Raw genomic sequence first — 131388 nt, 5'->3', positions numbered from 1 at the left:
GCGAGAGCAACATTCACTGAGACAAACAAGCCTCAAATCGACAACGGGCCTGGTTGCGAGTTGGACACCACGGTAACAAATCGACTTGTGCGAGAACAGGCTGCAGAAGCCGTAGTCGCGGAAGCAGCCATTCCTAAAGGCGACGATGAACCTCCTCCCGAATTGGAAGGGGTCAATTACGCCTCGTTGACCGAGCAAAAAGAAAATGCCATTGCTCCCCAGCCACTTCCTGGTAGTACAGAGGATAGCACAGAGGGTGACGCATTCCAGGTACTAGGAACTACAAAAGAGTTGTGTGTCATGCCAACTTCGGATAATTTCAGTCGGCTGCTGCAGGTGAGCCCCGCTTCATTAATAACCGAACAAAAGGGGGACCCGACGCTTAAGCAATTCCAGGACAGTTCGAAAGAGGGAATCGCCAAACGAAATGTGAGATTCCAAGAGAGGAGCGGCATACTCTATCGAAAATATCTAGATAGGCGAGGAGTAGAGTTTGACCAGGTAGTCGTACCTCAGGCGTATCGTCAGGATTTACTTAGTTTGGTGCATGGAGAATTATGGTCAGACCACTTAGGCGTAAAGAAGACGAAAAATTGTCTTTTACAGGAATGCTACTGGCCTGGATGCTTTAAAGATGTAGAGAGGTTTGTAAAATCTTGCGATGTGTGTCAGCGAGTGGGTAAGCCGGGAGATAAGGCGAAATTTCCAATGAAGCTGGTACCCGTAATCACGGAGCCCTTTCGTCGGTTGGTAATTGACACAGTAGGTCCTTTGCCCAAGACAACTTCAGGCTACCGTCACATCCTGACCTTAATCTGCCCAGCTACTAAATTTCCAGAGGCGGTCCCGCTAAAAGAGCTAAGTTCCGTGGAAGTAGTGAACGCACTTCTGTCCGTGTTTGCCCGGGTAGGCTTTCCTGCCGAGATACAATCAGACCAGGGCCCCATTTTCACGAGTGCCTTAACGACAACCTTTCTAGAGCGGTGTGGCGTGAAATTATTGCATAGTTCAGTCTACCATCCACAGTCGAACTCGATAGAAAAGCTTCACTCCGTGGTGAAGCGAGTGTTAAGAGCCTTATATTTTGAACCAAAAACTGACTGGGAAATGTGCTTACCTGCAACGATGTTTGCACTAAGGACTGCACCACATGAGACAACAGGGTTTACGCCAGCGGAACTTGTTTACGGCCGCAGACTGCGGTCTCCTCTTCGCATGCTGAGAGAGTCGTGGGAAGGTCAGGGTGATGATCCTGTAGTAGTGGAATATGTCCTCACCTTATTGGATCGTCTAACAAAAGCCCAAGAACTGACCGAGAGTGCGATGACCAAAGCACAGCAGAAGGCTAAGCTTTACTACGATCGGACAGCTAAAGCACGACACTTTGCTGTAGGAGACAGGGTCATGTTGTTGAGGCCCTCCCAAAAGAATAAGCTTGAAGTGCAATGGGTCGGCCCGGCCGAAATTACTCGAAAATTGTCTGACACCAACTATGTGGTAAAATTACAAGAAAGTCGTAAGGCACACCAGGTGTATCATAGCAACTTACTCAAACCCTACAAAGAGAGGGAAGCCATCGTGAACATGACTTTAAATGTTCCGGAAGAGCTTCCGGCAGAAATCCCTGAATTAGCTCCCGAATCGGACGAAGTCCCGATCGAGAAAAGAGTTGAGGATTTAGTATCAAAGTCACAACTGACAACGAAGCAGAAGCAGGAATTGCGTAGTCTTTTGACCGAGTTTCAGGACCGATTTGTAAGCGAGCCAGGCCGGACATCCGTCCTCACGCATGACATAGAGCTTACCTCTTCGGAACCGGTAAGATCTAAGACGTATCGGGTGTCACCTCGCCGGCTTGAGCTAATAAAAGCAGAGGTTAACAGGATGCTGGAATTGGGCGTGATTGAGCCGTGTGAAAGTGATTACACTTCCCCGTTAATTCTTGTGGAGGTACCCGGCAAAGATCCGCGTCCTTGCGTAGACTATCGTAAGTTAAACCTCATCACCAAGGATCAGACATACCCAATTCCCCACATTGAGGAACGCGTCGAGAGGGTAAGCAGCGCGCATTTTATCTCAACGCTAGACCTAGTGAGAGGTTACTGGCAGGTGCCGCTCACCGAGAGGGCGAGCCGGTATGCTGCATTTATTTCACCATTGGGGACATTCCGCCCTAAAGTGTTGAGTTTCGGCCTAAAGAACGCGCCTTACTGTTTTTCAAACTTAATGGATAAGGTTTTGCGGGGTCAAGAGGACTTCGCATTGCCTTACTTGGACGACGTCGCCGTGTTTTCCTCGTCCTGGCCAGAACACTTGGCGCATTTGAGAGCAGTACTGACACGCCTACGCGAAGCAGGTTTAACGGTAAAGGCGCCCAAGTGTCAGCTAGCACAAGCAGAGGTACTCTATCTCGGGCATGTTATCGGTCGAGGGCATCGCCGTCCCTCTGAAATGAAAGTGGCAGCTATCCGAGACTTTCCCCAGCCCCGAACGAAAACCGATATTCGGGCTTTTCTTGGAATAGCTGGTTACTATCGTAAGTACATCCCTAGATATTCCGACATTGCCAGCACTCTTACTGACGCGTTGCGCAAGACCGAGCCCCAAATGGTCGACTGGGATGAGGAGAAAGAAAAGGCTTTCCGCGTTTTGAAAGCAGCCTTGTCGAGCCAACCTTTGCTTAGTTCACCAGACTACTCGAGGCCTTTCATAGTCCAATGCGACGCTAGTGATAGAGGCATGGGGGCAGTTCTTAGTCAAAGAGATGAGGGGGATCAAGAGCATCCCGTCCTCTATGTTAGCCGGAAACTCACCCTTCGTGAGCAGGTTTACAGCGCTAGCGAAAATGAATGTGCGTGCTTGGTTTGGGCAGTCCAGAAACTGGCTTGTTATATTGCCGGAATCAAGTTCATTGTGGAAGTGGACCACTGTCCTCTCACCTGGCTACAGACCATGTCCTCTAAGAACGGCCACCTGCTGCGTTGGAGCCTCGTTTTGCAACAATATACGTTTGAAATACGCTACAAAAAGGGTGTACTCCATGGCAACGCTGATGGCTTAAGTCGATGCTCTGACGCGAGAGGATGTCTCGAGAACTCTGGCATTTTTTTTCCTGACCTAGACAAGAGCTAGTGATTGTTTTTTTACTCTTTTAGTGTACTTGTTTGAAAACGTTGAAGACACGGCTATCCAGGGTTTCGGGTTCGGTGTGCTTCCAGTGTTGTTGTTTTGTGTCACCTTAAAGTGTGAGTAACATTTTGAATAAATTGTGTATTTCCTTTAATATCAGTTAAAGGGGAAAATTGCCTGGTGGAGTTTGGCGGAATTGTCCGGCGCTCACCGGCTGAGTAGTTGTGTTTTCATGTGCGTATGTGATGTCTGTTGAGCCCACAATGAAGCAGGTGTTGCCCTCTACTTCATCAAAGATGGTCGTCACCAAACCGACTGCCGGCGCTGATATCTCCGGACAGTGGCTGCAAACCTCAGCCCATCGAGATCTTCACCCCCCCGCGCGAGAGACTGTTACGACCGGCCCTAGGGAACCAAGCAAGAAGAGTTTGGGGGAGAACCGGTTCTTGACCGACGGTGTCGTCCACCCCCACCTTCCCATTCAGGCTCCTCCTCTCGCCGGGAGAGCTCCGGAATCTGCTGTGCATTCGTGACCATGTTTGGCAACATTTTAGGGCGCCGTGATCATATATGGACATCGTGTTAGGTTGTGCCACTCCATGTGTTGTGAGAGGTGTTTCCCCCTCCCTCGTGGCCGAGGTGCCGGGGACACCGTATTGGCTGACGATGCGGACAAGGCGCCCAGTGTCAACAACGTGGCGCTATAAAATGCCGAAGACGTTTTGTATCACACTCACTCTTCTCTCTTTGGATCAGTTGATCACTTCTCCACATGTAAATAAATCTCTGTTGTTCGTTCGGGCGCTTCTTTCTCGCTGAATTGTTGAACGATGGATCCTGCGACGGGGCCAGCTACCGAAAACGAGACCGGCAGGACCCGGAGTCCCAACAACGCCTAGCGACTATGTCGGTTTCACTGAAACACTCAACGCCTGAGAATGTTTACCTTGAAAGTCTCTTTCATTTTAGACAACAGCAAGGCTATATAGAAAGAAGCCACGCACTCAGACACTGCAAACGGTTAACCTCCGATCTACAAGGGTTGTTTCGAACCAGGCCTCCCTTTTACAGCGAAAGCTGTTATGAGATCACAACTCGGGTCACGCGCAGTTGTCCGCCGCTGGTATCCGTTCCCACATCACGCGAAATTAGAAAAAAAAACCTAGTACCTATGACACAGTGGGGCTCGAACCCGGGTGCCATCCCAGTATTCTACCACTGAGCTACACCGGTTTTTTTTCCTTTATTTAACCACTGAGCTCCACCAGTGCTTCTGACTTGTTGTCAAACTTGCCCTATGCAGGCTTGATGTCGTGAAAACAATCACGTTAATACGACCTATAAAGCGTTTCAGAACAGCGAAAAAACAACCAGTCGTCGCATAATGCGAATAGCGTAACGAGTGGGCCGTCCAATGCTCCAACCCCTTACAAAAGCTTGTTCATGTTCCTCTATTAACTGTGGCGCATTCCCACTTCAGCCAGAATTCCTCATCGTCGTCAGCCACTGTATGAACAATTGGCATAAAATTTCTTGCAAGTGTTTAGCGGATACCACGCTTCTCAGCTTCTCAAAAGAATGACGAAAAATTGCATAGCGAATGCCGGCCTACTACCCAAATAATTTTTTTAATAATGACCGTGTGGGTATCAAGCAAGTGTGCTTGCAGTAGTTACCCAATGAGTGTTTGGAAAAGGCTCTGAAAGGCTGCTCTTCCAGCTTTCGATGTGACTGTGCTGTGCGATCAGCTCAGACCTGGCGTGTTTTTTTTTTTTTTCATGCCATAATGATTAGTAATTCGGGTGATTGGTTACAATATTTCTACCTCTTGTTTCGCCAACTTCCATGATAGTAAATTGTGTGCCAACGGTTCAAATAAGGTCATGCCCCTTTTGTGCGATTCCAACCATTTCCATTTCTTTTAGATGTTGGTTGTGCATTTATGCACGGAATGTACTAGCAAATAAGTCTTATAGATACGTCGTGTGTACTAGTTTGTACACGTTATCTACCATGACTGAGAATTCACTGCGCAGTTGCTGTTCCGTAAAATAATTTAGACCTTTTGCAACAGGAATAAGTTGGTGTAAACATTTTTTTGGCATGTGTATTCGTGTATCGTACAAGGGATGAAGGCCACATTCGCAACACGGCTGTTCTTATTTTTTAGAAGCCGTGGAACTTGAAGCTACATCATCGTCACAATATTGATGACCATGAACAACGCGATCAAAAAAGTTCCGTGATTCATCATGAGTGCCTGTAGAATGTATGTGTCCGTTACTAAGCTGAGGAAATTAAGTGGTCTTCCTACTCTAAATATAGAATCACGCACAAAACTACACCACGTGCAAAAAAAATGCTTTTTAACAAAGTTGAAAACAGCAGAGCAAATATCAATTTCTTTAGTTGCGTGCAGTACAACCGAGGAAGGGCAACGAGATGGAACCACAGCAAGAAGACTATTGAAAACAAAGTAGCGCCCCCCCCCCCCTTTTTTTTTGAAGAATGCAACGCGTTCCCAGGGAACAAACGTAATCAAGTTATGACAAACCAGCTTCAAATCTGCCCCTGAAACTTTACATATGGTGCTAATCGCATATGTATTCTTTTCATGTGTATGAAACTGGATGCGAATTTTCTTTTTCCGGGGGGGGGGGGGGGGGTCGTTCTTGAGGTCCTTGAAAAACACCGCCACTCTCTTTCCATCTCAATATCGGAGGGGGGGGGGGAGCTAGGGCACTTGTTTTGGCTGCGGGCCTCCATTGTATTTACTAGATATTGGTTATAATTGCAGTATGCGTATGTTCGCGATAATGTGCATTGTGCTTGTTGCTTACATTGTATGTGTGCCATTATTTAATGCGTTTTGTTATTTTCGCGCCCAATACCACCATATGATTATGAAAGACGCCGTATTGGAAGGCTCCGGAAATACCGACCACCTGCATTCTTTAACGTGAACCCAAATCTGAGCACACAGGCGTACATCATTTTCGCCTCCATCGAAAATGCTGCTGCTGCAGCCGGGATTCGATCTCGCGAAATACGGGTCAGCAGCCGAGTATCTTAGCCACTAGACCACCACGGCGGGGCATTGCAGAAAAGCAGGGGTTTAAGCAAGTGGGCTTTCCAACCCTCCTTCTTACTTGTGTAAGGAAAGTGTAACAAGTAATTTATTTTCATTGTACAATCTGAACCTATTTTTTGAACGCCCGTAGTCGAATAAATAATGACAACGTGCTTCCTGTTGCGCAGGTTTACAAGCTTTGGTCATTTCCTGCGAATTTCAAGGACATCGTCAATATTATTGAAAAGGCTTCGAAGCACTGTCAACATGTTATGAAAATTTGCAGGCTAAAATATGCACCGATAACCGTAAGCTTCACACTTCACATATACAGTCACACTTCACGTATCTACTGCATTGGCGGGGGGGGGGGGGTGATTTTAAATGAAAAGAAGAGAACAGTGAGCTCCGTACCTGTCTCTCAGGAGGAGGACAGCTCAACAGTAGCTCACGAGGGGTTGGGGTAAAAGAGGGATGAAAAGGATATGATTAAAAGGTAAAGAGATAGATAGAGAGAAAGGAGAGAGTGAGGCGCAGGGGCAGCGAACGACGGAAGTGAGGAGAAGATTTGAAAGATGGAGACGGTCGCAGGAGACCGAGGACGGGGCACCACTGGCGAGAGCTCTTGTCGGTAACAGGAGATGGCGTAGGGCTAATTCAGTCAGCCAGAGCTACGCTGTCGTCGTCGTCGTGGACCGGTGACAGGAGATGGCGTATAGGACCAGCCCAGTCGGCCAGAGCTGCATCGTCGTCGGAGATCGCGAGGGCACAACCGGTCGGCACGGAATCCAGCGAGTGAATCCTTTCTACTGCAGATAAGTTACACGAAGACAATGCACGGCTGTGATTCTGATCATATGCCACTTTTTCGCTTTGCACAGACGGCTGCAGGAGAGACGAGTCTTGCTCAAATGACGAAAGTACCGACCAGTTTGGAACACGCGTCGACATGCTAAAGTACGGTGTGTCTAGGAGGTAACCGACGGACCCGTGCATCACCTCAGCACAACAGAACACTGGGGAGTGAACGAAGCGATCGAAAAATTAAAGCCACTTTGCCACGTAATTTCTCTCGCTTGAATAAAAGCAACTTGCGTGCTGTCATTTCTCGACAGTGACTGCAAACAGAAATAACGGGTGGTTACGAAAATGCTGTGGGGCGCCGAATTTGATGTGTGATCACATCGACCGATGTATATCCTCCTCGGACTTCCAACATCTGGTCCCGCTACAGAGGCATAGGTGCTAAGATTTCAACAGAAAAACTATAAACAATAGACCTGATGTCCATGTTAAAGGACAAGTATTCTGTAACCATCCGTGAATGACATATAGTTATCTTTAGCATTGTTAAGAAGGACAATCCCGGCAGTCTACACGAGTAAGTTTCACGCGCGGCATTGCGCTCCGGTCTGAGGAGGAAATGATTCCTAGAGTTTGCTAAGAAACAACAGTGCCCATCCTGAGATGTGACAATAGACACGGAAAGGCGCGGTCGCGCAGTCACTAACCAATTAGTACCATTAACCAATCCACAGCTTCCAAAGTTAGAAATAAAAAAACGATTTCTTCGATGATACGAAATAGCCGATGCTGCCATAGAGAAGACGCTTTTGTGGCCAGTAAGATGAAGACCCAAATAATAAAAAAGAAATCGCATCTCTGAGGTATATGTAGCAAAAAAAATGTTTTGTGATTTTCGTTCAAATATTCCGCTCGCTCTCAGGGTAAACAGCACGCATGGCGTGGCGCTTAAAATTGGTGACATGACTGGGAACATTTGTGAACATTCATAGCACATTATCAGGCATCAGTTTAGTGACGCAGCATGAATGGCGGGCATGCGAACTCTAGCCGTGTGGATCGGCATGTTTCCACTGGCAAACCTGAATAAAGGCAGGTCGTGGTGCTTTCGGGACACCATTTGGTATCTTACTAGGCCTTTCCGTTTTCATTCGATAGCTACCGACCTTTGTTCGCCTTGCTCGTGGGTTCGCAACAATAGTGAAAGTTCGAGAGCCTGACAGGGCACTTCAACACCAGACCGTCCAGAGGGCCCAAAAAGTGGCTGGCAAGGGCCTCACATGGGCGGAGCTACCGGGCCGGCCCCCGCAAGGGGTGACCAGGCCCCTTCATAACCTTTAATAAGATTAATTTTCTCTCTATAATTGTGCCATAAAAGAGTGCGGCACAGCGACTGCGCACACATATATGCAATCAATGATGTTACATGAGGCCATCTGCCTATTTTACGAGAAGCTGCCACGAAGTGCAACCGATCTCATTTTCCAAGTGCATAATGCGTATAGCTTATTCATATCACAAAGAGCTGCGCAAGGAGAGAAACAGTTGCGAGACTCGGTTCATGGGCTTGGTACGATACAGGGCAGTGCAGCTTGTGCAATGTACCCTACCCTAAAAAATGACTGGCCATTCCACAAGGAAGTGTTGCATACTTAATTGGTATGGGGCTCTCCGATGATCAAGAAATCGGGGGCCCCATGACTTGGCCTCTCCATTGCACTGCGGGGGGCTGAAGCACGCCCATACCCCAAAAACAAGAATGGTTCACGTTTGAAGAAGTCTTTCTCCGGAAACTCCAGCCAAGCTGTCGCATGTAAACATACTATAAGCGGCAAAGAAGTGTTTCAACCAGGCCATCCAATGTCAACATACTAATATGGCCGAAATTGCAAACGCAGTTGCTAATGCCTTGCTCGTAGTGGCGGAATGGTGCAGTGTGTGGGCTAAATTGCGGGCACATTACTGCTGTCGTATTAATTGCATGTCGTGTCTTGCTAATAGGCCGGAATAGTAGCTGATCAATAGCGATACTGTATGCTGATTATGAGAAGACCCCCCCCCCCCTACACACTTGTGATGGTGTACGTTTTTTTGTTATTTTATGGGCGAAACTATGTACTTACGCTGTGGCTCAGTCCCTCCTCCGTTGTCATAGCCACAATGTTCACTCACAATGTTCACTCACAATGTTCACTAGATGGTGCTGCAGTGCTGATATGTTATCGAAGTCGATAAGGCATTAGACCAACGTAAAAAGAAAGTTTTCTTTTCATTTTTCTTTCTTGTGAGCGTGTTGGCATACATGTCAATACTTGTTATGAAGGGGATGCTCATAGCATCCATTCATCCATCCACGTGAAGTGGTCCCTAGACGGCGTGGATACAGACAGACAGACAGACAGACAGACAGACAGACAGACAGACAGACAGACAGACAGACAGACAGACAGACAGACAGACAGACAGACAGACAGGCAGGCAGGCAGGCAGGCAGGCAGGCAGGCAGGCAGGCAGGCAGGCAGGCAGATATCCTTGTTCGCGGGAAAGTGATCCAATTGTGAAGCAAATTATTGCACTGTAAAAGTAACATCTCATCGTACGTCTGGCTTTTTCTACGTATGATGTTACTCCAGCAATCCTACAGTCACTTTTTACTGTTATTAAACAGATCACCTTCTCGAGGTGCTCGAGAAGGTGATGCTCGAGAAAGCATCGGTACGAGAGCCCGCACCAAGACAGTGCTCGCCCCGACTTGCGCTCGCGCCGCATGAGGCTCGTTTGGAGCCGGAGACGCATGCCGACTGGCTCCATAAATTACGCCGCAAAAGCCTGTTCTTCACGGAGGCGACGAGCACGCGGCTGTTGCGTTTTGCGGCGACCGCTGGACACGCGTTTGATCCGTTGCGCAACACTTGCGGGTGAACAGGGCCCCCGCACGCTCTCCGCGAACATCCCTTTGAGTATACGAGGCACGCGATCGACAAATCTTGCACGCTCGCCAGAAAACGGCAGCCGACGAGCGCCTCTTTTTATTTTCTTTCTTTAGGGCACACTCCTCTGAGGCCGCACCACCCTGCCCACTACATAACACCTCTCTTCCCGCTGTGTGAGTGGTTCTTAAAAAGAGAAAGGAAGAGAAAAGTGAGCCCCGTTATTGTCTGCTTCAGTGAGCGACACCGCCACAGAGCTCACAAGGGATTGGGGTGAGGAGGGATAAAAAGGGTAGAAGTAAAGGTATAGAAAAGAGGAAGAAGAAGCAACAACAAACTGAGGGGATAGGAGAGACAGGAAAAATGGAAGCACGGTCACTGGAGTCCGAGGACGGGGTACACTTGCGAGAGATGTTGTCGGCGTCTGTAGATGGCGTAGAGCAGGTCCAGTAAGTCAGAACTTCACTGTCGTCGAAGGTCGTCGGCGGCAGGAGGTGACATAGGGCGAGCCCAGTCGCATTGCTGGGCTCGCATTTTGTTCGTCTTTCATTTTCATAGTAGACTGGAGTCGCTTACTTTGTATTAGTTGCGACGAGAGCACAAGCCGAGTAGATTCTCTTATTAGAGAACGAGAGCACAATGGTCGATGACTCGTTCTCTTATTTATGGAAACCAGTGACAAATGCAGGCACGCGTGTATAAAGGAGGGCGATAGAAGAGGGATGAACGCAGTGAAGGTTTGCACTTGTCTCAGCTTGCCCCCACTCAATCTTGGCCCACCCGGAGTGCACGCAAGCAGCATGTCACGCAACTTCTACGGAGGACTGCAGGCGTTTTATGAGGAGCCCGCACGGAGGCGAGCAGCTCCATGTAGTCTCGCGTTTTCATCATTTTGGCATGTTCGAAAGACGGCGCAGAAGTAAGTGCCCGTGACAAACCGCACCTGATGACATAGCGTGACTTTCGGTAAACGAAGGCCTCAGGAATCGTGTACAACGGCGCCTGGAGTGAAAGTCACGTGACGAGGTTCAACCAAATACCTCGGCTGTTTTTTTTTTTGTTTTTTTAATGCGAATGAATTTCTTAGTCGGACCAGGCCTCGGAAAGTCTCAACTTCCAACAATCGGCGAACAGGGGCGAAAAAATAGACAACTAAATAAGAAACCTAGTGGCTCCGTTCAAATCCACCCTCGGGGACGCAAAGAAAAAAAATCCTCTTGAGGCTCGAAACTAATAAGCTCGAAATGATTGATCCATTTGTGGGGTTTAACGTCCCAAAATCACCATTTGATTATGAGAGACTCCGTAGTGGAGGACTCCGGAAATTTTGACCACCTGGGGTTTTTTAACGTGCACCCAAATCTGAGTACACGGGCCTACAACATTTCCGCCTCGATCGGAAATGCACCCACCACAGCCGGGATTTGATCCCGCGACCTGCGGGTCAGCAGCCGAGTACCTTAGCCACTAGACCACCGTGGCGGGGCAATAAGCTCGAAATTTGAAGCGAAGAGAGGCACCATTTTTGCAAAAAAAGTGCTTTTTTTTACGTAACTGAAGGGTAACATTTCAATTCCGTGTTGTGCGTAGTACTTCTGAGCACTAAATTTGTTTAGAGATCGTGGTGCCATGTAAGTATAGTATGGATTCTTTTATTATTATTCGCTGTTTTGCAGGGGCAGCTGATATGCGCAGTTAGTTTTCATCCGATGGTTGGTGTGGTACTCGGCGTTCCGTTTTCTTTCTAGCATTTTTTTATTCGCTTCTGTGAGTCAGAATGATTTCTGTATTCTTTACGGTGCCACAGGAACTGTCATACCGGTCAAGGTATTGATTTATGCAAGCTTCATGGCTCTGACAGGTATATTCTTTCGGCCAATGCGCGCATATTTGTTGTTTTTTGTCGGTGATTTCACTCTCAGACTTCGTTACCGCTGTCAGTGTCGTGCATTTGCGTACCGTGTTTCCATCCCGCACTCGCGGTGCACTTTTCCCACAACTTTTGTGTGCTATGCTGTTTAGATGAATAACAAAGCCGTCAGTACGAGATGGTTGTAAATCATTCTAAAAAAAGAAAAGGATCGAGTGAAAAGGGCGTCTTGTCCCACAGCAATAATTGTAATTCGGCTTGCCTGCGCTTCCTTTTGTAGAAGCGTCTCTCATAATCATATGGTGGTTTTGGGACGTTAAACTCCACATATCAATCAATCAATCAATCAATCAATCAATCAATCAATCAATCAATCAGTCAATCCTTTTGTTGAAAACTCGGCGCTGGCTGCTTTCCTATCAAGAACGCTATGTCAATGCAAAGAAAGGAACGCGGGATAGATTACGACTGTTGTTATGGCACAAAAATACGCCCTTTTTGCTCGATCATTTTTTTGGGTGAACTGGAAGGCCGTTCCACATGCGGATGACACGTGGGAGGGCAGGCAGAGATGTTACGAAGGCCTCGACCTTGGCAAAGTATTTTGCGTCTTTGTCAGTTCCTAATGAATCTGATGACATCTGTTTTGTAGGGCCTTCCTTAACTCTATACAACTACCGAGATGTCTTTGCTACGGTGAGGAATTACAACAACGGAATTGAACAGCCCGACTTACCGGAATGGGAATGGGCTAAGTTTTCTCATTTCGAGGAATTTAAAGTATTGGAATTGCGGCAAGTTCTAGTTCCTCGGAATGGAATTCGAATGTAATGGAGGTGCCTATTCCGCATTACTGACTTCAAGTGTGCCCCACACCTTTACTCAGTCGGACCTGCCTTGTCATTAATCAATGTGCGGGGTTATGGCGATGCACATTTTGACGATATCGGTGGTCGAGGACAACTTCTGGATTTTAGTTCATGTTCACTTGCCACGTTTACCGACGGAAAGTCGGGGACCAAAGGCAGGTCATTGTGAGAAGCACGTCATCAGTGCATTCTTCATTTCATAAAGGAAAGACGCAGCTTTGGCTCTAAGGTGAAGCAATGAACGTGATAGCAACAAATTGGAAAAGTCACGCGTAGAATGGCAAGCATATCAAAGCGTGCCCCATGTTTCTCACGCAAAAATGACGCACGAAACGTGCTCCCAGGTACAGATCAACACGAATAAGTGTTTCAGTTGTTACTTTGCTGTGTCTGAAAAGCGCGCCCTTTTCGCAAACGGAGACTGTGCAACGATTGCAGTGACCTTTGTGCGCACACTAATAACATCAGAATTGTTCCAGTGTCACAAGGCCAGCCAAGACGTACGATCCTCCCAACCGCGAGATAGGGGCGCGCGAGCGAGCGTCCACCCCCTCCTCTCCGCGGGGCGAAGTACGCGTGGGAGATGAGAGCGCTAGCCGGCGCGTCATTACGATCAACGTTACTATAATAAACTCCGTTTCAAAGCTCCGTATCTCTGGCCGCGAAGGGGGATGGGCCGAACGGCAGTCGCGAGAACTAGCGGCGCTGCAGTATGATCTTGCATAATCTTGCATAGAGTTACTGCATATAGTAGCATATACAGCAACTCTAATCTTGCACTACTCTCGGCGCTTCGTCTACTACGGCGGCGGTTCGCTGTGCTGTTCCTCGCGCCGGCTTCCCTGTTGTACTGTTATCGAACTTGACCATTCATCGTGCGCTTCCAGTCGACATCATCGCATTTGTAGACTGGACAAGGTCTCCTGTATAGATGAGCCCGGATGTGTTGCTCATTGCAAGTTGGGCAAGAATCGATGCCCTGCCTATATTTGCGCTGTCTGAATTCGGTTTAACCTCCAACTAAGTACGGGAAATTCTACGTGAATGAGCATTTTCAGCGTAAAAATTTCATGACAACCACTAAAATTTTAACCACTGCCATCTTGCCTAGACAAAAAATGTCCTAAAGCGTCTGTAAAAGCCTCAAACAAGTTAAATTACTGAAATACAAAAATGCTCTATAAAAATAGTACATGTTTTCTACTAGTTACAAAAAATGAAAGACTTCCTTCGAGAGACAGTACCCGTGTTTCACTCTGTTTATCAGAAAAGTCTTCGCGACGGCTACCAACCGAGAGCAGAGTGCAAAATGTTACCACTTCACCCCCTTTCTCGCATTTTCCAGCTTTTCAGAAAGCTACTGATTGTTTTTTTTTTTTTTTTGCAAAAAAAAACGAATATTCACGAACAGTGTAAAACATAACCCTCAAGTTCTCATGATGAGCGATATAACTAAAAAGATGCAGTGGCAGCCACTTTAACTTTTCAAGCACCATCCAAAAGAGGTCATCAACCAGGGGGTTTTCGTGAAAAGCCTCTCGACAGTTTTCTCAATTGCTTTTAATGTAGAAAGAAGGCCGTGTAAGAGATGATCTATAAGCAGCCTTCTTGAAAACACTTCATCTGAATGAGAGAGAGAAGTAACTTTATTGGCACCCGTCAAATAGATGACGGGGTAGAGGTGTCAGCCTAAACCCACACTCATCCTCCCTAACCGTCGACCGGGATCCCTTGGGACGTGGCGGCGGTCAGGGCGAGACCGATGACTTGCCGTTGAGCATCTTCCTCTTCGTTGAGTAGCAAGGACTCGCAGAATTCTCTGCATCTGTCTGGCTCATCAAAGTTAGGACAACTCCAAACCATGTGGACTAAGTCCACTCTTCCATCGCAATGCCTACAACGAGGGCTATACACCGAGGGCTGCCACTTACTCAACAATTGTGGGTTCGGAAATACACATGTTTGTAACTTTCTCCACATAACTTCCTCGCTTTTTGAAAGGTTCTTATGCGCTCTCGGGTAAGTCTTACGCCCCAGCTTATAACGGTTAAGAATTTCGTTATAAGTACTCAGCGGTCTGTAGGGGAGGATGTTGTCGAGACAGTGCTGGAATCCCTGAAAGTGAGACCTTGGGCCAGTGCGTGCGCCTTTTCGTTTCCTCGCAAACCCTGATGAGCCGGTGTCCAGATTAGCGAAACCTGCTCCACGGGGGGCTGTCCGACGGCTAAGATGTGTATAGATGCGGCAGACATCCTGCCCGCATCAAAATTTCTGATTGCAGATTTTGAATCACTATGGATAATTCTCACATTCTTTTAAGTCAAACCCAGCGCAATGGCGACTTCCTCTGCCTCCGTTGGTTCTAAATGACTGACGCTGCAGCACGAGGCAGCGCCTCCGTTTTCGCGTGTAATTACGGCTGCGTATACTTTGCCTTGCTTGTATTCGGCAGCGTCCGTGTAAATCACATCCTGCCTGCCTTCCAGGCTTTTCTGCAACGCCTCAGCTCTATCCTTTCGCCTGCTCTCGTGATGCACCGGGGACATATTCCTCGGTAACAGGAGTATTCTTAGCCTGTCCCTCACTCGCGGGGAGACCTTGCCCGTCTGCTTGGAACACGCCTGGGGCTCGAACCCCAGCCGCTCCGGGATTCTTCTACCAGTCTGAGTGCGCAGAAGTCTCTGATATTGTGATACTGTCATCTGAATGAGTGCACTTTCATTTGGTTTGGGCGCGCCTGCTCCTGCTTGTGCGAGAGACCCTCTTTGCACGTTGTCATTTATTCATTTTTTTTACGAAGATACCCACAGGTGCAGTACACTCATGGTGGGCTACTTCCTGCTGCACTTCACTGCACCAAGAAGTGACACCAACATGTGCCACCGTTACCTGCTCTAAGGTTAAGAAATGGGAACACTGCAATTGAGAAAAGTATCTATTGCTGTAATATAAAGGAAATGTAACAAAACCAGATCACTGGCAAAACACCACCACTTATATACGTTTGTGTTAGTCAATACTTAAGGGAAATATATATTAAAGCGAAAACATCTACTGCTTTCAAGGCAGCGAGATAGTTGGCAATTGATCGAATATAAGTATTGATCGCGTTGCTCGTCGGGTGCCCTTCGTCTTGCTGTTCTATTTCTGGCGGCTCCTCCAAACTGGCCACTGAGCATTGGAGAGGCGCCATGCGTTAAGGGGGGGGGGGGGGGGATTGGTGCCTTGGTTATGAACATTTCGGCTTCAATATATGGGGTGGAATTGCTGGGAACAAGCGCGGATGGGTACGAGTTCCCTCTTTCCACGAGAGATCAAGACTTCTTGTCCTGCAAGACATTACGGTAACGGTAGTGCGTTACGATGCCATCATTTAAACATTGAACGTCATAGACATTGCGTTTGGCAGTGAACTTTCTATCTTTGCGATGCAAAGCTTGGTACCACCTTCTGAATTGCACCGGTTTTCTTCGGAGGTCTGTCACGGTCAACATTAATTGGTTTATACCGCGATCAAGACTAAATGATGGCATGCAATTGATTCACTTTACTGCGCCTGATTTAGATGTTCCGTGATAGTAACATGGGCTTAAATGGTTTCGATCGTCTGGTCACTCTTCCTGGTTATTTTTGTTGGAGGTTAGAGCTGCCTTTCAGTGTGTGCTTTGATCATGCTCTAAATTAAGTTGTAGGATAAACGACCGTCTCTTCACCTATACTTATATATATAATATTTATGCGTTGTATATTGTAACGCACAGTTAAAAGAACACGTTTAATTAACCAACGTAGGTACGGCGAACTTGTGCCCGAGAATAATAAAGCAGCTAGAACGAAATCTTCTAGCGAGAGCTCACTTCTTTCTTCCCCGGGTCGCGCGCTGCTGGGTCCAGCTGGCGCGTGGGCCGCAAACCATCCGATTGGCGCAAGTATCATCAAGCGCGCGTAACTTGAAATCACACTGTGTCAATATTATTTGAACGTGATATCTTTAACGAGCTTGTTTCACAGATATTCTGGTTTTGCGTCACTGTCAGCGTCCCCGGTTGTGAGCAAAAATACATAATCTTGTACGTGACAAAAAAAATAAGAAACCTGCCAAACAAAAAAAAATTCAGTACGAGTGAGAATCGATCCCAGACACTCTTCGTGGCAATCAGGTGTTATACCACAGAGACACGCGAATGGTCGAAACTGATTTTAAAAAATAATATGAATTCCATGTAGTAGAAGTTCTCATTAATATTGTCTCCAGCCAGAATAAGCGGGGCCTTATGTTTACACTTTTTATTCATGTAGTAGAAGAAATTTCTTCAATCCACGCAGTGTTAAGTGGTAGAAGCGTAGAATCAAGTGGTTTAGATGGCCAGCGGTGTACGTACGCTGGCAAAAATATGTTTTTCTTATAAAGAGCTTCTCTCTCTGTCTGAATGAACCCCCCCCCCCCCCCCCCTCGAAAAGAAGTTCTGGCTGTGACCCTTATTTGACACAACCACTGACTCCTCTATATTAAAATAATTTACGTAATCTGTATAATTACTGTCGTAAGTAAATGAATCTAAAAGAGGCCTTAAGTCACCTCCAATAATTGTTAACATTTCTAGTGAAAATTTCGATTGAAGCGAAATGGGAGACGCCCGTGTATTGAGCGATGGCAGTGCACGTCAAAGAACACCAGATGGTCACAAAACTTCCAGGGCCCTCCACTACGGCGTCTCTCGTAAGCATATCGCGGTACTGGGACGTAAAACAACCTTTAATCTTATTATTATTATTATTATTATTATTATTATTATTATTATTATTATTATTATTATTATTATTATTATTATTATTATTATTATTATTATTATTATTATTATTATTATTATTATTAATGTTTCAAGTAAACGTGCGCTGCCAGCAGGGTTGCCACTGGTGGCTACTTTTGGCCAAATTGGCGAACTTCAGAGGCCCGTGGCGACTTAAAATTATGATCGACGACATGGCGATTTTTTTTTCGGCAATTTTCGGCTTGGTTCTTGGCTGAATTATGTATTTTATTCTCAGTGCCTTCAAAACAAATGGGCGACAATATTTCTTTCTATTTTTTGTAGTTTAAAACTCAGCAGTAGGATGTCCACTTTACACGTGATTCAGTTTACGTCTGTCCTGTTCCTCGTGTACATTTCCTCAATTCACCAACATTCTCGAGGCGCACTGGTGCATTGACCAGCAAGCTCCAACCACAATTCAGGTGAGCGTACTTCTCGCGGGCCGCGAGGTGGCTGTAAATACCAAGTTCTTTATGGGCTTCAAGAGCTTCAGTCTTCTTTAAAGTTTGGCTTCTGAAGTGGCTAGGTGACGGTCAGGCCACGTGTTCCGACCACAGCTCCAAGTGTTCCAAATAGATTGTCGACTTCTTTCCGGCTCTAGTACCCCCTAATTTTTTTAATGTAGAGCTTACATTTTTAGGGCCGGCCAAGAAGTCGGCTTCCTTGGAGAGCCTTCATAAACTTCACTGAGGTGAATGTTCAGTGTAAGCATGACCACACAGAACGTGTGGCGTGCATTGCGATGGTTACGCCCTACTTTTGAATTTATTACATTTGTTTTGTAATTAAGTTGTTCGGTTACTAAACACATCATCGCACTCAATGAAATTCTCGAAATTTGTAAGAAAAAATCCCACGCCACCCCTCTCTTGTTGTAGCGACTGCTTCATCCTGCATCTGCTACAACTAAAACCGTTGAAAACTACTCTTATGAGGCACTTGCATTCAGGGACGCTGATGGTGCATTCATGCCCTTTCTGAGTGCTACCATGGAGAAGGTGATGCAACCGGCATTTAAAAAAAAAAACGTCAATGTAATAAGGGTTGACGGACGATATTGTTGTCCACGGGGCTATACATAATTAGCAATCTCTATTACTAGACACGCAACAGATATGTTGAGTGGCGACTTTTTTGGCGAAATTTGTAGAAAAATGGCGACTTTTCGCTCCTAGTTTGGCGAATTTCAATCGATAGTCAGTGGCGAACCTGGCATCCAGTTCAGATTGTCCCGACGTCATCCACAAAAAGAACCGGTTTGTCTGCTCGCAAGTACGCACGCTCGCTACTGTACCTCATCGTAGTGTGAGAAGAAGCATACGGCCAGGACGAGGGAGAAGCTGACAAATGTAGCCAAGAGTGAAAACATTGAGGGCCTCTTTTGGATCATCAAACGCGTGTAACTCCGCTATTATGCCTAGTTCACACTGAAACATCCGCTTTCTACAGCGACCGAAATTCCCCTGCCGCCGAAACGCAGCGTCGTTCGCACTGGACGTGCCCCGCGCCGCCGAATATGCCATCTACTACGGGGCGAACGCGGGATGGATGCGCTGTCACCCGGTTGTTGTCGCGGCTCGCAAACGCTACTACGCTATCCGGTGGTGTATACTTCGACGATTCTCGTACGCAAGAAGCAAGAAAAGACAGTACTGCTTATTTTACTGGCAAGTGGCGGTCTTGTAATGCACGAAGAGCAGAAAAATCACCGACGCCAGCGGCGTTGGTGGGTTTGTTTTAGGGGCGAAGCTCCTTAGGGCGTGGGCTTTGCGTCCCCTGTAGCCTGTATGTAGCCACCTCTAGTTTAGTTCTTGCAGTGTTCACTAGATGGCGGTACCGTCCCCTGTATGTAGCGACCTCTAGTTTAGTTCTTGCAGTGTTCACTAGATGGCGGTACCGCCTCCTGTATGTAGCCACCTCTCGTTTAGTTCTTGTAGTGTTTACTAGATGGTGGTACTTGTAGCTGATGATGAAAAGATGCAAGATGTTATAAACTAGAAAGCGGTACTTGTAGTTTATGAAAGACGCGAGGTCTTATAAAATAGGAATGATGTCACATATGACGCGTGTCATTGGTTGAAGGCAATCGTTCGATTTAGTGCGGCGACGTACGCTAGGGGGAGCGATGTAATAAAATCGAGTGGGCAAAATGTACAGAGGATTCATGGTTTACCAGGTTTACCTCCGGAGCTTCGCCCACTCATCATCATTCACTTCGTGGATATGGCGGAATTTTTTTGTCCTGCAAGACCGCAACAAGCTCGGTCACGCTAACAGCAAGCTCGGTCACCTCTTTCTCGAAATACGGAGGCGAAGTAGGTACAGAGTAGGTTAAACTTCCGTTGGTTTCAACATTCAGTTACGTGCACTGCAGCATAACAAGTGAGTAGGACTTGACCGCCATTTTTTTTTCAAAATTCCTTGACTAGCGCTCTTATTGGTCCGCGGTGACCGATTCGGCGGCAGATGCCGCAAAAATCGGTCCGAGAGCGATCGGCGCGGAGAGGGTCCTTTCGGCGGTTCTCGCCGCCGCCGAACCGCATTCGGAGCACTTACGGCGGCCGGAATGCTCAGTGTGAACGCGGCCTTACGGCCGGGATTCGCTCGCAGGATTTCAAGCTGGACGGTTGTGCCCTCGCGATCTCCGACTTCAGCGTAGCTCCCGCCGACTGGTTCGCCCTCCGCGGTCTCCTGACGCCGTGTAGCTCTCGCATTGTGGCACCCCGCCCTTGGACTGCTTCGACCGGATCCCCACTTTCCTATCTCCTTCTTTTTCCTCTCGTTGGCTGTCTTCTTCTGCTTCTACTTTCCTTCTATTCTTTTATCCCTCCTTTTCCCCACCCCTATAAGGCACTGCGCCGTGTCGCCTGAAGGCAGACAGAAATTAGGTGCCTTTTTCCTCTTCATTCTAATCACTACCACCACCACCTTACGGCCATTGGTGGAACCACAGGAGGTGGTGACGCCCCCTCCCCCCTCAAATCTCGTGTCAGCACTTCTCACCTCCGTTCAGTGCCTGTTGTCCACCTCCATCACCGATTACGACGAATAAGTGGGTCAAATTACCAGTGTTTATGCTGTGATGGAGTTCTTGTGATGATAATCACTGCTAAAAAAAAGATGTCACAACCCTTCCCCCTACCTAGCAACCCTCCTCCCCCCTTCTTAAAATGAGTGGCTGGATCCACCCCTGATTGCAGTGGCTGTTCGAATAATCACGGCTATACGTCTTCGTCGTATAGGCTCGTGCACAACTGCGCCACCGCAACTAAATTTCAACTCCTGGGTGATTTAGGGGCCGTTTAAGATGTCGGCCGCGACAGGTGAGGTAATGCTGAGAGCAGCGAGTAAATGTTCACTTTCGTTTACTTTTGAGTATTTTAGGACACGTTTCTTCAAATTCGCGGTATCAGTGTGTGCGTGTTTCCCCAACGATGTTGTTTAATCCTTGCTTGCTTTACTGTCAAGTGTCATAAATGCAGATGCATTGTGAAAATTGAACACAACGATAAAATTGTGTCGTTACAGGGTACTAAATTGACACAAGTACCACAGTATGTATACAGTTTTTTTTTAAGCAATACGGATTTTTCTAAAAAAAACTGTAATAGCTAGGCAGTCACCGTCTTCACATTCAATTTCTAGGCCGAGGCGGATGTTGCCGCTATTTAGATCACTCCGAAATTATTAACTAACAAAAATAATTTGATTAGCTTTTTATTATCTATTCAAGGGTGTTTTCTTTTTCATATGGCGAAGTCTTTCTATGCCGCAAATAAGGCGAGCCTAGTTTTTGTAAAAATTGATAACATCACGCACGGTTTCAGAGATCTATCGTCGAATATTTAGACCGCGGTGCCGAAGAAACCAAAGCTAACGTTCCGAGTGTGCCGGAAGGGTGGTTCTTGTGCTGTGTCACACGCGAGCTTCCCGTAATGTATACTCGAATGATGGCGCGTCGCGCGAGAACCTCGCAGCGTGATAGACGTAGTGTCCTGCTTGCAGAGCATGCCACCCAATGGTCGTTCGCATGCGATGTGCGTTATTTATCAGATTCTTTGCGACGTACGTTGGTTATCTGAAACTTCTGAAAGGTACACGACTCTAATATTAGGGGGAAAGCCTTTATCATACTCGCGATGGCCGGTGTTCGCTCCCCTGGCACGGTGCCAGCCGTGGCGTCTCCCCTTCACACGGCAGGATAAATGAGCTTTATGAGCGCTCGAACGCGGAGGGCGTCTGCACGATGTGCGAACTGTGATGATTCGAACGCACGATAAACCGAGGCAGATTAGAGCCCCCGGCTTTAAGGGAAATTAGCCTCACGCCTTGCTGCGAATACGTAAAGGGAAGTTCGCGCGTCAAGTAGCGCAGGAACCGCCCTTCCGGCGCGCTCGATGCGTTAGAAATTGCAGTTTCCCTGGCACCGTGGTCTATGGATTTCTGAAACCAGGCGTGATATTTTCAATTTTAAAAAAAAAACTAGGCTGGCCATAACTTGTCACGTAGAAGAACCTCACCATAAAAACAACCAACCTAATGTTCTTGATGATTATATGTGGGGTTTAACGTCCCGAAACCACTATATGATAATGAGAAATGCCGTAGTGAAGGGCTCCGGAAATCTCGACCACCTGGAGTTCTTTAACGTGCGCCCTAATCTGAGCACGCGGGCCTACAGCATTTCCGCCTCCATCGGAAATGCCGCCGCCGCAGCCGGGATTCGATTCCGCGACCTGCAGGTCAGCAGCCGGAGTACCTTAGCCACTAGACCACCACAGCGGGACCCCTAAAATTGTTAATGTAGTTGAATAATTCAATTATTTTTGTTAATTAATTATTATTATGTGATCTAAATACTGGTGAAATTTTTCCGCCTCGGCCCAGAAATTGGCTGCGAAGAAGACAAATACCTATCTATAATAATTTTTCAAGAACAAAACCTGTATTGCTCAAGACACACGCGTGCACGCGCGCGCGCACGCACGCACGCACACACACACACACACACACGCACACACACACACACACACACACAAACACACACACACACAAACACACAAACACACAAACACACACACACACAAACACGCGCACACACAAACACACACAAACACAAACACACACACACGCGCGCACACACACACACGCACACACACAAACACACACACACACGCACACACGCACACACACACAAACACGCACACACACACAAACACGCACACACACACACACGCACACACACACACACGCACACACACACGCACACACACACGCGCGCGCGCGCGCGCGCGTGCTGCATATGCGTGAATGCAGGGGCGCACCGACGATGTCACCTGCAATCGAAGAGGTGCGTGGTACACATGGCCAATTTAAAATGAGGTGGTCAGAAACTTCAAATACTTCGGAATTTTTTTTCGAATTTAGTTTCATGAAACGAAGAAAAATATAAAAGAACAACAGCAAACATAAAAAAACGTAAATGAAAAATAATTGCAGAAACCGTACAATACTATATCATCCCACTGCTATCTAGTGAAACAATAACAACAAAAGAAACAAAAAGTTCAGCGCCAATTTTCTGAGAAGAATGCGCAGACTACACGGCATGGCAAGTGTGCTTTAGTGCACAACACCGAAGTCTTCTAGGTGAGCGAGACTAAGTGGTACTTCTCGCTAGTGGTACTACAAAACGCATGACTGAATGAATTAATTTTTTGTGTCATTAGGACCAAAGCAAACATGTCAACAATGCCCACAGTTCATTACTCGCTTATCCACTGATAATTTGTATAAATGCTCCATCCAATACCAGGGCTGAAATTGGGGTTTGTTCAAGAACTTTAACCTGTGAATCTTTTGGACGAATTTTGTGCAGTTTGTCGCGTTCGTTATGTTTCAGCAGTGGCATATGCCTGTGTGTCGTGTGAAAACTAACGTATTGTAAGTGTATAATTCCCCTCTTAAGCGTTTGCACAATAATTTGCGGGGAGAATTTGATCATTCATAGCATACCGGCATACCGGAACGAGGATGTGGAGAAGAAAACGAAAATAAGTTTGCTGGCTTAGAAGAATTTGCGACTGTGGAGAGGAAATTATTTTATCGAGTATACCGAGATTGCTGAACTAAGATTTTTCATCAAAGCAGATTCATTCGGGAAAAAATGTGTCTTCCAGTGGAGGTATACACACTGCCGTCGAAAATTAGCATTGAATGAACAGGGACACGAGAAGAGGTGTATAGGCACTAACTTCTAACAGGGCGTTTATTTCTGCACTCGCTTACTTATATCGCCCGAGGAAAAGCATCACATGACATATGATGCACACAAAACTAATTTGTAAGAAACCATAGCTCTTTATCACTTAGGATAAGTGACCGAGTGCTGACACACACGGAACCCAGGGATGAGGCATAGCGCTATAGCTTCGGCAATCTCTCTCGTAATTAAGCTTAACATGATGTCACACCTGTCCCGTTAATTAGGGAGGCGATCGCCGGGCTAATTCCAAGAGCCGAAGTATCGGCCCCCCGAACCGCACCACGAAAGCGTGGACAATTTAGAAGTGGTCCTTATTGGTGCGCCAGCGGACGCCGGCTGTGGCCCAAAGAACAAGACAGAGCCGAGAGTTGATAAACAAACAAATTATATTCTCAATAATGGCAGATCGAAAATAATACACAAAAATGCACACTCCACACTAGTTACATCCAATACGTCACCAACCAATCAACACACTACACAGTACAATTAGCCCCACTCGAACAACGGACACAGACAACAATACGCACTACAATGCAGTCGCATGCATTGAACAACCAAGACACTCAAGACTAAAGGGATAGAAAACCTATTCCGTCCAAAGTTCTTGGAACCAAAGTCTAGACGATACTCTTCCGAGAATCACTCACTCAAAGTCCAGCGTTGTTGTCGTTCCGCAGCTCTCGAGGTTTCTCTTCCAGGAAACCTCCCGTCTTCAATTGGCCACTCTTCCAACTTCAACTTCTTCGCCGGAACACGTCGGCTTCACACACGCAGCTGTTGCCACGAGTCTTCGCTCAATAGCGGTAAACACACACTCTTGCCTGTAGCTCGAGTCGTCACCCCTCAGGTGGAATTCCTCTCTATCTCCTGCTTCGTCACCCCTCAGGTGGAATTCCTCTCTATCTCCTGCTTCGTCACTACGGACGAAACCTTCGCCGACTACACGGCGGAATCCCTACGCGCTCTGGCGTTAACTTCCGTCTCCTCCTGTTCTGTCACTACGGGCAAAACCTTCGCCGACTACACGGCGGAATTCCTACGCGCTCCGGCGCTAACTTTCCGTCTTCTCCTGTTCTGTCACTACGGGCAGAACCTTCGCCGACTACACGACGGAATTCCTACGCGCTCCGGCGCTAACTTTCCGTCTCCTCCTGATCTCTCATCTCGGCTGCTCGGTTAAATACCTTGCGCGCGACATTCCAGACGGTTCTCGTCATTTCGTCGGCGCGATACGCAGCGAAGGCTGGGGAGAGGCACGAGACGGTTCGACTGCCCTCCCCGGAGGATGATTCACTCGGTCTGACCCCGCCTCCTTCGTTCTAGAAAAATCGCGGCCTTGCTGGGCCGCCGATGTGGGGTGAGGAGGATCGTCTGCGAAGCAGTGCTTCTGCGGGGAGAGCGCGCGCCCGGGAGCCCTGGATGTTTGCTTTCTTTTTTTTTTCTTTTTTACCTCGCGGCGTTTCTGCCGCCCGTTGTCGCAAGGATTTGGCGGCGCGCTCTTTTTTAGCGCTCGTTCTGTGACACATGATTGTCTTGATTAATGCATATGCGTTGAAGAGCAGTGTGCGCAGTCACGGGATTTGCTGTGGCAAAGAATATATCGACCAGGTGGGTCGTTGCCTTAATTTATGATTAAAATTGCGACAATGTTAAAAAATGGGCGAGTGGATGGCTAGTTATCCACTCTTCAGTAATCAAGAGAATACTCCCCTCCCCGTATTCAGAAACGCTCCTCGACTCGACTTTCACCCTTCACTTGACAGAGTTGAGCAGTGCGCCACTGCTCGGCTAAAAATTACGCTGCGCTACTCAAGAATCGCAACCATTCTGAGAGATGGCGCTCCCATCGGTTTTCTCAAGTGAAGTTGAAGCGTTGAGTGAAGGGATGTTCTAGAATACGGGGGTACATCACAAGCTTACAAGAGACATTGTTGAGGCTGCAGGTCTATCTCGTGCCCGGATTCCGTGCGTATCAGCACTCCATCGCTTATCCTAAGTGATAATGAACTGTCGCCCCTTAAATGTAAATTTTGAGCGCGTGATATATCACGTTATGTTTTTCCTCGGTCAATATAACTAAGCGTGTGTGGAAATAAACATTAAGTTGGCGCCTGTGTTGCGTGTCCTGTTCTCGTGTTCACTGTTAATTCAGTGCCATTCGTCGTCGTCTAATAGCGTTTGCTCACTTTCATGGCGTCAGGTTCTCCTCTCGGCTGGCGCTGTCACTGCCTTATGGATGCCACTGTTTCTTTTTGGGTGACCCTGTCACGACGTGCTTTTATATATAGCGCACATACCACACAGGTGTTCGCACAAATCAAATTCACGAGATGTTATAGAAATATTACGTTGAGTTGTAGTCAAACTTTGCCGTTCAAGACAGCTGCCTCGTAGATTTTGCAAGTTTAGTATATAGTTTAGGTATAGCTGAAGCGCAATGACAAAGAATAAAAGGCATGCATAGCAGAGCAAATCATGCATGTACGCACACTTGTTATCTTCATATTCCATATAACCTCTTATAGTTATAATATACAACTAATATACATCCATTCCGAGAAGATTGGCTCAGTGTGTCGCAGTTTAATTTTAAGCTCCCGATGCTCTTATTTGGGGGAACGTCTTTTCGATAAGAACGAAGACAAGTCGATCGCACGTTGTGCTGTAAATACGTTATTGTCATGGAAACCTTCTTGTGCGGTACTGTATACCAAAAAGACATTGTCGATGGAAACGACCTCTATGAATGCGAATGTGTTTTCTCGTCGCTTTACGGCACACTTGCCATTATACGTATAAGTACCATTTCATTTTTCAAGAATTCATCGTCTGCTGAAGATTAAAAATTGATGTGAGAATATTCAATTTCAAAGCGCGCTGGCTGGTAATCGAGAATGCAGTAACCTGTGAATCTTTCGAACGAATTTCTTGCAGTTTGGCGGCGTTCGTTATGTTTCAGAAGTGGCATATGCTTGTGTGTCCTTTGAGTACGAACGAATTTTAAGTGTATCATTGCGCTTTTAAGCTATCGCACAATATTTTGTGAGGAGAATTTGATAATTCACAGCATACCAGCTTTTCTGATGGTGTGGGAAAGAAAACAAAAATGAGTTTGCCGTCTTAGAAGAATCTGCGACTGTGGAGAGGAAATGGTTTTATCGAGTATACCGAGATTGCCGAACTAAGATTTTTCATCAGAACAGAACCGTTCAGGATAAATGTGCCATTCAGAGGAAGCATACCCGTTTATTTTGAATGCGTATATAATTTTGAGTTAAAACTGAATGAATATCTTTTGAAAATCATTTTCTTCTTTCACCCTTCCTTCCTGGTATGCCCGTTGCATGAAACTTGATCGAAGTGTCTGAAGCTTTTTATCGATATTTTATTCAGTGCGGGAATACTACGCTTCAGTAAATACAAGTCACTATTCATAAAGCTTGACCTCCACTGCAAATTAAATATATTTAATGCATAACAAACAGAAATAGAAAACACACACCCGTGCGCGCGCGCATGCGCGAAACCAGAATAAGGTGGTGCAACAATAGTTTCTATTATTATTATTATTATTATTATTATTATTATTATTATTATTATTATTATTATTATTATTATTATTATTCAAGACGCAGAGGAATTGCTTAGGAAGCAGGCCGCCACTTCAGGGCGCATAAAGTTTGCATGCTTTGTCAAAAGGAAAAGAAAATAAGAAGAAAGAAACAAAACAGGAAATGAACAATCGACTGAGACTCGGATAGAAATAAGTAGAAGGACGGGAAAAAAATATCTCTAAATGGGAGGCCAAATCCGATTTGTTCATGAAGGCAGGGATCGATGGGCCAGGTCACGTCGATCAGCACACCCTCTTGGAAAGAGGCAATCATCCAGGGTCGCGCACTTGAGTGCATTGAGTCTATATTCCTTAATTAGCAATGCCCGCTGCGTAACGAATACGGGTCGCTCTAACATAAGGTGTTCAAGTGTCTCACAAGAGGCACAAGTTGTTACTTTTTCTATTTTTTTTTTGCAAGCGCCAGTATTCCCGAGGCAAAAGTTGAATAAAAAGGAACAGTTCAGTTTCCTAGAAAACACCCAACAGCGGTGTATTCACGAAGCACTGCCATTTCTTACCTCACCCCAAGTAACGCAATCGGTCGTAAGTTGCCCAGCGTAATCGCATTATTTCGCTTATGCCCATTTTTGCATGATACGTTAATCAGTCTGCACTAAGTAACTGCATAAAATGTAACTTCGCTCTCACCCTCCACTGTTGACGCGTACTAGCGTTTCATGACGGCGTTCCTGCGCGCGCGTGTGGGTGATGATTTGATTGATTCATATGTGTCCCAAAACCACCATATGATTATGAGAGACGCCGTAGTGGAAGGCTCCGGAAATTTCGACCACCTGAGGGTTCTTTAACGTGCACCCAAATCTAAACACACGGGCCTACAACATTTCCGCCTCCATCGGAAATGCAGCCGCCGCAGCCGCCATTTGATCGCGTGACCTGCGGGTCAGCAGCCGAGTACCTGAAACAACCGCAACGTGGCGACGCGCGCGAGTGTGCTTGCATTCATGTTTTGTTTATAACAAATGTTTACTATACATATTCCCATCACATATGTACTGATGGACAGGCCGATTTATTGTTCTGCTACAGTCAATTCCCCAACGTCCCCCCTCTCGTATCTCACTCTAACAGTGGCGTTAACGACGATATGCACTCGCACGTCGGCCAATGTAACGGCGTCGTTCTGGCCGACCGCTCGGGCGATGTGAGCCGGGTGGGTGCTCTCATTGCACCTAACGCCGACGGAGGGCCGTCGCCGGTAGCGGACGTAAATAAACAAGCGAGCGCCAGTAACCCGGAAAAGAGCTGGCGCGCCGCGGTGTGCCCCGCAATCATCGGCGGCCGGCCACGGAGGGCGACGCACAATTAGAATTCCCGGAAAGAGCGGTCAGGGCCGAAGCAAGCCACACCCGACGCTTCTTGATCAGCGGCGGCAGGATTCGTGGAAGCGCGGGGTGTGGCTTCGCCATAAACACCTGTGGGTCTCTCAGCTCGGAGCGCGCCGCGACACCGTTGCAAGTACGAAACGACGGCCTCCTGTCACCCGCCCGTCGGGGCCTTGCTTTTCCGGCCGCTCCTTTGATTCAGCCGTCTCGGAGGCCTCTCTCGATGCACTGCGTGACAGCACACTTTCAGTGGGCGGCTTTGTCAGTCCCGATTGATGGGAACGTAGGAAACTGATTCATCTGAAGTGCGCTCTGTCAAATAGCTTTGCAACGTCGACAACCTGCGGCCCCTCCATTAACCGTAAGAACATATGAGCAATTCTTTTGCTCGGCCATTTCCTTTCACGCACTGTTTTGCGCAAGAGCTTCGCATTCGCAAAAATCATTTCTTTGTCGGGCCGCTGCACCAACGGACTCGCCCTCGCCAAATCCGCCCATTGCTGACTGGCGTACGTATAGGTGTGTTTTCAACTGTTCTTGTTTCCTCGCCTTTTGTCATGTTTTCATATCAACGAAGTGTGTTAAAACTGATGAGTGATAACATCTAAAATACTTAGAATGAAAGATTTTCTACGGATAAAGATAAGCGGACGTTTGTAAAACTATTGTGCTGTGGTTAACCTGAATGAAGTAAAAAAAAAAACTCTGGGGCATCACGTGCCAAAATGACGATTTCTTTCAAGAGTCTCGCCTCCTTAATAGAGGACTTCGGATTAAATTCGGTAATTTGACGGTCTTTAACGTGCACCTATACTTGGAGCACGTGAGCGTTTTTATATTTCATTTTCGTAAGAATGAGGTCACTGCTGCCAGGAATCAGACCCGCAGCTTCATGCTTAGAAACATGACGTCATAGACGCTAAACCACCACAGTGGGCAGACAATTTTTAGTAGGCGGTGGTTAACCCACTAAATTCTGGCATTTCGCGCACCGAAACCATGACATGATTATAAGACACGCCGTATACAGTGAGGGACTGCGGGTTAATTTCGTCCACCCGAGGTTACTTAACGTGACCTAAATTTAAGTTTATACACGTGTGCATTGCGACATTTAGGACTTTCGCATAATCGAACCCGCGTTGCCGGTCCTCCAACTGCTGTCTCTGGGATGCATTCTTTAAGAATTTTGCTGTATGTACACTACCCCTCTTTGGATTTTGCGTTGAATATTGCGAGGACATTGTAGATACAGTTAAGTTTTGTGGCCTAATATTGGATCTCACCTCGAGATCGTCTTGCGGGTCTCTGTATAGGAGAACGAGGACCACAGACTTATGGGCAATCGATTATTCACGCTACTCGCTCTACTTCTAACGCCTCCTTGATCGCACAATGCGTCAATTCTATAAACTTATTGATGCATTAGGATAGGGAGTGCGCTCATGGCTTATAATGAGTTTCGCGAATACCACTGGCCCCGTACAACTGCGCACACAAGGCGCATTCATGGCGTAACGTTTTCGTGTAGACGTGCCTGGACGTGTGCGTTTATGGCAACGTCGCATGCTGCCCGAAACCACTCCAGCTATAGTGCAACGTTTTAAATGGTTGGAGCGAAAATAACACGATGTATTTTTTTTCACGTGATTACAGTATAAAGCTGCGACATAATTTTCCTTATTTTGGTGTGCCTAGATTAGTGCGAAGAACTCCCGCCCATTTTCTCAAACTTTGCTGTTACACTGCATGGCGTCGTGCATCGCTGTGTGAAGGCACAGAGAAGGCGTGCTCACACAGTGCAGTTGAGCACTTTGATAAGAGGCATGCACAGTCGAGCAATTTCTGCCTCTTAAATATAAAATGTTTCTTATGACCAGGGTATACGCCTATTTCAATATAAGCACACTGGTGTCTCTTATAACCATTTGTGTCTTACAGTGTCTTTTATATGTAGATTCGACTTTATAAGCGATGGAACGAACTTAAACGGAAATAGCGATTCCGGCCTGTGTACGTTGTGTGTAAAGAACAACCTAATTGCCGCGCTAATGCGACACAAGGACTCACACAAAAAACTTTGGACGGTGGATGAATCAGCCCCACGTCTGTGTTTTCTCTGAGTACCTCGCTTTGTCCGTGTGTCGCGTTCGCGCTGCATTTAAATTGAACGAAGATTGAAGTCAGTAACAGAAGTTTCAACCTACTAATCTTTTTCCTTCGCCGAATACCGAAAGTGCGGGTGGGGAAGTGATTACGCCAAATATAGCCCACCGTCGACGCTTTGTAGGTATAAATACACTTGCTACGTGCGCACGCGTCTTCTCGGGAGAAAAAAAAATAATAAAACGCCGTGCGCTGAAGAGCCATCAGCACTTCGGAGTGACCCAATGTGAAATCGATAATGTCCGGCGCGTATCTTATACGCATAACGCATAAACACACGAGCACTACGGTACGCCGTCCCTAAAATCCCGCCACCCAAATTAGCGTCCGGACACGGGATGGTGGGGAGGAGCGCACGACATAGGCCGGATAGAGCGCGGAGCGCCCTTCAAGGAGCGCGCCGTCGATACAGTCGATGAGTGAGTCCGCGTGCGCCGATAGCAGCTCGGCGAAATCCCTTCTGGGCGCCTTTTTTCCTAGAAGCGCCGGCCGCCAGTTTTTGGGAATAAAAGTGGGTCCCGAAATAGCGAGCCCCGAGAACGGAGCGTCGCTCCTTTCCTCCCGCCTCCTGCTTCGGCGGACCCGACTGGAAAACCGCGTTGCGTGGGGCTCCTCTGTCTCTCTGAACACGTCACTCCAACTTTATTCTTCGTCAGCTCCATTCTCTGTCTGCAGCCCTTGAGTCGATCGCCACCGTACGCGTACATTCGAAGCCTTTCTGAAAGGTGTGTTATTGACTGTGATGCGCGATGGCTATTTTCGATGACCGTCGACGAGTGTATCGGCACGAGTGCTGGAGGCGGCGGATGTAGTGTGCATATAAACGCGAACACCATGTACGTGCACGTGCTCTGAACATACCAACCGGTCGCCGAAGTGCGCCGCAGTTGTTTGTTCTCCTCCACCACGGTCAATCGCTGAAACAATGGACGTACTCGCAAATGCACATTCTTCATATATCGGGAATATACCTGCGACCGCATTGCTCATTGACCCAACGATCGTGCGGATAAAAAAGAAAAAAAAATCGTGTAACTTCGCATGAATGAAATTAAACACATAACAGGGCGGGGGAAGCTCCTATACGCCTGTACTGCTTACCTTTGCTGTTTCACTACACGGGACACTTTAATGAAGAATACACTCGCGCAAAGTGCATCGTCTTCCATTTGCAATTAATGATAATAATTGTTGGGGTTTAGCGTCCCAAAACCACCATATATGATTATGAGAGACGCCGTATTGGAGGGCTTCGGAAAATTCGATCAACTGGGGTTCTTTAATGCGCACCTAAATCTAAATACGTTGGCCTCAAGCAATGCCGCCTCCATCGGAAATGCAGCCGCCGCAGCCGGGATTTGATCCCGCGACCTGCGGGTCAGCAGCCGAGTACCTTAGCCACCAGACCACCACGACGGGGCTACACAGTAATTCCAAGGAATGTATAGGTGAAGTTATTAGCACAAATTAAACGTATATATACATAGAGTTTCAGTGTAATAACGTCGAAGCGGTATATAAAACCTAGCAGGAGTCTGCATATTCGGTAATTTCTTGAGAGCGACGACCAAGAGGCCGCAGTGATCAGTGCGACCTATTGCATTAAAGTGCCTCTCCTGCGAGAGTCCAATCTTTGTTGCGATGAATTTGGACAAAGTAAGGAATAAGCGTGGGTATATATATATATATATATATATATATATATATATATATATATATATATATATATATATATATATATATATATATATATATATATATATGTATATATATTTATATATATATATATATATATATATATATATATATATATATATATATGCCAAATGAAGCGAGGCTTTTGCGCCTAAGTGTTAGCAGGTAACGGCTGAATTGTGACCTTCCAAACTTTACTAAAAAAAAAAGAAAGAGAGGAGGGGCCACAGTATGAGACTGCAGACAGCCCTAAGAAAATACGAATGACAGTGGCGCATCGATTGGACTGCGGTAGAACCATTACGCAGCTCGCGCGTCTGGCCAGTCGATGATTCATCTTCACTTTGGCAGCGAGTCTCCCGCGTATCTATATAATAAGCAAATTTCAATTTTTCTCCATATTAGGGTAATGCTAGGGAACATTAATCTTCCCTTCTTTTTTTTCATTGGTTGGGTGCTATGATTGTGTGTGCTGGGCAGTCATGTCACAATGAGTTGAGTAAGCTCACAAACTGATTCACATTATCGTTTCATCAGTTTGTGTTTCTGTTCTCATCTTGTACTTATTGTCTGTCAAATGCAGATTCGAGTATGCTACATAAAGACGACACGGATCACAGCGCAATACAATATCTCTCTGTGTTCGGCTGCTGGTCGCGGGTTCGATTCCGGCTGCGGTGGTCGCATTTTGATGAAGACAATATGGTAGAGGCTCGTATACTGAGTGATGTGAGTGCACATTCGAGAACGCCAGATGATGGTAATTTCTGGAGCCTTCCACTATGTCGTCTCTGGTAAGTCAAATTGTGGTTTTTGATAATATCAGCTTGCTCAATTACAGCGGCCTCAATTGCGACTGTTGATAAATTACATGTAGAATCACGTATACTCAGTGAATACATTGATTTTATTGATTGATTGATTGATTGATTGATTGATATGTAGGGTTTAACGTCCCAAAACCACCATATGATTATGAGAGACGCCGTAGTGGAGGGCTCCGGAAATTTCGACCACCTGGGGTTTTTTAACGTGCACCCAAATCTGAGCACACGGGCCTACTACATTTCCGCCTCCATCGGAAATGCAGCCACCGCAGCCGGGATGCAGTGAATACATTAAACTTCAACGTAATTTTAAATCTCGACTGATACCGTGATTTTGAAGCAGCCCCCATATCCCATGTGTAACGATTCGGAGTTGGCACACAATATGCGCTAAAAGTAAAGCTGCCAGGAGTGATCTTAGTTAAACTAAATTTATTGTGGGTTTTTTTCACGCCGAACCTTGACTGTTGCGGGCAACCCATAATTAGTTTCTGGGATGATTTGTATTAACGTGTATTTAAGTTGGAGTGCACTATTGTTTTTCACTTCGCCATTGAGGTGCGTACGGGAGAGAGACAATTCGTTAAATGTTAAGAAAAAGTCTCCGTTGTATTCGTTTTACGCTTTTGCATCTCTAAGACAAGACTGGTGGCAGGGGTGGCACAGACGTGACAGATGGCAATTGACTAAGAACGGTTAAGTTAACCATTACCTATTACAATATACTTTTTTATCTGCTTGTTCGTGCTTGTTTTGAGCATCTCCTCATAATCATATTGTGTTTTTGACACGTAAAACTTCAGAATAATATTTTTGTCTTGTAGAGTATACAGCAATTCAGGAATACAGTTTGCCGCAGTTAACATTATTTTTTTCACTGTGTACACCTGATCTATTGATCATTGAATTAAGACTCCCGGGCGCTGTCTTTGTTTTGCTGGCATTTTCAACAAAACTCTCTTGTTTTTTTTTTAATTTATTTCCTTTTTCATAAGGTCATCTACGAGAATGTATACAAGCAAGGAGCAACCAGGCGGGCCGCACTACCTGAAGTCTGCGGCTTGCCACACAGCATCGACGCAGTAGAAAATAAAATTTCACCCCCCCTCCCTTTTCTTTTTTTCAGATTTCAAATACTGCTTATGGCCCTGCCTCGTACAAGTTTTCCATGAACGCATGCAAACGTAACTTATTTGGAATGATGGCCCCGCCGCGGTGGTCTAGTGGTTAAGGTACTCGGCCGCTGACCCGCAGGGCGCGGGTTCGTATCCCGGCTGCGGCGGCTGCATTTCCGATGGAGGCGGAAATGTTGTAGGCCCGTGTGCTCAGATTTGGGTGCACGTTAAAGAACCCCAGGTGGTCAAAATTTCCGGAGCCCTCCACTACGGCGTCTCTCATAATCATATCGTGGTTTTGGGACGTTAAACCCCACAAATCAATCAATTATTTGGAATGATGTCAAAGCTGGCTTCTCCACAGTATTGGTCTTCATGAGAAGAAGCCTACTTTAATACCAAGGAACGACAGGTTTTATTATGGTAACAATGACGGAAAGCATATCGGACACAGGATATTAAGTTTAACGCCCCCTTACCCCCCCCCCCAAACATTTCTGACTACACCTTTGGCAGGCCATCCTTGCTATTAAACGTGTATAAGAGTAGCGTAGCCAAAACATTTTTCCGGAAGGGGGATGGCAGGAACCACCCATTATGTTCGTGCGTGCGTTTGTACGTATATATATATATATATATATATATATATATATATATATATATATGTGTGTGTGTGTGTGTGTGTGTGTGTGTGTGTGTGTGTGTGTGTGTGTGTGTGTGTGTATTGCACTTGCAAGACTGAAAAATATTGGGAAAATCTGAACTCCTATTTTCTGGCTACGTCGGTGGTGTATAACGTCAAAGTTGGCTAATTGGCAATCCTTAATGGCGTGTGATTTTTTAATGAACCAAGTAAACACACCATCAAATTTTGCCAGCGTATTCAACTTTACTTTTGTGTTTTGCATATTTATGTTCAATCCTAATATTATGGTTTCTCGGCTAAGGTGTAATCGAACCATTCAATTAATCATTACTGAATTGAACCTTGTCATCTGCAAACGGTAGATCTATGACATAATGAATTGTGGCTGAGCACATAGCTCAGCCACCATTCATTATCGCACAAAGAGTGGGATGGGACAGCAGTGCAATCTCGTGGACCCTGTCTCAGCCTTGTTCCTCCAAAGTAACAGGTGGTGGTGTTCAGTATATAAGTCGAGACCACGTTTTTACCGACAAAAGCTCCTGGAAACGTGAACGCTGAAATGAAACTCCAAGTTGGAAAAGCAGGACCCAAGGGTCTTGCACCGGAAGCTATGTAGTTTGCGCATTAGTTCGGATCAAAGCATTGATCTTTGCGAGAAGGCAGACAGACTGGTACGAGACACCGCGTGATGGAATCGCCCCTTCGAGGGTGCAACCATGTCGCAGCCATGTCGAGGCGACGCCACGACACCGTGTAATAAATACGAACGCGACGCGTTGCTCTCGGAGATGACAAATTGACTGTGACCAAAAAAAAAAATTAAACAACCGGTGCACGGAGACAAGAACGACGATGAAGACAGCAGCGACTGGCCTCGAACCCCGCAGGGCCGCTCAAGGTCAGAGAGTTGAACGACGGCCCCCGCGGGCCACACCAATGACGCGTGTCTATAGTCGTCACAATGCTTCCGCTGCCTTGCTCGCTACTTCATATGCTACCACGCCACGCGCTTATTGAGCGCGGATCGCTTTAGGGGGGGGGGGGGCGGACTGTCGTACGCGTTCATCGTCGCTTGGCGTAACGCTCCATATTGAGAATACTTCTTCATCTTGTTCTTTGGATGCACCTTGATGATGATCACTTATTATGATAAGAATAAAGAGTAATGTGCTTAGCGTCACGCAGGCAAAATAGCTATAAAATAGAAAAAAAAGGCGAAAACAAGCGCGAAATGCAAAAAAGAGAAACAAGTGCGAAATGCAAAAAGAGAGAAAGGGAAAAACCAGGAAAAAATAGAAAGAGTAAGAAACAGATAGAGATGAAGAAATGATTATAAAGAGAGAAAAACATAGAAAAAAACCAAAAAGAAACAAAGAAAGCTGCCCACCACCTTCGCACTTCCCTCAGGCTTGGCAGCACAGAGTGAAGCTGCCTCAAATTTTGGCTTTTTTTTTTATCGTGTGTCAAGGCGAAAAAAAGTTATCGCAGCGGAACTTTCATATTGTAAAATACTAAAACAGAAAGGCTACAAAACCTGGAGGAAGAAGAAGGCTACGGATAGCGTGAAAACTGCTGTCCTTCGCCTTCACAACCTTTGAGTGGCAATCGTTATACTTCGAAGGTTTGCTTCTGGAACTGTATATTATTATCTGACCAACGTGTTGGTATAACATGATAAAGAGTGCTTACCAGCGCAAACGACAGGGCAGGAGGGGACAGGAGAAGAGACGAGACAGAGCGCTGAACGACAACATGAGGAGAAGCAAAGCTTGTTCGAGGAGAAGCGAAGTCCCGGAAATTCGCAGTTAAGCCGTAACTTGTAGCAAATGAGGAGGGATTGAATGTGTGGTTGAAGGAAAGGAAAAAAGGCACTATCTTCTGCAGCCCTTGGTGGTGGTTGGGATTAGAGGAAAGAAAAGACGCCTAATTTCTGCAGCCCGTTAAAGAGCACGGCGCAGCGGAAGCACGCCTCAGCGCCTCTACGACGAGGGATTAGTCGAACACTCCTCCTTTCCCCTCCTTTTTATAGGATCGGCTAAATGGAGTGGCATGTTTTGACGACAAGCGGTCAGGCCACTACATTGTCCTACCCGAACGCAGTCAGGTAACTTAGAAGTGTGGCAGCTTGGGCTAGTTGGTATGGCATGACGATAGTTATAGCGCGAGAACAAAACGACGACACAGAGACAGCGTTCGTGTCTTTCGTGTCCTTGTCTCTGTGTCGTCGTTTTGTTCTCACGCTATAACTATCGTCAGGCAGTCAGGTAAGTTTGGCACGTGTATCTGGAGCCGGTCTTTCGAACCTCACCCAACTGCTAGAAAAGTTCTTGGAAACCATGGTAATCTACGATCGCCGGACGTGCGCAAAATCTTGGTGACATGTGCAAAACTTTGGTTCAGTGCGTTTGGGACCATATTTGGGGATCGTGTACACTGTGCCCTCTCCACGTGCATTGTGTGGTGTCTTTCCCCGCTTTCGTGGGTGGAGAATGTCAGCGATGGGTGAATGATTGAGTTAAGGCAAGGTTCGATTTTTAAGAAGAAAACTGTACACTGTACTAAATTTACAAGTGAATGGGCAGTGGTTACATGCAGAAGAAAACGGGATTTGGTGCTGGAACTCGATCGGCTACGTCCGACGCCACTCGTGTCTCAGCTTGCTCTCTTCTGTGGCGATGCGTTGCTATGCGTTTCCGGCTCCACAGTTCTCTTTAGTTCTTTTTGAGTGTTCGTCGAACCAACGCTTCATGGAAACCGCTCCGAGCGGACTTGCTCAGGGCTCAGAGTCCATGTTTACGTAGTGTAGTGTGTCTTGTGTGAGCGCCGAAACGCGGCCGGTGATTTCGGCCGTGTTTACGTGGTGTGGCGTTTCTTGTGCGGGCACCGGGACGCTGCTGGGGAATCTGGCTGTATGAAGTCCAGTTCCGATGACAGAGCACCTAGATCATCGAGCACCGTATTGGCTGAAGCCGCGGACAATGCGCCCAGGGTTGGCAACGCGGTGCTATATAAGCGGAAGACCTTTTGTATATTTCCAGTTGTCCTGTTCAGTTCATCAGACATCTTGAGTTCTTACTAACCATGTAAATAAGTTGTTGTCGTCCTTACGGGCGCCTCATCTGACTTGTTGGACGATGGTTCTTTCGATAGAGGCCCGCTACCAAACTGAGTCCCGAAGGACCCGGAGTCGTAACACCACCAACTGAAAGGTCGCACTGAAAAGAAAGTATAGAGGCCGACGCCTTAGTTATGCGCCAACATGTCATGCCAACAAATAAGAAGAAAGTCTCTTTTTGCGTAAGTTCAAGAATGACAATGCCACCACTCTTCCTGGCACACTTCTTTTTTTGCCACAGCCACGTCTTTTCATTCGTTAGTGCGAGTTTGTGTTGTACCTGTTCTCGTCTCTGTGTCCGCGGTGTTTGCACGTCCTGCTTATTCCACAACAAACCCCAAGTTCCCACCGACGGTTCAACTTTCTATCGTTATGTGCTTCAATCTTATCAATAAATTTAGGAACATTTTAAATTAGGGGCTCTCTTTCAACGCTGTTGCAAGATTGAAACAGCATAGTCTGGCAACCATCACGTGGCGCTCTCAAAAAACGCTTAATCATGTAATGTCGCCCTTTTAGGGGAATTTCAGAAAACAGAGACGCAACGTAGAAAACACAGACTGCATAAGCTGCATCGAGGTTGCAATCGCATATGAGCGGCGTGCATGCAGAACGAGTTCGTATATACCTGCAGGCAAATGACGTCACCAGATTTTATTTATTATATTTTTGCAGGGTGAAATAAAGTCTACTTACACATTACGCACATTTCGTTTGCAAGCATGTATTCTTGAAAAGGTTTAGTTGCGCTAGGACAAACAACTGCGCAGAAAATTAAAAATGAACATCAGTGACCAACTAGCCCAACTTGGTGCTTTTCTGCAATATGTATACATGTGTCGTGAATGACTTACGATCCCATCTTGACATACGTTTTTATCAGCATATGCACGGTGGCGTACTCATTAAGAGTTTCATCTTCCTATGCATCTGGGAGAAAGGATTGCTTTCCGTACTTATTTCGTGAATGAAATTTTGGCTGCACGCCGAACTTTGAACACCGATGGAACTCGATTGAACATTAAGCTGAAATATCTTATTTCTTAAAAAAACCGCGATTTATTGCGTCGTGTATGTATACAAGTGACACGAATCGGCACCAGGAAAGCTTTATGAACATCTAAACGAAGCACACTGTGGGCGCACTTCCGTCTCCTGCATACGCCATTTCAGCAGCGTTTCCATGTGGTGTATATTTAGCCCTATTTACCACCCTGATGCAGTGGCGTAAGGCGCCTCCCTCGACTTTTTTAAAAATAAAAGAAAGCTGATTTGGGATCACGCAGAACTTTTGCATTGCATATTGATACAAGCCATCATTAACATCAAGGAATGCACCATAAAGGCGATGAAGATTACGATTGTACAAGAGCTCGTGTTGTTGTTGCCACTACGCCATCTTGGTTCAAGGTCACTATGTACTCCGTGTACGATCTGTAAATATATTTCTACCCTCTGCCTACTCTCACCCCGTGACATTTTGGTGGAGGTGCGAGGTAACAAGACGGAGCTACGCAGCGGCCGACGCTTCCACGATGGCACAAGATGGTTCAGCTCCAGCTTCCGCAGCGGCCACCGCAACGATGACAGTAGTTCTGCCCCAGCTGAAAGACCCTGGCACGTTCTGCGGGACCGACAATGTCGACTTTGAAGAATGGTTGCCGCTGTACGAGCGAACAAGCAGGAATTGTCGCTGTGAGGAAACGCCCATGCTGGCGCTCATATTGTTTGCGTCTTTCGTTATACTCTCTGTGAGTACTCTGTCTTAATAACGAGGCACTGTTTGTATTACCATAACCTCTATGTATCCATAAGCTTAATCTCGGATGACAGGAGGACTTAAAAAGGACGTAAAATTTTACAAAACTGGCGGTTTCACGATTACTGCGCCAGTATTTCGGGACCCGTAAACAGGATGATCGTTTCCTTTATTTATTCATACATTTATTTCGCTTTCAGTGAGGCCACTTAGAGTTCAATAACTGTGGATGATCATTTTCGTGAATCTTGACAAATGTGCTTCTTACTTTCTAAAAATCTTGACTTTCACAATGTGCGCAGTGGTGAACATTACGCCAGTGTAGGGTAAGTCAGAAGATTTTCTTCCGCTTAACTGCTTACTTTCCCGCGTCATCCCCCCCCCCCTTCCCTCTCTGCTTGTACAAAAGTTATGTTGTATGGCACTGCCCTTGATGATTCGACATCGCGTTTTTTAATCTGGTGGAATGCTCAAACGACTAATTTTCAACGAGTCACTCATTTTCGATTCATGATAAGGTACTGAGAGTGCTTATTTTCGCCATGGCGCTGCATCCGAAGCAAACTGGGTTTAACGTCCCAAAACCACCATATGATTATGAGAGACGCCGTAGTGGAGGACTCCGGAAATTTTGACCACCTGGGGTTCTTTAACGTGCGCCCAAATCTGAGCACACGGGCCTACAACGTTTCCGCCTCCATCGGAAACGCAGCCGCCGCAGCCGGGATTTGATCCCGCGACCTGCGGGTCAGCAGCCGAGTACCTTAGCCACTAGACCACCGCGGCGGGGCAACGAATTAAAACAAAGAAAGCGAAAAATAGTGAAACGTAGCTGCAGTTCTGTTATTGTTCTTATCATATGCACATGTTTCGGTGATTAAAACTCGCTACGACAAATGGTTCTAGTGTGCGTGCTAGTGTATAGAAGCGTATAGCTTTCCGAATTTTCCTCAATGGGTGACCCAGACAGAGGAAAGTCGAAGTAGCTGCTTATTTAGGGAGACACGTGGAATAAATAGTCGTTGTGATCACATTTTAAAATTTACTTAAGCAGCGCTTGTTGCATTCCAGTATATTACCTTTACGCATACAGTAAGTTCAGTCGGTGATGGGAACAGTTAATGTTTTCACCAGGGAAAGGTCCGCGTACCAGTCCGGGAGGTGGGAAGGTGCGACACCGCCTTGAAACCCTCCTTTCACAAATCCACTACTTTGAAGCCGCCGTGATTCCTTTTCCATAACCGTTCACGTAACAACTTCAGGTCATCGACCTTGCATAATAAGACGTAGCCTTCCCCATCTCCCTGCGTTTCTGCGGCCGCGCCGCCAAAATGACACACATATATAAACGTTCCCATTGAAAGCGGCCCAGAAATGCGCGTAGAATGTAACTAACTAAACGAGTGCGGTCCGGGCCATATGCGCGCGCGCTCGCCCGGTCTCTCCATTCACTAAAAACCTGTTTCCTCCACGCGTTCCCGTTTCAGCGTTCGTCCTTCGCCCTCGGACAGCGCCTCTCTCTCATGACGTCACGCGTGACGTTGCGCGCCGCTCGCCTCCGCAAGTGCCGGCGAGCGACGTTCACTGCGGGCGAGAAAGGAGCTGTGCCCGCCGCCAGACGCACACTGCCGGCTCCTGAGACAGAGCAGCGTCCAAGCCGCGCGCCGCGAGAAAACCAGTCACCGAGCCGAAGGACGAGGGAGCTGCGCGGACACCGCCACTGACCGAGGCTCGCAAGCAGAGAAGAGGAGATAGCGGTGAGTGACTCCTCCGAAAAGGCGGGCGAAAGAGAGAGCGCTCCCAACCTACCGCCTGAACAGGTGGCTGCTTGGGCAGCGCTCCGAGCTCTAGCCCATTCACGGTACAGTACGCGCTGTAGCCAAATGACAGCCAGAATGCAGCGGGTGGCAAGAAAGGGGGAGGGCCACGCGCATCCATCGGTCCACTTTGGGGGCCCACATGACGTGTCTGGGCTGCAGCGTAAACAAGTTCAACGCGCGCGCGCGTCATTGCTTGAAAACTTTGCGCGAACCAGTGGCTTCATTTTTATTGCTGAAGCGTTACTTCGCTCTATCCTAAAGAAGTAAACCTGTTGACGCAACCTCCGGACGCTCATTCAAATTTCCACACAGGGAAGACGTGCGCCGCGCACTCATTGGGCGGAGTTGACAATATTGGTATAAACTAAAATACAGTAGGGCAGAAACTATGGTTTGTCTAGTAATAAAGTTTGCAGGTATAAGAATGCATACAAGAGGAAGGGGGTGGTGCGCGAGAGGGCATTATTGGTGGTAGCCGCAGCCCCCCCCCCCCCCCTCGTATTATACATCCCTCGTTCTCACACTCTTTGCGATGTACTTACCAGACATTTGCGTCCCGGTAAAAAAAAAAAATGCACAAGAATTATGGAGAAAGGCATCGAGCAAGTCGGCATCGCAGGAACGCGGCAGAGGGAAATCGCGGCCATCTAGAGGACGCCAAACAGAAGAGACACTTGCTGTGAAACACTGTTTTGTACTCCCCCCGTTATCGGTCTGAAATCGCTTACAAGACGCTGAGCGTTGCTTCAACCACGTGCGCGCGGAATGCCTGCGGTCACGCAAACGGTTTGCGGCCCTTCGGCCGCGGCCTGTGCGGCGATCTCAGCGTCTTACGAGCAGAGATGCCGGTGAACACGCGCGCACAATTACTCGCCAATGACCGGGGAGGAGCGCGAGCACAAGTCAACGGACGGCGACGTTGCACGCGAGGGGGCCCTGATCGAAGGGTGCCGTTCTTCCAGCAACAACCTCCCCAACCCGCGTTTTCCAACCCTCTTCACCCTCCCTGTGCCAACCGGAGGTGCGCTCTTGAAACTTGCTGCAGCGGCCAAAGCCCGTGCCGCTTGGGCTCCTCCGCGCATCTAGAAACGGTCACGCTTTCGGCGTGTTTGCACAGAGATCCTTTGTCGCGCGGAAAACTATATATACTGGGGGGGGGGGGGGGGGCACGGCTGCCTAAAGCGTATGGGCCTACCCTGCGTCGACGGAAACCACGCGACCAGTTAATTAGCAGAGCGCTAACTTCCCAAGTACGCAAATCCTCGAACTGTTGTTCCAACTGGTCCTGCGGCTTCGTGTGGCAGGAGCTGAGACACTCAGCTTAGCGAAGACATGCTTTCGTGGTGTTGGCCGTGTTTCTCCAGTCGGCTTCTTCGACTCCTGGTTAACCATGGCACGTTGTGGCTTTAAACTCCTTCTACTTCGCCACTGCTTCTTCTTCCCTGAGTTGGAAAGATTACCGGGGCTTATGGATGATGTCTTTAAACTACAATCTTTTTGCGTATATCATGGTGGGTTCAGCGAAAATGGATGTGTCCACTGTTAAAGGGAACACCTGCGTTAGCAGCATGTTTAGATTTCGCTATCTCACGGAGTCATAGCGGCTTAGATATGCATAAGGCTGCTGGTGGTCAAGTTCTGACGCCTCAGTGACAGACTACTGACTTGCATGAAGTTTGTTTCTTAATCCACTTCCTCTTAGAGGGTCAGGAATATTGATGGCGTGCATTCGAGTGTTCTCTTTCACAGTGGACCATACTGTACGTCGAAAGGACAAACTGCATGCGCCAGCTGTGACCTTTATTTCACCATTTTGATTTACTGAATGCCTGTGTCGCCCTTCGCCCAAATCGCGAAACACGTGTTCTATGGAACTATTGTGCATACCGTGTGTGCACCTCTGCTATAATAGCCCGAAACCTTTAGGCATACTCAGCCACGAGATCATATGTACGATGGTAAAAAAAAAGCGAAATAACACACGCGATTTTGCTCTGAACTACAGACGTTTGATGCCATGAGGCGCGTTAGCGTTTACGGAGCTCGTTTTTTTTTTTCGGTGTTTTCTCGCATGTGCCTACTTAAACTGTCATGTCGCCAACGTCTGCGTCTCTTTTATACAAGCATATGCGTCTTGCGTGTTAATCCCCAGCAGAGGCTGTACGCAGATATCCACACAAAGGTGATGGTGAGATATTTAAATCTCCTTCTTGTATTTCTGCAGCCTATATTCCTTCAATCAAGTTCAACGTAACGTATACTTTCACTGAAGCGACTATAGGCATAACTACAATTTGTTCGGCTTTAGTGTACAACTATATCTGTTACATGCTATATACCGTACACTATAGGTGCTGACAAAATCCATTCGGTCATTTGTGTTGCGCATCTTGCTGTTTAGTCACTCAGCAGTCACCTTATTCGCGGAAGCAAAAAAAAAAAAGTGAGGTAGAGGGTTGGTGCTGAGTCTGTCCCAGTTTTCTCTAAGCGTTTCGTGATGTGAACCATGAATAGATTAGTCAAAAGCGAAAATAGAGCGTGTTTATGCCAGGTTAGGCAGCTTAAGATTTGTGATCACCATCACGATCAGCACATGTGCGGAGAAGCTGACTCCTAGGAAAACCCTGAATTCCCTCCTGGAGTTTTCTCGCCCGCAGTTCAGTTCTGCGCATAAGTTCTCCCGGAGTTGTTTTGATGCCGACTGGATCACTTTTTTTTTTCGTTTTCTTCGCCGAGAGACACTGGTCCGAAATATGGTAATTACTCTTGTTCTACTACGTATATTTGACCCGTTCTACACACTCAGTATAGAGCTACATTATGTGCGCGGCCGCTGGCTGATAAAAAAGGCAAATGCTGTTTTTAGCCTAAGCGGTGTGGTCAAGGCACGCGGTTGCGGCAGCTGTTGCAACGACAGATCATTATTGCCTCGAGAGACTTCAAGGTTGTGAGCCGTCTGGGCATTTATATACTCGCACTCTTTCGTGCGACCGTCTTGGCGTAGGCGCTCGTAATTACCGACAGGTATTCGCGCACTCAGAAGTGCGTTTGCCGGTGCGTCGAAGTTTAGATTGTCTGCCCCAACCAACCGACAACTGGACGAGCATTGTATATAGGAACAACATAGTAATCAAGACTAACCTTCATTTGCAAACTATGCGTACAGAATGAAGTATTATTTGTGTTTGCATTCCGGCCCCTTTTGAACGCATGTAGCGACTGTTCTCTGAAAACTATAGACACAATGGACGTTTAACAAAGAACTACCCGTATCCAGAAAGCCTTTTGTTCGAAGGTTATCTCTGTTGTTGGCTTTGCTAATGATATGGCAAAGAAGTAGTTGTGAACTTGAGACCAGGACTCGTATTCACAAAAGGCTTTTCAGCTAATTTAGCTGGTGCATGAAAAAACACCCTTCAATGACAGCATTCCGTGAACGTATTATTGTAACAAATGTTACTGAACAATATCAAAAAGGTTTTACATACATGAGGTACGTGCTTGGACTAAGAATATGCGTGATAGGAAGTTTTATCTAGCTCCAATCAAAGTACACGAACAAAAATTATTTTTATCGGCACTGCATCCAATTAGATGCTGTTTATTTGTACGTCTTGGATGCTGCGATGACCGTTTTTTTGTGAAAAGTCGCGTAAGAACCTGCAAACTCGCTGCACATGCGTTTATTTTTTTAATCTTTTCGATGGTGCACAATCCTTGCTTAACATTTTGGGGCCATAATATGGAATGCTGCATCTAACAGTCACGGTAGAGTTCGACGTTTTTTTCATAAATAATCGAAATTGTATTAAACTCGGCCTGGCGGTTTTCTCCGACGAAAATTGGCGCATTTTACTCGCGCTTCCAAATAGGCGGCGCCGGAGTTGGCTGAGAGCGAAAGCTTACTGTTAAACAATAAGGTGTTGCAAAAGAACCACTGCGTGCCATGGAATTATCTTGGGGGATTCGCTTGAGCACTCAACCGAGTGAGCTTTGAAATAACGTTTCAATTGCGTCCCAATTCTCCTGGGAACACGTGTTTTACTCGCTTACACCATGCACTTCTTTTTTGTTGTTGCTTTGGCAACAAAATATGCAAAGCCGCGTCTTTTTTTTCTTGTCTTTCCTTCGATATCATATATTGCAGAAAATTAAGAAAAAAAGGATATGATGAGAATCGGCACGACACCACGGGAAACTGAGTATACGACACGCAGAAATGATCATGAACATCGTGCACGCCGTGTTCCATGTTAAATTGCTTCCGGTAGTGCGGAGCTTTATATGCGATATGCATTCTCATAAATATTTCCGCATCACTGGAGCGTTCTCAATCTTTTTACCCCGTATAGGGGCGCTACTAGATTTTCGTTAATATGGAACTAGGGAAGACTAATGCCGAAAAACGCCGATTTTTGAAACAGTTTTCTCGTACGTGAAAGCATCGCTGTTCTGAATACAGCATCAAGCATGCTTGTTACGTGCACTAAATTCTATGCCTTTCAGTAAATAATTTTCTCTCTCTCTCTCTCTCTCTCTCTTGTTACGTGCAATTATGTTGAAAAAGTTATAATAAAAAGATTAGCATTTCGTATGTTCGTAAAGAAAAGCTTGGCAAGTGTGTCTCACGAATTGAATTGGTGAGGAAGCTTGCTACATGCAGAATACTGCTGTCATGGCAAATTATTTAATTAGTACTGATAAAGTCCCATCGTCCATAATTAGAGGGTTCTCGCTTCTTCCTCCAATTACGACGCACGCTTTCAGACAAGTTTACGAAATAGCTTCAGTATATCAATTGGGCATGACTGGCGAACAGATTGAATTCACAGGGCAATAAAAAAAGAAAATGTCACAAACCAAAAATCATTGCACACACCGAAACGAAACTTACCGTCCCCCATTTATCCATCCACGAAGCCTTTGCAGAGCATCTGACCGTGAGCGTTTCGCGACATAGCGCTGCGTATATAACGGGCTCGATTTCAGAGCGCGGCGGCCTTATTTAGACGGGGACAACGTGCAGAGAGGTTCGGTGCATGTTCAAGAGTCCCGTGCTTGATCAATTTAACCCTCCCATTTTCCCCATCTGCAGCGTCACCAGTGGTCGCACTGATACTTTGAAACGTAAAACGCAACAATTGCTACACTATAGGGAAATTAAAACATTCTGAGCAGTTCCTCATTCAGTGAGTGCACACTTGTGTTATTATAAGTATAGCTCCGCGTAATCTTCATTTTTCCCCTCTCGCATACCTTGTTTATTTTATTTTTTTGCCACAGCGGTGCATGAAACCGACCCTTCCCAACGACCCCCGCTCGCCTCAGTTATAAACTCTTACTTAATAGAAACTGTTACGCAACATAAACTGTATAGCAAAAACATGTCGCTTCAATAGAAGACTCGTTCCTTCACACACGCACAAAAGCGTCTGTGTCATGTTTATGTGCAAGTGACCGTTACACGTTAATGCGCACTGAAGATTCTTGTACGGTATGTACATCTTGCACGACAAGCGAGACAGCCAAATTCCCAGCTTTAGGAGTCATAGTCTTGGAAGCGAAATCTTAAACCTTTTTTTTTTTTACCGATTGGCCTTGTTATTGGTCGCATCGCAGACAAACGAATATAGTTGGAGCAAAAGAACGGCGCAGCGATCAATTGCATATCCGGCAAGTTAGCTCGCTGCGGTATGCTGTTCGGTTCAGCAGTATGCATGTGTTTTGATCACGTCGGCGGAAAATAACAAAAGGGCGAAAGACACCGCCGAGGCAAACGGCGCACACTTAATTCTTCTCGCAAACGGGGTGGTTTTCAACAACAGTGCGACGAAGCGAAATACACGTCGGTCACGCCGGCACTTCTCTCCAGTTTGCGCAAGGGCCTTGCAAAATTGCACCCGCCTGACCACGACTTTCGTCAGAGGGTTCGCGACACACCTCGCTGTCGCGCGATAACGCCCGCGTCGCCAGTCGTGCCCCGTGACGGGAAACGTCGCAGGCGGTTTACCTCCGAGACTCCCGAGGAAAGCGACGAGATTGCCCACGGGCGCGTAATGGTTGTAAGCGTAACCGCGACGGATGCGATCGGCGTGACGAGCGCAGGTTTCCTTAATCAAGGATGCACGCGTTGCCATCCGATACATCGCGGACGAGCCACCGCGCCGGCCTCTCCGCCTTGCAGTGTCGACTCGCGTGCGGCCGCAGAAATGGACGCACCCTAATGGACACTTCAAGGCCCCCGCAAAGAGAGTGTCTTCGGGCTATTATGCACGCAGTGTACGCCTGAATAGAAAACACCACCGCCGCTGCATCAGGAATACGCATGTCCTCGGGAGATGTTCGTGATACTGCACGGACGTGTTCGCTGGTGCGAGGAGTGGTGGATACAGTCGCTCGACTGCATCTTCTGCACGTTTTCTCGTACAGAGCGGGCAGGTCGAGCCGCGATTGGGCCTATAGTAGGCGACATACTTAACGTTCCTCCCCCCCCCCTTTTTTTTTTCTTGGAATGTGACTAGATCAGTATCCACATTTCCCTTAATGGTCATCTATAATTCAGTGTGGTGAGCGGATTTCGCGAGAATAAATATTTGGCCGAATCGGGCAGGCTCGCTCAGATTTACCTACTCACTGTGTATTATATCGTCGGGCACCCTCATAGTCTTGCACCCACACTTATGATTTGAGCTATAGTGGGTTCATAATGCTTACTCAGGATATCACCAACTTTATAAAAAAAAAACTATATGAATCTAATGAACTCATAAGAGAAAGTCAGTGTGTGTGAGTGTTTTTTTATTTAAATAATCAAATTTAAATTATTATTCCACCGCGCATTCTGACCCGGCTTTCATTTATGTTCCACTTTCTATCACTTTTTTCATATCAATGCGTTGTATTTTTGAAATGTTGCCGATTTTTGAACCGTTATCTGGTGTTTGTTTCTTAGTTCTGTATGAGCAGATGTTTGTCATCATAGTTCTTTTTTTGTACGTGTACGCGTAACCACTACAATTATGTAAGTACTAGCGTTTTACTTTGATGCACTATAGTTCCTGATGGTGTAGCTCTACGTGCCGTGTTTCCTTTCCTGTTGTATCTTCATATTTGTTTCCTTTTTTGTATCACCCACCCCTGCCTAAGGCCTCATGTGTGAGGCTGGTAGTACTTCTGAAATAAATAAATAAGTAATAAATAAATAATGCGGAAAACGAGAAAGGATAAAGGAAACAAACAGACAACTCGCGTCCATTGGGAGCTGATAGCCCGCAACCTTTGCGTGCCCTGTACTCTACCAATGGAGGAGTGTCTTTGCTTCTGATACGCTTTGCAGAATATCCGTAATTGGTCAGTTCTGAAAGTGTTAATCATGGTCGTCATCCCGTAAAGCTTACATGCCGTGTCGAAAATCTCTGGGGACCTACATTCTAAAGACAAGATATGTGATTAGTTGGGAACACCAGATTGGTTTCGGGCGTTGCGCGGCTTTCTTTCTCGCTTTGCCCTCATAAAAATGCGACCACTGCGGCCCCAAACTGCTGAAACGCATAATAGAGCCTTTACGCTGAGTATAGCTGGGACAGGAGCCGATTGTCAGGGCCGAAACTTGTTTGTTTCAGCGTCAGCTGTTAGGCTGAAAAAATGAGAGAATATATTGTAGTGTTCCTACTTAAAATAACGGAACAGCATTAAAGCTTCAGTATGGAACTGGCGTCCATCTTAATCTGCTTTATTTTTCACTTCATCCTCCTCTTCTTTCCTGCCCCGGCCCTCGCGCTTCTTCATCTTCTGTCCAAAGGCTCATACCGCTTCACCCTTCCCGCTTTCTTTTAATTACCCCTCCTGGGGTAATACTTGAAGACATTCCCAATTGAAGCACATTCAACAGATCCACGTTCACCAGTGTACCAGACAGTCTTCAAAATTCCGTTCTGGGTGGCTGTCTTGGTCACAAAGTAAGGCCCATAAAATTTGGCACTGGAATCTCTTATTCCTTTTCTCACTAGTACGAGGTCGGTGACTTGAATGTCTGGCATGTCTGCTCGATGCCTCTTGTCGAAATTCTTTTTCATTCGTTTTCGGTACCTCTCCTCCTGTGATTTTTGTTGCCTCTCCTCGACAATCTTGAGGTTTTCCAAGAGTCCCAACTCACGGTCTGCCTGCAGAATAGGGGTCTCTCCTGTAGAAGCGTACTGTGGACTGCACCCCAAGCCACTGGTGTAGGATCGGTTATGATGTTTTACGGCTGCTTCTAAAGAACATTTCCATCCCCCAGGAAAACTATCGTACATCTTGATGTATTGTTTCACGTCCCGTATGGCACGTTCTGCAAGCCCATTCGCCGCAGGATGGTATGGCGCACAGAACTTGATCGATACATTGTGATCTCGAGCCCATCTTACTAGCTTTTCACTCTTGAACGCGGGGCCGTTATCGCATACGATTGTCCGCGTAGTTCTAAACATGTCCCTTTCGAGAAGGGTGATGACGCTATTTGCATCTTCTTTTCCTGCTCGTGCCGCGACCATCCTGGTGCATTCATCTATGGCCAGCAGAAAAGCTTGCGTTTTTCTGACTCCTTCCCGTTTCTTGTTAAGTTCGGCGAAATCCAGGTGAACTACTTCAAAAGGCACGTTCGAGTGGCAAGGTAGTATCATGGTGTCCGTAGGCTGTTTATACTTGACTTTGTGTACTTGACACACATGGCATGAACGAACGTACTGACTAACGTCTTTCTTCATGTGAGGCCACGTAAACCTCTTGACCAACTTGTTGTAGGTACGCCAAAAGCCGTCGTGTCCTCCAGATTCTGGGCTATCGTGGTACAAGTAAAGCACTTTGGAAACAAGAGTTGGTGGGACTTGATACCGACCTTCCGTAAAAACCAGTTGTTCTGAGCCTTCCCACAGCTTCACTTCATTGATTTCTTCAGATTTTTCTGTGTTGTTTTGTACCATCAATCTTGATAGAGCATCTGCATCGGTTAAAAGCGGTCCTGGTCGGTGCGAGATGGTAAAGTCAAATTGCTGCAAGTAATTCACCCATCTGGCGATACGCCCTTTAGTTTGGGTCATATTCAAGAGATGAGTGAGTGCCTGGTGATCGGTGAACAAAGTGAACTTCGTACCTTCCAGGTACGTGCGGAAGTAGTCAACGGCCTTCAGAACCGCCAGTGCTTCTTTTTCCGTAGTAGTGTAGTTTGTTTCAGACGGCTTGAAAGTGTAACTGTAGTAACCGACTACGTGTCGCTTTTCTCGGCCAGATGCTTCAATACATTTTTGATACAACACTGCACCAGTCCCATAATGTGAGGCGTCAGTGTTCAATTCAAAGGGTAAAGTAAAATCTGGTATACGCAGAACGGGGTCAGAAGAAATTCTGTGCACCAAGTCACGGTAGACTCTCTCACATTCGTCACTCCATTCAAAGGGAACTTCTTTCTGCGTTAAGCGCGTGAGGCATCTAGTTTTGACAGCAAAGTCCTTTATGAAAGATCGGAAATGTCCTGCCAATCCCAAAAACACACGCAGTGAATGGACGTCATATGGTTTCTTCAACTGGGAGATCTTCTCGACGGACTCTTGTTTTGTGCTTTTGGTGTTCCCATCGAAGACTCTTCCAAGAAACACCACTTTTTGTTGAAAGAATACACTCTTCTTAAAATTAACCTTGAGATGTGCCAAGCTCAAGGCGTTTAACACCTGAGACAGATGGTCCTGATGCTCAGCCTCTGTTTTGGAGAAGACTATAATGTCGTCTATGTACACATTACAAAAAACACCAAGGAATGGCTTTAGGACGTCGTTCATGATCTTCTGGAACCACGCTGGCGAGTTTTTCCAACCGAAAGGGAGCCGGTTGTATTCGTAGAGATCGAATGGCGTGATAAAAGCGGTGTACATTTTTGTTTCTTCGGTTAGTGGGATCTACCAGAAACCTTTGCATAAATCGATGCGGGAAAAATGTCGGCAACCCCCGGTCTCATCTATAATTGTGTCGATCTTCGGCATAGGAAATGGTATGAGTTCTGTCTGACGATTGAGAACCCTGTAGTCGGTGCATAATCTGAAGGTTCCGTCTTCTTTCGGTGCGATCGTTATGGGAGAAGCGAAGGGTGATACCGAAGGTCGTATGATATCAGCATCTAGCATCTCCTGCAACTCTTTCTTGAGCCACATCTTTCGCTCCCTTGACATATTGTAAGGTGCTTTCCGGATGACGGTCTTGTCAGCGAGTTCGAAAGGAACCTTGTGGGACTTCATCGCCTGAGGATAGCTTCCTATGCATACAAGTTCAGGGTAGGTCGTTGCGATATCCGCCGCGCACTTGACAACTCGTAGATTATCTTGTCTACCTTGATTTGTCTCGTTCCTTGCTACTCCTTCTACTAGAACCACATCGTCCCAGTACACGTTGATCTTTAGTTTCTTTATATCTGGTCTTGATAGCAAAAAGTCGTACGTTACCCCCTCTATCACCAACACTTCGCTCTCTATTTGCTGACCCTGGAACTCGATGTTTACCAAGGCCCACTGATCATGCAACGTTACTTTTCCATCATAGCCTTGTACTCGTAGAATTCTTCCACTATGCAAGCGATTTGCATCCACCAGCTTGGCATTTATAATGGACACAGAAGCACCGCTGTCTACCAGAGCCATCATATGTTTGTTTCCTACTTTGACGGGAATGTGAAGTAGGCTAGAGCAACTTAAATAAACAGTCTCATTTGGAGTCATCGGGTGGGACTGATCACCCTCGTTTATTAGTTTTTTTCTGTCGAATACTCCTGAGCTTCAGTGTCGATATTATTCACTCGACCTCTTGGAACACGCCAGGGCAAGTTATCTGTGCGAGTTGCGAGGTGGCTCGGTTCTCGCTGAGCGCGGCTTGACCAGTCCGATTTACTCCGACTGAAACAGCTGCTTGACTCGGCGGTTATGCTTGTTTCCGAAGCTGATGGTATGTTCTGAAGACACGCGAGGAGGTCATCTAGAGTCTTTGGTGACAGTATTTGCACTTGCTTCAACACGTTAGTGTGCAATCCATGCATTATTAAGGCAACTACGGCCGTAGATGGAAGCAAAGGCTCCGCCAGCTTTAAAAGACGGCGTTTCTCAAAGAAGTACTCGACAAGGCAGCTTTGCTCAGACTTGAAATTAAGCGCCGTGTTCCATCTTTCTACTGGATTGCTTCGGAATGCAGTCAAAAACTTTTTCCTCCACTGGCTCCAAGAGTCGTCACTGTCTTCCAGAATGCATGTTTCATACCACTTTCGCGCAACACCTCTCAAGTAAACGCGCATGTTGGTGATTTTAGCCTCATCAGAGAGCCACTTGTTTTTTCCAGCGGCATATTCGTAGAAATCAAGCCAACTTTCTGGATTTGAAGACACACCGTCGAAAGCATCAGGTTCTACGAAATTAGGTGTCGGTCTCTCAGCATTCAGAGAGCTTATAAGAGATGTCATTATTTGGTTTTGTTGAAGCATCTGTTCCTGTTGCAGCTGAAAAGCTTTCAAAACGAGGCTCACCTCTTCCGTCGAAGATCGTGATCCTGAGTGTTTTCGACGCGCTGGTTCAAGAACTAGGTCGTTGAAGGTCGCCACACGCAAGTTCACTTTCACAGCACCTTTCCGTCGTAGTTCAGTAGTGTCTACGGCTGCCTTTTCCACAACCAGGTTTACGAGTTCTTCCGAGCTGAGCTCACGAGGTAGGTCTACCGCTGCTTCGTCTTGAACTTGGTACTTCGAAAAGATGATCTCCTCGGAGGTCTCGTCTATGAAGAACGTCACCCACATGATGGCTTCGATGGCCGGCTGCGCCAAAATAATGTAGTGTTCCTACTTAAAATAACGGAACAGCATTAAAGCTTCAGTATGGAACTGGCGTCCATCTTAATCTGCTTTATTTTTCACTTCATCCTCCTCTTCTTTCCTGCCCCGGCCCTCGCGCTTCTTCATCTTCTGTCCAAAGGCTCATACCGCTTCATATATATATATATATATATATATATATATATATATATATATATATATATATATATATATATATATATATATATATATATATATATATATATATATATATATATATATATGTATATAAATAAAGGGCACGTTTTTTCCGTGTTTGACACAAAATTAATGAGCTCTAACAGACAATAATACCAAGGAATGTATAGGGGAAGTTATTAGAACAAATGGAATGTAAATAAGAAGAAAGAAAAGTGGGTGAAAAAAAACGAGCCGTGAGCAACAATATATATATATATATATATATATATATATATATATATATATATATATATATATATATACAGAGAGAGAGAGAGAGATAATTAAAGCTGGAAAGCAGTCGCACGCCCATATACACCAAATAAACGCTTTTGCAACGCAGATAATATCGGCAATTCACAGGTTGCGTAAAGCGTTTGACCGATGCAGAAAACACGTCCTTTGCAGCTTCTCTCTCTTTTCTCTTCTTTTTTCCCGATGCGAGGGGGGGGGGGGGTATGCTAGGTAACCGTCAGAGTCCATCCAGATCGGTTGGCTCCGTCTGTAGCGAGAAAGTGACGCGGCATTCAGAGAGCGCCTGATAAACAGACGCGACATTGTGCGAAAGGCGTCAGCCCCGACGTCGTAAACTGCGCGAATGGTCTACGTGCGCTACATGCGACCGTCGCGGGAATTCCGGCGAAGGAAGTCCGCGTCCCGTGTATGTACAGTTCCTGCTTCGCGCGGAGCGAGTGGCACGTGCCGCATACGAACGCCGCTCAGCCGTTTTCCTCGCATGTCGTAAAGTATAGCCAGCCTCACTTGACAATATTTGGAACGGTCAGAAGTCTCGCAATACGAAAGTAAAGAACGCAAAAAAAAAAGATACGAGCTTTGCAAGCGCGCCATTTCTCTTTCGTAATCGTGTGTAGTGATTGTTTGCAGCTATATAAAGAAAGCCCTTATTCAGGGAAAGAAAACAGCTAATCTGAATATATAATTGCGGGAGATTTACGCCCGAAAACCACGATACGCATATGAGGAGACGCAGTAGAGGGCTCGAAAATGTCGGCCGTTTGCGTATCCTTAACGTGTACTTAAGATGATAGTTATGGCGCGAGAGCAGAACGACGACGCAGAGACAAGAAGGACACGAACGACACGAGTCCTTCTTGTTTCTGCGTCGTCGTTCTGTTATCGCGCTATAACTATCGTCATTTCATGCCAACTAGCCCAAGCTGCCACACTTCTAAGTGCACCTAAGCACATGGGCCTCTAACATTCTGCCTTCATCAAAGTGCGGCCACCGCGGCTGGTATTCGATTCCGCCACCTTAGGGTCAGCAGTCAAGTGCCATAAGCGGCAAATCACTGCGGGTGCTGCTTCGTGAACGGTCACCGCTATTACAACATTTCTTCATCGTTAACCGCTGATCTGATAGCGCGCAACTTCGCAATAGGTAATTCATAAAGGTGTGTGACCACTGATGTAGTACGCAACTTTATATCACTGAGCGTTGAGTGGTCTCGCAATGTGGTGCAAATAAAAGCGCCTCTCGTCGTGACGGGGCCAGGGCATCGTAGAATAATTCATTTTCTGTATTTAGTTACCTGTCTCTCCAACACTGCCGAAAACCGCAAAGAGGAGGAAAAGCTGAACAAACGGAAGCAGTGAGTGAAGGGCCGGCGCGGACCCCAAACATGTTAACAAGCTGATGTACGTGGGGAGGCCGGTCGTTTTCGACTTGTCTCGAATTTTCGTCACGTCCTCCAGTGAAGCGCCGATGCACGCCGGGATGCGAACCTATTGTGGGCTTGGAGAGCCGCGAAACAACAATGAGGGCCCCGCTGCTTTCTTTCTTGGTCGCGAAGCCAGTTACGCGTTCCAGGAAGCGCTCCCACGGAGTTGGTCACGGGCTCGACACACAGCGTAGCTAAATGGCCGCCACGATAACAAAGCCACGCTACCGTCGGGAGAGCCTGGACGGCGGGCGTCTTTTGTTTGTCTGCAACACACGGCGAAGAGGAGGCCTCTTCCCTCCAAACCCACCCGCGCAGCGACCAAGCTGTCTTCATAAAAGCCGCGCAGCGAAGTTCAGCCTGCCGACGAAAGCGCCTCACCAGCGCCAGATGCCGAGCCCCGATAACGCTCCCTCTCTGGCAGTGCCTATCTGTGACCGTTCAAAGCACGTGTAATCCCTCCAGCTTTGCTACCAAAGCCACATCATTTAGGCTGCCGACAACCGCACTACACTTGAGCATCGCAGTGCGTCCGCTGAATTACCGGCGTTAGGTTCCACAACGGTGCACGCTTTTGATGGCGCACAGTAGGGGCACGGCGCGGGGAATTCCAGGGGCCGTCCTTGAAGGGCGCCACGGCACCAAGGACGGTGGGCCAGCAAGCCGCGAGCGGCCACTGACTCCCTCGGGTTGCGATGACCTGCGAACGGAAACTCTTCGCCGAACCACTATTCTTTCGATGATGCTGCGGCAGTGCGCATGGCTGGAAGCAGCGGCGTTTTACGATTACAACCCGCACTTTACGATTCTCCACCCATCACGCGCACGCAACGTTGGTATGCGATCGTAAGACCAGAGTGGCAAGCCGCTAGAGCCGCTTGCTTCCTCCACACCCCTTTGCTTATTCAAAGTAATAAAACGTGTAGTGTGCTGCCGCATGCCACAGACGCAGCCTTCTCGCACATTGCGGAGTTCAGGGCTGGCTGCACGCTTACAGGGTTCTGCTCACTTCCACGCCTAATAGGCTCAGTTGAAGAACTTGCTTTTACGGTACTATGTACGCTGTAAACGATACGCACGAGTAGCTGGCTAAAACTTTTATCTCCGCGTAGGACGTTAATGCGGCTTCTGTTACTTGCTTTCGCTGTGTGACTACATCGCTTTGAAAGGTATTGTATACAGCAATAGCACACTATATCTTTATGGATGACGGCAAAGATCGTTCCTTTTTTATCATCTACTTTGCAGTAAGTAGCTGTTTTACGCGCATTTTGTTTCTAGGCTCGTTTGTTGAATCAAACCTTTCCTTTACAATGGTATTTCGTGCTTCATCAGTAATGGTACTTGAACGCATTGTGCATATACGACAGTGCGATTCCCTACCTTAATGGCTGCGCTTACACAGTGTTCGCACAGCGTGTGAAGTCCGACTTATATTCACGTGAAGACTCCATTAATTTCGAAGCTTAAAAAAATACTGAAAGCTTGTGTGCTTAGATTATTTAGGCGCACGTTAAAGAACCCCAGGTAGTCTGAATTTCCGGAGCCCTCCACTACGGCGTCTCACATAATAATATGGTGGTTTTGCAACGTTCAACCACAAAAATAATACTACAGTCGAACCCTGTCATAAGAGACACTGATGTAAGAGACAAATGGGGATAAAAGACACCAGTGTGCGGGCAGTAAAATACGAGTTGATTGGGGAATGCATACGTGGTACCATGCTTATAAGAGACATCTCATATAAAAGACAAGAATGGCAGCCCGGAGCATGCCTCTTACTTATAAATGGGTTCAACTGTATTATTATTTTTGTTATTATTATTATTATTATTATTATTATTATTATTATTATTATTATTATTATTATTATTATTATTATTATTATTATTATTATTATTATTATTATTATTATTATTATTATTATTATTATTATTACCGTTTTGGGACAATGGCCACTTGGGCTTTTTTCTGTTGCTCAACGGCCGCAGTGACCTTCGGCGATTTTTGTTTCTAAGCTCAGCCCGGACACCACTGCTGATGACATCAAAGAAACATATTACTTCTATAGACCTGTCTGTCTCTCTTCACTTGCCGGCGCCTTCAAACTACATTTCAGACCTATTCTTTTTCTTTTTGCATCGAGGTTGACGAGGCACCTCTACAGCGCTTTAATGACCCTTCAACGTTGCCTCAAGGATGCTTCTTCAAGCCTTTTCGTGGGGTGCTGTACGACATGCTTCGTCCCTCTGAGCTATAGTGCCAAGTATCGAAAGTGCCGTGTATCGTGGACATTCTCTACCAGAATACTCGGTGTCTACGTACCAAGACAAACGAGTTTTTCGTAAATGTTCTTTCGTCTTCTTTTCCTATTATCTCCATTTCTGAAACCTTTGGGCCCTGAAATTTCCTCATATGACCTTTCCCGCCCGACCTTCACGACCTTCCGCAGTGACCGAGATTTCAGTGCAACCAGACAAAAAGGCGGTGGCGTGCTGATTGCCATGGACAGTTGACTGAATTCTGTTAGACGGAAATACCTAGAATCCGTTCAAGAATCTATCTGGTTAGATATCAGCCTGGAGCGCCGAGAGAACTTGTTGATTGGATGTTTCTATTTAGCACCCAACATTTACCTCGCCTTGTTTCATGATGTCGTGTTCAATTGAACGTGTGATTTTGTCGCATAGTGGGCACAGAATTATCGTTCTGGGTGACTTCAATGTACCTGGAATCGACTGCAGCACGCTTACCTTTTCTCATTATATATATATATATATATATATATATATATATATATATATATATATATATATATATATATAATCACTTCATCGAGAAAAAGTGCAGCCTGCTCTTGGATTTTTGTGCGTTTAATTCTCTATTGCAACATAACACAGTCGTCAATTCCAAAGACAACGTCTTGGAGCTCTATCTGTCAACCGATCAACCCGTTGAAGTTTCACGCTCCGACATCCCTCTTGTTCGTCCTATTCCACCCACTACTTAATGTAAGATTATCTGTATGTGCCGAAACTATACTAGCTACAGCAGTCATTTGAACCAATATTTCCTTTCAAGAGAAGGGACTACACGGGCTTTTATCATTACTTGTCAGCCGTTGATTGGTCCGAGTTTACTGACAAACCAAAAGTTGATGAACAAGTTGAGCAGTTTACGGAGCTTGTATTAAACAGCACGTGCAAGTTTATACCGCAATATACACCTAAACATCGTAAATATCCCCACTGGTTTTCCCCTGAACTTAAAAGTGCACTGAAGCTCAAGGATCGCGCGCACAAGAAGGCTAAATGTTCTCTATCCAGAAAAAGTGGAAGGAGAAATTCAGCTGTTTCCGAGCTCTCGCTAAACGCCTATATAAATGGGACCACAGTTCATATATTGCATTATTAGAAAAAAATCTTACTGACAGGCCAGCTGACTTCTGGAAGTATTTACGCAAATGGTCTAGTAAAAGTGGAGAGTCCTTCAGGATACTGGACTCGGACGGTGTCGTAGTGCATGCCGTCTCTGACTGTTTTGCCACGCATTTTTTATCCGTTTATAGTGCCTCAGACTCTATGACACAAATATATAGACTCTAGGACACAAATTGTCAAGCATCAAGCCCTTATAAAACCGTCCTTATCGTGTGGCCCGGATGGCATTCATTCCACCATACTATAAGGGATCATATAGTAACATGTTTGTCCCAGTACATGGTTACAATATTTAACGACTGTCTGAACGCTTGTATACTTTTCCCAGCATGTGGAAAGCTGCGCGTGTTCATCCAGTATTAAAGTCGGGTTGCAAAACTGATGTTTTTAATTATCGCCCGATTTCTCTACAGTGCGCCTCATCGAAGATCTTTGAGCTGGCTATTCGCAACATACTGTATGTTAGCGTGAATAATTCGTTGATTCCTAATCAACATTTGTTTCTCTTTGGCGGCTCAACTACCACAAATCTTGCTAGTTTCGTGACGCGAATTTCTTCTCCTATTCATAACGAAGGACAGGTTGATGTAGTCTACTGTGATTGACTGAGAAAGGATTATGACGTAGTCAGCCACTCACTGTTTTTGTTTAAACTTGCGAAATTTAACGTTGACTCGTCTGTTGTGAATATCCTGCACGTCTATCTGCTTAATAGATTATGCTATGTTGCCGTTACTAGTAAGTCCCTCAAGGATTAGGCCTACTCCTATTTTTAATTTACGTTAACGACGTTCCTTTTGCAATTCGTTATTATTCTTTTCTCTTGTGCGCTGATGACATTAAGATATTTAAGAAAACTCATTGAGCCAACAACTGTCGCTTGATGCAGTCAGATTTGTGTTCTTTCTCCAAATGGTGGTGACAACAATAACCTTTCCCTGAATACCTCGAAGACGAAGTTCATGAGTATATTTCGCAAAACATCCATCGTGTCATTCTCATACTCTGTCAATACCACGTCCCTATTTAAGGTTGTCTTTATGTAAGGTGTATGAATTCCGTGACATTTGTGTTCTTTTTGATAGCATGCTAAATTTTCCTGCTCACTCTAAACGTGCTGCCATGCGTGGTCTTCGTTCTCTCGGCTGCATTTATAGAATCTTTTGAGAATTCAGTTCTCCTACAGCCTTTCACAAACTTTACACCGCCATATGTCTTCCTCAACTTGAATATACATCTGTGATCTGGAATGGCGTTGCTAAATCTGGCAGTGAGGCCATTTAGCGAGTACAGAAAAAAATCATAAGCATTTACAATCATCTTTTCGCTAGAAATAACGCTGGACCTCGTTCTAACACTTCCATATCATTATCCCTGCCATCACTTCACCGCCGACGAAATCGCGCTGACCTATTATTTCTTTACAAACTAGTTGACGGTACGCTATATCCTGCCCTTTACTTCTCAATTGTGCAAATTTTCATATTTAACGTAATTTAACCAGAAAGAATCGACCATTTCATGTACCTGTCAGCTTCTCTCATCATTATACTGTTCACAGGGTACAAAGTCTCTATAATGTTAGCTTTCATGATCTTGATGTTTTTCACAGTCCCCTCATTGTTTTTATCTCAGCTCTGCACTATCTTAACATAGATTTTCACAGTGTGCAGATTCTTCTCTTTCGGACTTTCAAGAAGGTTTCTACATAGTTGTGTATATTCCCCTTTATTTTTCGCTTTCTTTCCATAATTTTCGCCTTGTAGTTTTATCCTTCCCAATCTGCGCTGATTTTTTTGTGTATTTTCACTCTGATTTTTCTGAAGAGTGTTCGTATTTTATTGTTTATTTGTATCGCTTTTTTTGCGTGCGCCTGCACTAAGACCTCATGATTGTTCCAGGGCACGTAAAATAACAACAACAACAATATTAATAATAATAATAATAATAATAATAATAATAATAATAATAATAATAATAATAATAATAATAATTTATTTTTTATTATTGAAAGCTTAGAAGCATCGGTGAACTACTCTGCACTTCTGCTTATTATTTGCAGGTGGGCAACGTGGTGGAAAGTCACGATGGGTGCGAACGGTCAAGTATACACACCGCTGGTTCGCCGCGTTGACTATAACTGTGTCTCTATCGAAGCGAATCGATACCACATACAATTTACTCATTGGCTCATTCGACTGACCTGCGTTCGGTGTAGCTTTCTGCTGCGCCCAAGTTTTAGTTAAAATTTACGACGTTCCGTCGAGTGGGTGCGGGAATTTCAATGCCGCAGCTATTCACGTCCTTCGTTTGGCATCTTTTACAGGTAGGCACTTGTCGTCTTCGCAGCTAATTTCTGGGTCGAGGCGAAAAGATTTCATCAATATTTAGATCACTGAATAATAATTAATTAACAAAAATAATTGAATCATTCAACTGCATTAACAATTTTAGGGGCCCCGCCGTGGTGGTCTAGTGGCTAAGGTACTCTGATGGCTGCTGACCTTCAGGTCGCGGGATCGAATCCCGGCTGCGGCGGCTGCATTTCTGATGGAGATGGAAATGCTGTAGGTCCTTAATTGGGCTCAGATTTGGGTGCACTTTAAAGAACTCCAGGTGGTCGAAATTTCCGGAGTCCTCCACTAGGGCGTCTCTTATAAAGTGGTTTTGGGACGTTAACCCCCACATATGAATCCATCAAATCATACCTGCGCGACCAACTGCGGGCGATCCTGCCGGCCCAGACAGCGGTGGAAAGGCCGTGCCTCCCCGCACACACAGTGGTCTGAGCCGGAGCCGGCAACCTTGCAGGTGATGTTTTTAACAAAGTTTTTTTTTTTTTTTCGTCCGGTGGTCTCTTCAACCCTTACTTCCGAACGGGAGAAATAGTCCGTCATCGTTCCCACGAGAGTTTTAATTTTGGCTACAACTTATCAAACTATTAATGTTCACGCCAGCTTACGCCCTAATCCTAATAATATTCCATCTTCATATACCTATAGCACATATAGGGTACTCGCAAAGCTTGCAAGCGTTGCGTTTAAATGCAGTCTTGGAATGTTTTTCACGAGGGGAAGATACCTTAGAAGTGTGGCAGCTTGGGCTAGTTGGTATGACATGACGATAGTTATAGCGCGAGAACAAAACGACGACACAGAGAAAGAAGGACACGAAAGACACGTTCTTGTCTCTGTGTCGTCGTTTTGTTCTCGCGCTACAACTATCGTCGGGAAGATAACACTTGAACAGGCCTTCCGAACGGTCATTAAAAAAAAAACTTCGTAATTTTGCGCAACTTGCACCTATCAAGTTCGTCAGCAGTACACAAGGCACGTATAATTAGCGTTCTTTCTAAACAGCACTCACCTTCCAGCGTGGCACAAGGCATTGACTTCGGTGGTTGGTGGCGCGTTTTTGCTGCGGTCAGCACGCCTGTCTGACGAAGTTCGGCTAAATGACACTTTCCTTGTGCGCAAGTGCTTTCAGCGAGTGTCTTCCTACCGTCATATTGTTTTCGCTCTCTCTACTGCAAAGAACTGCCGATCGAACACTTTTCCCGTTCACCTTTATGTACTATTTACCATGCATGGATTGCGTTGAAATATGCTTTGTAATCTGACGCGTATACCGATTACCAGATATCGGGAGTTGCGCGTGTACGCAGTACCCCGGCCCAAACAAGCAGACGAAGGGCGTTTCTTCTTTTTTTTTTTCGAAAGTTATTTTTGTGAGTAGATCATTTCACAAAAAATTACGGTCTTCAAAACTATAGTGACGAGTGTCGTCAGAGAGAAAAATGGAATTTTCTTTCGAAAGCAAATATACACAAAGTTTCCTGGTGCGTTTCGCTCGTCGTAACTCTTTCGGGACACCCTTATATAGCTACGAGATAACGGTACCTCACGAACGAAACCAAAGGGGCGTCCCGGTAATTGGGAAGAAAAGATAATCGTCCAACCGCGGCGAAACAGGAGCGGATGCCCCCAGAGACAAAGTCGGGCAGCTCATGAATGCGCGCGTCACGGTCCACGTGCTTCTCGCAACAAACGAAGGGCCTCCGGCAACATGCTGGCAATTGGGATGTGATCCTCTCTCGATTCGCTGATCGATTTCTCCGCAGCGGCAATGCCAACTTGTTGCTGACATGGGAGCCCATCTGCGGCACGAATCCGACAAATCCGCTCCAATCGTGCCCAAATCTATGGCTTTCCGGTTTGGCCTTCCTCTTCCCTGTCGCGATCGCTTGTTGATCCCGAAAGCGTGAGCTTGACCTACACACGCGGTCGCTTTTCCCGGCGTCGCCTAATCAGCACGTCGCTCTGTGACAAGCTTAGCTTTTTTTTTTTTCCAGCAAGTGCAACGTCGCATTTGTCGTGGCTTAGCGAGGGAGGCACCGCGTAATTAAGGTCCCCATGTCGAAAAATTCTCTGCGGCACCGCTGCGACACGAGAGGCTGTGCGCGCATGCGTGTAACAAAGGCACAAGCATCATCAGCCGCGAGTATTTGTGCGTGCTTATGTGTGTAGTGCAGCTCACAACGTCGCCAAAGTGCGCTCGACCGATTTCATGGAATTGCGCGGCCTACATGCGACGCGCGTGGGAGGACACGCAGCAGAACATCATTAAATGTTCGAATGACCGCGTTCGTGCGAGTTCGCACACTTTTTCTCAGTATTTATTCGTTGCTCTTGGTGAGGGGGGAGAGGGGCTGCAGTAAAATGGCGTTTCTGCCTCTGTTAGTAAAATTGCAGGCACATACCCTTGATTTTGTTGGATAAGTACGACGTATTATCACAAAAAAAAAAAAACGCGGGAAAACAAGCCCCCGTGTAGGAACGAGTCGTACGCACTTGCACTTTTTCTTTGTTACGTTACCCCCGTATTCACAAACGCTCCTTGACTCGACTTTCACCCTTCACTTGACAGAGTTTCGCACTGCGCCGCTGCTCGGCTGAAAATGACGCTGCGCTACTCAAGAATAGCAGCAAATTATCACTGATATGCAGTGACTTGCCCTGCCTAGAGATGGTGCTCCCATCGGCTTTCTCAAGTGAAGGTGGAGCGTTGAGTGAAGGGGCGTTCTAGAATGTTACACTTTTTATGACAGCACGTACGGAACACGCATAAAATGTGTGTAATCTTTGAAAGTGCATCGCGGATAGTGTATCAACGCCGTTTATCTGTACCGAGGGCAGGAGAGAAAGTACAATGTTATTGATCGATTGATTGATTGATTGATTAATTGATTGATTGATTGATTGATTGGTATGTGGGCTTTAACGTCCAAAAGCCACGATATGATTATGAAAGACGCCGTAGTCGAGGGCTCCGGAAATTTCGACCACTCGGGGTTCTTTACCGTGCAGCACAATGTGAGCACACGGGCTTACAGCATTTTCGCCTCCATCGAAAATGCAGCCGCCACAGCCGGGATTCTATCGCGCGACCTGCAGCTCAGCAGCCGAGTACCTTAGCCACTAGACTACCGTGATAGGGCTGCGTCCATAACTTACATTAAAAAAAAAACTGATTTAGTTGATCTTTTACCGCATTTAAATTTCGCATTGGCAGAAGTGTATCCTATGGCAGAAAATTTTCCGAACCCGTTAATGAATGCGTGACGCTGGTCGCGTGTGATAGCATCTATGCTTAGTTAGAATTCATTGTGGTTCGCAGCTTTGCAAAAAAAAAAAACTTTTTGTTTGCATTTCTACTTCGCAGAAATGCAAACAAAAATGTTTTTGTACTTAAATTGGGGGTGTCGGCCTCGGTGGAACAGTGGCTGTACATGGGGTGCTAAGGCTGCTGAACCGAAGGTAGCGGGTTCGACCCCAGCCGTGGCGGTCGCATTTCGATGAACGCAAAATGGTAGAGACCCGTGTTCTGTACGATGTCAGTGCACGCTGAAAAAAAAAAACACTGGATTGCCAAAATTTCCGGAGCCCTCTACTACGGCGTCTCTCATAATCATATCGTGGTTTCGGGGCGTAAAACCTCAGGTATTATATTGTCGCGTGTCACATATTATCACGTTTCACTTCGGCTGGTGTACTGTCACAACAAATCGACATCTTCGTGCCTGCAACCCGATTTGTAAGCGATCGTGAAATCGAATTCCTGCAGACGGAGACTCCATCGTGCCAGTCGCCCGCACGGGTCCCGTAGGTTGGTTAACGAGCACAAAGAATGATGGTCGGTCAGTATACCTTGAAGTGGCGTCCATAAAGGTGTGACCTAAATTTCATCGTGGCCCATACGACAGCGAGGCACTCTTTCTCTGACGTGGAGGAGTTGACCTCGGCGCGGGAAAGAGTGCGGCTAGCGTACGCTATCACTCGCTCCGTGCCATCTTGTATATAGTTGGACGAAGACAGCACCAAGACCCACGTTGCTGGCGTCAGTGTGAATCTCAATATCAGCATCTTGGTCAAAGTGAGCGAGGACTGGCGGTGTCCTGTTCTTCCTCCCAGACGAATGGCACGTCTTCACGAGTGAGTCGAGTGAGCGGCTCCGCAGTCCTATAAAAATCGGTTCTATAAAGCGGCGATAGTACGCGCAGAGCCTTAGAAAGCGACGTACTGCCTTCTTATCATGTGGAACAGGAGACGAGGCCATGGCGGTGCTTTTGTCAGGGTCTGGTCGAACACCATGCACCTGCACTGACAACATGGCCGAGAAACTTTAGTTCTTTATAGGCGAAGTGGAATTTTTCTGGCTTCAGCGTCAGGTTAGCAGAGCGGAGCGATTCTAGTACAGTTTGCAGACGCTTCAGCTGCTCCTCAAAGGTCGCAGAAAACACAACGTTATCCAGATAAACTAGGCACTTGTGCCACTTTAGACCGGTAAGGTGCTCATCATTCTTTGGAATGTCGCAGGTACGGAACAGAGGTCGAAGGGAAGCACCTTGAATTCATATAGGCCATCCGGTGTAACAAAGGTGGTTTTTTTCACGATCTCGTTCATCAACTTGGATCTGCCAGTAGCCTCTTTTCAAGTCTATCGATGAAAAATACTTGGCTCGCCGCACTCTGTCGAGGGAATCATCGATTCGGAGCAGCAGATGAACGTCTTTTTTAGTCATGGTGTCAAGTTTTCTGTAGTCATACGCAGAAGCGCAGTGACGTCTTTCGATGACATTTGCAGTGTAACATGCAGATACGGGGCCAACTTCTTTACAAAAACGATCGGAGATGACCAGGGACTCTTGGAAGGTTAGCTAACGTCATCTTACAGCATCTCTTCGACTTTGGCAGTTATCATGTCACGTTCTTTGCCGAAAGGTGGTAAGGATGTTTTTATGGGTGAGGCATCGGTATAGGTAATTATTCGATGTTTGGTGATCGGTGTCTGACGAACCTTCGAGTTGGATGCAAAGCACTCTTAAAATTGATACAGCAGTTCACGTAGCTCAGTCTGTTGTTGTTCCGAAATGGTCGAATTGATATAAACTTTGGTAACGAAGTCACGTCACTTGGTGTCTGTCGAAGCCCGTTGTCGGCTGACGTAGATGCGGAACACTCAGCAATGTATGCGACAGGCCAGGCGAAAGCGATGGTGGTGTGGCGAAACAGGTGCCGGTACTCGTTACTGAAATTAGTCACAAGTATACGGCAGAGTGTCCGTCATGAAGCGGGACGAGGCTGCGTGCAGCGCAGACACCCAGCGCGAACAAAACCGACAAGTTGCCTTCGGCGACAACCTCACCATCCCGTAACTTGTCGGACACATCAACTTATAGGACGCTGGAACGCGGAGGCAACGTGATACTGTCGGCAAAAACGCGAAACCTGCTATCACGGCTGTCGTCGAAAGAAATGAGCCGGCGGGGAGACGCGCAGAAAACTGGCAAGATGACTGACTCTTTGTTTGTGTGTTTGTTTCTCTAGATCATTGAAACGTACTCAATATTATGACTCAATAATAACAGCAACTAGCCAGAGTGCGCGCTGCCCCAGAACATCTTCTTCCATTCTAGCGGGCAGCCATGGCTCGTGCTCGCCGAACAATATTATATATAGGCTTTAGTCAAAATTAACTCTAGGTTTCCCAATATACGGCTTTCTTCATAATCACCACGGTTTTGGCACGTATAAAACTTTGCTCAAAGTTAAAATCATATTTTCAAAAAACCTGACAAGGAAAAAAAACTGAGGGACTCTTATAAGCTTTGCCTTTAAGAGTTGAACGTGATAACGATATGCTGTTCATAGTGCGTGTACTTTAGACTTACCCCCGTATTCTAAAACGCCCCTTCACTCAACGCTCTACCTTCACTTGAGAAAGCCGATGGGAGCGCCATCTCCAAGCAGGGCAAGTCACTGCATATCAGTGATAATTTGCTGCCATTATTGAGTAGCGCAGCGTCGTTTTCAGCCGAACAGCGGCGCAGTGCTCAACTCTGTCAAGTGAATGGTGAAAGTCGAGTCGAGGATCATTTGTGAATACGGGGGTTAGTGTATGAAATATTTTCGAATTGCACCCACTACGTGGTCTTAAGGGCGCACTATAGCAGGTGTGAATTTTGTAGTGAGTGACTGGCTTTAAACTACGAAGTCATCATGATAATCACATGTTTTGACGCCCGATGGCAATGTACGCTTGTACTACGCATTATAACGACACTATTTCTTGTTGTATTGATTGATTTGTGGGGTTTAACGTCCCAAAACCATTATATGATTATGAGAGACGCCGTAGTGGAGGGCTCCAAAAATTTCGACTACCTGGGGTTCTTTAACGTGCACCCAAACCTGAGCACATGGGCCTACGACATTTCCGCCTCCATTGGAAATGCAGCCGCTGCAGCCGGGATTCGATCCCGCGACCTGCGGGTCAGCAGCCGATTACCTTAGCCACTAGACCACCGCGGCGGGGCATTTCTTGTTGTATTGTGAAGCATTTATACAAGACCTGTGTGCTTGTAAAGCATGAAAGTTACTTTCACTGCATTTTTCAAGAAGAGAAGGTTATTTTCACTGCATTTACAAGCGGATGCGTGGTTGTGTGAGAGACGATTGCCATGCAATCGACCCGGTTTCGTCCGCCACTAAAACCTAGAATTATTATTATTAGTTTATTTGCATCTTTCTTGACTTTCCAGTCAAGCAAAAATGATTTGTCGCTCACAAACAACAATGCCGACGCCAAAATTTCTGCGAAACAAACTCTAACGCTATCGCGTTAAAAAAGAACAGGGCGGGGGGGGGGGGGGTACAAATTGCTTGGCGATTACGGTCGTTATATGCGATGACAAAGTTGGAAAGTTGGATCACACCTCGTGACGAGTCCTTTATTTCGTCCAAAAGCGGTGCTTTGATGCGCTATACAGGGTGTTTCAGGTAACTTTAAATAGGTTCCAGGTTCCAGGTAACTTAAAAATATGCTGGCGCGCGCGATTACGACGCGACCAAATCCATGTTCGATCGATTTGTGGGGTTTAACGTCCCAAAACCACCATATGATTATGAGAGACGCCGTAGTGGAGGGCTCCGGAAATTTCGACAACCTGGGGTTCTTTAACGTGCACCCGAATCTGAGTACACGGGCCTACAACATTTCCGCCTCCATCGGAAATGCAGCCGCCACAGCCGGGATACGAACCCGCGACCTGCGGGTCAGCAGCCGAGTACCTTAGCCACTAGACCACCGCGGCGGGGCGACTAAATGCATGTTGCTCACCGTTGCCTGGAGTTAGGCAGGCTATTTTTTGTATTCTCAAATATTGTTTAATTAGATATGTTTAATTAACTTTTCAAGAAACGAAGATGGATAAAAAATTTTATTAAGAAAGTTGTACATCGGTTTGCAAAACGTCTGATTGGACAGTTTTGAACTTCATACCTCTTTGGCATTAGTGTTTTTCTGCTAATTATAAATGCCCATGAAATACAAACAATACCACGTGACGAACGCGCTCGTTTGCACGAAGATTCTAGTGCTCTGTAACATTCCGTGTACGAACGACCATAGCATTTGCACCATTGTGTTGTCTCGGCAGGGCCCCAACAATCGTGGTGGCTTTACGATGAACACGTTTTGCTATCGGCACACAAAAACGATAACCGCTGTCACTGCTTATCGCTTTCATGAACCAGTGCGAGGGAAACGTGTCGTTCGTACGCGGAACGTTAGGGAGCACTAGAATCATCGTGCGCGCTGGCGCGCGAGTGGGTTTGTCACGTGTTTCTTTGTATTTTGCGGGCATTTGTAATTAGCAGAAAAACACTAATACCTAACAGATATATAGTTCAAAACTGTGTAACTGGAAGTTTTGCCAATCGATCTACAACTTTCTCATTGAAATCTATCTTCGTTCCTTCAAGAGTTAGTTATAATTAAACAATATTTGAGAATACAAAAAATAGTCTGAATAACTCCAGGCAATGGTGAGCAATATGCATTTGGTCGCGTCGTAATCACGTGTGCCGGCATATTATTAAACTCTGGCTAAAGTTACCCTTTATATCACCAGGGCCTTCGCTATGCTCATTTAGAAATGTAAACGATTACTTTACGTTTCAAAATGCTTTCATCGCCAATAAAAGATTACGAGGAAAAATCTTTGAGACGAAGGCAGCAAGATGGAATCACGAGATATTTCATAGCACCACTGTGCGTTTGCATATCCTTTCACTGTGTAACGTCAGTCCATCATTAGCAACGACGACAAGCATATACGTACCTTCCTGGCTAGGTCGTGTGATAAGACCAAGTAATTACGTGCGATGCAGTTCGGCAAAAATTGGTGTAGTGGGCGTTTTTCCACGTCCGCAAGTATAGAGGCGGGGTGAGATAAAAGGTGAGATAAAACGTCGGGCCGAAGCAACGAAATACAAGCATGAAGGCGGATGGTGCGGAGCACAGATCAGGGGAGGGGCAGCATATACCGGCGATCTATCACCAAGAAACCATCGGCGCGGCTGCAGGTGCACTGGCTGACGTGTCCTACACGTGATTTCGTGACGAACACACGTGGAAAAAGAAAGGCGCCCCTTGCCAGATGTATACCCGCCAGGGATTCTGCATTTGACCGACAGTCTATGCACTCTATATATGGTATATGTGCGGACTACAAAGCAGATATGCGCATGAGTTCATCTCATATATAGTGCGGCTCAGCGCGCCGCCCCCTATAGTTATTCAAGGGATGTTAATGTCGAGTCATAGCCGGGCTTTGTGAATGAATTTGTATGCGAGGATCGTGAAGTCAAGTATAGCAGAAATTGGGGGAAGTAAGCCTATACTTCTAAGCTGACTTTCTATTCTCTTTCGATGTAATCCATTAGACAGGACTGCTTCGGTCATGAGAACCTTCAAGGACAAGGCGACTGTGCGTGGTATATACATTTCCGTCGGCGAGGGATGTTGGAGAGTTCGTTCCGCCGATTTTTTTAGTACTTCTTCTGTCCCAACCACTACAAGGAAAAAAAAACTGTGATCAGTGTGCAGTCAAAGCGAAGAGCTTGATGTATATATATATATATATATATATATATATATATATATATATATATATATATATATATATATATATATATATATATATATATATATATATATATATATATATATATATAATGTGCGATGCGTAAAGTCCGCACCGCATACAGAAACAATGCCTCAGTTTGGCCGTTGAAGCCCTCCAGCAAATTCAGGTGGACGCGTTTTGCAGTTGGATGGAAACGGCAGAAATATGCCAAGTCGGAATTGAAAAACTTAAGCAGCCGACTACATTTGCACTAATGGAAACGTGGAGGCAGGATATTTTCGCAGCCTTCGGCGGCACCTATTCGCGTGGACAGCGTAATAACACCGGGAGGTGGCGATCCCGTGCACATGCGCCCGAAGCGAACTGTGCACGGCGGGCCAAGACGGCCGCGATGCAGGCAGCTGCTCTGCTGCTGATTACCCCAGGGATCGGTTTCAATTAGCCACGTTCGAGAGCCGTATCGAGGGCTCCGCTGCGTCCAGTATGCATTAATTACGGGCTGATTAGTCCAGTGTCATTTGGGTTCCGTGCGCCATATTTGCCCCTCTTCTTGTGCGGCCCCTCGATTCTGCTCTAAGGTAATATATATGTAGCCAAGCCATCTTTAACATTACTCTGCTCTCTCTCATCACCAGCTTTTTTTAACCACTTTTCTCTCCCTTCACTTTCGCCGGGTCGGAAAAAGGAAAAAAAGAAATCCCGGGATGGGACGCAGATAGATGAGTACAGTGCCAACTTTATAAATGAGATATTGAATAACGGCCTCTAGTTCGGCCCTAATGAGAGCAGTCGCCAAAATGAGAGCAGTCGCCCGGGTCTGTTGTTAGGAAGAAAAAAAAAAACAGGATGGAAGGAAGGAAAGAATGGAGTTCACGCGCTCAACCTGGCTAAAAATTTAAAAGCGCGCGTAGAGTAACACAAAGAGCGCGTATTTTTTTCTCTTGCACTCTCTTAGGACAGTCGTGGCGCAATTGATCTCTTTCGGATCAAATATAACCGTCAGCGTCGGGGGTAGTATGTCGTCCACCATCGCCCCCCTTAACCGCACACACACACACACACACACACACACACACACACACACACACACACACACACACACACACAGATATATATATATATATATATATATATATATATATATATATATATATATATATATATATATATATATATATATATATATATATATATATTGTTCCTAACCTGGTGCACGCACGCACGGCTCTCTTTGCCCCCAAGAATGATATAGTGCACAGAAAGAAGGTGATGATGGGATTCAGGAGCGAAAGGAACTGGATGCATGAAAGTGATTCCCCTGGGAACAGCGTGCACGTATACACATTTGCGCAGCTGTGTGTGCGTCTGTCTAATTTATACCACCTGATTCTGCGATATGGTCGTTTGTTTTATTGTTGTGAGGCAGAAAAATAAAAGAGGGATCAGTGAAACGAATAAATGAGCTTCGATTAAAGCTTCACATATACGCAATATAGGGCTGCGGCGCACATGAAATATTCCGCGATAATCGCCAGTGCGATTTTGAATTGGCAACGTTTCGCTGACTTGCATTTTCAAAGAATGCCTTAGGAACGTATTTGAAGAATTCCAATTAGCCACGAAATGATCAAAGTGCTACCTTTTGCGCATGCTACTGAATAAATTTCGCCTATCAGCTTTTTTTTACCACGAGGTACGCTTGAATCGCAGTATTGATGTCATTTTCACTAGAAGCTGTGCACATTATCAGTTTTGAGGAATGAGTAGCGGCTATATATAGTGAAGCCATGCTGATGTTTGTAGTAATATTTTATTTACAGAAAAAAAAAGAAAGAGAAATGCCGCACGGAAAAGTATTTAGAGGACCTGCGTAGTAATACATCTCGTTCATGGCACATTTTTAGAATGTATTCAAACAAATACTGCATGAGGTTTCTGGGGAAATGTGCTTTGATGGCTGTCTTCTGTTGTGCTATTATAGGGAATATCCCATAAGAAAATCATGTTAGAGATCCGACCAGCACAATTTCACTAAGTACTAATTTTATTGGCGGTTATCACGCAACGTCCAACGCACGTCACCACTGTGGGAATATAGGTTATTTGTTTATTTATTTATTTTCGATACTGCCAGTCTCATACGAGACCAAAGCAGAAGGGTATCAGTTCTTGGATACACAATACAGTTTTCAGTTTCACATTTACACAGCGGCATATTTGTCAGAACGTCCAAGAGGACGCAGTGGCAAAATGCCTGAAGGGGCCTTGAGGCCTTTACAAAATTCAATAAGTACGTTTTGAAAAAAATGGCGTTAGTTGCATACAAACACTGAACAATCGGTACATGCTTAAAGACGGCATACAAGACAGTTGTTATCTAGTAGACAATACAACACTAGTTGTACACAAACACAAGAACACTTGGAACCAGAAAAATACACACTTAGGTAACTTTGAACCAGTTACTGCACCCAGCAAAACAAGTTCGTTTAGGCGCAATTGAACGCGGACATTTATTCCACAAAAAATAAGCGCTAGTAAAAAGACAATACAACACTAGTTGTACACAAACACGAGAGCACTGGAAACGATTCACGAGAAAAATACGCACTTTGATAACTTGGAGCCAGCAAAGGTAATCATTGCATCTTCATAACCACCTAAAACGAACACCGATTCTGAGATTTTAATAACTTGAATTTTTTCTTGGGAACACGGCGAATGCATTGAGCTAAACGTTTCCACAGTGGGGCTGATCTCACTGTGACAGTCATTGTATATTAAATAGATTTGCCGTGACTATGGCAATATGGCAGCAGCTGGCAAGGTTTTACCAGTATGTGACAGCTATTACGCATCTCTACGTATTACGTGGCTCACAATAATTTACGTTTAACGCGCCGAAACCGCGTTAGTATGCAGCATGCCGTAATGTAGGGCTCTGAAAATTTCGACACGCACGTTGGACGTTCTTTAACGTGTACCTTAATTTCAGTTACATGGTCATCTAGCATTTCGCGTCCATCCAAATGCGACCGCCGGGAGCGAACTCGCGCCATACAGCTCTGTAGGCGAGCCCCTCTGACTCTGTTCCGTTTCATTCAGTAGGCGTATAATATAGTAAGCACAGTATAGTGTACACTATGTGAACGTGAAGTACCGAACAACGCCTCTATGCAAGGGGTAAGCGTCCCCACATTCTGCAGTGCCATTCGCTGCTACAGACTATGTACAGGAGACCGCCACGTAAAGTACTCTTCCTTAGTGGTGGTGGTAGTGGTTAGAAGATGAGAAAAGGCACCTAATTTCTGCAACCCGGTCGGGAGCACGGCGCAGTGCCTTCCTTAGTTCAGGCCGTGCATGCACATATACAGAGTTGTTCACATATGCGTGGGAGAAAGCGTGGAGCAAATCGCCGACATGCTCGGTCGGAAATTTCGTTTACTCGCCGACCCCATTCGGCCATGAGTCATGTTCGTGCGTCCGTTGCCTTCAGTCAAAGGAAAGAAAGGGCGGACTGGCTGCGCTCATTTTTCTTTCCTTCTGGAGCACTCGCACGGGCCGTCGTGAACCCGTTCCCGCGAGCTGGGCCGATCGGCGCTGGCAGGGGTGCTCTGAGAGCTGCGCCGAGCTCAGCTGTTACACTCAGCCATGACCTCGAAATATAAAGGAGCGCAAGAATCATTTTCTGCAACTGAAGGCATCGCATCTTCGGTGCGCTCGTCTTCACCCTGTTATTACAGGCAACTTGGCGAAGTGGAAAGGGAATGAGAGATAAGAGACGAAAAATGGTCGGGTTGAGGGCGAGGAAGGGGCTGGCAGACGATGTTATGCAAGTTTGGTTTATGCAAGCCGTGTCCCCGCAAAGGCTGCAGAAAACAGTTCCTCCTTCATTTTCCAAGCAACCACGCATTCAAGTTACAGCGCGCGTGTGGCATGCCGTATCGAAAAAAAAAAAAAAAGCACGTGGCTAGGTCAATTTACGCGTGCAATAAAGCGCACCAAATTTCGATTCTCTTCAGTGTTGGCTTTTCCGCCGGCGTATTTAATTGGAATTACGCAGATAATCAATCCGTCTTGATGGGTGGTTGAGAAAAGCGAGAGTGGGACTGGGTGGTGAGGGAGCCGGGCCACCACGGCCTGCCTTGCCCACCAGAAAACATGCTGCTCGCCAGCTGGACAGGAAAATCGGCGCACGTCTCCGTAAACGGTCTTAATTGCAGCCCATTATCGAAGACATCCACGAGAAATGTTCCCTCGTGCACCGCCCAGCGCAAGCGCCACTACGGCTTCTATGTATATACGCAGGCGCTCTGAGGACGACGCTTGAATGGGCAGGCATTAAAGCGTTCGTCCAAAATTTATTCGGGTCCTCGCGGACGAACGCTGCCGCGTTTGATCGGAAAGTCGTAGTGGCAGCTTCTTGCTGCATATATTCGTGCGTATGTGGTACTTTTCTGCGAGTATGTGCGCATCTGGGCGTTCACTCGATAAAACGACGGAAAAACTTAAATTACCCAAACCACATGCTTTTTTTGCCGTCATCGCCATGCTGTCAACTTTTTACGACTTGGAGTTCTTTCTCTTTTTTTTTTCTTCGTTTATCGTATCTGCGTGCGCAGTTTACTACAAACCGCTTTGCGATTGCATACAATTTACAGTTAGTAACGAAATAAAGAACAAATGTCGCGTTATAGTGAGGTTGTACAAAAAAAAAGTCGTAAGGAAAAAAAGTTAATCGTCGTGCCACTTCTCCCTCAATTGCGTCTGAGGCAGCTTTTTGGGAGAACTGTTATTGTGTGTGCGCGTGCGTTTGTGTAATTGACAACACTACGACAATAGATAATTGCGCAGCACAGTCGCGCACGCAAAAGTGAGCTCCTACAAAGAGCAGGGACAATCTGAATCATTTTAGGGGGCTCCTGAGAAGCAGAGTCTCTTTGGCACAGCTTCCGCGGCCATAAACGTGCAGTGCAAGCACTCGCGGAAATGTCCTTAACAGGCGTGATACATTTTAGCAGCCGAGGCACGCGCAAGTGTTCGCGAACGTGAACGTGAGGTTTCCGTATAATGGTTTGAAACAGGCATCGGTAACGACGTGAGCTGCGTCACAAGTCGATGGCGGAGCAGGCTATAGACATGCACTCATACGTCCAGCCGGCCACGTATACTTCACAGGGTTGCCGCTTTCATTACACGCGTTATATATTTATACACTGTCTGTTTAGCGGGGAGCGGGCAGGGTATTTGTAACGGTATGCAACAGGAAGTCTGTTGATCAGGCTGTTGATCAGGCTGTTACAAAGCGAACTTTGTAGCGATATAGCACACCATACGCAGGCCCCATGGCAGTGAGTCGTCACGCCTGGACTCTGAAAACAGGGACAGAAAAGCAAAATCAGACGGAAGTAAAAAAGGCCCGAAAAGGACAAACTTACCTCCATCGAACAAGACAGCGCAACTTGCGGTACGCCTTCTACAAGCGGTCGCTCCAATTTCAACATTCGCTCAACTTGTCTTGCATTCCGGAGATATATAAAGCAGTGTGAATCGTGAACTCGTGATTAACTTCACGCATTTGTTGTTCAGAAACGCTGCGCAATAGTATCACATTTCGGTGGGGGGGGGGGGGGGGGGGCGGACAAGAAAAACAACGTGTGCGGTATGATATCTGTCTCTGGAGCTATGTCGGTCACCGTGCACTTTGCCTGATAATGTGAGTGATGAATATTTATTGCCTTGATATTACTACATTCTTTTTATTTCTTTCCAGTAACAGTACACGCCTAGTTAACTAGTGGAACAGCCAGGTGACTAAGTCTAATATCGCTGACAACGTTTTGTGAAATGGGAAGTTGGTGGTATCCCATTGTAACTATAGCCCATCTGGTGACTTATTTCGTATTTTAAATTATTTGTTTCATATTAGCCCCTTTACTACTTCCACTGGCAACATGTCAGTGAGATTTCGCCGTTGGCGAATTCCCACGCGACTCGGAATACTATGATCTTTCCCGGAAACGGGCTTTCCGCTGCCAGGAGCAGCGTACAAAGGGAAAAGAAGGAAGAGCGCTCAGAGGATCAACGGGGCTACTACGCCAAAGCTGGCGCCGACATCACAGTGGGCCGCTGAAGGTTGCTACGGCTCTGACCAGACTCGCGTTCTTTGACCAGAACAATTAGGTCGTCGCGACCCTTTTCTTGCTGTCTGGAAGATGCGCGGAAGGGCTTTCCCCGTCTCCCGTTCTCACGGTCGGACCCCGTGAGAATGCCATTGACCATTGGAACTTTTGCTGCACCTGCGACAGGCATTTGTCTGGGGGTGGGGGGTGGGGAGGGGTCTCTTGTGTGTAATTGACTACCGTAAGGAAGGAAAGGCTGACCCGAGGTGTCGCTATGTGAGAGAAGAAAGTAACGTTGAAAGTTGGGTGAGTTGGTGGTATAGTTCATGTTTACCTTTATAAAGCGTCGCACGGAGACAGGCACAAAAGGAACGAACATGACACCTTTCCTTTTGTGCCTTGTCTCCTTGCGCTGCTTAATAGGAAAACAACAGCGAAGAGCTCTGTGCACCGGGGGAAAAAAAAGGCTCATCCAGTCGCTCGTCCCTGCACTCTTTCATTCTTCCATTTTACTGTGTAAATAAGCGTGTAAAAATGTCCTTAAACTTTTTAGCGTTCATTTACCCAACTTCTGAGCATCAGTTTCCTCAACCTGGAAACTCGTTACACTACCAAATGCAGCCTCGATCCAACGTCATTTTGATGCCACAAGAGCCAAGTGAGCAGTACACAATAAAACTATATGCGCAAGTTAGATAAACGAACATTGTATACATCTTAGATAGATAGATAGATAGATAGATAGATAGATAGATAGATAGATAGATAGATAGATAAATAGATAGATAGATAGATAGATAGATAGATAGATAGATAGATAGATAGATAGATAGATAGATAGATAGATAGATAGATAGATAGATAGATAGATAGATAGATAGATAGATAGATAGATAGATAGATAGATAGATAGATAGATAGATAGATAGATAGATAGATAGATAGATAGATAGATAGATAGATAGATAGATAGATAGATAGATAGATAGATTCTACTTATAAGCCTTCCCTGAATGCTAGCCTGATTTGTCCCCATCGAACATATCATGCGCCGGCTGCTGAGCTTCAGGTGGACAATCTCCTAGTAAGGTATAGCGTGGCTCTGCGCTCAGGTCCGGAGCATGCTCCCCACCAGCCGATGGCCGCATCCAAACACAGAAGTGATGTGTGAGGCTGCATGGTCGACTGAGTGGGACTCTTGTTTGCTTCAAGCTGGGAAAATTTACGAAACGGCTGCGGACCACCACCGTCGGCGGCAGTGGGCTCCACTGCGCGGGGCCGCGGCGCATTGGCTCCCGAAGACGCTCGCGCCCCGGAGTTCTGGGAAAGCCGACGTGCGGCGGCCGGATTCCTGACGGCGTCGGAGTGGCGCTGGCCTCCCGCTGGAGCCGCATTCCCCGGCCGCCTCATCTCGACCTCTGCTCCTTCCGGTCGTGGCCAGCCTCTCGCATTGTGGTCGCTCGTTTTTTCGGCAGCTCTCGCGGCCGTCGCCGCTGGCCCCGCCGTAAATCAGAGGATGCCACCGGGGGCGAGGTAACGGCTCCGCCACAAGATGGGCTCGCACCGCCGCATCCGGATGCCTGGGCTTTTGTTCTGCCGCGCCACCACCTTTGTTCCGGTTCGGCAGAAACGACACGCGGCTTCAGCGACGTGCCCCATTCGCCGCCCGCGACTGGAAGACAGCGTGGCAGAACGGCGGCCTGGCAGAACCGGGAAAGGATGCTCGGGCCTCTACTCGTAAAATGAGCTCGCGGTTCCCGACAGCCAGCCTGTTGCAACAGGCCTACTAAGCGATGACAGCGCCTCGTTACAAGCGTCCGTTCGAGAGAGGTCTGCCGCGATATACTCGCCTTCTCGGTACTCGCGCGCAATCGCCGTTGGTGGCGTGCTGTCTGCGGCGAAGACAGCTGTGCTCCGATGCCGTGCAAACTTTATGGGAAACCATAAATACTTCGAACAAGGCTTCCACAAGCTTCGCGGCTTTGAAACTTGACTCGTTTGTTTGTGTATGTGCAGAAAGCGTCCTCTTTTTTCGGAACTTATTAAAAGACATCGGGGCCCGAAAGGATGAAAACTTATAACGGCAAATCTCGCTCTGTTTGTGCGCGCGCGTGTGTGTGAGAGGGGGGAGGGTGGGTGCACAAAAAGAAGCACGCATATTATTCAGCCTGGTGGTCAGGGGCCCGTTGGCCGTTCACGTTCACCCATGACACAGCGAGCAAGTCGATGTTTGATACGCAAATATTCAATGAACGTCGTGCAACATTCAGAGCGCCAAATCTGCGCCGTGTCTCCTGCGTGGGAATGCTGTGCCCTCTTCAAATCAGTATAGATGCACCTGTTAAGGCGGCTAAGAGAGTCAACTAACTGTCTATAGCTTTATTTATGGTCGACCCAACTGTAACACTGAGGCAAGGTTTCAGTGGCGCCAGCGTATATATATACATCGGGAGACAGGATATATGTAATACCGCATTGTTCTGCCATCGCTTCGCTATTCGCAGTAATTCACTTTCGTCTACGCTTGCGACACATATGCTGCAAGAGAATGAGGTGGAAGGAAAAATGGCGATCATGGGTCTCCCTACGTCATATGTACAATATGAGAGATAGTCCGTCGTTGCAGGCCTGGACAGTCGCAATATATAAGCAAGGCACCCGCGCTTTCTTGTGTATGGTTGTGCGCGGACAGGGTTCCCTGCGTGCTGTATGATTTAGAACAGCTCCTGAGAGCCTATAGGAAGAAATAGAAGGGGAAAAAAATCAATTGAGAGTGCGAGCGGTAAGAAGGACTTTCACGAGCAATACTGTTCCTCTTGAGCGCCAGTGGTGTGCCGATGTTTGCAAAATAAATGTACGTTTCTACGAGACGCAGCGTTTAAACCGCAGTGGCTATCCGCACAAAACGAAATTGTCAATGAAATTAAAACTGCCAGGCCGAACCGTCAAAGAGATTAAAACAACGTCCATTAATCATTACTCCTTCACTAGACGTAAACGACGAATATGAAATTAAATAAAGTTTTTTTTCTTTTTGCTCTGATAATGTAACTCGAACATATCTTCCATGAAGGCGCGCTTTGAATGTTATAGAGCAGAAAAATGCTGTTGAATGATTGCTGTAGGTGCAATACAAACATTGTAATTGTGTGTACCTTTCGGTTTTGGTATGGCTAAGCCTGTAAAGTTGAAGCTTTTTTTCCTCTTAAAGCCCAACTAGTGTTCAAATCTGTCGTTAAGGAACTTCAATGAAAGTTGTTTGATGTGCCGCATGTGCAGAATCCAAGTGCGAAGTAATATTCCACCACAAATCTCCTCATTCCTTCCGCGCAACGTTGACACAAAGCTCTCCGAGTAGACGCCACCGAAGGAGAGTATGTACTTGCCAAGCATTTCCTATAGCATAGCATAGTCATAGGTAGCATAATGTTGTTTGCTAGGGGGTGGAAAAGGAAAGTCAGGGCGAGGAGGAAGGAAAGAATAATAAATTATACCGCAGCCTTCTACATATATAGTATAGCAGGGCGCCGTGCTCCCGACCGGGTTGCAGAAATTAGGTGCCTTTTCTCATCTTCTAACCACTACCACCACCACCTTTCGGAAAGGGAAGCGAAATTGTAGGGCAGGGAAAGAAGGAAGGTACAGGGTAAAGCGCAGCATAGCCCTGTTTGGCATAGCGCAGCAATGGGTGAGAAAACGAAGCTAGGTTAAGTAGGATTAGAGAAAGTAAAACTAGCGTTGCATTGCATAGTGTATAGTACAACAAAATGTCTGGCAAGGAAAGTGATGGTGTTGTCCGTGGAGGATGAGAAAGAAAGACATTGTATTGTCTTCTATGGTGGCAAGGGGCGTGAAATGGAACGGAGGGTGCGAAGAATAGAAAACAGGAGGGAAACGCCACCAATTCTGCTGCTTTCTCAACCCTCGCTCATTTAGTGTGTAGCTCCCCCCCCCCCCCCCCGGCCCTTTCATTTTTCAATCACACGCCCAAAACAGATATATAAAAGTTTACATAAGCCATTTAAAAAAAAAATCAGAATCGGATCACTGTGTATCGCTGCTCGTGCGTAGCTCAAAGCTTTAGGAGGAGAGATGTGAAGGTGAGAAGGAGAGAAAGGTGACGGGGAAAAGGAGCAAGGAATGCGCAACATAACGTACAGTATAGCAACTGGTGGAAAGGAAAGTGAAAGGAGAAGGGGAGAGGACGCCTCTGCATTACAAATGAAGGTTGTTTTTTTTTTTTCAACATGGTTGGTTTGGAAGGCCTATAGCGCTTGCTTGCCAGCGTCGCCGAAGGGTGGCTGAATGACTCCGCACTTGCCACAGCTTTTCCGTTAAAGTGCACTTTTTTTCTTGAAGAATTTCACTGATCTGCGCTACTGTATTCTTTCGTTATTTCTATTAGCCTGAATGCAATACAATATTTAACATAAACAGTTTGAAGAACACGCAGCGCATTACGACACACGATTTCTCTTCTACCGATTTGTGACATGTGGAATAGAAACCGCTATTTTATCTGCATGCACTATATGTATACATTCAATGCCGCGCTTGTGCCTCGGAGAAGCTGGCTAACTCTTCCTTCTTGTTTTCTCGCGTTTACGTCTCGCGAAGAAATGTGCTCATATAGAGCATGTAGAGCAATGGCTCATTTGCAGACCACTTGCATACTCGTAGTGGGATAAGTTTTGCACATTCAGCTCCCACAGAAATCGCGGATCAACGTGCCTCTATACTGCAGGAACCAGCCGAAAAAAGCCGAGCGTGCCTGCCGCTGTCCCAGCCCGGGATGGGCTTCCCAGCAGTGACCGTCGTGCTCATCGCAGTGCTGCTGGTCATCGCCGAACCCCGACGGGATATCAAATACAAGTGAGCACGCTGGTTATCGCGAGGCCGGATATAACTGCTTAAGCTGAAACACCTTTAACTACTACGCGCCCATGCGCTGAACCTTGATTTGTGTCCAGTTCTTCCTTAACCCTTTCAGACGCTGTGTAAATCACTTGTTTTTGCTGATGCTGTCAACTATAGGGGCTAAGAAAGTGCGAAATACAATGAGGTTTAGATGGAATGAACCCCCTTCTTTAATAAACTTGTCTTTATTTAACTTCAGTTCGTATACTGTTGCATATAATCACTTTTCCGAAGGCCCTATCATAGTCGACGGGTCATTCGACGTGGGGCTTCCCTGAAGCCACGTCGAAATATATATTTTTCTTTTCTCAATATCAACTGAACCAGAAACCCATTAGCACTTTATTTCCAGTCTGAAGTTTGATTCTATATATGCAAGAACCAAACATAAATGTCTTCAGGATAAGTAGATATTTAGTGAAAGCTTAATTTCAATTAACTGGTATAAAACGCATAAATCAATCTATTACAAAAATTATTGTTGCTGCAATAATAAAGAGGACCTTGAAATCAAGCTGGGACAATTTGACGCATTTACAGGCAGTTCTTCATTGGTGGCGTCTGAAAGCGTTAATGTAGACTCGTTCTCACGACTAAAACCTTTGGCGCACAATACGAACAGAAAGCGATGGTACATTTGACCGCTGGTATTAGAAATGAAATTCACCATTACCATTCTACTTGGGCAGGTTGGTAAAACGTGCCCAAAGGTAGTATAGTCATCATTAACCGTTGTATTGTTGGGTTGTCTAAAGAATGGGTGGCTTTACGTGTGTTGCGGTATGCAGAGAATTTTTCTCCGGGACAAGCTAATTAGGGGCTGTTATAAGTACAGCGGCATACGTTTCACGTTTATCTAATGAGGAGCTCATGTCGAAAGAAAGTGCGTAATTTATCTAATGAGGAGCTCATGTCGAAAGAAAGTGCGTAAACGATCTAAAAAAAGTTTGCGGCTTGCCATCTGAGAAAATTTGTTACTGCGCAAATAAAAATGCTTATAATATAGTTAGAACTCTGGTATGTGTACACATACAACGCTGATTGGTAAGTAGTGCTTCAGCTGCAAGATTTCGCAAAGAAAGAGTCAAAGCTCAAAAAAAAAAGTGTGAGATCGCTTATTTGTCAGGATTTCTTGCACTTATGTTGGTTCAGAGTAATACTGCAGATGGTAAGTGTGAAAATGCGCAATATCTATGTCACAAAACATTTCCATGTTCTGAAAGTCGAGGTACTATTGTGCCCCCGAAACGGCATTCTTATATAAAAACAGAATATTTCCACCAAAGCAAAAAAGTCTTGTTTTGTTTCATTCTTTTTTTTTTTGCTGTAACGTGATGAGTTTATGCCGTATAGTTTGCATATGTTTGGTATTATACAGTATGCTTTCGAAATTACTCCGTATACATTTGATCTTCTTGCACAATGACATATTTGCCTGAGGAGCATGACGCGACTGCTACTTTGCTGTGGTACTCGGTGCCAAGCTGAGAGCGTTAAGCCGATGTCCGTATGAGCAGATCAGCACACCTTTCTCTGGGACAGCTCTTATCAGTCGCCCTTTCGTTAACCTTCTGCGTCAGGTGCTTCGAATTCTGCCGCTTCTCTTGTAAAGAGTCAAAGGAAAGAACCGAAAGATGAATTTCTGATTAAACGTGAAAACTGCTGACCCATCTCGTGCATAACTTGTGCGGAGTTGCATAAAAAAACTGCAATAAACAAAGAATTCTGCGCACCTAAGCGCCATTAGTGGAATCTGCGTATGCACAACCACTTCGAAGCGATTCTTTAGGCGAATACAGTATGCGTTTATAAGACACTTATGCATACGCAAGCAGTAAAGTTTATATATTTTGCGTATTGTCAATAAGAACAATTCTGCATGGTAAAGCGGCAGTTTGCGCTGAAAGTTTGTTTCATTTTAACGACAACTCGTAGGTGTATTATAAGGACATTTGAATGGTTAATGTCAGTATGAATACTTCGGCGAAATGTCATATAGTGACATCTGCTGTGCTGCTATAGTTAGGCTTTAGGATTACGGAGAGTCGTTTATTTTTCCGGGGAATACAGAAACGAGTGAAAAAGAGAGTGAGAGTGAGCTAAGTATGAAGTTTCGAACACACTATAAGCAGAGCGAAAAAAATGTACAAGGGTGAACATTTTAGAAATGGCCGCATTACCTTGCCCGTAGTGCTTCTATTAAGCATTGCGGAGCGCTCGCGAGCATTTTGAGCACCCGTTATGCGACAACGTTTAGGCATAACAGTACATATATGCTAAAGTATTGTAATGACGCACTTTGACGAATTTGACGAATGAGACTTCCATAAAGAGGAGGATGAGAGGAAAAAGCGTTGCCTGCAGCAAATGCTCGTGTCCTGCGACTCTTGCATGTTTCCATTCTTACTCTTTAAATTTCGCATGATTAATTCTTCGTCTCGTCAGAACCCTATATTCGCACTCATGTTTACCTTATCGCAGAGTGAAAAAGCAGGACTTTCTACACAGGTTTCACGAAGAGAACGAGACCCGCATCGAAGAAAATGGTGAGCCATTCATCATGTTCCCTCATCGTATGACCTTCGCATTTGGCTACTTTCCTGGAAAGAGAAATAGCCAACGCTTGTTCCGTCCCCGTATTTCAGCATATGACGTTTGCCACAAGGTGGCGCTACGCCGCTGCGGCCAGAACTTCATGCGGGCATTCAATCTGGTGGAATACCTGTCCGGCGCCGACTATTACAACACTCATTGTACCCTGAGGAAGGTGAGTGCTGAAAAACGAAACAGCAAAACATGCAGGACGCGTAAGCTTCGCATTTAGGAACGCGATTCGGGTGCCATTCCCATCGCGTTCTTCTCATTCGCGTACCATGCATGCTTTGCCTCTCAGTGGACACCTTAACCGTGCCGTCAGGAAAAAAAAAACGCCCATGCTCGTGACATTCACCATTGTAAGCTCTCCTGGGGCGCCTACACTAATTCCCACATCACTCCCTTATTGTGATATGGAGTCCAAAATCAAACAAGCTTCGAAATAGATACAAAAATAAAAATTAAACGCCGAAGCGTTTCTCGTAACGGCCTGCCTATGGTTCTTGGCTTTGTGAGGTGGAAAGTAAATCATTCTTGGAATGCAACATCGGGGTTCCTAGGCTGCCATGGCCGCCGAAAACCTGCAAAGCATCAACCCTGTGTTTTGAGCAATTATAGGGCAGGTCCCACTGAGTACTCGGTGCCCTTCTTCAGGCCTAGGAAAAGAGACCCCCACTCTCTAATTCCCTATATAATGCTCCAAAGGGAGCACCAACTAGCGAAGTAGAACGCGCGCAATAAATTTCAGTAAAACAAACAAGACACGAAGATGACTGTACCGTGCGTGTGATTTGGTGATAAAGGTTGTCACTGAATTCCACTCGGTTTGTATGCATGACCGTCGGCCGAAGCGCCTCGGTATATTCTCCAAATTAACTGCCACCACATCACTTCAAAATTTTAACGCCTACACAAACACTAGAAGGCGCATGAGTATTCTCCGATTTGACAGCTGCGGGTGACATTGCTGTTTACTGACGCCGCTGCCTTTCTGCTCGCTTTGCTGTCGCAAGCTTTCCTAACAAGCTTGTTGCCCTTTGATCCTCGATTCCTTCCCTCATTTGCGTACCGCTGCCCCTACGTGGCTGCGTCATTCGTGAACGCGTTATTGGTTGGGAAACAGTGTTCACGTCTTTCCTTGTTTCTTTCTTCCTTTTCCGACTGCAGGCCTTTTTCGCTTGCCTTGACAAGCTGCGCCAGAAGCCGTGTCGGAAGCGCCGTGCCTCTGGTCTCGATGACAAGCGCTTCCGGAAGAAGCTGGCGGATGCTCTTTGGGAGACAAGGGTCTGCGTGCTCGGCATCAAAGACATCGAGGAGCTGCCGCCAAAGAAGAAAGGCCTGAAATGACGCGCATGGCCAGCCCTGTACCCTATGCGGCGCCTGATCCGTACACACAACGGACGTCCACCAAGGGCCCGCATAACGTGGATATTGTTGTCGACCGTCGGGACGTCACCGATCCCCTCCTTGGTGTCGTTTTCCATCGTATAGTCTCGATGCAAGTCTGGAAGGAAGCTCTCGCATTGGGTTTTAACGCCAGGCTACTTTAAGTATGCGAATCTCCTCTGTTTGCTGTCTATATTCAGCGCTCGTACAATCTGTGCAAGACATTTTGACGGCGAGCGTTGTCGAACTGTATAGCCGTAACACTAGACAGTTATAGTTTACCGTTAGCGTTATAGCAGAAATTAAGGGAATGCGTTATCGTGCATCAAACGTTCGTTGCGGGCAGCGTATTATAGTTTAGCGGGTCGGGATACCGTTCACGTGATTTACGTGCTCCTGCTCGGACGGTGGTGCCACCTATTGGTTGGTTAGTAAGTTAAAAGACAGTATAAAATGAAAAAAAAACGAGAACGTTTGCCTGTGCCACCGCGTGAAGCATTGTTACAAGATTATTTTAGTAATAATAAAATTAACTAAATATGAACCACGCACCAAACGCGAAAACAATTGTTGCCGACTGATTTACATCAATCTTGTAGTTAGGCCTAGACGCATCTAGGCCTATCTACAAGATTAAAGCTATCTCAAAAGCTATTTGGGAAGCTATCTCAAAACTACACCAACTTATCCGTTATACTCGGTCGTCGAAGCTAACTGAAGGAGGCGAAGCCACTTTAATCAGTCGTTTGCTGTGAACAAGGTGAATCTTTCAACAACTACGCCAAATCACTTCGAAGCGGGCGTCCGAGAGTGCCACCATGTTTTACGTACACTACGTACACCTACGCTACCACGGTAACGTTAAATCTAAAAAAATAGTGCGCGTACGGTAAGCGGTACGGGTAACGTGCGTATCTGCGCATGCGCACTTCGATCCCGCTATCACGGTACGCCCGGTATCCCGGCAAGCACGGTACACTATAACTGTCTACTGGCGCACAAAACGGCTACTCCATGTATACGGAGTTAACTCAAACGCGTGTATCTGTGCCGCTGTGTTTCGCACTTTTTCTTATAAGGTTATTCCAGCGGATTTTTTTAAGCTTCTCATTTCAGTGCATCTGACCGTTTTCCGTATTGCTATACGACCACAAACGCACGAAAATACGTCATTGTACATCGACAATCTGAGATTAACTTATGCCAAATGGGCGGTAGTACTAAAGGACCCGGTGTTTCACGAGAAGACGCTTCACTAGAAAAAAAAAAAAAAGCGAACATTGGTGTACTTTTTAAAGTAATGCAGCTGTCGTGCTGTGTGTCATTGACATCACTCAGTCATTTTGTGTCCCCGACTCCTCAGGTCACATTTTGTAAGTCTGTCATTATGCGCAAGTCAGGCAGGCATCACAAATACATCGATGTCTCTCGAGCTTTCGTATTAACCAAATGTGCTGTAGCGCAGACGCATAATATATCAGGTCCTGCACGGAACCGCACAATGTGCAGTGCGTCCACTGAGCTTGGAGACAATTTAGTCACCAATCTTGCTTTAAATCGCCACAAAGTGGGCCGCTTCTGCTCTGTATATTGATTGCACAGGGTTATGAATTGGTTTCGCTAAGTTTCTTGAGCATTACGTTAATACAGCCCGTTGTGTCACAGAAACTTCACGACACGATAGGATCAAGGCATAAGTCAAAGCAGACTTTGACGCACACACACTGCAAAAAACAAATATAAATATTTTCGTTTGTCATGACACTTTACTGTTGTGCGGCTACCTACAATTCTATTGCGTTCTTTAGCGCAATTGGTTCTCACCAACTGCTCCAGCGTGTATGAACTGCTTCGTGAATACGGGAAGTGGATTTCATAACCGTGGACACACGTGAACAAGGTTTATTGAGCATGCATTTATTAACATTTTCGGGGTAGACACTCAGGGACACTCATAAATGCACTTCTGGCGATATTCTTATTATAAAATGTGTGTGCCATATTTGTCTTTCATATTTTGCTCTATGCGCGACATATTTTGCATGAAATGCAGTGTGTTTCTTCATGATAATAGGTGTGGCTTTGGTTCTTTAAAAAGAAATCAAAGTTTGTTTGTTGTTGGTTTTTTTTACCATAATATGTAGCGAGAGCCTGCTAGTCGTCACTCGAACTGTATGCGTAGCGTTTCAAAAGCGGCTCTGCACCCTGATTCGGTGGCATTGAAAGTTACCTTGATTCGATGCAAGCTCTGTTTCCTCACTGAAGTTCGAGGACAGTGGTTTAGGGGACTGTTGTAACTGGTTTGGTTTGCTTTAACAGAGCCACCTTTGTTGCACGCCTGCACCTCACGTAAGAGCGAGCGCTACGCACACTATATACTGACGGAGCTCGCGGGTCTAACAGGGGATGATGGGTGATTATTAAAATAACGAGTGGTGTCACAAGAGAAGACCATATGACAGTTGTGTGGCAAGCAATGTCAAACATATTCTGAGTGAATTTCTTGCATGTGACTTTTCTTTTCATTACATGTTGCGTATTAGCTTGCAAATTTTCGCCACTGTAATAGCTGGGTCGCATGCCAAGTGATCTGCGACATGTTGAAAAAAAAAACAATGCCACTGAGGACAATGAAATTATAAGGCCAGCCTAATGTGGCCGCCATTAATTTAGAAGCCTTTCTCAGAAGACTTTCACGCATTGGGCAAGTCGTATTCGGCATGCGTAGTGACATACATGCCGGGTTTCCGTTTTTAGCGAAAATGCCTGTGAACTTCACCGTCTCGTACAGCTTGTCTGAATAAAGACTGCGCCCCGCCGTGGTGGTCTAGTGGCTACGGTACTGGGCTGATAACACGTAGGTCGCGGGATCAAATCCCGGCTGCGGCGGCTGCATCCTCAATGGAGGCGGAAATGTTGTAGGCCCGTGTGCTCAGATTTGGGTGCACGTTAAAGAATCCCAGGTGGCCGAAACTTCCGGAGCCCTCCACTACGGCGTCTCTCATAATCATATGGTGGTTTTGGGGACGTTAAACGCCACATGTCATCATCATGAATGAAGACTGCCCCACCGTCGCAACGTTGAATGCCACCGTTTGCGAACTGTTACGTAACTTCTGCGTACTTTAAATGAACCCATTTCAACTGAAGCTTCGCAGGGTGCCGTCAGTGCAGCCTCGCGTCATCAGAACAAAGTCGCGTGTCAACTGTAACATAGAAGTTTCGTGACTGTCGTACCAAGCCTCCATTTTGCGCAATTTTCTTTTACCGCGAAAACAGCCTTTGTATTAGACGTCCATCGAATGTACCGATTTCTCCCATTCTCAGTTCTTTTTTTTTTGGTAATTTAGTAATTTATTGCCAAATGAAAGGAGTAATGAATGAAAAATTAGGACAATACCTTAGTTTGTTTACATAGAGATTATGTTGCTTTCAGCCTCTCAGGCATTATTGTATATTCGTCATTGCTTCGTAAAGTATTGTACTGAGCGAGCTATATGGCATTATTGAAGCAAGCAGTCATCAAAAAATAAATATCTAAAGGCGACTTTTCGGGACTCATAATGTTGCATAAGAAGAGGGAACCGGTATGAGACACCAAAACATAGATTTGAGATCATTTCATCAGAACTCCTTTAAATTTAACGATTTGCAAAACACTTCAGGCAGCTGTATTCTAAAGTTCACATAGATGAAAGGCAACCGAAGCATTAACGCCGAATCGACAAGGCACATTCATCGAAATGAGATTTTGGTGTATCAATCGGTGCACCTGCCTAGTGTTGCGCGTGTTTTATGCTATTGTATTTTGTGCAATCGTGGCGACATGAATACGAAGCGAACAACGCCGTTCAACAGTCGCTCATGGTTATACTTTTAGTCTTATATATTACTTGCTTCAATGCATGCGGTCAGTAGCCCATTAGCCAGATGAGAATCATTACATCTTCCTCTTTTAGCAGAAAAATCACATGACCACGTTTGCGAAATTGTGGTCACGTTCTTTTATTTTTATCCGTATACAGGCACTGTATCTCTTCATTTGTGAAAGAAAAAAAAACGAGCAACTGATATTTGTTTGAGTTCGCATCATTGAACGAACGTTATATCTACGCGGGTACTGCGTGCATTTGTTACTTCAAAACATGTGTAAAAAAACGCAGCTCTTGAATGTTGCCATGATGTATCAAAACGTGCGTCCCGGTTTCAGCATTAAAGGGGCCCTGCAACACATTTTGAGGATAGTCAGAAAACGCTGCCGATCGGTAGTAGAGGCTCTTGAGAACACGTGAGCGAAATGTTATAGCGCAGCACGCGGCCTGGACTTCACAAGAAATTATCAAAGTCAGCTAAGACTTGCTTTCTCTTCCCTCGACAAATGACGGAAGACGCTAAAAAAATCACACGTAGAATGCCCATCTATCAGCCATTGGCTGATTTGAATTTGGCGCGCTCGGTCGTTGCTGAGATAGCCGCGGGAGGCCGTCATTTGTTTACACGTGCGCGATCGCACTGGATAAGCCACGTATTCGAAAAAAAAGGGAAAAAAAAGTGCTCAAGGTCACGAGGCACGCGTGATGCTTTTTGCTTGACTATCTCATCCCTCCCTGCTTAGCTTCCAGCGGTTTAGTCAGGACGAGAGAAGAGAGAATGCAATGGCAGCGTGTGACAAATATTTGTAACTCCGCTCGCACTGGACGGATTCTTAAATTTTTTTTCGGCGTTGAATTTGTGAGGCAATAAGCTCTTCCAGTGAATTAATTCCATGGCTACTCAATGAAGTGTTTCAGGGCCCCTTTACAATGTTGTTTATACGTGAAAGTCAAACGTGGTGGTGCTTCGTGCGCGTTGTCTTGTCTTTTGTTGCTCTCGTGTGTTTGTCTTCTCACTCATTTCGGCCTCCTACAGTGTCTCAAGGACGGTTTTGAATGGTACCTGACTGTTTTCATTCTTGAGCCTGATCTTATTTATGAAAGCGCTTTTTCCCACATCCCTGTTTCCCGCGTATATGTGTCACGCGAAGTGTACATAGTTTCTCCTTCGCAGATTACAAACCAACATTCTAATGTCTATGTGCAACGCTAAAATCATGTGCCAAGGTAACGTAGCATTTACCAACCTGTACTTTTCGTAACATTTCAAGAACCAAGAGGACCCGTTTGACAGATAGGGTAGCAAGGCGTGATGCTTTTCTATACACGTGTGTGCATATTTTCTGTTCGTTGTTTCGGTAGTGTGTAGACGTGTATAAACCGTTCTGAAATAATAAAAAAAAAGTTCCCGATGACGCATTTTGCATTCTTAAACATCCAACAAGTGGTACTCATCTATGCTCGTCCCATGAAAACAAAAAGCATGTAGAGACAAAAATATACAGCCAACCACAAAAGCTGCCCTCCCCCTCTCCCGCTTTTTATTATACTTAATATTGAATTTGACGCTTCAAATCTCTTTATGGTTGGATTTACGTATATGTACGAAGACAGTACGGAGAAAGCTCACTAGTGAAACATAATTTAGTCAACCATCATCATAAAAGAAAGATTTGATATGGTCGTTACTTATGCCCTCCAACATGGGGGGAAGAAATTTCTTCCTCCATGTGCCCTCTGACGTCATCGTATATGCCCTACTCGGGAGCACGGGCACTGTTAGTGATTGTATGCTATTGTGATTACTCTACCAGGTGGCGCCACAAGTCATATATTATTTTTTTCCGGCAAAAAGGCTTAGCAAAGAAGCCAGATAACATGCCCACGCGGATATATATATATATATATATATATATATATATATATATATATATATATATATATATATATATATATATATATATATATATATATATATATATATATATATATATATATATATATATATATATGGTAAAAACGGCGCCGCCGAAATGTTTGAGCCGTGAAGTTTTTTAGCGCTTTAAACAGTGGACATACAATCTGCTAAAATGTTTGAACTTATATATACTAACTTTTGTTAATAAAATTGTTTACAAATTTGTTTTTGCTCTCGGAATCTACGATATCGAGAGACTGGAAGCTCCTGGTCCTCTTTTCAGTGAAAGCTCCGTGATGCGTCGACCCGTGGATGCAGGAGGACCTTCCGATATGGAGTTATCTGACGAGGACATTGCAAATGACCCCGGGGAGCAAGCACTTCTTCCAAACGCCACAACACATATCATACATTTAAATCAGACATGTCACCTTTCCTCTCGCTGCAAAAACCTCTTTTAAGGTTCCGCAACTGCCACCCAATGATGCAAAGTATGCATCAGTTTTTATAAAGTGATACGTTTGTAATTAACGCTGAAACTCTTGAAGTTCGAAGACGTTTTCTGAGGTCCAACCTACCAACCTTTTTTTTTTATTGTAGTTGATCCATAATGCTCCAAAATGCCTGTGGCACACATTTAATTTATTGAATTTTTTGAAAAACAATTTTATATACCATTATTATTTGCTTTTTGCAGTGGCCAGGCTGCTCTTTTATAATCCTGTGGGGTCACAGTTCACCTTTCTCATCATCAGCCTATTACTGGCCACTGCAGTACAATGGTTTCATTAAACTATCTATTTCTTTCATGCCATGCCCAAGCTGATTCCATTCTATGCCTCATAATGTCTTAATTTCGTCATCCCGTGCACTAACCCTCTGCCATCTTTGGCTGCGATTTAATCCCTTAAATTTAGCATCCATTCAGTTGGTTTACATGAACATCTGTTCATTGAAAAGTTTGAATGGAACACAATGTTATGTCATCGTGGCAAAAAAAAAAGTTTTATTTTGCATGCACCGCTACCCTTGCCGTAATTACCATAAGAGGTAAAAATTTAGGGTCCGGTGAATATGAGGTGACAACTTTTCTACCTCGTTCTTTGATTTTCGAGTCTGGATAATAACTGTATTTGCAGTGCTCGGAACAGGCACACTTACTAAGATGGAAAAGAGAAACACAATATGGAAAGGAATTTAGTAGAGTGAAACTTTGGGCTAGTTGGTTTTGCATAATCAAGTACGTACAGCGCGAACTCAAGACGGGGATACGCAGACAGCGCTTGCCTGTATCTCTTCTTTAGTATCCCCGTCTGGAGTTCTCACTGTACGTACTGTACGTAAGCTCTCACAGAATCACGTGACGATGGCCTCCAAAGCAGCTGAAAGCATGCACTTGATTTCAACAGACTGAGCGGTGACCTCCGTATCGAGAGCATCCCTAACGTTATCAATACATGTATTTTACCTTATTCGAGACTTAAACCTAGCAGTATAGAACCTATATACTTGATCTGCGTAGATAGATTATACTTTCCGCACAAAATTCCAACCCCGATTTTGTAAGAAGGGTGAACTCGCGTTCTTCAAACACAACTTCGTCGAGGTTATTCTGCTGTGATTTGGCTGTGATCACTTATGTGATGCGAAACGACTTCGGCATTGGTGACGCATCACTTCTTCCAGCCTATGACATCGGATCAAGAGTTACCGTTTGGTTGCTCCAAAGGGGTCGTACACTTTTGTGACTATGTTTAAGATTTCATTACAAGAAATTGACACGTCAGACTCGGAATCTTCTCTCCGGTGTTTTCTGTTTGAAAAAAAAAAAAAAGACATCTCCCGCTCTAGGGAACCAGTGTATGTGTGCATGCGAAGCAGCGGGGAGGTGGTTCGTTTGTGCAGAGAGATGGTGTACCTTATTGAGAGCTTGTGCTGGCGCTAACACTGACACTGCAGCGGCAGCATTGGCGCTAGGGTACCTCGTTGCGCAAGAGAGAATGGGGTACGCGCACTCTGTCATTTTATACTACGGAACTACCGCGGCGCTGCCAGCGTAGTATGCAGCTGTCACACCACCTGTCATGCGCGCCACTCCGTAGATTAGAGGATTCTTAGAAGAGAAAGGGGGGTAGAAGGAGGGGACGTGCATGCGTTGTGGGGGTGTGGGAGCCACAGGAGGGTGTTGGAGCCACCTCCTGGTACTCGTTGCCCGCGGCTTTCTTGGACCTAGTGGAAAATATTCCTTCGCCCCCGCGTATGCAAACTACAACGGGAACGGCGCAGGAACTTTCGTCGATCACGGTCACCTCCTGGTTGTCGTTATAACTGTTCGCACAGCTTTGTTGAGCATCAAAATGCAGACCCTCGAAGTTGATATTCTGGCTTAGCTTCAACATCGAGACGCAGACCTTTGAAGTTGACACTCTGGCTTAGCTCTAACATCGAGATGCAGACCTTCGAAGCTGATATTTTGGCTTAGCTCCAACATCTCGATGCAGACCTTCGAAGTTGATATTTTGGCTTGGCTCCAGGGTAGTGCATGGCTTCTCAATTCGAGCGAACAGTCACGCTGCACCGAATTTCGTGGCCACGCAAAGCCTTGTCCTCTGTGACAGTGCCAGCCCCAATTTCCACAAAACCAGGACTCGAGGACAGGAAGAAGGCATCATTTTTGTAAAACTCCACCAGCCACATAGTGCAGGCCTGGAAATTAAGCTACGCTGTCTATGTTTCCTTGGGTGTACGACCATCGGTACCTGATCAAAGCTGCCGAATTTCGTAGCGACGGCTTCTTCCCGTTGGATTTGCCAGAGCAAGCACAACGTTCTTTGGTGCTCCAGCGCAAAGCGTACCAAGCTTAGCTTTTGAATGTTGAGGAAATGCCATTGGAAGAACAAGGCCCAGTGGTCCAGGACATGACCGGGGGTAGGAGAGCACTGGGCTGCGAGAGGAACCTTGGATACTAATGGCTGTGCCAAAGAATTCGCTTGATTGGTTCTTGCCGTTTTCGGAACTCGCAAACCATGCTGGCGGGCAGCTGGCCATCTTTCGTGGCTTCATAGTTTTTTTCGTGAACAAGGTTTTTGTCACATCTACACGTCTTCTTTGCTACCAGGAGTCGCTTGTCCTCGTCCTTGCTCTTAAGTGTTCCTAGATCTGGACTACTTATGGACGACATCTTCCGAGGCGCAACTGGTGACTTAAACTCTTAGTTTCCCCTACTCTGACAGCGTTCGAAATTTCCATTCACACGAAGGGGACCACGACTGGTCTTGGCAAGAATGGGGGACACTTCGTGGTGAAGAGTTGATGAGGACTTCAGCGAGAAATCATTCTGGATTCCAAAGCTGCAAGATCCGAGCCCATGGTGCAGACTGAAAACTCCTTAAACTATGGTCAACTGATTTCGCTATATATACTGTGCACTTTCACAGGATAAAGGTTCTGAAGGTTGCCGGTAGGCAAAGTGCTGACATGTGGCACACTTGCTAATGAGTGACTTGATGTCAGCATTCATCCCAGGCCAGTACATCAGAAGGCGTGCTCTGGCTTTGCACTTGCTCATTCCCAAATGGCCTTCATGAAGACGTTGCAGCATGGATCGCCTCAGACTCTTTGGGATTACCACCCTGCTGCCCCGCAAAAGCACTCCATCAACATATGACAGTTCTGACAAACATGGAGCTAGTTCGCCTGAGACTGGTCGTCCTTCCTGGAGTGCCTCCACCACTTGCTTGAGGTATGGGTCCGCCAGGATTGCAGAGGTCATTTCAGTCTTCGTGTTCTCACTTACGATGCTGGCTAGCACACGAGTCGCATGGATGCATACGTCTTGTTCGCTTTCTCCGTCACTCGGTTGGGTTCCTGGAATTCGGGACAGTGTGTCCGCCACTAGCAGATGCTTCCCAGGAACATATTGCAATTTGATATCAAAAGGCATTAGCCTCAAGAAATAGCGCTGCAATCGTGGCGGCATTTCACTCAGGTTCTTTTGTGAAATAGCAAGCAAAGGTCGGTGGTCTGTTTCGACTGTCACTGATAACCCCAGTACGAACTCCCGGAAACGCTCACAAGCAAACGTCACGGCCAGCGCTTCCTTTTCAATTTGGGCATATTTTGTTTCAGCCTTTGAGAGCACCCTTGAAGCATAACCCACTGGGCGCCAATCTTGGTCATGGAGTTGAAGAAGAGCAGCACCTACTGCAAAGCTTGATGCATCAGCTGAGAGTTTCGTTTGCTTCAATGGGTCAAAAACTGCGATCACTGGAGCCGATGTCAAAGCCTTAATAAGATCTTTCCATTCTTTGTCATGGTGAACTTCCCATATGAATTCAACATCATTCTTTATCAATGACCTAAGGGCGTCAGTTCTTTTTGAGAGATTAGGTATGAATTTGCCAAAGTAATTCATAATACCTAAAAACCTTTGAACTTCCTGTTTACTCGACGGCTTTTGCATGTTGGCAACGCATTCAATGAGACTAGCATCGGGTTTTATTCCTTCTTTGCTGATACAATCTCCCAGGAATTTAACTTCGGCCTTCGCGAACAGACACTTTTCTTTGTTCAGTGTCAGGCCAGCCTTTCTCGCTGCCATCAGTGCTGCACGCAGGCGTTGATCATGCTGCTCTTTTGATGCACCCCAAATTAAAATATCATCGACATATACGCGTGTGCCCGGCAGGTTTTCAAACACTTCCGTCATTGCCTTCTGAAATACTTCGGGGGCGGACGCGATACCAAATGGCAGGCGCAAAAATCGGTATCTTCCGAACGGCGTGCTAAAGGTGCAGATCTTTGAAGTGTCTTCGTCTAAGGGGATCTGGTGAAACCCGCTATTGGCATCAAGCTTGGTGAACATCACCGCTCCTGCCAGCTCTGCTTCTATTTCTTCACGTGAGGGTAGCTGATAATGCTCGCGTTTAAGGCTTCGATTAATGTACCGCGGGTCTAGGCATATTCGCATGCGGCCATTCTTCTTCATAATAAGAACAAGTGGACTCACCCAGTCTGACGGCTCTTCCATTTTGCATATGATGCCCTGCGAGACCATCCGGGCCAACTCCTGCTTAAGTGGCGCTCGCAGTGCGTGTGGCACTTTCCTCGGCGGCATGATCGTGGGGCGCGCATCATCCTTCATTGCCAGCGAATATGGTCTACGGATGCAGCCCAGACCGTGGAATAACTCCGGGAACTCGGTGACCCAGTCGGTGCTAACGTCACTTCTTGAAGATACATCGTGAACGCGGGAAATCAGCCCGAAACGTTCTGCTGCATTCAATCCGAGTAGGACTTGCTTGCCTCTCTTGACCACAAAAAACTGATATTCTCTTGCTGCTCTCCTAGACGTAGTGGCAGACTGATAACGCCCAAATGATGTATTTTGCTTCCTTCGTAGTTAGTAAGTACTGTGGTCGATGGCCGCACCATGGTCGGCAAACGCATCCTGCGAAAGTACGAGTACGGCAATATGTTCGCTTGCGCTCCTGTATCCACTTTCAGTTCTGTCGGGTGCCCGGCAAGGTCCCCTGCCACCGTCCAATCCTGATTTTTGGACACGTTTCTGATTTGTACCGTGAGAACTTGAATGTCTTCATCGGTAGCGTCCGAGGACTCCTCCAGTGCATCTTCTGTTGCAGCGACGCCTAACTCATGAACGCCGCGTCTACTCCTGCAGCAAGCTGCAAAATGGTTTCTTTTGTTGCACAGCGTGCACGTTTTTCCAAACGCTGGGCAGCGTCTTGGTCCGTGAATCTTGCCACAGTAGCCACAGCGTCGACGTTGTCCGCTCGTACGAGACTGTCCGGCAGCGTTTGCAATTTTTTCGACTCTCTGCACTTTCGCTTCGCTTTCAAGAGCCCGGTTCTGCGTTGCTGCCAGTTCCGCGGCTTTGCAGATTTCTACAGCTGATTCTAGGGTTAAGTCCTTCTCCTGAAGCAGGCGTGCACGTAGCTTCTTGTCGACGATACCGCACACTATCTGGTCCCTCACCATCGAGTCCCTAAGTTCGCCAAAATTACAAGTCTGTGCTTTCAACTGAATATCGCGCAAAAACTGTTCGAAAGGTTCACCATCCTGTTGTTGCCGACTGCGCAGAACGTACCTCTCGAATGTCTCGTTGCACCGAGGCGTGCAGTAGTCTTCGAAGGCTTTGACGATCGAGTCATAGTCCTCTCGTTGTTCTGCTGATAGAGGTAGGGTGTTAAACACTTCAATTGCCTCTGGGCCCGCGACGTGTAGAAAGATGGCAGCCTTCTGTGCTGGCGTCCGTTTCTTGTTGGTCTCAGTAGCTTTGAAGTAGAGTTCGATTCGTTGGCGGAACTTTTTCCAGTTGTCGGCCGGAGTATTTGTCAGTACAAGTGGCTCGGGTGGTGGTAGGCAGTCCATCTTCAGCGCAGGGTTCGACTGTTACACTTCTGACACCATGTTCTGCTTTACGCGCTCAGCAAAGACACAACCACACGAGACGCTAGCTAGCAAGGGACTGTTTATTGATGGCTGCCGCGCCGCGCGCGCGCCCTCTCTCAAGGTGGCCAGGTGAGGTGGGATCATCCCGATTTATTAAGCGGTGGCCCGCCTGGTACAGTAGACAATAAGAAGATGTTCCCAGTTGAACTGATGTTCATTATGTTCAGTTATCTCTGCAGCAGCATCCATGAAGTTTTCTTCAAAGTCCAACGCAGACCGAGAACCGACATCCACACTATACACATCAAAGCGCTCGTTCAGGTATTCACGCTTGAACTCCTCTTCGAAGGCGCCTCCTCCATTATGGCCTGTTCAACACCTGGCGACCTTATAGATATAATGAGAAGGTTAAAATCCAATCATCGTTGCCTAAGATGAGCAGAGAGCAATCTTCGCCACTAAATGTGCCGAAGAGGTTCGTGGCAATGTCAGCGTGTTCCGGGCGTAAGCGGCGAATCCGTCGTTCAGGAAGAACTGTTAGCGTTGCTCGTGGTTCACTAGTGTGCAGCGATGACAAGTCGGTATCGTTCAAAACAAGAGTGTTAGTCCATCTACACAAGCTTGCTTGCTTACTTGTGCCTATGCTTGGCTCGTACCCACTATGGGGTGTTGGCCCTTAAACCGACGGCTACTATATTGAGGATAAAATTTCAAGTTTTATTAAGGAAAATCAATAAAACAGATATCTAGGTAATATAAAATTTAGCAATCCTAAAGTCACGTATGAATAAAATAGACGGTTGCACACCTGGGCAATGATTTCCACTACAGTAATTTTTTAATACCACTTTGGATTGTCACAAGTGTCGCCTGGTCTTATTAATATGTTTTGCGCATAATGTCCTAAGGTGTGCCGTCAAAGGCGATTTTTCCTCTGGCGTTCAACGTGAACTTGATGTACTTCATCTCGAAGAATGGTGTGCCAGGATCGCACGTAAGGTCATTGGCCTTTGTTAGCGAGAGCCGTAGGAACATGATACCTCTAAGTCCTATATAACATGGACACAGCTCGTAAGACCTAGAGGTTCTGGTCTTGTACAGCCTAAGCAACTGCTCGCCCGGAAAAGCTGTCTCCTCCCCAAAGTATCAAGGGCGAACGTGCTATATTGCGTGTCTAGAAATGCGGCGCCACAAGTACGTGCAACCCACTTGTATGGCCGTAGGGCATATGATACCTCTATGTCCGAACAAGGCTGAACCGACTAAGAGCCATGGTGGCCCTCACTCGGGTCATTGCAGAAGTGTCTTCACTGGAATCGATGGTCGCCTTCCACTGGCATTATGGGCGCATGTGCACCACTTAGTACGTGTTAGCATTGGCAGTAGAGAATATACATAGCTGTACCGATTTTTGACCTTAAGATTCTGAGAACCTAGAGGTCTAAGAACCTCGCCTTTTGACTTGTGGAATTCTGAAACTGTTCTCTCGGAAATGATATATGGCTTGCCTGCAGAGTATACGAAACACAGAATGGAGCATCCGAGCTACGTGTCAAAACATGTGCTTTTGTTTTGTATATTATAGAATTACACGCCGGTGAAGGTGAACGTATCAAAACACGTGCTTTTGTTTTGTATATTTGTACACGAAGCACAGACACACGGCGTTGCGTCTGTGCTACGTGTTAGACCGTGTGCCACGTGGTTGGTCCTTTGTGTGTGCGTAGTGAGGTGTGAACCACAAAAGCAACGAGTGCGTACGTGACCACTTGAAGGATGCATCGACAGTATACACTGGAAGTTGTGTCTGGCGCCCAGAGAACCTTTTAAAAACCGGGCCGATCTCATGCTTCGGCAGTCTGCTCAGCACCGGAGAAGAGATCCACGCTGGGCAACTCCCGGAACATAGCGCAGCAAACAATACGTCCGGAAATCCAACACCGCCCCGTCTTTGGGGAGCCGCTGCCGACCCGTCTCGCCATCCTCAAGAGGCACTTCGAAACGGCGCCGGTGTTAAAGTACTCTGCTGCGTCCGGTTACGTGTGTTATTCGCTTGATCTTGGTGGACTGCGAACTCTAGTTATTGGTTCGGCTCTCGCTGTTTGATCATCCACCTGTTTCTGAGCATCATCTCCACATTTTGTGACTTTCATGCATGCTTCACTTGTATTATGAAATGTATAATTAGTTCAACTCGGTTTTGGAACGAACTGCACTCTTCGTTTGAAATATCATCTTTTCATTTGTTGGAAATTGCCTTTATCTTTGTTTAACCGCCTTATTAAAGCTTTTGTTCTTTGTTTGGAAAAGGATCTTGGCTCCTTCATACCGGCGATTGGCGCAAGCTATACACCAGAGGCCCGACCCCGTGCCACGGCTTGGGAGGAGCTTGTGCTCAGGCCCCGAGTCGTGACATGTAGCCAACATAGAAATGACCCATTATTTGTCGTTTCCTAGTGAAATTTCCCATCCTGAAATTTGACCACAAGCCATACTGTTGAAAGAACAAAAATGGTGCTGAAAGGTAATTGTGTGAGAGTGATTTCAGTAAAATATTTTGTTAAAAAATCTAGTATCATGTGACCAACTTTTAAGCGTTCTAGCGAAAAGGAAAGGTTAAGTGGGAATATATTATGTGAATTCAACCTTGAAACTTGGCACGACCGCACATTGATATTTTAAAGCATTGTGGGTTATTCCACGCCAACTTTCCCAACCTTGGCGCTTGACCATGTGCGATTTGCTAGAAAACAAAGATTGATGACTATCTATCTAAAAAAAAAAGTTTTCCGCAAAAAATGTTCTTGCGAAAAAAAAATCAGCAGTGCCATGCTTATGGGAAGCTTTTCGAAAAGCTCGAAAGTACAGGCTCAGAAAACAAATTATTAAAATATCGTTTGCTCTAATTTACGCTGGCTCAATTTGTTTTCTGCAGAACGTTGATGGGCTTTAGACTTTTGAAGTGTTTTACAAACTTTGACGCTTCCGTTCGTTTTTTTAATATGGATCTAAATATAAGAACTATGCTCCGTATTGGGTCTTTTTTATGGAAAGATTACTTTTAAAGAAATGGCATATATTATGTTAAACTATGGCGATGTAGTCATACGATGCGTGAAAAATATTTTAAGCCACATACAGGGCGAAATGTTTTTGGCCAATTTTGAGCCGTAAAATAAACATTGATGTGGTCCTTGCAAAAATGCACTGAATAGAGCATTTATTAGCGACATGCATTCCCACAAAATGAGAAAGTTTTATAAAATTATTCTTTGTTTCAACTAAAAAAAACTGCAGTTAGCTCTAACTTGAGTCTGAGCTTTCGCACATTTTTTTCTCGCAGGAGAGCGTCCCAACAGTAACACTAAAGCCCCTGCTACGGCTTGTGTGGGGATGAACCTTCGTGCGCTGATGGGCGTACATCTATAGGCAACATAATCCGCTTTTAAGTGTGAATACACTTTATAAGCGACCCCAAACCATCCACCGCCGTCGGCGGCGTCCGCAGTCTTCTCTCTATCTTTAAAAGAAAGAGGACTTGGCGGGCCGCAGCGCGACGCTCTACCGAATAAGCCACGGACGCGACGCTGATATCGGTGTCAGTAACGCGCCTTATACCCCCTCCCCCTTCGCTCGCTCCTCCGCTCTCCTCGCTCGTTGCAGCTGCGCGCGCACCCCTCTCTCTCGCGCGCCCGCCTTCTCTCTCAGTCTCCCGTCGAGAGCGGGTCGTGAGGGGGAGTAAAGTTAAAATCCGTTGGCATTCGCCAGTGAGTTAACGTAAACTCCCCCGTGTGATCAAATTGCGATTCCCAGGAACCATTACACCATAAAGGCACATTAGTGTGAATAATAAATATAATAGTGCTAATTAATAAATACCCCTCATAGCATCACCCCGTGTATTCGCACTTAACCATGTTCACCCTCGGGGAAATGCTTCGCAGTTTTTTTAAGTGTTTATTGAAATGAATTAATCACCAGCATTAGAAACAATGAGCCTACTGGAACGGCGTATTGGATTGTATGGGCGTCCGCTGATGGCCGGCATAGCGTTCACGAGCACCCCAGGCAAGTGCCGCTGTTGTGTTCAGTGGGCTGTTAAAATTACAGCACATCCACGGAGTGAATGATGATCAGTGGGGCGATGCTTCGGAGGGTTTTATCTGTAAACCATGAATCCTCCGTCCACCCGTTTGCCCGTCCGTCCGTCCGCCCGCCTGCCTGCCCGCCTGCCTGCCTGCCTGCCTGCCTGCCTGCCTGCCTGCCTGCCTGCCTGCCTGCCTGCCTGCCTTCCTGCCTGCCTGCCTGCCTGCCTGCCTGCCTGTCTGTCTGCCTGCCTGCCTGCCTGCCTGCCTGTCTGTCTGTCTGTCTGTCTGTCTGTCTGTCTGTTCGCACCTACTGAGTGTCATAGAACTAGGCGGTCACGCACCAAGAGATACATGCATGTACAGACCCACGGCTTAAGAAGCTTCGCCTGTAATAAGTAAATGTGCAGTCATTATGAAAAGAATCGCTTACGTATGGCGAGCATGCTGCGAAGTTTACCAGCACAATCCTGTTAAAGCGGCCAATGTGGAATATTTCACTCCTCATAATGAACTGTTGCATAAGCACGTGATTATGACCTCGAATTTCCAAAGCAGGTGAAAGCATGCACTTGATCCCAACGGACTCAGCGGTGAGCTCCGTATTAAGAGCACCTGTAATGTCAGCTATACACGTATTTTGTTTTTGTTTTTTTTTTTCATATTTAAAACCTAGCAGTATACAACCTACTTGACCTGCGTAACTAGATTACATTCTCAACACGAAATTCCGACCCAGATTTAGTAAGAAGGGTGAACTCGCTTTCTTCAAAAACAAACTTTGTCAAGGTTATTAGAATGCGATTTGACTGACATCGCTCATGTGATGCGAAACGACAGCGGTATTGGTAGCGCACTAACACTTCCTCCAGACATGACATTCGATCAAGAGTTGCCGCTTGTTTGCTATAAAGAGGCCGACGACTTTGCGACTATGTTTAAGATTGCATACCACTATAAGTGCCAACAAAATTAGGACGCTCGACACAAACTAGGAATCTCCTATCCTGCGTTTTCTGTCTTCAATAAGTATAATGCTCAGGCGCCTTTATATTATAACAATACGGAAAGGCGGGCTAGTTGGTTTAGCTGCATACTAAACTTTTGAGCACGCAACACGAAGCGCAACACGCAACACAACCGTATAATAAGTATAACCGTATAGCCACTGCACCACCGCGGTGCAGTGGTTATACGGTTATACTTATTATACGGTTATACTTATATAGCGGTTATATATACGGTTATAGCACGGTGCAGCGGTAATACTTATTTAACGACGAATTTTTTTCCCAAAGTTTATTAGACTGTTTCTAAGGCTGCTGAAAAATCACAGGGTTCCTCATGCATTCACGTAAGACGACTCGAAGGCGAAATCAGTCTTCTCCTCTTTCTTTTCAGGTAATGTATTGTTACGTTTGAAAGAGACTGGTACACGTTGAAAGGGGCCGTTTATTAGGTCGCGAGGGGCAGCTCAGAAGCGGCCGACTGGGTAACGATCCTCCTGATCCTCTTCTTCTTCTCTCGCTCTGGGCGACAAGTGCGTTCACCGTGTACGCTTCTTTTTCTTCGTGCATATACGCAACATTCCTCTCCGCGCAGACGAAGGCCACCGGACGAGTCAGTCGAGTTGTCGTGGCGTGTACAGTTTCAGGCGGGCAACATGAACCACTTGAGTTTTGGCAGCTCGTCGACCACTCGCCGTGAGACGAGCTATTACATAGTTGACCTCTGTAAGTCTGTCGACAATCACAAAAGGTCCATCGTAAGTGGCCAAAAACTTTTGGCATAACCCGCGCTTGCGCATCGGAGTCCACAACCACACCAGATCACCACGGCGATAAATCACTGGTCGATGGTGAATGTCATAGCGTGCCTTCGCCTTGTCTTGCGATGCCAATGTGCGCAGTACAGCTATGCGACGCGCCTCTTCGGCGAGGCAGAGAGTCTCGGCGACAGTGACGTTGTCGTGGTCACAGAAAGGCAATATCGTGTCGATTGTGTACCGGGGCGAACGGGCATAAAGCAAAAAGAAAGGGCTATAGCCTGTAATCTCATGCTTCGCGGTGTTGAACGCGTAAGTAATGAAAGGGAGTACGTCATCCCAGTTCTTGTGGTCGCAGGAAACATACATAGACAACATGTTGATAATGGTGCGGTTGGTACGCTCCGTCAGCCCATTAGTTTGGGGGTGGTATGGTGTCGAGTGACGCAGGCGGGATTCACATAAACGGAGTAGCTCCTCCACGACATCCGCTGTGAATTGTCGTCCACGATCACTGATAATCAGGCGAGGTGGGCCATGTCGAAGGATGACGTACTGTAACAAAAACGACGAGACTTCACTGGCAGTTGCGGAGGGGACGGCCGCCGTCTCGCAGTAGCGTGTGTGGTAGTCGACGCAAACAATTATCCATCGGTTGCCCTTAGCCGATTTTGGGAAGGGGCCCAGAAAGTCAATGCCCACTTGTTCAAAAGGTGCGCCTGGAGTAGGCATCGGCTGTAGAAGACCAGCTGGACCAGTTGATGGACGTTTGTGACGCTGACATTGCATGCAGCTTGCCACATAGCTCTCAACAGACTTCTGCATACCAGGCCAATAAAAGCGCTCTTTAGTCCGGTGAAGCGTCCGCGCCAAACCTAAATGTCCAGATGTAGGGTCGTCGTGCATAACACTCATAATAACTGTTCGCAGGCTCTCCGGGACCACTAGAAGGAAACGCGCGCCACTGCTGGAGAGGTTCCTTTTGAACAACAGTCCATCACGCATACAGAAACGGCGGGCACTAGTAGAAGCGGATGCAGCGGCGAATAGTGGTGCCAGTTTAGCATCCTTCCGCTGTTCTGCTCTGAAACTGGGATAGTCCGGGAACGTAGGCGACACAGACGCTACAAGCTGGTCAAGGTCATCGGATTCACAGTCTGTTGTACTAAGTGGCATACGTGAAAGACAGTCCGCGTCAGCATGTCGACGACCACTCTTGTAAGCGACGGTAAAACTGTATTCTTGTAGCCGGAGTGCCCAGCGCGCAAGGCGACCACAAGGGTCACGAAGGTTGACAAGCCAACACAACGAGTGGTGGTCGGTTACGACTGTGAATGGGCGTCCGTACAGGTAAGATCTAAACCGCTGAATTGCAAATAATACCGCCAGGCATTCTTGTTCCGTAACAGTGTAGTTTTGTTCCGGCCTGCTTAGGGAGCGACTTGCGTATGCGATGACGTGTTCGCGGTCGCCGTAACGTTGTACTAGGACGGCGCCAATACCTATGCTGCTAGCATCCGTATGAAGCTCTGTCGGAGCAGAAGGACTGAAGTGCTGAAGGACGGGTCGTGACGTCAGCAAAAACTTCAATTGACGGAATGAAGAATCGCACTCCGGAGTCCACTCAAAGGAATTGTCCTTTCGTAAGAGGCATGTGAGAGGATACGCCACGTCGGCAAACTTCGGAATAAAGCGGCGGAAGTACGAACAAAGCCCCAGGAAACTACGAAGCTCCTTGACGGAACGCGGCGCATTGAACGCCTCAACTGCTGCTGTCTTCTGGGGGTCAGGGCGGATGCCATCCTTGTCAACGAGATGCCCGAGCACAAGCGTTTGGCGGTCTCCGAAGTGGCATTTCTTCGAGTTTAAAATTAGGCCAGCGTTTCGGATGCAGTTCAAAACAGTATCCAGACGAGAGTTGTGTTCACTGAACGTGCGGCCAAAGATGATGACGTCGTCGAGGTAGCACATGCAAATGTTCCACTTCAAGCCACGCAGAATGGTGTCCATAAACCTCTCGAAGGTTGCCGGTGCATTGCACAGTCCAAATGGCATTACGTTGAATTCATAGAGCCCATCAGGGGTTACAAAGGCAGTCTTTTCCTTGTCCTCTGGGTGCATCGGAATTTGCCAATAACCGGATCGTAAGTCTACGGAGGAAAAATAAGAGGCCGAATGTAAGCAGTCTATTGCGTCCTCTATACGGGGCAGCGGGTATACGTCCTTTTTAGTCACGGCATTCAGTCGGCGATAGTCGACGCAAAATCTCCAAGATCCATCCTTCTTCTTAACAAGGATTACCGGTGCTGCCCACGGACTGGCTGACTCTTGTACTACTCCCTTTTGCATCATTTCCTGCACTTGGTCGTTGATAATTTGTCTTTCTGACAGGGAAACACGATACGGTTTTTGGCGAATCGGACTTGCCGCGCCAGTGTTGATGGTATGGCGCGTTCGAGACAGGGGGATAGGGATTACTTTGCCCTTCTGCACAAAGTCAAATACCGAAACGTGCTTCAACAGCACATTCATTAAAGTTCGGCGCTCGCTTGAGCTAAGCGACTTATTTATCGTTGCCATAGGCGCCCCGTCTAAATTGTGACAACCAGATCCGTCACGTTCTTCCGGCACGTCTGTGAGCTCGACCACTGATAAGGTCGCGTGTTCTTTGCTGACCGAAGCTAATTTCAAACCATTGGGTAGGGTCACGGGCTCAGAGGAACAGTTTACAGTCCATAGGCCAGTTCTTCCGCCATCAATCGACACCACACAATGGGGAACCAACACATTCTTCTTCACGCAGTTTATGTGCATTGGTTCTACGCTCGCATCGAAGCTGTCAGAATCTGCGCCGTGACAAACAACAGGAACACGTACGGTAGACAACGCAGGTATGAACGTATCGCCACAGACACACAGCGTAGTTTGGTCATTCGCTGGAGTTTCCAGAAGTTCTGAAGGCATCTGGCGACTCACAAAGACTTTCCCCGTGCGACAGTCTACAGTGGCACCACATTCTCACAAGAAGTCCATGCCGAGAATGACATCATGTGTCGACCGAGGAATAATCGCAAACTCTGTCGTTATCATAAGGCCTCCCAAAAATACCTCAGCACTACACACACCAATAGGGTGCAATGGCTCTCCACTCACTCCACAGAACGTCGAAGTTTCATCCCAGGTAAAAACAACTTTCCGCCCTAACACGTCTTTAAAAGAACCACTCATCACGGAAATCGTTGCACCTGTGTCCACCAACGCCATCACAGGCACATGATCCACCAAAACACGCACTTTGTTTTTAAACATACACACAGGAGGTATTTCTCTTAGTAGCACGTTTCCAGCGACCTCACCCCCATTGGCCGCGCTGGCTAGTTTTCCGGTGGCGAAGAGGGCGCTTTGCGACGCAGCGGTGAAGGAGAACGATGAGCACGAGGTCGCGGTGGGGGTGTTAAACTCCTGTCAGATGCCGGGGAGTAGTTGCGGAAGTTGCTGGGCCAATAGTGCTCATCAGGTGGTATGTGGGCCGGCCGCCGGACACCATGAGGCTGTTCGAAGGGTCGTGAAAAATCGCATGGTTGGTGATACCGAGGAGTCACCCGACGGTTGCAAAATCGCGATATGTGGCCTGGCACACCGCAGGAATAGCACACCGGCCGAGGTCGAAACGTCGGTCGCTCGTCGATGAATAGAGCGTCATCATTTGCTCTTGTGTGACGGATGTACTGGTTGGGTGCGTCGTACCGAGACGTCGGGCGTCGAGGAGGCATGCGCTGAGAGCGTCGGTCATACCGCGACGCGGGAAATCTGGTTGTCATTCTTGACTGTGGGGCTGGGCTGTACTCCACAGTTGCCGCGCTCATCGTCGGTTGCCATTGGGTCAAAGGAGGCACATCCATAGCCTCACGTGGCAGACACAACTCGCGATGGTCAGCTGTCGAACACGACATTTCTCGGTGCGACAGTTCCTCACGAACAATCTGTCGAATGGTAGAGAAAAGGTCGAGGCCAGGATTCGTGTCCACACTGGCAACAGTTGTAACGTTAGCCAGCCGACCAAACTTGGGCGCAATTCGACGCATCTTGAGCGTTTCAAACGTTCGGCAATGCTGAATGACGTCGGACACAGAACTGAGGCTTTCTTTTCCAATTAGAAAATTATACACGTCCTCAGCAATCCCCTTCAGCAGATGCCCAACTTTGTCCTCTTCCGACATGGTAGCACAGACCACCTTGCACAGCCTTAACACTTCTTCTATGTAAGTGGTGCATGTCTCACCTGGTAGCTGTGCCCGTTGCGACAGTGTTTGCTCAGCCCGCTTCTTTCTAGCAACCGAGTCGCCGAAACACGCCCTGAGCTCTTCAACAAAAAGATCCCACGTCGTGAGTGCGTCCTCGTGGTTCTCGAACCATAGCAGTGCGGTGTCGGTCAGGGAGAACACTACGTTGGCTAGCATAGCGCCTGCATCCCAACCGTTGGACTTGCCCACACGTTTGTACTTGGTGAGCCAGGCGTCGACATCTTCTTCGGCTTTTCCTCCGAAGGGCGGTGGAACTCGGTAGTATGGAAGCGGGCCAGATGGTGCCGTCCTGGAAACGCCTGCTTCTTCGGGCATGTCGAAGTCACTCACGGCAGATGGTGGGAGACCGGCAAGTCGACGGCTTCGTCGAAGCTGTGGCAGTGATCGTTCCGTAGTTGAAGCGCTTACCCAGCTCCTCCACCACTCTGTTACGTTTGAAAGAGACTGGTAGACGTTGAAAGGGGCCGTTTATTAGGTCGCGAGGGGCAGCTCAGAAGCGGCCGACTGGGTAACGATCCTCCTGATCCTCTTCTTCTTCTCTCGCTCTGGGCGACAAGTGCGTTCACCGTGTACGCTTCTTTTTCTTCGTGCATATACGCAACAGTATTGAACATCTCCCGCCCCACTCCGAAAGCTTTCTACCATTAACCCGGTAACGCCGTATTGCACTGCCTCAATGACGGGAGGCATTGAAAGCGTTCTTCACTTATCCTGGTTTTGCACTGCCTTGGTTATCGGCCCAACTTTGACCAAGCGTTTGTGTCAGGTTGTGAGTTCACGAAGACGTCACAACTTACGATGGCTTTGCGATGGCGCTGCTGTTCCCGACTGTGTTGTTCATCATGAAAGTCAGTTTGCGAAATTGCCACTGTCGTTACGTACAGTTGTATGGCCGGTTCCACCCCCAGTACTTTTCACGTGTGCTTGTTGTCACTCGAATAATGTGTGTGTATCGTATATGCGTCGTCAGTTTGTACTGTTGCGGCGATTTGCTTTTTACTTTTTGTTATTGCTGGCTTGCGGTGACGTTGGGCTGAATCCTGGCCCAGAAAATGCTCTACTAAAGGAACTTCTGAGTGGACAAAAAGAAATTAAAAGCAAGTTATCGTCCATAGAAAACCATCAAGCCGCGCAACAGGTGGCTATGGTTGACCTCAAAAACCGTTTGAGTTTTCTTGAAGCAACGATAAATAAATTTGAGAATTGAAGGCAGGAGTTTCAGACTGTCACACAGTAATAGAGCAAAACCGGGCTGGAATTGAAACTCTGACTGCGAAGTTTGGTGACTGCGAAGTATATTATCTAAGGTGAAAAGTTCGAGGGTACAAACATTAGCGTCTCGGAAGACTTCTCAGAAGCTGTGCGCATGAGACGAAAGAAGTTATAGAACTACGTCAAAGAACACCGCCAATTATGTGATAAAGTTAGCCTACAGTATGATTTTCGGTTTCTTACTAACAAAAAGTTCGTTTATGGTGAAGTGTTAGGTTCAGTAATACCATCAGGCTGACAGCGAAGCAGCAGTGTCTAAGTGCTACTTCTGAATTGCAGAAGTATTACAAATAAGGTGAACGAGTTCACTAGTCTTGTTAATATGACTATATAATCCTTCTGTTGTACTTGGATCTCAATCATGATTGAACAGCGAATTCGTGACACAAAAATATTTCCCACAAATTATACGGCTTGCCGAAGAGATAGGGATAGACACGGTGGAGGTGTTATTATATTAGTGAAACGAGAAATTTATTCCAAAATGTTAGAAACAGGAACACAGACAGTTGATCGAATCAATCTGGGTGAAACTACGTTTGCAAAATGGAAAGGCAGTGTCGGTTTATTCTTTTTATTGACCACCAAGTGGTCAGGTTAAAGTGATGAATGACTTGAATGAGGAAATGGAGGCAGTAAACGATGATCACGTAATACTGGGCGGTGATTTTAACCTGCCTGAAATTGACTGGCATCAAGTGACTAATCATTCTCGCATTAATAGTGGCTTATGTAAAGAATGGTTAAAAATGTGTAGTTGCTTCTCACTTAACCAACTTGTAGAGCATCCTACAAGAGGAAACAACGCGCTTGATTTGTTACTTACCAATTTACCTGATGGGGACCATGCATTAAACGTTAGTGTTACCCGGTATTAGTAATCACAGCGCTGTGCTTTGCGAGTTGAGCTTGCGTCATGTTATTAAAGTTACGGACACTAGAGCAAGACGAATATATAGCAACAAGAAGGCGAATACGTAAAAGATAACAAAAGCACTTGATCGGTATTTCGACATTTTCGAGACATTGTCGCATGCATCTGGTGTAGGTGATATGTGGAGGATATTTAAATGTAAACTGTTTGAATTACGCTATCAAAACGTACCTTCATGGCTCTGTTTTGGGACGTTGAACCCTACATAATAATACCTTCATGGCTGATGACAAAGCGACGAAGCAAAAGTAAACCCTGATTTACAAGAGAAGTACAAAGATAAACTGTAAGCGACAGAATGCGTACAATAAATTCAAAAAAAAAAACCGGAGAGAGGCGAAAGAAAAATTGAAAATACTCACAGCTAAAATGAATGACGTCAAAAAAAAGGCAAAGGCCAATTACTTCGAAACACTAGAAATGAGGATAAAAAATCGCCCGTAAGAATAGCGACAATTAAAAAAATATATAGAAAAGACGCTCAAACAATACCAACTATTGGTGACAGCGGCACGTTTATGTATAACATTCATGAAAAAGCTGAATGCTTTCTCTCTTTTTTTATTTCTTCGGTCTCTTCTAGTCATACGCGCACACACGGAAATGTTCATAGGCAACATTGTGGCGTTTCTATGGGAAAGAGTGAAGTTAATTTGCACGGCATCGAAGCCTTTTTAAGAAAATTAAATCCTACAAAAGCTAGTGGTCCAGATGACATACCGAATGCTTTATTTAAAGTGTGTCCACACCCGCTTTCTAAATATTTATGTCTGCTTTTTAGTAAATCCATAGAGGAGAGTAGTTTACCTTCTGATTGGAAAAAAAGCGCGCATCGCACCCATTCACAAATCTGGACCGCGTAACTTGGTTTTGAATTATTGTACTGTGTCATTAATCAGTACGGTATGAAACATGTTGCAACATGTACTCTTCTCAAGCACAATGAAGCATCTAGATGAGAATCCGCTATTAAACAACTGCCAACATGGCTTCCGCCGTGGATTTTCTGACCACACAACTGACAATGTTGGTTCATGACCACTCAAGTACATTGGACAAAGGCGGCACCGTTGACTGCACATTTCTAGATTTCCAGAAGGCATTCGATGCTTTACACCATGACGCATTATTTGAAAAGTTGTCATGGTATAGTATTTACAGCACTGTGATTAGATGTATCAAAATGTATTTCCAGTTTAGGCACTTCAAAGTTATAATTAATGGTGAAAAGTCAGGTGAGGCTGACGTTACGTCAGGGGTGCCGCAAGGGTCGGTAATTGGCCCTTTGCTCTTCTTGATTTTCGTGAACGACATCACTGATAACATAGGTTCGTCTGTACGCATGTTTTCAGAAGACTGTGTGTTGTATATAGTAATTAATGACAAAAGCGATTGCGCAAATTTACAAGATGATATAGATCGGATTGCACGGTGGTGCGTAGATTGGCATGGCAGTGAACGTTAAAAAACAGTACATATGTGTTTTCCTAAAAAAGAACTGAACAGTTTAAACTAATTATTATATTATTGGAACCCAACTATTGTCCGTGCGCGCATTTGAATATTTGGGAGTGTTCTTTCCCGCCTATTTGTCGTGGACACGACACATTGACTGCGTTGTAGCCAAACCATCTCGGGTGTTAGGGTATCAGAAAAGGACTGCTAAACAACTTCCGGTAAAAGCAAGGGCTCAACTAGATCTTTCCAGTGTGAGATCAGTACTTGAGTACGCTAGTACGCGGTTTGGGATTCGCGGACGCAAATCAACAGAGATAAGCTGGAAAGAATTCAGAGTAGGGCTGTGCGGTTTGTTTTTTTCAAAACTATTCAAGGCACTTCAGTGTATCTGAGTCAAAACATTTAATTGGATGGGATAGTTTTCAAAAAGGACGCTAAAATTAAAAAGGACGCATTAAATTAAAATTATTTAATGACATTTATTATTCGCGAACTTGGATCGACCGAACGAAATATTAACATGACCCTCACTATGCGGCGTGTCTAAAAGAGTGGACCACGACCTAAAAGTAAAAGAAATATCTTGTAAAAGTACCATATACAGCAAGTCCTTTTTTCTCAATACCAAGAGCCTGTAATCGGTTACCAGCACACATTGTAAGCATAAGTCCAAATGCAGCATTTGTTCAGGCGCTACGTGATGTTATTGTGTAGGCATAACCACGTTGTGATGTACTAAGGTAGTTACGATCATGTTTCATGTTTCCATGTTTTCTCTATGTAACTCCTGTTTTGTATTATGTACTTTATGTATCCCCCTCCCCACTGTAAAGCATATGAAGGCGCTGTGGGTATTTAATAAACTTATACATAAATAAACAGATAACTTGTATGTCAGATGACATCATCACGTGATTTTTTTTCTGCATGACTAGTGTTGACGCCGGTGCCATGGGATGTCGCTAACACCGACGGTTTATTTGCTATCATGCTAATTCAAGCAGATGAAAACTCCCTGTTGCGAACGAAATTGTCGGAAGAAGCAAAAGCAGGATTAAGTTAGTATACGGTCCCCAGGCCCAAGAAAACAGCCCACTTTACAGCCTCGAGGGTGAGCTCGGGACGCGCCGCACTGGTTGTGACCTGACACCGAGGGGCAGCTGCTGGTGAAGAGAAAGGAGAGCACGGGACAACGCTTGACCACCGGAGGAGAGGAGCGGAGAAGGTGACGCGGTGACGGAGTCAGTCGTAATGCCTGTAGGCACTGCACCATGCTCACGACCGGACTGCAGAAATTAGGTGCATTTCTCCTCTTATGACCACAACCACCATCACCAACAGTCGCAAATCGCCCTCCGTGTCGAGAAGAACTCTTTTACTCACTGTATGTCTGCGTCGCCATTTTGTTTGTTCATAATTAAATAGTTATTCGTTACCAGAACAATACATCGGTATTTAACTCAACGAACGTGAACGACAAACTTGAGGAGTACCCGCCGCGCGGTTGGCCACGAACGAGCTCTGATGGAACGGAGCGCCATTGATTTTCCAAGCAGAGGTGGATTGGCCTCGAGGGATCCACTGGATTTTCTTTTCCGGAGAAATGCATCCACAATAACCCGTCTGTGAGATGCTGAATTTCTTTGGCCGGTGCCACCCTTGATTTACTCATCAGAATCGTCAAATTTGTCCCGTCATCACCCTTCATAGTGAGGTAGGCGAGCGCTCCGTACGCCAACGGACTTGCGTCGGCGAAAATGTGAAGGCAGGTCGTCATCCCTCCGTTCGTTTGTGACCCGTAACATCGGGGCTCTTGAACAACACGCAGATGTTGAAGTCCGTCTAACCACTCTCTCTAGGCTGTCGCGATGTCGTCAGGTAGAGCGTCATCGCAGTAGATGTTTCTGCGCCACAACTGTTGAAAGAGAATCTTGGCGCGTACAATAAAGGGGAACAGCCGCCCCAGTGGGCCATATATCCGCGCCGTTGTTTGAAGCATGGACCTTTTTGTAGGGCGTTTGAGATCATGAGCGCGATCCGTGCACGCAGAGAATGTTAACTTCTGCGCCGAGACACTTTTCACCAGCAACGCCGTGGGGGTGGTTCCGAGTCGGCGAAACTGGAGGTTAAAAAAGCTCTTACTGCGTCTTCTTTGCCTAAATAGTTGAAATTCAGAGCTTTTAACGCTAACGGCAGAAAATGACGTATGGCAAGCATTTCGCAAATGCCTTTTTTTTTTAGCATGCATATTGAAAATTTGAAGATGCAGAAAGGAGGTGAGGGGGGTACTTATCTCAAGTCATGTACGGTATATTATTAATTTCCGGGTAAGGCTTGACGAACCGGTTAGCGTCCGTCAAATTGTGATTACCGCGACCATGATAGCCATCCTTGGCTATATGTTGAGTGTGAGTTTGTTGCTTCCACAAATGTGCAGAACTTCTCTCTCTCTCTCTTGCTATTTATTTATTTATTTATTTATTTATTTATTTATTTATTTATTTATTTATTTATTGTACCACGTTTCCATAAGTTTCACAAGATTCGTGGCAGTAAGCTGCTGGCATATCGTTTCAAAGAACGGTGAACCTAGCCTTGAAGGGCACTCGCACACAACAGGATTCACAAACACAAGCTGGGACTAGCAACAGCTTGATGAAGCAAAAACGTGATTCGAGAGGAAAATCAAAATGAACATGCGCGGCACGTGATGCAGCTGGTATACATATGGAAACACTGCACATGAGACAATCTGATAATAATTAATTACCAACGTGCCCATGCGCCGTAAAAACCATAAATATATACTGCCGAGCATCATACATTCTAATTACATTTCTCTAAAAGATGATCAGCCTCTTTTCATGATAATGCTATATGGTAGGTACACAATCAGGACCATGATTTTTTTGCACTTTATATGCTTCAGTCAGTTCCCTCTGGCATTTCGTGACATTTGATATACTTCTATAAGTTCCTTCTCGCATTTATTTCGTTGCTGGTGTCATGAAAAACGGGCGAGCAACCGCACACTCTGCAGTCGAGCAGGCGAGTCTCGTCCCTCTGATGAGACGGACGTTTCATGTTATTTGAGCGTCCCGCCTTACCTATGCACACTACCACAACAAGGAATGGCTATCCCTGTTCTTCCTTTCCTCTTCCTCCTACCACAAGGAAACAATATGCGATACATATGACATCCAACAAAATAATAAGCCCTTAAATTTACACTTCTTTGCTGACATTTGCGAGTAATTAGATTAATCTATTGAGGCGTGGATTATCCTGGGTTCAAATGAACCGGGCCCTCCTGTTCAAGCCCCCCCCCCCCCCCCAAGGCTCAGGAAAAATGGCCGACGTCGTTGTTTTGTTTGGAAACGTTTAACCCTCCTTCTGGAAGCGCAAAAAAGACCTGTGCAATGAATGTGCTTGCTTCTCCTATACCACTATGAGAGTGAATATTGCCTGAAACGTTTAACTCTAGTACATGGTTAAAAACGAACTATTTGTGCATAAATGAAAATTTCTGTGGTCGTTTTTTGTATGTTATTAAAAAGTATTTGTGAAAGTTCTACATGGACCTGATTTTTTACAGGCGTCACCTTTTCCGAAAGATTTGGCCCACCCCTTTCTCATATTGAGAGTATTTAAATTTTAGACCATCTGTATCACGTGATCAATAGGCATATACAATATGCATAAAAACACTATATTGAAATGCTGCCTTAGAAGAGCTTATTTGTGTGTTGTTATATGAAATCAAAAGTATCTAGACTATTAGTAGCGTATTTACTGTAAGGACGGGCTGACAGTTTCTGAAAAAAGGCCCACCTGTCAACTTCGGCAGTGCTCGCACGCAGAAAACTAAAGCGTGCGCTACCGAATTATTGAAGCTGAAGAAGATAGAGGAAACTATTTTTCACGAAGGCGCTCCCTGATTTTCGAGGGAAGATGTCCTCTCTTGAAATAAGGGTAAACAACGCCATATACAGGTCGAATGAAACACACACACACACACACACACACACACACACACACGCACGCACACGCACGCACACGCACACACACACACACACGCACGCACGCACGCACACGCGCACGCACACGCACACACAGTGCCTGGACTTCCCTTCTAAGTGTCGTATGCATTCCTTCTCTTAGTCTCAACTTCTCGCACAGTTCAGTCATGTTTCAGTATGATCCAACGAACCACACAAATCTTAATGTTGTCCATGTGTCTTCGTCTCGTGATATAGGTAATTATTACGATGACAATCTCTCCACATGCTCCAGAATAATGAGAACGCCCAGGCGATATTTAACACTACGGAGAGGCTTAGAATGAATATGGATTGTGTTCTTTGCAGCTAAATCTGAAAAGCGTCAAGTCTCATGCATGACCAGGTGATAAAGAGGGAAAGAAAGGGGGTGGGTGATGGGGAGGGCATCCCTTATTTTTGCGAACCCGGCCTTCCGCACTGTTAATCCGGCCCTGAATCATATTACATGGCCAACAGTGCAACTGCTCCTTGATTTCCAGCTTTTTGATCTCACAAAATCGACAAAGCATTGCATGGAGCCAAGAATTTGGCAACTTTTTTTCACACTATCAGAGATCGTAGTACTTCCACTCGCCTACTGTACCCACTTTCACGGGTAGATGAAGTGTCATTCGTTTCTTTTTTGAACTCCAGTTTCGTTTCGACTCAACACTGCAGCCTTTCAACGAAGGCTCACCACGTGCCGCCTGAACTCCTCCGGGATGTAGATATGCGTGACCTCCCAAATATGCGCCTTCTTTCTGCTAAGGGTCCTCTGGAGCAAAACAAAAGGGGGGGGGGGGGGGCTCGGGGGCAGGGTTGACTGAATAACTATGGACAACAAAAAATTACTTATCAGCTACTGTCACAAATTAACAGGTTATATTCATCAAGCGCTAACATAGCAGATATCCCCCTTTCTCAACTTCGCCAATACCTTGTTAAGGCTCCTGACAATTATACCTTGTCTTCAAAGTTTGTAGGTAACAATTAGGAAAAAACAATGAACAAAAACACAACGGATGAAAATGCCGTCACAGCCGCACGTAAATCATATGTTTAGTATATTTGTGGTCTACATATTGCGTCTTCTTATTTACATTACATTTCTATATATGTTTAGTGTGTGTGTGTGTGCGCGCGCGCGCGCGCGCGCGCGCGCGTGTGTGTGTGTGTGTGTGTGTGTGTGTGTGTGTGTGTGTGTGTGTGTGTGTGTGTGTGTGTGTGTGTGTGTGTGTGTGTGGTTTTTTTGTCAGCGCGACCGTCTGCAGTAAGTTTGAAAGTTTTTTCTTAATAATTCCTTACTTTTTTCAACGTTGTGTACTTTTGTCAGCTGTGGTGTTCTGTTGTCGCCACCGCCACTGCCTTATGTTTAGAGGGGGGTGAGAACTTAGTCAAGCGGATAGTCGCTTTCATTCTCACCCCCTCCATCAACTATGTGTTGTTGGAACTAAAACCATATTAATAATAATATAAATTATTATTATTATTATTATTATTATTATTATTATTATTATTATTATTATTATTATTATTATTATTATTATTATTATTATTATTATTATTATTATTATTATTATTATTATTATTATTATTATTATTATTATTATTACACATTGGCTAGAGTGTCAACAAATTCTTCTAGCTTTTTCTTTTTTTTTTTTTAAGCGGAGTAGCTGTGAGACGTACCCCTCACATGTACTTGTTGACGGAATACCTTGTAGGGATTGGCGCCCGAGTCAAGAAGAAAGCGGTGTTGCCTATTCAGTGTACATTGTCCTGCCGACACGGGAAGTGAGGCGCCATGCAGCCCGACGCGGTAAGGTGTTCGACGAAAATTACTGCTGCAATAGTCCGCCGCGACGAGCGTGCGGTTTACTGCTGCAATGGGCCAAAAATTATTGCTTTAATGTGCCGCTTCTCCCATAAAGCAAATTCAGCAATGTGTTATATAGGTATTTGGTTACGTGGTTCCTCACAAACTTCGGTGTTTGGGAGCGATGGCCTGTCTACAATTTGCACTTAATTGCCCTGCTGTTCAACCAGCTCAGAAGCGTCAGTTAATTATTATTATTCTTTAGCGTCAGCCGGCCTTCAGCATAAAGAAAAAGCAGTACAATTTATTTGCCTAAAAGGTGCAAGCACTGTCCACAAATTCACGGATGCATTAGGAATCAATGTCCCTTGGCGCTGTTTTCAAGTAAATTGTACGATTCTGGTATATTTAAAGAATGCTTTAAAAATTACAGGTATTCTGTAACATAAAATGAATTCACTATAGTGTGCACGCGTCGGTTGCATGATATGCGCAAACCAACTTTTTTTGGCGCCGTAACTACAGGTTGGAATAAAACTTACAAGGTGAAAAGAAAGAAGTACACGACCACGAAAGAAATATGCGCCCCGAAACGCTCCCTCACGATTGAAAGGTTATTGCACGCGTTAACAACATATGTAAGAAAATGGCGCTGATTTGACTGATATGTGGGGTTTGACGTCCCAAAACTACCATATGATTATGAGAGACGCCGTAGTGGAGGGCTTCGGAAATTTCGACCGCCTGGGTTTCTTTAACGTGCACTCAAGTCTGAACACACGGGCCTACAACAAAAAAAAAATGGCGCTGCATAGCGCATGTCAGAAAGAGGCACAAAAAAGCAAGCAACGAAGACGAATGTTTACAGCTGATTAATAAAGTCAAATTTCTTGTGTTGTAACGATTACGAAGGCTAATTGACTTAAACAAGGTGTGGTGTGCTTAATAATATATCTCCGAGATTTACGGCGTAGTCTGGTTAGGGTGACTGTGCAAGATTACCAGGCGTTCAACGATGAAAGTACATTTGCATGACTGAAAATGCGATGATCGATAAGATGGATTCATTTAGTTGATTTTGATGCTCACCAAGGCACGTGTTGATACAGTCTGACCGATGCGTATAAGTGAACACAAGAGGAATTCGGTTAGCAACTCTTGCACCGAAACTTAAAGAACAATTGGCATGCCTCTCATAGTACTTTTTTTCTGCCCACTGCAGACCCCTGCGACAGTTTCCGCTCTACGGAAGAAATGTTACTAAACTTATGGTGCGGAAAACACAACCCTGCACCTCGTATCGGTTCCCAATTTCCTTTCATGCTGTGCAGAATGTATGCACAGAATAACTGCAATATCCCTAGTTTCTTCGCGGGTGAAGGTCCTCCGAACTAATCTTTGTTTTCATTGCGAATGACCTGTTCACAAACCGATGCAATATGATATGAGCCTTCTTGCACCTGAAAACTCAGGTAATGTGTCCAAGTTTTTTTTTTCTTCGCCGAGCGTAAGTAGGACATCATTATTCCTCATTGAACAATATTTGAATGCACCGACACCAAATACAATAGTGGTCTCACTCAATGTGGAATATGTAACCCCCCCCCCCTATGTAGTACCCTCTCACAAGGGCCTTTAGGGGTATTATGAATAAATAAATAAATAAATAAATAAATACTGCCAGCAGACATGCTACGCCGAGACACTTAAGCATGTTATAAGAAACCGCAAATTATCAGAGCGAAACCTTTATAGCTATAGCACTTCTCTGCAGTTTTGTTTTAACGGCCCAATCCTAAGGTACCCGGCTGCTGACCCGCAGGTCGCGGGATCAAATCCCGGCTACGGTGGCTGCATTTTCGATGGAGGCGAAAATGCTGTAGGCCTGTGTGCTCCGATTTGGGTGCACGTTGAAGAACCTCAGGTGGTCGAAATTTCCGGAGCCCTCTACTACGGCGTCTCTCTTGTAGTATGGTGGTTTTGGAATGTTATAAACCCCACACATCTATCAATTAACGGCCCAGTCAAGCCACGATGGTAATAAAATCCACAGCGCTTTATGAGCAGTTAATCGTCGAATAACTATAAATTCAGTGTTCCAGCTCACATTCCTCACAATGGCATGTTATGACCACGGGTATCGGTACACAACCACTCGCATGCCGCTTATCACCTGCGTTTGATGTACACCCGCCCAGTGATACCTACATTGACTACGTTATTCATTTCACATTTCATGCGAAGTTATATGTGCAGGTGCATTCTAATTCTATTCAACAAGCGGCGGCATTTCCTTTTCGTTTTGAGCTCGCACGGCGCCAACGAGCAGCGGGCGTAGAAACATGCCGGTTTGCTCGGCGTACCAACTTCTCCCATAGTGCTCCGCGCGCCCACGGGGCGTTGTGGGATTGCTTCAAAAAGGTCTATTGAGCGTGGCGAACAGCGCTCCTTTTTTTTTCCCCTTTTTCGGTTAGTACAAATTCATTGCCCACGGTCAGGACAAAAGGAGGTGGTTTGCCTTCTGACGTGGTCTTGACATGCTCCCGGTACGAGCGTGGGACCCATCACCCACCGGCCTTCTCACATCAAGAGGCACCTTGGTGCTACAGGTGAAATGTACGTGTAGGGACTTTAGAAGTGTGGTGGCCATGTCCTAGTGAAATAAGTCCACCTGGGCGGGCGTGGGCTATGTGGACACGAAATCTTCGTCTGGTTGCACGAGATGTTCATCACGTAACGAAATGCTTCTCCTCAAGTTTCCTTCAGCCTACAAGCTGACCGTCTTTCCGAGTGCCAGAACGGCCGGAGACAACACTTCGACAACATCTAGAACCACTGATATATTTCTACAGAGTCGAATGCCGTTTCGTAATCAATGTCGTAGAGAGGATTATTTTTTTATTCAGCAGTTTTATGAACTATTTGATTCCTCGTATGATAACGATCTATAGTAAAACACTATCCTAAACACAATTCAGGTTATCTTCCTCGTACAACATGCTGAAACAAGTTGATCTGCATGTCTGTATAGTTCGTGGGTGTATGGTGCAATAAATCTTCGTGCAACAAAATATAGTGCAATAGATTACGTCACTCGTTGATGGAGAAATTCCGCACATGCACGTGATGGCAAATTGCCGGGAGAAGAAGAAAGGTGAGGAGGGTTGTTACGCTCGAATGACGCCCTGATCTTTAGCGAACTATACTTGAGAATAAAGCAATGAAAAACGCAAAAACAGCGAAGGATCCAGACAGGACAAGTGCTGCGCTAACAACTGAATGCTTACCGAAGAAAATCCGCACACGCATAAACAATCAGCGCACGCCTAAACAGGCTATCTGAGCCAAGTAACGTTGCAAAATCAACAGTGCATAGCCAATAAGCGTGTCAAGGAGTTGCAAACAGCCCATTTCCCCGAAACGCCAAAATATAAACGCCACGTGCACCCGTTCTCTAGACCCAGAACTTTTTTATCCTAGGCAAACTGAGCTGGGATCACATCACGCATGACACTTATTATTTCGAAAGGCTTCGCAACTTTCATGTTTATTATTACTTCGGTATTAATTTGCTATGAAACACTGATTTGAGATCAGGGGCGCTGCTACAGCTTTTGCAGCGCCGACGTACGTAAGTTTCCACATTTCCGTGTCATATGCGGCCGTGCGGTCTGACGGTCCGATTGGCTTCCTGCGTGAGCACCACGTTTTACTTCCTATAGGTATACTGGTGGTAACTCACCTCTGCGCTGCGAAGGCTCTGCGCCCCTGACTTCAAATCAGTGAGTGTCATTGACCACTAAACGAATAAATAAGGTTGAACTTAAAGTTTTAAAGCCTTAAAGATAAAGCAAGACAAGACAAAGTGTCACGTGTAAATCATCGCTCAGTTTTTCTTGCAGACGAAGAATTCGCGTTGATATTTTGGTGTTTCATGAAAATGCGCTGTTTGTAACACCTCCGTCTCAGTGTGTAACTGTGAAATGACTCAAATAGCCTATTTGGTGGTGGTAGTGGTTAGAAGATGAGAAAAGGCACCTAATTTCTGCAACCCGGTCGGGAGCACGGCGCAGTGCCTCAAATAGCCTATTTACGCACGCGTTCCCGAGTTGTGTGTGTGTGTGTGTGGGGGGGGGGGGGGGGGGGGCTCGCTCGCTGGATTCCGTGCTGACCGGTTGTGCCCTCGCGGTCTCCGACGTCAGCGTAGCTCTGGCCGACTCGGCTGGCCCTACGTCATCTCCTGACGCCGAGATTCGATGACAGCGTAGCTCTGACCTACTGAATTTGCCCTACGCCATTTCCTGACGCCGATAAGAGCTCTCGCCAGTGGTGCCCAGTCCTCGGTCTCCTGCAACCGTGTCCATCTTTCCTGTCTTCTCCTTACTTCCGTCGTTCGCGGTCCCTGCGCCTCGCTCTTTCCTTTCTATCTCTCTATCTCTTTACCTTTTTTTATTTTTTTTTATTTATTACATACTGCAGTCCTATAAGGACCAAGCAGGAGGGCGGATGGGAAAGTTACATGTATCGCATGGTAGTGGTGAATACATATCAATTACCATGTTTTGGTCATACACACGAACAGTATAGATATATAAACAAATACACACATACATACATTTATACACACATTTTCAGGTAAAAAAAACGTTGCACAGTGCAAAACTCATTGTAAACTAGAAGGTTGCAACGATCACACTGTCTCTAGGTCAAGCAAACAATACCATTATACAGTAGAGCTCGTACAGTCACGGACCACCCTAAATTTTTCAGCTTCAAAAAAAAATCCTATCCTTTTAATCCCTTCTCTTCCCCCATCTCTCGTGAGGTACTATTGAGGTGTCCTCCCCCTGAGAGACAGTTACGGGGCTCACTTTTCTCTTTTCTTTTAAAATCACTCCCCCCCCCCCCCCCCCCCCCTCCGAGTGGTGCCCCGTCCCCAGACTCCTGTGACCGTGTCCATCTTTCCTATCTTTCTTTGCTTCTGGGTGTCGCTGTCCCTGCGCTGCGCTCTCTCCTTCCCCCTCTCTCTATTTCTATATCTTTTAATCCCTCCTTACCTTCATCCCTCGTGAGCTACTGCTGAGGTGTCGCACTGTGATGCAGACAGTTACAGAGCTCACTTTTATCTTCTTATCTTTTTTAAGAATCACATAAGAAAGAGTAGTTGTGTGTGTGTGGGGGGGGGGGGGGTGAGTTTTCTGCAATAAACAATGGGTTTGAAGTCCAACCCTTGTCCTGAAGCAACTCATACAGCAAGCTACGTTGCTGATGTGCTGTTTCAAACACCATTGTGACAAATCGGCATCTATATCTATAGTTAGTTGAATTTAGTCCGAGTTAGAAAACTGGCGAAGTAAAGGCGCACATTACTCGACTTGATTGTCTCTCGAGTGCATGATAAAGGGGAGGAAACACAAGACGTTGTACACCCCCACATCAGTGTTTTGTCCTCATACATTCATGTCCTGTGCAGTACTTGACACGAAGTTTATTATGATCCCCACCTCGCCCAATTGTCGACCTTGCTGAACATGCCACTGTACTGACTGGATCATTCGTTCGGTAAGGTATATTTTATTTGTTGTGTTTTCTCATTTTATTCTTTATATTGATTGTTACTCCAATACTGACTCACCACATTTTTTATTCAAACATATTGTGTAACAAGGAGCCAGAATGTGTTGGTAGCTCTCGCCAAACATAGCCGTTGGCGCTATCACCGACTTGGATTTGCTCGATTACAGGGACCCGAAAAGTAGAATAATATTAACGTTTATTTTGAGTCAAACCAGTGACTCCTTTATTATTTTTTTTTTTTTGCAGTGCCCGGGCGAACGCTCTCTTCCTCCACTCACCGATGCCGCACGGTGGCGCTGCATGAGTAGACTACAACAAGGAAGATTTGCAGAGATTGATCGACATATGCGGTAATGAGGTAGATAAGTTAGATTTGAGATTCACTAGGGAAAAATCAGCAGTCATGATTTCTGAAGGTAGTCATAATGAAGGTAGTGAGCTAACGATACAGGAGGTCACGCTAGAGATAACGAATAAATACAAATATCTGGGCGTATGGACAAGCAATGGGACCGAGTACCTAAGGCAACACGAAGTATACGTAACGACTAAAAGAAACAGGAATGTAGCGATGAATAAAAATATGGCACTGTGGAATTACAATAGTTATGATGAGTTGAGATGAATTCGGAAATGTGTCATGGTTCTTGGTCTGACTTTCGGCAATGTGGTCTTGTGCATGAGATCATATGTTCAAGCAAGATTAGAAATTAAGCAACGAGGCTTGCTTTAGGAGCTCACAGGAATACACCAAATCAGGGAGTATACAAGGTGATATGGGATAGACATTATTCGAGGGCAGGGAAGCTAGCAGCAAGATAACGTTTGAGAAGCGATTGAGAGAAATGGGGGAGGAATGTCGGGCTAGGAAGGTTTTCATCTACTTGTACACGAGAAATGTTGATGCAAAATGGAGGAATCAATCCAGAAAATTGGCTCAGAAAAGAACAGGGGGCCAAACCAAAAAGAACTACTGGTTAAAAAGAAAGTGAATGAAACGAAGACTGACATGTGTAGAATTGGCATGATCAAGAAGTCCGCACTAGAGATCTAGCGCTATCGAACTTTCAAGCAGGAAATTACCAAAGAAAGGATCTATGATAATACTCGGGGTAGTTCTCTACTGTTTGAGGCCAGGACGGGAGTATTGCGAACCAAGACATATGAGGCAAAATACGAAGGGGTAGACACAGTATGCAGTGCGTGTGGAGAGGAAGAAGAAACTACCGAACACTTGATAATGTTCTGTAATGGGCTTCACCCTATAGTTCAGGATGATGGCGCAGAGTTTTTCAAAGTACTCGGGTTTAGGGACAGGGAGGGCGAATTAGACTTTAAACGGGTAGAATTAACTAGAAGGAGGTTATCCGATCGGAAGCTAAAATCAAGACACGAGTGAAAATTAAACTCTTTCTTGTAAAGTGCCAGTACTCAACTTCACTTTATAGAGGAAAAAAGATACATCTAGTTTTTGGTTCACTAAGTATTATGCGTACGAGTTTCATCGCATTCGCGTTTTATTTTCTCTTTCAAGTTATTGCAACATCATTATTTGCTTATCTCAGTATATAATACTGCTGTGTAACCCCCTGCATAGCTGACGGAAAAAAATCACATTGTCTTTTTTCATTTCTCATTAGTTACAAAAAAAATCGCCGGTCTCCTTACGAATTCACCTGAGACAACTGAAAGGCAAAAACTATCCTAGTTTTCTTCCGATTCAATGCACTGAATGTTTCCTACTTCCCTCCGGGATATTGCCGCGCCCAACGTGGTTTTCTTACTGCCTCAAGGATTGGAGACAAAGCTAGCTTTTTGCCCCTCAGCTGGTTATGCACTGCCCTTTTGATCGGCCTATTTCAACCAAGTGAAGATGTTATATGATGCCGTCAAGTTATGTGACCTGCTGATACGTCATAAACACTTATGATATGTGACGTCATATGATAATGTTTTCACGTAATGATGATTTCTTGCATCACTCGTGCTCACGCCGCCGACGCGAGAAGACGCCGGACGCCGCTGGCGATCAAATTTCGCTTTTTATGGGGCGATTAAAGCTATCGCCTTAATGCATTGTACTGCTGTAGCTCCGTGAAATTGCAGATTACGCTGGGGTTCGGGGAGCGTGCTTGCAGTAACCAGGCAGAACAATTGGTCTCTTAATAACTCTTCGTACTACACTCTAATATGTAGCCATCATTTACAACCCGAGTATATTATAGATTATAAGTAGTGGTGGCTGAAGACTACCCGTCACGTTTGGCAACATGGCAGTTGGTATCACTGAACGGGAGTGCACTGCATCCAAACAGTCAGTAAATTAGTCTATCAGTAACACTACGCCCCGAAACTGAATGGGAGCCCATGGGCACCACACAGGCATTCAGCTCTATTCTGCTCGCTACCGAATTAGGAGGCCAGAGGGAAGAAGAAAGAAAGAGAGCTCAGAAGCCGGATATTAAGGCTACAACAGTCCGTCCACGAATACACAGACAAGCTCAAGCAACTGACCCCAGGCAAGTCAGAAGCACCGGCGTAGCTCAGTGGTGGAATACTTGGCTGGCGCCCAGCGGACCTGGATTCAAGCCCCACTGTGTTATTAGTGCTAGTTTTATTTCTTTTTTTCTAATTTTGCGCGATGTGGTTACGGACATCGGCGGCGGTGGACAACTGCGCGTGACCCGAGTTGTGATATCATAACAGCTTTCTCTGTAAAAGGCAACTCTCAGTCAAGCAAACACCACGGTGACAAAACGATCTTCCACGGATTACTGGCTTGAACTACCTGGTATCGGCCTAGCAGACGACGCGCGAGCGCCTCGATCATGTAGTCGCGAACGACTCATGCTTTGAATTGAGCTCGGTGTCCAGAACAGCAAGTGTTTCACGATTCTCGTTTCCAAGTTTCCATTACACCTTAAACAATGCGAATAGAGCCTAAAACCGAGCCGTATAGTCGAATGCAGCCGCGGCAATCGCTTGCGCGAGAGACGACGCGGCAGCATTTCTACTCTAGTTGCGGCGCCTGGCGGCAAAGCGCCGCACTAGCACCAACGGCCACTTTTTGTTGAAATCCACTCCTTCGCCCGGGCACTGAAAAAATAGAGGAGGCGCTGGTCAAACACTACTGGCATCTTCGTAGGCGGCACCGGTGGCGTTTTTTGTGCACTCGTGCCGTACGTTCGTCCAGGCAGCACGCGTGTCGTGCCGCATGTTCGGCTGGGCCGGCCACGACACGAGTGCACGCCACGGCGGCACTGCGTGGCGGAGGTCGACAGAGGATCGTGGTGCAATCCCATCAACCCGCGCGCGCTGGCAGACGACGCGTTGACGTTCCATCATTGCAGGCGTCACGGAGGACCTTTTCCTTCCTCCGTGGCAGGCGTAATTTACAGCTGGTGCTGCCGCCATTGCCGCCATTGCCGCAGAACACGGCTGGACTGCACGGGAAACGTGCGTGAGCTTACATCATCCGACCGTACTCGCAAAAGTCTACTTTTGCTGCCAGGATTCCTCTGGACAACGAAGGCGGTGCGAAAATTACCCGAACCCTCATCGATTTGGTACAAAATCGATGCAGCCATAGCCTCCTAGATGTCCCTTGCCTGCCGGATTATTCGCGGTCAGTTAGAAAGCGGCCGTCATCGGAACTATAGTAGTAGCGCCACCTAAGTAGGAATGTTTTCAAGTAGGTTTTTATGTTTTTGGAACTTATATGCAACAAAAATAGCGTAAAAAACTTTAAAAAGCGCAAACATAATTATAAAAAACCCTACGTAAGTGACGCCGTTATTCAACAGACAACTTCTTCAAAACAAGGCATAGCCTTTAAAATTGTAGCAAACGCCAAAATTGCCAATCTCAAAGGCTAAGTACAAAGACCTTTTTTTCTACGTAGGCAGCGCCGCCATAGATGACCAGCGTTTCGCGCTCATCTGGCAGGGAAGAAAAATATAGGAGGCTATAATGCAGCACAACCACCTGGAGAACAGATGCGCACCCACTGGACACGTAGCGTCTCGCAAGTGTCTCTCATTGTCTGATTTTCTGTTGTTTGCTTTCTTATTACCAGTACAAACAGGACGCTGGAAATTGTCGTATGACATCTCTCGCATACAGCGCTGCTGTAGCGGAATTTTGTTTCATGGTTCACACGTTCGCTGGCCCGTAGCGAGGCGTGAAACTCGGGCGGTGTTTGACGTAACTTCTTTTCCTCAGTCACAAGTCACGGTATCAGTGCACCTCGCCGAACATGCCATACCTTTCTACGCTGTTAGGCGCACTGAACAAATTTTTCTGGTCCAGTTATTTAACTTGAACCGCCAGGCGAATCAATTACGATGCGTTTTCCAAGCGGGCAGAATAGAAAAAGGATCGCCTATTTACTGGTGAGAATAAGGTGTCATAGAAAGCAGAAAAAAAAAAAATAGGCGCACTGACAGATCACCCCGAGAGCGCACATTGGCGGCGGCGCGCCGGTCAATTGGCAACAATAACGCAAAAAAGAAAAAGTTAGCGGCGGCGCGTCGACCTGTTGGTGCTCACTTCAAAGACTTGCGCGCCAAATGCATTTTGCTAGCTATGACAGCGTATCTGCTACGATTGCCTGCGGTTGCCGTTTTGTTCGTTCTTATCTACGCTCTACCGCATCCATGCGCTGTGTTTTGTAATGTAGTAAGGTCATATTATAACACGTATTTTTTTCTTTTTTGTGTTTGTAATATGAAGGCCATAAAGCAGTTTCAAAACACGTAATCAACCTCAAATGTAAAAACACGGCCTTTGAGATTCGCATTTGAAGCGTGGCATTATTATTTGATCAATATTTTGGAACACTGAAATATTATATGAAGCAGTGGAGGCCGCAATTTTGATATCGTTGTCATGTGCGAGCAAAAATACTGAAGCGACGAGTAGAAAGTGATTTTACAATCCTTTAGCGGAGATCGGCGTTATCTGGCGGCGCTGCAGCCGCTGCTCACCATCATCACCATCATCAGCCACTGGCCACTTTGCCTGCGCATTACCGGGTTCACCTCAACCACCTTGAAACGTTCTGCGCCGCCCCGTAACTGGTAGGTGTTCTGTGGCCCCGTGCTCTGCGTATTTGTTGTCGACTGCGTGAACGCAAGGACTGAAGATGAACGGCGCACTACGAAAGGCCACCAGCGTTTTTCGAAGCGCTGTAATGCAGACCCGTTCAACGTCGGTGAATTCGTACTCGGTCTCGCTGCCGAAAGGCTTCAAGATGTCGGCCTCCGAAAAGGCGGTTCACATCGCTGTGATCGTATCCACAATTTTCGCTTACCCAGTTTGGGTCCTTACTCACCTCAGGGAGTACAGAGGAATCAAGGATTAACGTAAGTAGTTCTCACGCATGTGTTAATTGACCAGTACCTCGAAGCTGATGTGAAATGAGAGGGTTACTGGTCTTTTTAGATTGGGATTTATATATCGTCCTCGTTAGACCGATTACTGGCGTTCAGATGAGCTATTGTCCTTTTATGCAAATCTAGAATACGTTCTAGATTCGCAAGGAAGGCACAGGTGTAACTGAACAGTACAACCAAGTGGGTGGGTGCTTAACATGCAGAGCGTGTAGTGCCGAAGGTTGGATCGACAGCTATGTCTCAGTACTTTTTCGACTCTATCTACGCATGCAGAAGAGCGGTAAAGGTGAAGTATTCGTTCAGTTCCCTTTCAAACTTCCGTTTGCAATGTTGCTGCGTTAATGCTGGGCGAGCACAACGCTATTCGATACTTTTTCATGTGTGCCGTCCGCGAAGTTATGAGAACGCGAGTCGATACTTCTCCTTATATGCCGTACGCGAAGTTTGCTCGAGGCTGTCGCATTGGCAGAAGTTTTCTCATTGAAACGTCATTTGTCTTTACAGATGTAGTTCCGAAGACTTGCACCATGCTGGCGTCCACGGGAAACCTGTGCACAAGTCACCACACGAACCATTAACTAACGGAATACAATAAAATGTGTTCGAATACACATGCACCCATTATATTTGTGTTCTTCATGACTGCAGAGGCTGTAGTTCAGAAACAGTTTGATGATTGCACAATAAATCCAACAGATCATCGAAGTCCGAGCTTTCCGATTCAGGAGGTGATAATGACAAAGACGTTTGTCTTCCTTGTGACTGCTGAGAGTTGGAGAGATTGCTGGATGATTGTGAACTCTCAGTGGCGGAGTCGTATGTATCTTGATCCTCTGGCGATGACACTCCAAAACGACAGTTGTAGTTGAGCCATCGAAATGCGGATTTTCGCTTTCGGCATTGGTCGGCGAACGAGCTTCACATTCGTGGTATTTTCAGCAATATTATACATGCGTTTCACGATAGCGCAGATAAAAGATTATGAGTCGCTCGTGCACAGCGCTCTTGTACAACTAGTCCAAAAATTTGGGTCTAGGCACCGAACCGTAACGTTCTTGATTGCGATAACAGTCACTTCGATGGCCTTTTCAACACCTTGCCGTGCTATATTTGTCTGCTCATTACGTCCCGCCTTCACGTAGCTGTAAGCGACGACCATGTCTTAAAGCAAGAATGATGCTGCAATTCTTCATTCAGCTGCTTCAATCCTCTGAACGATTGCACCACAGAACACCTAATTGCACGTTGCCGGTCAACGAAGCTCCTACAAACACTGCCATAGCAGCCATAGAGTTTCCTTATATTTAGCAAACTATGATAGCAACAGTGTAGAAAAAAAACTTTACACCTGTAAATAACTAAAACACTTAAGTTGTGTAAAATAATTGAACTTAATTACAAGTAATACGAAAGCAAACAACTGAGAGGCCCTGACTTCACTCGTGGTAAAGCGAGAAGTCGACCATATTGACTGGGCAAGTTCTCCTCTCTTGTTTATACCCAAATGCAAAGCAGAAGGCGCGACTCTCTCTCTGACGCGAAAACCACGTGCACAGCACAGCTTGCGCGTCATGGCGAACCGAAACCATCGGAACGGGGCTCAACACGCTGGGACAGTGCCACACCGTTGACAAAATTATTTCGTCCGAGTATTAACAGCAAGTAACAGCTCACCGACAACGAAGCAAGCACAAGAGAACGCGCGCTAGATGTACTGACAAGCATGTTAATTTTGAGAAACTCTATGCAGACAACGGCGAGTGTGTTTCACGTCATAATTCACTCACCCTCTAAGACAACACAATCGGCCGTGCGCCGCCTTCTAGGGTTGCATTCCGTCTCTCGCGCGGCCAACGCGGCGCATAGTCACCGTGCCCGTGTTCAACGTAAAACTCACCGGCGTCAGCATGTGCAAGCGCGGCGACTTTAGAGTACGGTGTGACACTTGAACGCGATTGCTCCAACGCCGAGAGAACAATGCTGGGGTACAGTAAGCGAAACAGAAAATGCGTTTTAATACGCACGTGAAAGTTGTTACTGTTACATGGAACACGAAACTACTACGTATGTGCACATGGTCCTCATTGAGTCTTGCTGGCCAAAAGTTGCGTCCATTGTCACAAGCACGAACACTGCGCAACCATCACTGACCCGCGCGGCGTTTGTCGTGGTTCAGTTTTATCATGGTGCCAAAACGCAATTTCGAGGAACACCTCAAATACTTCATCCGCGTCATCCACCGCACGGCACATGGATATGTACTCGTTCTACGCACTTCTAAGGCCCCATGGCTAACAAAAGGTTTTGTAAACGTTGCTAGGAGCGCAATAACTGCCGGGAGAACACAGTGTAACTAACAATGCAGCAGAAAGTACGTTGTCCGCCACGGTTCAGTACGAGACCTACGGAGGCGCACATCGCGCCGCTAGCCCCCGCCACTCACTGCTAGATGAGCTATACTGCACAACGATCACGGAGGACAACGATGAATGGGTGGGTGGATAGATAGATGGGTGTGGCTATACCCTTTAGAACGGGCAGTGGCTAACGCCATCTAGCCGTAATACCTAGTGAAGTAACTATTAGATTTATCTTTTTTTTTTTTCATTTAAATAGTGAGGTTGAGGATTCGTACTTTGCAGTGAAGGGTTTAATTTTAACTCGTGCCTTGACTTTATCCACCAATCAGATAACCTTCCTCTATTTAAGTATACCTACTTAACGTCTATTTTGTCCTCCCTGTCCCTAAACCCCAGTGCTTTGAAAAAATCTGCGCCAGCATCCTGAACTATAGGGCGAAGCTCTTTACAGAACATTATCAAGTGATCAGCAGTTTCTTCTTCCTCTCCACATGCACTGCATACTGTGTCTACCCCTTCGTATTTGGCCCGATATGTCTTGGTTCGCAATACTCCCGTCCTGACCTCAAACAGTAGAGAACTACCCCGAGTATTATCATAGATCCTTTCTTTGGCAATTTCCTGCTTAAAAGT

General features: G+C 46.0%; 1 protein-coding gene and 2 long non-coding RNA genes across 5 annotated transcripts; all 3 read left to right on the top strand.

The window, feature by feature from the left end:
* The first annotated feature begins 28822 nt into the window (after positions 1-28822).
* LOC142775666 (uncharacterized) lies at positions 28823-34515 on the top strand. 2 transcript variants are annotated; one of them, XR_012886906.1, is made up of 3 exons: positions 28823-29077; positions 33161-33371; positions 34400-34515. It is a non-coding gene; the product is annotated as an uncharacterized LOC142775666 (long non-coding RNA). The 2 variants fall into 2 exon arrangements; XR_012886907.1 differs by having other exon boundaries at positions 28823-29235.
* Positions 34516-41660: 7145 nt separating this feature from the next.
* On the top strand, positions 41661-85973 carry LOC119176249 (uncharacterized). 2 transcript variants are annotated; one of them, XM_037427439.2, is made up of 5 exons: positions 41661-41799; positions 81397-81524; positions 84078-84115; positions 84215-84336; positions 85332-85973. In XM_037427439.2, the coding sequence occupies exons 2-5, from the start codon at positions 81445-81447 to the stop codon at positions 85509-85511; spliced, it is 420 nt and encodes a 139-aa protein (XP_037283336.1). In that variant the 5' UTR covers positions 41661-41799; positions 81397-81444; the 3' UTR covers positions 85512-85973. The 2 variants fall into 2 exon arrangements, with proteins under 2 accessions (XP_037283336.1, XP_037283335.1); XM_037427438.2 differs by having other exon boundaries at positions 84051-84115.
* Positions 85974-128016: 42043 nt separating this feature from the next.
* Positions 128017-129019, top strand: LOC119176246 (uncharacterized). Its single transcript, XR_005110455.2, has 2 exons — positions 128017-128365; positions 128900-129019. It is a non-coding gene; the product is annotated as an uncharacterized LOC119176246 (long non-coding RNA).
* Positions 129020-131388: the final 2369 nt, after the last annotated feature.

This window comes from Rhipicephalus microplus, chromosome X (assembly GCF_043290135.1).
Source record: "Rhipicephalus microplus isolate Deutch F79 chromosome X, USDA_Rmic, whole genome shotgun sequence".
Lineage (NCBI taxonomy): Eukaryota > Metazoa > Arthropoda > Arachnida > Ixodida > Ixodidae > Rhipicephalus > Rhipicephalus microplus.
This window is presented reverse-complemented; position numbering and strand designations above follow the sequence as displayed.

Coding starts and splice junctions, on each gene's coding strand:
- LOC119176249 (XM_037427438.2), top strand. CDS start 81,445: ATGGGCTTCCCAGCAGTGACCGTCGTGCTCATCGCAGTGCTGCTGGTC. Junction 84,116..84,214: donor GACCCGCATCGAAGAAAATG/GTGAGCCATTCA, acceptor CCCGTATTTCAG/CATATGACGTTTGCCACAAG. Junction 84,337..85,331: donor CTCATTGTACCCTGAGGAAG/GTGAGTGCTGAA, acceptor TTCCGACTGCAG/GCCTTTTTCGCTTGCCTTGA.